The sequence below is a fragment of the Sabethes cyaneus genome, chromosome 2 (genome assembly GCF_943734655.1).
Source record: "Sabethes cyaneus chromosome 2, idSabCyanKW18_F2, whole genome shotgun sequence".
In the NCBI taxonomy this organism is placed as follows: Eukaryota; Metazoa; Arthropoda; class Insecta; order Diptera; family Culicidae; genus Sabethes; species Sabethes cyaneus.
In genome coordinates, this window is record NC_071354.1 from 18,723,130 (window position 1) to 18,867,308 (window position 144,179).

The 144,179-nt window shown below is 39.5% G+C and overlaps 4 protein-coding genes across 5 annotated transcripts in view; 2 read left to right on the forward strand and 2 right to left on the reverse strand.

Annotated features, from left to right (window-relative positions):
* The first annotated feature begins 242 nt into the window (after positions 1–242).
* Positions 243–44,604, forward strand: LOC128734777 (protein king tubby 1). The gene is made up of 6 exons (XM_053829120.1): positions 243–692; positions 31,635–31,914; positions 31,987–32,388; positions 32,454–32,644; positions 32,708–32,842; positions 42,743–44,604. Exons 1-6 carry the CDS (start codon positions 648–650, stop codon positions 43,010–43,012), a joined length of 1,323 nt encoding a protein of 440 aa, XP_053685095.1. The 5' UTR covers positions 243–647; the 3' UTR covers positions 43,013–44,604.
* A 14,331-nt stretch (positions 44,605–58,935) lies between these two features.
* Positions 58,936–60,321, forward strand: LOC128738095 (chromosome-associated kinesin KIF4-like). Its single transcript, XM_053832939.1, has one exon. The coding sequence runs from the start codon at positions 58,945–58,947 to the stop codon at positions 60,319–60,321; it is 1,377 nt and encodes a 458-aa protein (XP_053688914.1). The 5' UTR covers positions 58,936–58,944.
* Positions 60,322–67,823: 7,502 nt separating this feature from the next.
* Positions 67,824–85,992, reverse strand: LOC128735043 (apolipoprotein D-like). 2 transcript variants are annotated; one of them, XM_053829508.1, is made up of 5 exons: positions 85,510–85,990; positions 76,477–76,699; positions 76,198–76,349; positions 68,355–68,561; positions 67,824–68,097 (listed from the first exon to the last, which is right to left on the reverse strand). In XM_053829508.1, the coding sequence occupies exons 1-5, from the start codon at positions 85,639–85,641 to the stop codon at positions 67,981–67,983; spliced, it is 831 nt and encodes a 276-aa protein (XP_053685483.1). In that variant the 5' UTR covers positions 85,642–85,990; the 3' UTR covers positions 67,824–67,980. The 2 variants fall into 2 exon arrangements, with proteins under 2 accessions (XP_053685483.1, XP_053685484.1); XM_053829509.1 differs by having other exon boundaries at positions 67,998–68,097; positions 68,291–68,561; positions 85,510–85,992.
* A 21,531-nt stretch (positions 85,993–107,523) lies between these two features.
* LOC128738758 (hyaluronidase Tab y 2.0101-like) overlaps positions 107,524–144,179 on the reverse strand; it is a 40,463-nt gene continuing 3,807 nt past the window's right edge. Inside the window, exons 2-7 of the mRNA XM_053834111.1 lie at positions 129,567–129,859; positions 129,242–129,381; positions 127,453–127,637; positions 116,959–117,166; positions 107,910–107,998; positions 107,524–107,846 (exon numbers count right to left, since the gene is read on the reverse strand). Of these exons, the coding sequence (XP_053690086.1) occupies positions 107,729–107,846; positions 107,910–107,998; positions 116,959–117,166; positions 127,453–127,637; positions 129,242–129,381; positions 129,567–129,859 (1,033 nt within the window). The 3' untranslated portion in view covers positions 107,524–107,728. The remainder of the gene's footprint in view (positions 107,847–107,909; positions 107,999–116,958; positions 117,167–127,452; positions 127,638–129,241; positions 129,382–129,566; positions 129,860–144,179) is intronic.

Genomic DNA, 144,179 nt, shown 5'->3' on the forward strand with positions numbered 1-144,179 from the left:
AAAAGTGACCGATTTGTTTTCTTTTTAGCTCTACTCTGTTTATACTTCTCTCTTTCTTTTAGCTCTTTACTGCCAGCCCTGCTGGCTTGGTGGTTAGCTATGAGATAGAGGTATACTTCCATCTCACCGGGCGGATGCGCCTCCGGTGCGGTGTGTTAGTGTTCGTTGCAGAACTTTGCCGTTCGTTCATTGTTTGAAAAGGCGTGCATCTGGTAGGACGCGTATAGAGTGCCGCTCCGGTCTGCAATCTGCAGTTTCATGTATCGTTCTGTGTGTATATCTAGCAACGAAACTGTAAACTAGCAACAGCAAAAATAACTAGTTTTATATAATCGGGACTCCCTTCGGCTGTACATAGCAGTGGTTAAATCGCCTTAGAAAATAATAGAGCAATAAATAGTACGACTGTGTTGTGTTCTATCGTGAATGCGTTGTCCGATTGACATATCGATAAAATAAAATTGAATTCAATTTTGGTTTCTAATGTCCTCAAACGTTCGATATTGGTAGTCAGTTCGCGGTGGTGTGAAAGAGTGGTGTAGTGTTTCTATTGACAGTGCAGTGTATCCTGCGGAGATTTCATTCATATTGATCAAAAGGCATCGTTAGGGGCAGACAGCTGTCGTTGAATCACTGGAAAACGAGCAATGAGTGCAATCAATAACAGCAGACATCAGAAGCTGGAACAGCAAGTAAATATACAAGTGGTCATTTCTTATATCAACTTTGACTATGAAGACATTTGTTTTGGCATTTATTGATGGTCCTTAGTTACGCTATAAAATGCACAATCCAACGTTCTGAAGAGCAATCATCGTAGCTATGTCAATGCAAGAAACAATTGGTTTAAGAATAACACGATTCTATGGCACAGTATCGTAAAAATAATTGGAAGAGAAAATGCAAATGAGATGCAAACGTTTGCGGCTCCGCAGTGGGAAAAGTTTTTTCTTACGTTTCAATAATTATAGTGCATAATACGAAGCTCATCCTCACGTAACAGACTGATCGTCTGTCGTCGGGGTCTAATGATTGCGGCAAAACTTATCTACAAATGGGTCATCGAAATCGATTTTTTCGTAGCTGAACATTAAATCTATTTTCACTACAACACTAGCATAACGTACCGATTAATACGATAGTGCGGGAAACCACGTTGAGCGTTATTTACCTTAACAGATGGAAAGAAAATAAGTCTGCGTGCAAGGTGGCTGATGCGATGTGCCGAAAGTACCGTTAGAGGTGTTCAGTAGGCTTACGCTTTATTTGCGTATCAACCCACTTTGTAAATAGTGAAATTTACGAAGTTTGGATTGTATGCTGTAAGTAAATAAGCAGTTTTTAATTATTGGTACAAATGAGCGCGAAAGCACCGATCGAACTCTACTTCATCTGTTGTGGTATAACAAGCGAACGACCAGATACCGAGCTAGTCTAAACAATCAAGGTCAGCCAGCCTCGCGGTAATAAATTATGAGCTTCAAAGCTGTATAACCGGCGCTAGAAAGTGAAGGTAATAGGAGGTGCATTTTCTTAAATCTTCCGAAGTTTTGCTGTGAGTCGATTTAGTCAGTTTCAACATGTTTTCACAGAGCTTAATAGAACAATTTTTAAATAATGAGCAGAGCTAGGCTAGGTACAAGAAACTTGTCCTCCGATCAACGTTATTGAAGTTGATGTCTTGATGGTAAATGGTTCAATTTCTCTGACCCTAAAGTTTAATATTGATAAACAGTGGACTAACTAAAACTAGATTAGAATAAACCTGGTTCGACAATATATTTTTATGGATTTAAAAAAAAATATTTTTCCCTTTCACCATCGGGCGGATTAAAATTTTATTTGGGTAAAGCTTACCTAAGCTATACTAGTCCTAGGACTAAAATATCGGTGAGTCCACTAGTTTAAGCCGGTCTACTGTTTCTTTGCCATTTTTATAATTTTCGGTTTATATCGCGCGATTTGAAATAACAACAGAATTTTTCCAAGGTATTAATTTACACAACTTTTCCTCTACTCTAAAAATACTCATTTTAATTGTTTGCTTGGCAACTTTAAAAATTATTCAAATGTTTGAAATGAAAACCGTCATGCTGCTTGAAGCCAAATTTTATAAGTGATTAAAGATGAATATAATCCAGTTGGAAAATCATTTTCGATTGTAGGTTACTCATTGATAGCAAACCTTGTAGCAACCAATGATGCGCTTGCTATAAAAAATCATTCCAACTCTGCAGCGGAAAACGTAAAAGAAAGTTACCGATTTTAATTTCACCTTAATTATTGTTTGTACGATTTTATTAAACGAATTCAATGTTCTTCTGGAAGGGAAAAATGTCCCGCTACTATTGCAACTGTCAATAGTCAGACGTTCTCTTCCATTCGTTAGTTTAAAAAGTTTTTCTTTTAATTACACTTATTCGACAACACAGCCGACATGAACAGTATAGAAATAAATACCGGAAAGCCTCTGACAGGAAAACTTTTCTGAGTCACAACTTCTATCGTCCTCGGAGGCAGCCATTGGATTGTAGCGTAACATTCTTCCGGATTTATTCGCTTGTTCACTGTTCACGACGACGGAAAAGGGAAATCGTGCGCTAGCACGAACCGCACAAAAGAGGGGCGCTCCATGACAACATGTTGTGTTTATATTTCTCGAAAAGAATTGTTTTCGAGGTTCGTTCGGTCGGTGTCTTACCCTTGTGGATTGGTCGTTTTTGAAAGCGGTTAAGACCGGGATTGCACCAGAGCATAAATAAATACGCTATTAAGAATGGCCCATTTGCAATGGAAAACGACTTGTGCGCGTGTAGTTTTATGCAGGACAACCATAAAAAGAATAACTCTCACTTGTTTTGTTTACGCCAGCGAGTAGGGTGTTATTCAACGAATGCAGCTATAGAAATAATGCATTTTAATCAGTTTCCTTGTAGTTTGCCATTTCTAATGCTTACAAACATATGTTTGTGTACTGTGGAGGACAAATATCCGTACACCAGAAGATTTCAAGTTGTCGATCCTTCATATCTAGTAATTAAAATACTACAATTGAACTTGCGTATAAATTTTGGAAATAGTTTTGTTTTCTTTGAAATAGCAATAGTTCGACCTCATACAAGTCTATTTATGTGAAAATTACGTAGGTAAATACGGAGCCGTAGCGTGAAATTGTGGCGCCCTTCACGAAAAGCCGATTAGCACTTCCTCGTTTCTTAAATTCGTGTTCTTTCCGATAAGATTTTAAACCCCCAACCAGATTCTGAACCTGCACTAAATTCTGAAGTTTTGAACCACAAACTGCGAAGATAAATAAAACAAGACGTCTAAAACAAGATCCTGGAAGTTTTCGCGACAAAGCTGACAATGGTCTTCAATGTGCTTCAAAATTTGGTCTAGAAACCAGTCCAAATCTGTTCTGAAATCTGAAACAAAACTTGATGAAAAAAGGCGGTTCGCATTCTAGTCCTGGCCGAGAATCTTGTTCAAAACCTAATCCAAAATCTGGTTGCTGGTTTAAAAACTGATCAAAAAGCTGTGGCCTAAATTTGTTCCAGATTCACAATCTGACTTAAAATCTGATCAAAAATCTGGTCCAAATCTGTTTCAAAATTTATTACAAAATTTGGAACAAAATCTGATACAAAATGTGGTCTAGCCAATACTTTCTTATAAATCGACAGTCTGGCTCGTTTTACAGCTTGATGCAGTGTCAGTTTGACTCAATTTTGGTATGGTGGTGAAGCTTACCAGATCTTACGGTCTTGTGGAGTCCGTAGTAAGCAGGACGTCCGGTAAGAAAATGTCTACATATTTCTCTGCTCCAGTTGTTATCCGAAGTCATCAACGACTCGAGGAATACAAATTCGTCCACCACCTCGAACTCGCACCACACTATTGCCTATGCAAGCTCAATCGCGCTCGGTTCCTCCTGCCAACAAATACTTGGTTTTAGACGTATTCACCACTAATCTGATCTTGACTGCTTCACGCTTTAGTTTGGTATATTGCTCAGCAACCGCCTGTAACGTTTTTCCGACAATGTCCACGTAGTCCCGTATGTTAAAACCGGCCACGTTTCATAACACCTTCTAGAGCGATGTTGAACAGGAGACTGGAGAAATACCATCGCCTTGTCGAAGGCTCCTGCGTGTTTCGAACGGACTTGATAACGCACCCGAAATCGTCATACAACACTGTTCACCATCCATCGTGGCTTTAATCAGTCCCGCTTCCCGGAAAACTGATTTGCTCCATAATTTTCCATAGCTCTTCACGGTCAATAGTATCGTAGACGACCTTAAAATCAATGAATAGGTTGTACGTAGGGACTTGGTATTCGCGATATTTTTGGGAGGATCTGTCGCAGTACAAAGATTTGGTTCGTTGTCGATCGCCCGTCCACAAAACCGGCTCGAAAACTTTCCACGAATCTATTTGCTAGTGGTGATAGATGGTGACCATCATACGCCGTGCTTAGTAGTTATTCTCTCTGCTGTCTTGGTGTTGCGTCTCCGCGCCATTCAGGTACTCATTGCATTGCTGCTTCCACCTTTCGATCACCTCACGTTCATTTGACAAGATTCCTACGTGTTTATCCCGACATGTGAGGTTTCAGCTCGCGGCACAAAGCCTTTGCGGATACGTTCAGTTTCTAGTAGAATTTATGCGGCGCTTCTAATCCCGGAGAAACTGGGTTTGCAGTCTTCGTTCCTGTCTACATCGTTCACCGTTTTGACGAGTCCCCTGCTGCAACATCGACGCCCACGCTGGTTTCTTCTGATCGAACATCCTCTGGCATTCCTCGTCGAACCAGTCGTTTCGACGACTCTTCTAAGCGATCCCAATGGCATCTTCCGCTGCGGGCTGCGCTGTTGATGGCTGCTTTAACGCTTTCCCAGCAGTCTTCGTTTAGCTCTCTCATACCCGGCAGTGCAACCTCAAGGCATTGCGCGTACTCAGTAACGACCTCAGGTAACTCGAGTCTTTGTAACTTTGTCAGGTAACAACGGAAAGTCTTTGGCGCACCTTCCATCAATCAAAACGTGGGCAATTTGTGAGTCTATCTGTTGTGGTGATCTCCAGATGTACCGATATGGGAGGCTGTGCCGGAAGTAGGTACTTCGTATGGCCATATTTCCGGCGAACCGGCGAAATCAATGAATCGATCGCTGTTTTTGTTCGTTCGTACTAGACCAGTGTTATTCCCAAAAACTGGTCTTCGAGCGGTTAGAGTAGGAGTTGAGGGATGGTATGCAACCTACGAAATATACCTGGCAGCTTGGTTTAGAACTTAAGCTTCACTTTCTTCGGAACAACCTCTAATTTGTTCGGTGAATAAAACAATCTGTGCGTTCTTTTCATTGGAGGATCATTTTTTCCTTCTTAAACAATCTCTTCGAACGAGTTATTTCCAAGCAACCAAAAGTTCGATTTTCACTTAAGGAACGAACTTGGAAGTTCATATTTGGGTCAAATTTAGTTCGGCATAACTTTTTTGCTGGACAATAAGACACTACATTTGTTAACCGAACTCATTTCTTAATAAAGTACCTTTAATATTTGTAGCAACCTGAAAGTTCAGCCTGCAGCTTGAAAGTACAACATGGAACTTGAAAGTAACCAAGAGTTCGGATAATGGTAGCTAAGGAAGGTTAACACGCTTTATGTCTATAGATCTATAGTTTGCTAAGCACATTCTCTTGTTAGTAATTAACCGAAATTTAAAGTTACCGTGAGTTTGTTGCATAGAACGCTAAGAAACTTCTAAAGAAACTTTTTGAAAAATAAATAAAATTAAATATTTAGCTCTATTTTTATACTTTTCTACCTTCTACCTGCTCCAAACTTCTGTAAATTCGTTTCTTGCGTCAAGATAGAGCATATAAAAAACTTAAACTATCAGGACTATCATATACCGCCGCTGAATTTGAACCCAAGCGTTCCGCGTTGCAAGCCTATCCTGATGCATTGCGCCATCTGTGACGCCACAAGTTCGTTTCGGGCTGTTGTAAATGAGAAATTAGTAGGATTTATTTCTAATTCCCGTCGTAGTAAGTAAAACTATTCTAGTTTTCATCATTTGTTGGATGGTTTTAATGAATACTCCAAAAGTTCTTGTGCTGATTTGACTAAAACACACTTATCTTCCGATCCGTGAACTTTGAAATCACTGAAAAGTGATTATTAAAGCATATTATTCAAATTACGCAACTGACTTTATTTCTTCAATTCGTCGTACTGTTTTAAAATCCGTCCATCTAAGTTTTTCATCGTCCGAACTAAAAATCACAACAATGTTTACGAAGCTAACGCGCATGTATTTGTGTCGGACGGCATGACAAATGTTATTCTGCAAAATTTCTGCAGATCACGCAAGTTTTCCTGGCTGTAGAATAACGACATTGCCTTGCGTGAGTTATTCTCATTTATGAATGACGGAAATTAAAACGATTAGTCGACATTTTCTTCTTCGTAGCACGAAAAAAAGTAGGAAATTTGGCTGGTAGGACTTCTTTAATGATTAAAAGCTTTTAAATAGATCTCAGCTCACTTTGATTGATCGCGTATGATAGACAACAAACTAAAATATTTGGGAATAACTAGTTTTGCATTGGGCGTCATAAAAATGCTGATATTTTTAATAATTTATGTTGGATAGGACGGGAATAGGCAATTACGACGAAGCAGCAACATACCCTACATCGAGTAAAATCGATACAGGTCGCATATTTCAGCAACGGAGCAGTGGTTTGCATCTAAGTTACCGAAAGGAGGAACTCGAGTTCCAATCTCCTATGGTGTCTGTTTGTGGTAAGTTGCAAAAAATGAATTTTGACGATCTTTCATTAAAATAATTAATATTGGTTAATCATAATTAATAACCGAAATACTAAATGTCATGAATAAATAAATACAAAACAAGTGGAAATTTCCACCAATCTCTTTAATTTTTTTGGCTTATTGAAGATTTTTTATTGAGCTGAACAGTGTTCTATATTGCAACTTAAGTGAACTTTTTGCGAACTTTCTAGTTCTGTTAGAAGTTACATTGCGTTCCTTTCAAAGTGTAATCATCAAATACGAACTTGAAAGTACGGTTAGTTACTTAAAAATTAAGCTGAAGAGAATTCTATTCATGATCATTTCTTTGGCTGATCAAGTCAAAAAATCCCCTTTTATTGGAACTTTTGGTTTCTTGGGTTAGTAGTTCCTTTACCAGCCCCGTAATCAAGTGACGTTTTACTCTAGCTCTGGAAGATGCGTGCAAGTCTGTTTTTAATGACTCTTTGTTTGGATTTTTCAGAAATTTTGGCTTCCTTGGCAAGTTTTCTTCTGGAACGACCACCGGGTTGAGAGCAATCTTTCATATACGATTTGATCACGTTTGACGTGCGTGAAAACCGCAGGCTTTCACTTCCCGGCTTTCGCTGCCTAGGCCTAGGATTCTCTAGAGACTTTTTGATGCGGTAAACCATGGCCAAATGACATCCTACCATATTGGCAGTCTCTTTCGACGTTTTCTCGGCGAGCAGTAAACTCGTAATCACTTCTTTGGCGTATATTTTCAATTTTCACAAATTTGTAATAAAACAATTCCAATGTTCTGATGCAGCCGATGCAGCACTTCAAAGTAAACACGTAAACAAATGCAGTGTCAATAGGAATAAGTCATTAGTTATACAAATTAACCCAATATTAAAGTTTTAACATTTTCGCCTTTTTTAGTAGAATCAATATAGTATAATCAATATATATATAGAATGCCAGTGTCGCTGCAGTGCACGTGGTAAACATCACACTTGTTCAGATAATGTATTTACAGTATATATGCATATGTGTGTGTGCCTGAGATTCATCAAAAAGGAATCTCATTGTCAAACTTTGACAACCAGTTTAAAATTTCAAATATGGCTGCCAAGTAATGTGATTGGAAACTTCGCTTTCTGCAAATTTCTGAAAAAATCGGTGCAAAAGGGCGCAGTTGTGGGATTCAATTCATCCGGACGAAAAGAAAAAGAACGTTTAAAAACATTTCACTTGCATGAAAACACAGCGATGAGCGCACTTATGACAGCACCAACGAGCGCACAGATAAAGAACAGATAAATAACAATGAGCAACTTTGACAGTGAAGTTCCCGATTCACAGACTTGATACAGATTGTTAGCATCATGTTTACCATAATGAGTCCCGTAGTAAAACAGCGACACTGGCATTCTATATATATTGATTATACTCCTTTTTTCTGCCGCATTTTTTACTGTTTAACTGCATTCCAAGTAAAAAATAGGTACGCTTAAAATATTATTTAAAATGTGCTAGGCAATAAGATCAGTGGTGTGTGTATGTGTTTATTTTTACGTTTTTTATACGTTTCATGTTCAGTTGAGTTTGAAGTGCATATTTCCATGAGAAGTTTTCTCATCACAAGAATCTTTATAAATAAGAAATAAGTTCAAACTATTTATCTTGTTGAATCTATTGGATATATTTCAAAAGCAACTAAAGAAACACCTAATTACTAACAATGTAGCAGCAAACATCGTAATGATTCAAACGAATTGAGGCCTGATTTCTCATCAACATCCATTTTCGTTGAAACTGTAAAGCGGCATTCATACTGTGGAACTGTCCGGTTATGCATTCACCACAGTAATAACACATACTATTTAGAAGGTAATAATAATCTGAATGAACAATATAAAGATAAATGGTTACCTTAGTAAAAGCACCCCTCTGATGGGGTGGAAAATGCTTAACAGCGAAAACAAACAACTTGGCAGCTTGGCTACTTACTTTGCCTTGATGACAGTGCATCCTGAATACCTAAACCTACCGACTATCAGTAGTCGTCAGTGAAAGAAAATGGGGCACGTTGACGTGAGAATGAATATTTCATGAACTGTAAGGGCCATTACGGAACTAACAACCAATTCCGTCCAATAGGCACGCGAGTTAAAATTCTCTATTAGTTGAACCTGAATCACCCATTTCTGTGTATTGAGATCGACACACCAAAATAATATGCGTGAGTACTCAGTTCTTTTTCCCAAACGACAGTCAAGTTTTGTATAACACATACCTTACTTAGTACTCATCCTGCCTTTGATGCAGACTTTTTACTGAGCTGATTTTTCCTTTTAGTGGTTACAGAGCATGAAAATTCTGTTTGTTCGGATCCGTCTGACTGACTGGTATCATCAAACAAACCGACTGACAGCAAACCACAGCAAAGTCACAAAGGCAAACCGATTCCGAAGGACTTGCCGAACAAAAAGTTACCTCTTTGTTGGGAGATGCTCTTTTATTGAGCATGATGACTTTATTGGAAGGACTCGGATTGGATGTTTTAACTCAAAAGGCTCCAGTTTGTAGATTTGCTAGTGTTCTTCAGTTGATCATTATTGCGGTTTTGGTTATTTTGAATAAATAAGTTTTTTTTAGATTAGAGAATAACGAAAAACTGAAACTGGGTTAATTTGCAACCAGATAACCTGTCTACACGAGAAAATTTTAAAATTTATTTCCGACCCGCAGAGTACGTACAATGATACTAATTAAAACATCCCATGGGTGTTACCCACCCACACACGATCTAATAAGCCGGCCAATGTTCTAGTGGCTGGCTCATTACAGTTGAACAATTTGGCACTCAGCTCGCCTACATTGCATTGGGTGTTGTTGTGATAAATGATAGCATTCCGTGTGTCGCTTCGTCCACTCGGTATACGGTGGTGTGCATTTGTAGGGTCCTACAGAACAGTAAACAGTCGTCCTGTCTGGTTCAACGCCTGGCAGCATAGATGACGACGATGCGATGGGCGAACGAGTTTATGTAGGTGCCTACATATGTTTGCACACACCGCACCGGCATTCTCTTTCGTTGGAAGCGTGATGCGACAAGGATTGTGTGTTGTTGTTACATATCTGCTGCTGCTGCTGCTGCTGATGTGTTGTATCTGTTATGATGAAAGAAGTGTTATGAAGTGGCACTCAAGTGGGCCGCCAAGAGGAGCAGTAGGTATGGTGTTTCAATCGAAGAAACGATCACGCTTAGCTATGCTGGCGAATTATTGATGAAACGTTGTTTTTATTATTGTGGTTCTTGTCAGAAGCAGAGTCATTATTGCTACAGGCATAAACTAATAAAGTGAACTTTAAACTTGAGTTCTTTCATATTTGTTAATATAGGTAACAGCCTTGTCAACGTCAACTAACGTGATGAAATGAGTGCATTCCGTTTGCACTTAGTTTTCTCGGTGACCTAGTTTTGGTTTTGTTAAAGGATATTCTGAACATGTTCACTGTCTACCGGAAAACATAGTTGAGCAGTAGAAAGTGACCTAGATTGCATTATTGTGTATTTCTTCATTAAATAATTTGCTAAAGTTATTAGTTTAATGTGGTAATCAGTGAGTGTGTTTCCTACGCAACGGCGACATCACTCCTAGCAGTTGCCGCAAGCTTTTTATTCTGCTTCGCTTTATGCACTTTCATCACTGCCTCTATGTACCTATTTATGGTCATCTATGAGAGTGGCAATTTTGCAACTGCATTGACACTGAAACTGCAATGAAACATGTCGATCGTAAAATTCTTCCGTCCAACGGCATTCTTACGATCTATAAAGTGATTTTTTATTCGTTCTTTTTTTATTACAAGTATCTCTATTATATTTAAATTATACATAATAGGTTGAAAATATTTAGTTTAAGCATTTCGACTGCGGATTTGAGATTATACGAGTGAAACTCACCATTATCCCACTAACAAAGAGGTAAACTTTTTCAAAAGTCGCATATTTTAACGCATGTCTCAAGTTGTTTATTAAGCTAGCTCATTTGTTTGATTTCTAAACATATCAAAGTTATGTTGCACGTTTACTATGTACGTATAATAATTACAGGGCCTTTTCATTCATGCCATATAAAAATTGATGTCCATTTGTAGCATGCTCAAAGACTATCCCAAGGACCCAAAAGTTCCAATAAAAGGGTTTTTTTTGGATTGATCTGCCAAAGAATTGATCATGAAAAGAATTCTCTTCAGCTTAATTTTTAAGTAACTAACCGTACTTTCAAGTTCGTATTTGATGATTACACTTTAAAAGGAATGCAATGCAACTTCTAAGAGAACTAGAAAGTCCACAAAAAGCTCACTTAAGTTGCAATATAGAACACTGTTCAGCTCAATAAAAAACCTTCAATAAGCCAAAAAAATTAAAGAGATTGGTGGAAATTTCCACTTGTTTTGTATTTATTTATTCATGACATTTAGTATTTATTTCGGTTATTAATTATGATTAACCAATATTAATTATTTAAATGAAAGATCGTCAGAATTCATTTTTGCAACTTACCACAAACAGACACACCATCGGAGATTTGAACTCGAGTTCCTCCTTTCGGTAACTTAGACGCAAACCACTGCTCCGTTGCTGAAATATGCGACCTGTATCGATTTTACTCGATGTACTAATTTTTCATTTACAACAGCCCGAAACGAACTTACACTCAAGAATAACTCATTGGCAAAATTCACGTTACTTGTGGTGTCACAGATGGCGCAATGCATTAGGATAGGCTTGCAATGCGGAACAACGCTTGGGTTCAAATTCAGCGGTGGTATGTGATAGTTCTGATAGTTTAAGTTTTTTATATGGTCTATCTTGACGCAAAAAATGAATTTACAGAAGTTTGGAGCAGGTAGAAGGTGGAAAAGTATAAAAATAGAACTAATTGATTAATTTTATTTAGTTTTGACAAAGTTTCTTTAGAAGTTGCTTAGCGTTCTATGCAACGAACTTACGGTAACTTTAAAGTTTGGTTAATTACTAGCAGGTGAATATGCTGAGAGAATAGTGGATATACATAAAGCGTGTTAACCTTCCTTAGATACTATTATTCGAATTCTTGGTTACTTTCAAGTTCCATGTTGTACTTTCAAGCTGCATCCTGAACTTTCAAGTTGCTACAAATATTAAAGGTACTTTATTAAGAATTAAGTTCGGTTTACAAATGTAGTGTCTTATTGTTCAGCAAGAAAGTTCTGCGGAACTAAATTGGAACCAAATATGAACTTCCAAGTTCGTTCCGTAAGTGAAAATCGAGCTTTTGGTTGCTTGGGTATCATTTTTGTATCATGTATGAGCTTGTCAGCGTAACTAGTTATTTTAAAACCCGTACTGCATTTCTTTTGCTATTTCGCTAGCCCAAGGGAATGATATGTGATGTCAATATTTTATCTGTGTATGGTTTTGCCTTATCCTGCGAGCAATATATAATAGTTATGCTTCCTCATTTTTCGTCCGATGGATGACTTCAATGGTACCAACGCTAACGATGGACAGGACAATCGTCGCAATTCATATAGTAAATAGTTTCATGTTATATTTAGTTTCAGTTATATAGTTTCATGTAAATGCTTTAGAAATTGATTAAATATCATTCATCAACGATTGCAACCATTTTATGTTTAAAAAGCCCGCCAAGAGCTATCGGTCCGGTGCAAATAAGTTATTTATACCTTGCGGTAAGACGTAGTCCTACGGCAATAAAAATATCATTGTTCGAAACTACATAACTTTTTTTCATGAACATACTGAGGGCATCATTTTTACGTCATTTAAAGCATGTTTGCAAAAACTGATTGATATTTGAGCATATTTTTGGAATGTCTTGTGTTGCGAAAAAGTAAAAAGTAAAAAGCAAAAAGTAAAAAGCAAAAAGTAAAAAGTAAAACGCAAAAACTAAAAAGTAAAAAGTTAGATGTTAGAAGTTAGTAGTTAAAAGCTAAAAGCTAAAAGTTAAAAGTTAAAAGTTAAAAGTCAAAAGTTAAAAGTTAAAAGTTAAAAGTTAAAAGTTAAAAGTTAAAAGTTAAAAGTTAAAAGTTAAAAGTTAAAAGTTAAAAGTTAAAAGTTAAAAGTTGAAAGTTAAAAGTTGAAAGTTAAAAGTTAAAAGTTAAAAGTTAAAAGTTAAAAGTTAAAAGTTCAAAGTTAAAAGTTAAAAGTTAAAAGTTAAAAGTTAAAAGTCAAAAGTTAAAAGTTAAAAGTTAAAAGTTAAAAGTTAAAAGTTAAAAGTTAAAAGTTAAAAGTTAAAAGTTAAAAGTTAAAAGTTAAAAGTTAAAAGTTAAAAGTTAAAAGTTAAAAGTTAAAAGTTAAAAGTTAAAAGTTAAAAGTTAAAAGTTAAAAGTTAAAAGTTAAAAGTTAAAAGTTAAAAGTTAAAAGTTAAAAGTTAAAAGTTAAAAGTTAAAAGTCAAAAGTTAAAAGTTAAAAGTTAAAAGTTAAAAGTTAAAAGTTAAAAGTTAAAAGTTAAAAGTTAAAAGTTAAAAGTTAAAAGTTAAAAGTTAAAAGTTAAAAGTTAAAAGTTAAAAGTTAAAAGTTAAAAGTTAAAAGTTAAAAGTTAAAAGTTAAAAGTTAAAAGTTAAAAGTTAAAAGTTAAAAGTTAAAAGTTAAAAGTTAAAAGTTAAAAGTTAAAAGTTAAAAGTTAAAAGTTAAAAGTTAAAAGTTAAAAGTTAAAAGTTAAAAGTTAAAAGTTAAAAGTTAAAAGTTAAAAGTTAAAAGTTAAAAGTTAAAAGTTAAAAGTTAAAAGTTAAAAGTTAAAAGTTAAAAGTTAAAAGTTAAAAGTTAAAAGTTAAAAGGTTAAATTGTTGTTTTTCCGTTTCTGTCCAGTTTGTTCTCATTTAATTTTCTAATATCATTTTCTTAACCGCCAAAAGTAAAAACACAAAAGTCAAAAGCTTCAATAGGACTGTGTTTAAAATTGGACTTGAAAGTGAACTTGAAATTTGACTTCAAAAATGAGTTGAAATTGGACATGAAAGTAGACTGAAGTTGGACCTAAAATTGGACTTGAATTTGCATTTAAGCTTAAAACTCGACTTTAATTTCAAGTCTAATTTACGGTTAATTTGAAGTCCAAATTTCCATCCAGTTTCTGGTTGAAACCAGATTAGAATTACACCTGAAATTAAACTTTGAATTGGATTTGAAAATGGACTTAAAATTTTATTTAAAATTGGACCTTAAATTAGACTTCAAATTGGGTTTGAAAGCGGAATTGTAATTGGACCTTTCAAATTGGGCCATTACAAATATTTTATAAAGCTTTTGTCCTTCCGGTGTTGGGCCACTGAAGGGGGGGGGCGCGAAAAAAAAACAATGAGATTTTTTTAATCGAGTAAAAAAAATATTGATATTAGGCCTTTTTACTTAAAGTTTAAACGTGAAAACCAAATCTATTCTTGCTTTTAATATATACGTTATTATTTACCATGAAAAAAACTACGAAAAAAGAGAAAAACGAAAGAAAAATTTTTCAGCCGATTTTCGGAAATCTCGTTGTTCGAATTTCCATTTCTGTTTCGTGCTAGAAGCATTAATTAACCTCGTACACTCATTTTTCGAGTTTTTCAGGCTGAAGAACTCACAGACAATTGATTTTATGAATAAAAATTAACTCGTATCCTACAAATTATTTTTTTGCCCCCCGATTGTTCAAGCTGTTTTCCAAGGGAAGGGGGGGTGGTAACAAAAACTTTTGAAATTATTTGCAATGGCCTTAAACTAAATTTACAAAAAAATAAAAAAATCAGCCATTCTTCCTACCTATTAAAGTACGCCGATTTTATTCAAAACGTGCCTGCTTGTTTATTTTCAGAAAGTTCAAGACACGTATTTTCCATTTGGTGCTTAGGGATTTGTGACATAAAAAATAACATAAAAGTTATAGGTTTAAAAAGTTTAAAAAGGCGAAAATGGGCAAAAGTGACGACATTTGGCACACGGTAACTGAAAAAGAAAAAGGAACTAGTACATAGGAAACTATTATTGACAAGGTTAACCAATACCGGATTCACTATTTTAAAATGATGCGAAAAGGGAATCACTATATGTAAAAGTATTACACTAAAAACATTTAAAGTGAAACCGTTGCAGCTGTCCAGCAGCAACTGTCCAGCAGACCGTGCAGTAGTGTATTTTTGTGTAATTAGCTTCACTTTCTATTGATCGTACGAAGCTGAGCACTTTTTAAATTAATCTTAATTGCATATTTGCTGGCAAAACACATTAAAACTTTTCCAGGTTTCAAAGGTCAAAGTGGTATACCAACATAAGCTGACCGTGCTGCCAGCATTTGTCCGATTGCTTTGCTAAGTTACGATCTACGATCGATGAATTTCACATAATTGCTCTTGGAGCTTTGTTTTAAATGTGATAGCATTTTTACGATCAATTGCAGTCATTAAAATCGTTATAGGTGTGCAATAAAATCTAAATTGTAACTTGGGATGTTTGCTTAAAAGCAATTGCATCGTAACCATCATCAGTGCAGGTCTTGTGATACTCGTTAAGTGTCAAGACCAGCAATTGAAACGGGTCTAATCAAACCGAGTGAGAGATATTCTTGGCTGGACCAGCATAGGAACATGAACTCTCACTCGGATTGCTTGCAGTTTGAAGTTAAGCCCTTTGTAATTGTTGGTCTTGAAGTATTCAGAGACCAATCGTGTTGGTCCAGGCGTACGAGTTTAGAAAGGTGATGTTGATTTGATTGATTGACAAAAGAAATGAAAGTAACGACCACATCTACACTTAATGAGTATAACATTAACTACGCTTGATGGAAACAAGTATCCCATGTACGGTAGTTTGGAAAGCACCTTCGCAACTCTTACAAAAACGAGTAGTACGACTACTGAACAGTAGTTAATTTTTTTCGAGTATCTTACCTCGTAGTATTGTAATAGAATTAAATGGACTTACTTGCTCGTTGATTACTAAACGCCATTAGCGATGGCTGAAGTGCTTGTTTTTTGATCATATTATTTTTGTTTGACATTGTTGTGTGCTTCGAGTCATTGTCTTGTTGCAACTAAAACACAAACTAATTTTCCAAGCCTGTTTTGATTTGTCATTATTCCATCGGCTTTTGTAAGGTAGTTCAGTCCAACCCACGAAAAACACTCTTTAACTATTCATAACCTTTTTCGTGGTACAAAAGTGCCTTGAATGGGGCTTTCAAAGAACACTTTTTCAATATTCTATCGGGTTTTCTGCATGCTCCTTAGCTTTTTTCCACATCTCGAATCGCCAGCTTACGGATGCACAAAGGAATAATTCCTTTGAAGGGTAACTTCTACAAACAAATGAGAGGAGCACCAATGGGCAATCCGCTATCACCGTTTCTGTGCGAACTGTTTATGGCGAAATTTGAAACAAAGCTTATACAAAAACCGGTACTTCTGAAAAGATGGTGACGACGATGATATGTTCAGCATAAACAAAAGAGAAAAACTAAAATTAATTATAGCAACCATAAGCAGTATACCAAGGATATACAGTTCGCCTATGACCTGGAAAAAGATGCAAAACTTCCTTTTTTGGACATACTGGAATTCGAAATATATAGGAAACCTACTAGTACGAAGCGAGTTATACCTAGCCCATCTAATCATTTGTACCAACATAAAATGGCAGCTTTTCACCATATACTATCACAGGATGAAAACATTGACCTTGAACGAGCTAGGAACACACAAAAAATCGAATATATAATAGAAACTGTGAAACTAAATGGGTACCAAAAAAGAGCCATTCAAGTCTTTATCTCCAAGAGGAAGGGAAGGGTTCTATTGTGAAAATAGTGTCGACTTTTCTTTCACTGAAGAATCCGCATTCAGTTTTATTCCTCGGAAAAAAGTCATTAGTAAGTATAAAAGCCTCATTTTTAAAATACAATAGAAAGTTACATTTTGCCATCCTGTAAGATAGCAGACCTAATTAGATTTTTAATTCTGATGAAACGATGATTCCGGCAAGCTAGCACTAATTTTGAAGCCATCAACATCCAAAAAGTGCAGTAAAGTGGAGTGTGAAAGGGAATCCAATCAAAGCTGTTATAATGAGCACCACCAGGATAGAGGATAGCTATCCTGCAACAGTAAATCTGCAAAAGGGCACACGTTATACATATTGGAGCGCCCGAAGTGCTGCATAATCTCGAACAAAGTAAAATTGATTGGCGATCGGATTATTCATCATCAAAATTATGAGGTTTGTCTTCAACGTTGAGGTTGAACCTAGCTTTTAAATCCTAAGCCCTCTGATCGAGAAATGTAGAACATACATGAAACGACCTTTATTTATTACGGATTACAGATGTCAGAACGAAAAATAAGTATCCAAATTACATTTGACAAAATATGCTCTTTTTATGATTTTTTTTAAAAATATTCGAATGGGCCATGAAGCCGGTTTTATCCGACATACTTAACAGAAATTGAAATACGAAGCAAAGCCTTTGTATAATTTTTTTTGTCAGAAATGGTTTTTGCATTTCCACTGCATTTTCACGAGCGGCAGCGGCAGATTGTCGAAAAGAAAAAAGTTCGCTAGGAGTTCGCTTCGAACATTGGGGCAGATTTCCAGTGGATGTACATGAGTGGTGCACGCACGAGAAAAATGTTCGTTATGCTTTGTCCCAAGTTTGCCCAGGTAACTGCAGTTTTTTGTTTTCATCAGGTTATAATAGTTTCATTTTAGTTAGTAAAGTTGCACTATACGTTTGTTTTACTTTGCTTTATGACTATGTATTTATATTTTGGTGCATAATTTTGCAGTCAGGTTAGTTTTTTGCCTCATTATTCATCATGTGTCAGTATAATATAACTTCAGCTTCGTTGTATTTATATTTTTGTGTAATTTTAAATTAGCTCAAATTTGTCAACCATTTTAACTTGTTAAGTTGAAACAGGTCTTGTTTCAAATTAAATTAATAATTCATGATGTACTATCTCAGTTTGTTCAAATTTTCTTTTAGTTTCAATCATATGCTGCTTCAATTTTCTGTGGCAGTTGTGTTGTGCTCATACTTCCTTTTAATTTTTTCAGTTTTGAACTGGTTTTGATTAAAATTACATTTTTATGTTGATGAGTGATCGTTTTAAAAGCAATAAGAAAGCGAAATTTAATCAAGTTTTGAATAAAAATTTAACTAACATTTGTGATTCATTTCCTGCTTAATGTGTGTTCGCTCTTTACCACATTTGTTTTATAGGTACCTATTGTCCTTGATTGTATTTGGAGCAAATTTGTACTGTTTAGAATTAAATCATTACATGCACATTTGAGATTTAACTTAAATTAATTAAGGACGCTTACTTTCGACTTTCGTTGTTGATATTTCATTATTCGCCTTTCTTGTGTGTTTTCCGTCTTTCACATTCTATTTTCCTTCGTGCTGTTTTTCGGTTCGGTGGTAATTCGGTGGTTTGTACTTTTTAACATCTGCCGTTCTAGCTTCACTACATTGTGTCTATTTCCAGCGATTTGAGGTAATTTTTGATTGAGTTTTATTGCGTTTTTGGTTGCTCTGCATTGCTTCTTCTGCCCTTATTTGTAGTTTGTATGGTATTTATTGTCACTGTTTTGATGGTATTTAATCGTTTCTTCATTGCCTTTTTTGCACCTATATTTAGTCATTTCGTTGTTTTTGTAATTTTTTGGCGTTTAATTGGCATCTTTTCATCATATTTTTGCCGACTTTCGTTTTTTATTTTCAGCAGCTTTTCGCCTACTTGTCATGACTTTTTATCTTCTCGTCGCCATCTTTTTGTCGTGTCTTTGCTGACTTTTTCTTATCTAAACAAAGCCGTGGGATTAAACGTCCTTTCTAAGACTTGACCCTCCTTTATTGGCAGACTTCGCAGCCGGCTATTAGAGTACAGGACAGATACGGGGCTAGTGCAAAAATCCTACTGACTCTATCTAGTAGCGCCGTCTAGCCGAAATTCGAACATACGACGACTGGCTTGATAGACTAGCATCGTTCCTCGAAACCAACTAAGTGGCCCTTTTTGTTATCTATTTGTTGTTTTTTGATGCGTCGTCTTTTTGCCATCTCTCTGTGTTGTATATTTGTTGTCTTTTCAAGGTTGTTTTGCCATCTTTACATTATGTTTCCGTCGCCTGTTCGTCATTTATTGATTCCGTTTTTGCATTTTTGGTTTTTTGTCATCTTTTCATCGTTTTTTGTTGTTTTTTCATGACCTTTTTGGCAACTTTTCTCTTTTTGTTCCTGTTTGTTTTTTAAAGAACCAAAACTGCTACAAAAGACTATCATGAAGGCTGTCGCAGTGGCGATTTTAATCCAATGCCCTTCTGGAATACAAAAAAAGACAATCAAAATGCTGTTTTCTTTACTATCGTTTCGTTGTTTTTTTGTTCGTCAATATTCATCGTCTGTTTTGCATATTTTGTCGTCTTTCTGACATTTTTTAAATAATTTTTTGTAGTGTTTTTGTTGTTTTTTTTTGAAGGCTTGTTTGCCATATTTATCGTGTTTTTGATGCTGTAAAAATTTATCATCTTTTTATCATGTATTTATTTTGTTGTTGCTGTTTTGGAGTCTTTTTGCCTTCTTTATCATATTTTCATGTGATATCAATCGTCTGTTAATCCCTCGTTTTTTGACCTCCGTTTTTGGCGACTTTTTAACATTTTTGTCGTTATTTTTGTTGCTCTTTTGGCATCTTTTCTTTACTTCATTTTTTATTGTTAGCTTTTCGTTGACTTTTTCACCGTTGCGTTGTTTTTTTTTGTAGTCATTACATCTTATTTTGCAACTTTATCATGGTCCTGATTTTTGTCAAGTCGAAAAAGCTGTCTTGTCGTCGTTCTTTCTGTCGTATATTCGTCATCTTTTCATCGTCTTTTTTAAGTGTTTTATCGCCTTTTTAAAAATTTTTAATTGTGTTTTGTCCCTATTTTACTGTCTGTCTGACTGTACTGTCTCCTCATTAAGTAATTCATTTCTTCTACATTTTTCATAGTCATTTCGTCGTTGTTGGCATTTTCTTCTCGTTGTTTCATCGTATTTTTTCCGTCTTTTGTGTTTCATCGTCTTTTCGCCGCCTCTTCGTCGTCTTTTCGTCATCTTATATTTGGCTTTCCGATAACGTTTTGCTGCCTTTTGGTCTTCTGCTTGTTGTCTTCTTTTCGTATAAGCCGTCCTTTTGTAAACTATGCCATATTTCTGTCGACTTTTCATGGCATTTTCGTCATAATTTCGATGTATTTTCTCGTCCGTTCTTTGTTTTTTGAAGTCTGCTTTTGGAATTTTTTGTCGCTTTTTCGTCGGATTTTTCCGTTTTCATCGTCTTTTTTGTTTTGACGTCTTTTTAACACATTCAAACGTGTTTTTGTCGTGTTTTTTTATTTGTCGTATTTTGTCATGTTTTTCTGTGGCTGTGTTGGCCCCTTCTTGTCATATCCTCATCATATCCTAATGTGTTTTCAGTCGTCTGTTCGTTCGTCGTTTTTTTGACCTCCGTTTTTGGCATTTTTCGATAATTTTTTGGCCACTTTTTGACATTTTTGTCGTTATTTTTATTGCTTTTTTGGTATATTTTCTTTACTTCGTTATTTATTGTCATCTTTTCGTCGTCATTGGTTCCTTTTCGTCATTTTTTTTTGTCTTCTGCTTGGTGTCTTCTCTTCGTGTACGCCGTCTTTTTCTCGTCTCTAACATATTTTTGTAGTCTTTTCATGGTCCTTTTTTCATCATTTCAACGTACTTTCGTCGTCGGTTTATTATTTTTTGAAATCTGCTTATGGAATTTGTTCGTATCTGTCGTATTTTGTCAAGTTTTTTTTGTCGCTGTTTTGGCGTTTTCGGTCTTCTTCATCATATCTGCATGTCAGTCATCGGTGCGTCTGTCATTGTTTGACATCCGTTTTTGGCATTTTTCGTTAATTTTTTGACGTTTTTGTCGCTATTTTTGTTGTTATTTTGGGATCTTTTCGTTCGTCTTTTCTTCGCTTTTTACTGTTATCGTTTCGTCATCTTTTGTCATCGTTTCGCTGTTTTGTTGTAGTTATTACATCTATTTTTACAATTTTATCATCGTCTTGTTTACTGTCAAAACAAAAAAGCCGTCTTTTCGGCGTTCTGTCATCATCTTTCGTCTTCCTGTCGTATATTCGTCATCTTTTTGTTGTCTTCTTTGTGTGTTTTGTAGCCTTTTTGAAGCTTTTAAATTGTTTTTGTTTTGTCCCTGTTTTATCGTCATTTCAGCGTCTCCTCATCGCCTTTCTAATATATATTTATAGTCGTTTCGCCGTTTTGTATTGTTTTTATTGGCATCTTTTCATCGTATTTTTGCCGTTATTTCAATCGTTTTTTCACCACCTCTTCGTCGTCATCTTATTGTTGTCTTTTCTTTGCATACGTTTACTTTATGTCATCTCTGCCATATTTCGTTGCTTTTGTATGATATTTTTTGTCATCATTTCAACGTATTTCTATCGTCTGTTCGTTGTTTTTGAAGTGTGTTTTTTTATTATTGATTTGCTTTTTTGTCAGATCTTGCCGTTTTCATCTTGTTTTTAGTTACGACGTCTTTTTGACACATTTATACGTCTTTTTGTCGTGTTTTTTGTTTTTTTGTCGTATTTTGTCACGTTTTTATGTTGCTGTTTAGGATTATTTCGGCCTCTTATTGTTTCATCGTCGCCTTTTCGTTGTCTTTTTATAGTCTTTTTCGTATTCGTCGTCTTTTTATCATCTCTCTTTCGAATCTTTATTCTTGTTTTGTGCCATTTTTATTGCTGCTTTAGTGTCTTTTCGTAGTCATTCAGTCGTCTTTTCATTGTTTTTTATCATCTTTTCATCATCTTAAACGTCGTTTTCATAACAAAAATGTTACCTTTTACTATTTTTTCATCGTTTTTCATTGTCATTTTTAGCCCTTTTAACGATGTTTCAAGCCTCTTCTGTCATTTTTTGTTCTTTTTGTCACTATCTTTGCGTTACATTTTCATTTTGTTTCCGTCGCATTTCTATAGTTTTCGTTGCTTTTTTTTGTCAACTTTTCATCGTATTCTCGCCATCTTCACATCAATTTTTCATCTTTTCATAGCAATTTCGTCAGCTTTGTGGCGTCTCTTTGTATTTAAGACTTCTTTTAGTTGCCTATCTAACGGTCTAAATGTAAACAGTTTTCAATTATTATGTAAAAAGGCTACAGCTAATTAATGTAAATAACGCAAGAATACCAACTACATGGTTTTAGAAAAACAACTATATTCGTTTGATAGTAGTAATCGCACTACAGAGATCATATTGGGAAAAATCAAAATCTTCGAAGAAAATGGAACGAACGAACGTTGACGAGAGTCAACGCATAAAATGGTAAAGAGCTCTATCTACCGTTAAAGTGAAAGTTCATTGACAGCATCGTTGTGTACTTAACCCTTTTTTTCTGTCTGAAAAAAAATCAGAAGAAGTGGGTTTTGTAACTGAAAGAAATTTTCGACCATTTCCGTGATGTTTATAAAAATCTGTAGATACGAGCACTTGATCCGTAGGTTCGTAGAAAATTGCTAAATCTGTAGGACTACTGATTAATTCGAAGATCTGCCATCACTGCTGAACTCCTCAAGGAGTTGCTCGCTAGCATGTATGGTTAACATAATTGGATTACCTAGTTGATTTAAATTAAATTCTAATCTCCGGAGTTTCACTTTCAAATGGCCTACATTTTACACTAATACCTTTGCTTACGAAATCCAGGGCGACAACGGTTACAAGCTATGTATTCTAATCCACTAATTATGTTGCTTCTAGAATGTTTTGCTCTAATAAACATGTCATATTTTGTTACCACAGCTAAATACCTGCTTTTGCTCTTTATGGGGAGTGAAACAAGGTGTGGGTGGATGAATTACGTGGCGGATTGTTGTGACATCACTCGGATGCCCTTCTCTATCTCTGTCAGTTCGTGCTACTAAAAGCAAGTCGTTTTTTTTGCACGCAGTATAAACCTTTGGCATGCGAATTTGCATGGCAGCTGCCCGCAGTCATAGGTCTTCGGTCTCGCACACAATGGGATGAGCCCAACTGCCGTTTAGACCGGGTCCTAGCCTAGCGAGCTGCTAGCTGTTGGTACAAACTAATTGCTTCGCCTCTGTTAGCACAAGTCAAGTGGGTTTTCGCACGTACCTACCTAACCTAGCCAGTAGCACTGCTTCTGCTTGCTAACTGCGAAGTACACTACCGGTCGGAGCTGCTTGGAGCTGCCAGTGTGTTTGTGCAAACCACCTTTAATCTTATAAACATAATCGCGTTGATCCGGCTGGCAGTAATTTTGTTCGTTTTCTTTTGCACCTAATACGCAACCCATTCTGTCCTCCACCCGAGATTACCGAGAGCTGGTTTATCCGATTAGATGTTCCATTGTGGGTCGAACAAGATTTAGATTATTAGTACACTGACCCTTTAAAAATAGATTCAATAGAAAGCTGGTCCTGTTTTGGTTTGAAATTAATTTCTCATAATCCATCTCATAAGCTTCAGCAGTGTTTCGGTATATTAATTGTCTTGTTGGCCTCCATAAGTGTAACACTGTAATTAAAAGCACAAAAAAATTGGACACCAACATGTGCGACACCCTAACTAGCGCCATGCGGCAGCCGGGCGTGTTAATGTCTTTTACCTCCACGTGTACCGGCTTATTTTCGATGCTACCAGCAAGAATTATCGATCTCCAAGTCGGGTACCTATATCCGTGCCATACACCGACATTGTTTTCTTCTTCGCTCGTATGTTGTGTAGTCATAGCATATTTATTCTGCTGAATAAATCATTTCAATTTATTTCTTCTAATTTCTAACGCTACCTGAAACTCGTGTTATTTTTTGTTGTTGAGTTGTTGGGAAAACTGAAACCGAAAGGATGAAATCCTTTCCTTTTGTTTTTGTTCTCAACCACTTCAGTTTTATTGCTGCGAACGGGGATTTTTAGGCCGGGTGGGTGGTATCCATTTCAAACGAGTGACCGACTGGCATGTCGGTTTACCAAATACAAGAATTATAATCATTTTCGGTGGTGGCGTAGGCTCAGGAGCGCCGGTCTGTGAGCTGTTCGTGATGTGGGATGTCGACCATTCATGGAATGTACACAACCACCCTACAGGGGATATTGTTGCCGAGCCGGGCTAACTGGTGGAAAGTGAATTTAATGAAGGCAGACTTCATCAGCTGGCTGGCTGGCTTCGGTTTGCCGCATGATTTATTCATGGCCTGCGTTTATATTTCGTTTATTCGAAGCTGGCTGTTTTGAATGTTTTTGATGGAAGATCGTTTAATTTTCAATATTAAATAGACCGGGAATGATTTTGAAATCGAATTGATTAGAGTTGATTCTTTTTCGAAGCCGATCCTGAGCGTAAACGAGCGTTTGGGATTTTTCAACAAGTGACGAACCCTGGAACTGTTTACAAACCAACGTTATTTTAAATTGATTCGAGTAAGCGTTAGTGAAATATTACGATCATCCAGTTCACGATTCACGAAGGAGGTTTAAATATATTGTTACGTAAGCTTCTCCTGCAATCCCTTATCCCATCTCAAGAAGCTTATTAAAAGAATCGACACGAAACGCATGTTCCATTCAACGAAACCCAATGGACTGGAAAGTATCTCCAATCGGTTGCTCGAAAATGGATGGAATATGAAAATCAAATGCGAATGAATTCGAGCAGAAAATAAGAGGCTGCAATTAAGCGGTGACAAATATTATCGTAGTATTACGAAATCAGTGCTGCCTTCCGACAAAATAACTCCGATTTTTTATTTGGCCGTACATACATATATCCACTAGGAAAAATATTCCAAATTTGACATTCTGTTTAAACGTTTAGAACCGAGTTACTCTTAGATGTCATGAATCGATGTGTGACCTCTTTTAGAAATCCAAAATAGTGGATGGTCAATCAATACTTTGTTCGCAAAACCATACAATGTGTTCATTTTAAAAACGAAGGTTTCAGTTAGACGTCAAAAATCTATGTTTGAAATCGTTTCGAAATCAAACATGGAAGGTGATTATTCTATACTAGTTGAGCCCGCATCTTACGATCCGGAAAACATAAATATCTGTCTAAAAAAACTGCTGATACATTCCATACCCTCTGTTACGCAAGTTGCGGAGTAACTTATATTTGTAGGGTTTTATAATGTGAGGTTTTCACATTTGTACGGTTTTATACTCATCATTTGTCATGTTACGAAACATGTCTTTTTAAAAAATAAGTGGACTTTGCATGGACGATGAAATTAATGCTAGCGTTTTGTCTATCTGTGATTTTTAAACATCTTCTAAGTTTCCAAGGGTTCTCAGGACCTGGGAGGAAAAGTTGAGTTCCAGTTCTGTTATAATTGGCACCCATTAATAGCATGGTTCGCTCAGCGGTTTACCCAGCGTGGGTAAAGAGCAACGGTATACACACTTAATTAAGCGTTGCTTCAATGACCCTCCCCGAGCAGGAGCGAATAGCAAAATAATATCAAAATGTGCTATTGGAAACCGAAAAACTCATATCAAAATTTGGTCTTGTTTTGGCTGACATAGTTGGTAAAATAACAAAAAATAATATCAAAATTTTACACTTTTAAGGTTAAAAGAATAACTTTTTGTGTTATTTGAATAATAAAGCAATAACATGACTGTATTCAGAGTTTAGAATAACATATTTTATTATTATTAAGGTATTGAATAACAAATGCAGTAGTATATGAGATATTAAAAAATCCTTTTATAAAATATTGATAATCTAAAATTTCTTTAATCAATAAAAAAAATTGTATGAAATATATCGAATGTCATTCTAAGGCCAAAATAAGAAATGATAACAAAATCAGTTATTATACTCATCTTACAGCCACTGTTTTAAATATCTACTCAATAACAAAATGTGTTATCAATGTATCTCCATCAGTGGTTGGAGAATTCGCAAAAAAGTGATCATTTGAATCGATGAACATCCCTCATGAACATACACTATTCGCCTGCCTCGCCGATAATGCACGCATCAGCTTTGAATTTTATCACGAACAGAACCTCAATGTGAACATCAGAATTCATTCAAAAATTGAATATTGAACATTGAGTGTGTTCGATTTTTCGAATATAGAATGCCCGGGGGCTGTCGGAAAGTATTCAAAATAATATTACCACGAAAAGGGAATAGTTTAAAGTAGTGTTAGTGGCTTTATAAGCAGCAGAAAGCGGTACATCGCACTTTTGCGTTGCTCACGATATTCGTATATTTAGCGATGCTACGAAGCGTGAGTGTATGTTGCTCATTGTTATAGGCGAATTGAACCACTCGCGTAGCTGTTTTATCATGATAAAAACTGTTTGCCGATGCTCGGCGTATCTATTCATTCTGCGAGTTTTCCAACCTCTGATCTCCATATCTATTCAATAACAAAATATAGCATTATAACACAGTTTGATATTGTTTTTGTATTATTTTGCTCTTCGCTCCTGCTCGGGTCCCTTACCTAATTTTTTCGCTCTTTTCCCTTCACGTCTTGATCTACTCTGTGTGGATAGTAAAACTAGTTTGTTTCATTACTGTTTTCTACCGTTCCCTCCGCGGATTATAAAAAATACCGGTAAAAAAATTAACTTACTGTCTGACCTCATGCCCAATGTTCCCGGAAACCTGTACAGTATGGGTTCTGTACAATCCTGCGAAGATGACCTTAAAGCCGCCCTTTCGAAGCCTAAATCATCGTGCAATGTGGGTCGTGATCTGTAATTCTGAAAAAAGTGCTAATGCGTTATAAACAAAGGTAAAACCATTACTGAAAATTTGCAATATGTCTCTTCGACAAAGTAAGTTCCCGAAGTCCTGGAAAAGGTCTTATATTTTTCCAGTATTTAAAAAAAGAGATAAATGCAACGTCGCGAACTACCGTGAATTATTTTCTTTATGTGCTGATACTAAGTTACTTGAGATTCTCGTGAATGAGCTATTGTTTAGTAAAGTGAAATCATATATTTCGTTAGAGCATTTTTTCCCAAACGCTCAATTAATATGAACCTACTGCAGTTCTGGTAATTTTGTTTTCGTCAGATAGAAGACGCAGCTCACGGAGACACAATGTACACGGATTTCAAAGCTGCTTTTGATCGCATTGACCACCAAATTCTGCTCCGAAAACTGAGTCGATTAGAAGCTCCTGATAGTTTCGTCTGCTGGTTTCGGACTTACCTAACAAGTCGGCTACTTCCGGTTAAATTAGGCTCAACTAAATCGTACTGGTTTTTGCAATCAAGCTGGAGTTCCACAGGGAAGCAACCTGGAACCATTACTGTTCGTCATATATTTTAATAATGTTTGCACTGTGATCCCGTCGGGCTGCAAGCTGCTATACGCTGATGATCTAAAGATTTTCCTCTCTATACGACCTGTTGAGGACTGCAAGCTATTGGAAGGCTTTATTAACCAATTTACAAAATGATGTCGCTTCAACAACCTGACCATTAGTACTTCCAAATGCTTAGTCATTTCTTTCACACGAAGCAAAACACCTAATGTGTACAATTTTGAAATCGACGACTGTTGCCTTGTGCGGGTCAAAGTTGTTAAGCATTTAGAAGTTGAGCTGAACACTAGAATGACAATCAACAACCATTCATTACTCAGACATTATTCCAAAAGCGAATCGTAATCTGGAGCTTATCATGCGCGGGGCTAAAGATTTTCGTGAGCCCTATTGTTTGCGGGCTCTTTGCTTTTATGTATCTACTAGCTGAGTGCCCGATCTTACTCGGGGAGCCTTTGTCTCACAGCCACTTGTACATCGGTTATTGTAACCGAAATGCTTATAATGCAAAAATACAACGCTTGTTTCTCTTTCGGACGTTCCTCTCCATTTGTCAGCTTCCCGTCTTTTGTCTACCCGGCCACCTGCACACCTGTTTTCTTCCCTATTTGGGCCTCCCCCTATTTGGGACCCTCCCCCGCCTATTACGGAACCTCCCCCCCTTTTTGTTGACCACCCAATGCTGATTTTCTTATGTCAAGGAACATGTATGCCAAGTTTGATGAAGAACATTCGTTTCGGAGTTAAGGCCTCCCCCTATTGGGGACCCTCCCCCACCTATTAGGGAACCTCCCCCTTTTTGTGCGCTCAAATGTGGGACTTCATGGTGAGTTTTTCGTCAAGTAATACTCCAAGATCCTTCACCTCTTCTAGCTTATTCAGTTTGGCTAAGGAAATTTCGTAATCAAAATCTCTTGCGCTTCTAATGCGATGAAAGATGATGACGCAACCTTTATCCACACTCAATAATAATTGATTTCACACAAGTGCAGAGCAAGTCCAGAAGCTTCTGTAACATTCTGCAGTCCTCGATTCGACTGACTACAAAATAGCTTTTCAAATCATCAGCTAAAAAAAACTTTCCACCTTCATTGATTGAGTAGTAACGCTACATCGTTTATGTAGATACAGAATAGTAGCGGTCCCAAGTTGCTACCCTGTGGTATACAAGAACCATTTGTAAACGTGGCAGACCGGCAGTTACTAAGTTGTACGAAAAGTTGCCTATTCGTAAGGTATGTTTACAACCGTGTGCACAATCTTGTGCTACACCCAAGTTTCTCCAACTCAACAGAGTAGTATGATTTATGGTACCAAAAGCGGCTTTTAAATTAGTATAAACTGTATCCACTTGCGCTTTGGGACTCATAATATTAGGTGGGGAGCAGGGGGGGATAGGTAGCTACGCTTAACAAGTAGTCGTTTTGATTCCTACCGTTTGTCCAATGCTGCAAGGTGCATGGGTCGAACCATGCTATAATCTGAGATTATAATCGGATTCGAACCCACAACACCCGCCAGGGCACGTGGCTCGCTGGTACTGGCGCTGGACAAAAGGAGACTGCAAAACCCAGTTATTAAGAAAGCGACGCGTCTGGTTGGGTTTTAGACACAAAATGTGCCTCTTCCTCCGTCTACTGTAGTTAACCACCCACCAAGAAGTTTAAATCTGACTTGTTTTTACTGGCAGGACGACGACACTATGCAGGCCTTTACGAGTTACAAGGCACTACACGTGACGTTGTTCGTCTGTCAGCGTGTTAGCCGCGATTCTCAACGCGTTTCAAAACATATTAATACTACTTGTTAAGGGTACCTACCAATACCCCCCCCCCCTCCTCCGTTCTTTCCCCTTTTTTACCAAAAAATTTTCATTTCTCTCCCTACCGTCCCTTCAACAATTGTAGAACCACCGTTTCAAAACATATTAAAGACTGATTAGTTTTGTTATAACGGGTGACAACTAACATTTTGGATTTTTTTTCTCAAGCTGTCAAAACAAGTCGAAGATACATGAAGAAGATCTGATTTACCGAAATTAAAGATATATTATCCATTGTTGAAAAAAATTAGTGTACATTTGAAAACGGTCCGTAATCGGCTGTTCGGCGAAGCAGCCGTTTGATGTCCGAACAGGAGCGTTGTACGGCCATCATGTCAACCTTACGAATGCATCTCTTGATTCTACCAATCAACTGTTTGCAATTCGTGGCTTTCCAGTTATTTTTGTACACCAAGGAACTCAAGGAACTTGGGTAAAAATGGTATCGAATGGGTATTCGGTAACGATTGTGTTTTTGGCGTAATGCGATGTTGCTCTATCCGGTCAAAACACGTATTGTCCATCTGCATGATGTTGTTGTAGAAACGGGATCAAAATTTTCTTCAAACATTCGTCTGGCACAACTTAATTGATAGCCAAACCAGAGGGCTTGTTTTTGAAGAAACGAGAAAGAGAACGATGTCCTTCTGCGTCCATATTTTTCGCTGGGCTTCCACTACCTTGCTTGCGAATAGTTGTTGGGTATCTTAGGATATGGTAAATAGTCAAAGGCGCAACATATTCGCTGTTTAAATTCGCTGTTGTACCGTGCACTGTTTGCCGAGATTTCTGTGGCAATTCGTAGAAGTGTACAGCACGCTCTCGAAATGCTTCTTGTTTCGACGTCATTTCAAGCAAAACAAGGCAAGCATAAACAAAACAAAAAATATTGACAAAAAGAGGAGAGAGAGAGAGAGCGATAGAGAGAGAGAGAGCGATAGAGAGAGCGCGATAGAGAGAGAGCGATAGAGAGAGAGCGATAGAGAGAGAGCGATAGAGAGAGAGCGATAGAGAGAGCGAGAGCGAGAGAGAGAGCGCGAGAGAGAGAGAGCGAGAGAGAGAGAGAGAGAGAGAGAGAGAGAGAGAGAGAGAGAGAGAGAGAGAGAGAGAGAGAGAGAGAGAGAGAGCTAACACTCTCATTTCTCTCTGATCTTCGTTATCGGTCGCCATGGAATCTCTGTCTTCGTTGCTTAACGTGGTTTCAGGTTCACGAAACTCGCCAGCGCCAATAGTGAAGCGAGGCTTAGCATAGCATAACACAGCATAGTTTGACGTAACCCGAAAATAGTGAAGCGAAGGTCTATTAATTGAAATACTCGCCTTCCTATGTGAAATATATAGAAAAATCGTTATTAAACGAGCAGAATGGTTCAATAGTTCAATTGTTTTCCATCATAAAACCTTTGACAAACTGATTTAATATTTTGTAATTCAATGTTCCATCCGGTTGCTCATGTTTTCTATTCGATAAATTACTAATGCATTTTACAGCAGTAATCAAACGTGTCACTTTTTGATAATTCAACAATTGATAGTCCATTATTATCAGAGGGAGTGAACAACATTTCATTGGTGGGATTCGTCTACCTACAGGACACTGTTTTTTTGTCAGCGTACTGCTTCGACGGTACCCTTTATTACGGTCCCATTGAATCCTTGACCTTCTTAGGGATTGGATTATGTGCCCTGTTTGTTACTACTGCCGCAGCATGATTTGCAGAACAGTACCGCTTGAATTGAGACAAATTTGAAGCATGTTTTTCCCTACAACAGAAACGAACCGATCGCATTATCATGCTGTGGAAACAAGGCTAAATTGGAACGTTGTTCCCCAACCAGCTCCGGTACACTCTGCTGGGTTCTGCATTATCCTTGCTCCTCGCGTCTCGGGTCGGGGCCGTTCCAGGCCGATGCGACTTTTTTTTGGGGTGCCATACTCGCATGTTATACCGGTCGGTGGTGTCCTTGCGACGGTCATACACTTGGTATCGATTTTTTCGCTCCATTTGTTGAGGCTGATTTGACTAATGCCTTATTCGATTGCGTGCGACGCAAAGTGTTTGTTCTCGTTATTGATAGTCAGATAGCAGATTACACATAATCATCGTTCCATTCTCTCTGTAAATTATGAATAATATAATATTTGTGTAAGCAGTTTTTTATTTTCACATACAATCTAAGTTTCACCTTCAACAGAAAATCACGATAGTTTTTTGTCTGTGAAAGGCTAGATTAGAATGCAAACAAAACGTGACCAATATCGGCGGAGATGTGCTAATCGTTTCCACTAGGTGGCTTTCAACATCATCCGGTTTTGTAAACCATTGAACATACGATTCATAGCATGAGATAATAGCAGCTAAAATAAAGTTAGACAAACCACGACTAGCTCCAGCTCGAGACTACTCGAATTTCGTATTGACGCAAACAGGCGATGGCTCTTATTGGTCTCAATTAGCAGATGAGAAATATATGTACTAAACAACAAAAAGTTGCCACCGTATGGCATGACGACCGTCAAGAGACTGCTAAAAGTGCTAATAGTGCGAACAAATATTTGGTTCGATGAAAGAAAAAAAAATCGCTCCCAATTATAATCGTAAACACGTTTCCTTCCATTTCCGGTTATTCCAGCGGCAACTGATGGAGGCCTACATCAGACAGAAGCGAGCAACGCCTGGGATGGTACAAGCTAGTGACATGCAGCTGGTTCGGCCAATGTCCGCCGTGAACCGAAATGGTCGCGAAGTGCACGCCTACGATGGACCGATGCAGTTCATGATGTCTCCCGGTAATCCGGACCAGATTATCAGCTCATCAGTGGTGTTGAACAGCAATAACATCACTACCACCAGTGCCACTACGACAGGAAGTACGTCCATCACAACAACACCGACGTCGCCGTACAGTGACGGTAAGTCCCGTGGCACGTGGTGTCACATTTCGATATTGGCTATCCGATCCGAATTGCCATTTCTATTTGCAGCATTGGAAAAGCTCACACCATCGTCCCAGGAGAGCGAAGACGAAGAGAGCACACCGGTCGACATCCTTCCGAGCTCGAACAGCTTTGACCGTCACAGTTCCGACCATTTGGCTCATTCGGCACCGATTTCGCCCGCCTTGAACAACAATAGTCACCATCACGACGGTAGCAGTGGTAATCTGAAAAGTATAGAACATTCCTCACCGCAGGCCAGCGGTCACAACGACACTGAGGGGGATGTGAACGGACCGGTGGAACAGTGGGTCACGCAACCGGCACCTCAGGGAGTACTGTACAAATGTCGAATCACACGAGACCGGAAGGGCATGGACCGGGGGCTGTTTCCGATTTACTATCTGCACCTAGAGCGGGACTATGGGAAAAGGCTATTCTGCCTGGCCGGTTTGTATTCGATGGATGATTGTTTTCTTTTGTTCGTGTTCATTAATTGGTTCAACTCCGTGCAGGACGAAAACGTAAAAAGAGCAAAACCTCAAACTACATCATAAGTTGCGACCCGACCGATTTATCCCGTCAGGCGGACGGGTTCGTGGGGAAACTCCGGTCCAATGTGTTCGGTACGACGTTTTTCGTGTACGATAATGGCAAAAAGGAGAACCTCGCCAATCCGCGGCTAGACTTGGCGGTAGTAATTTACGTGGGTTTTGAACTTATCATTCGTAGCAGAGATTGGTGATAATAATAGGCTCTCTTATTTTAGGACACAAACATCCTAGGCTTCAAAGGACCTCGCAACATGACTGTTCTCCTGCCCGGCATGACGGAAGACGACCAGAGAGTGAAAATAAGTTCAGCGGACAACCATCAAGGTCTGCTGGACAGCTGGAAGTCGAAGGTGAGGAATAATTTCGTTTTTTATTACACCACATTCACATTTTCTTCTGTGCCACGTGGCTTTGGTGGAAGCTCACTAGTGCGCCATTCATTGAACGACGGGATGGTGTTGTAGGGCAGTAAATTTATACTTATGCGTGTTTACTCAATTCGGTTTCGTTCAGCAACGCCATAGCAGTTCAAAGGTCATTTGACTTCACAAGGAGGTTTCTTGGGAATCAGCGCAGATTAAATGATTTTTTTCGCCGCCTTTGCAGGGTGTTACTTTACGATATGGCTCTTTTGCACGGAAAGTAGTATGGATTTTTTTTATTATGAATACATCTTGATACATTTAAGACGTTGGTTGGTTGGCTATCTTTATTACTTCTGTCAACACTAACAGCTGTGGTAACTTGAAGTGCGGTGGAAAATACATAGAATGTCATATCATCGCATAGCGAGATATTTTTCGAAAAAAGTCATTTATCTCAATATCTTCAAATGTCGCAGTGTTAGATTCAATCTTTCAATGTGAAAGCAAAGATATGTTTATGAGGTTTCAATGCTATAGTATTTGTGCACAGTACGTCTTTTTCTAGCACTTTTGGCCAAAAGACGGCCCTTTTACCATAGTTTTCTCAACGCGTCAAGTGGTGTCAAAGTCAACATCTCTGGATTCCGCTGGAGAAAAAATCAGTTTTTTCGCCATAAGGAGTATATTTCCAAGAACATGTTACATGTAGAATGGGATGGTAGGATGCTTTTTACGGCATGTGGTTATTAATTGATATTTTGATCAATGGGAATGTTAACACCATGGTTTGACTCAGACCACAAAATGACTGTGGAATGAAGCGCATTTTTAAAATTTTATTTAGTTTTAAAATTACTCAGAAGTACCTCACGGAAGTACTTTGGAAACTTATCTGTTTTCGCTGTTCATAAATGAGTTATCTCGACTGTTGACATCTAGTCAGGATTATTTTATGCTGACGAAACTAAAATTTAAACAGTTATCCGTATCAAAGCGGTCTGCCTGACACTACAAGAACTGCTCAACTTTGTGACCGGACCATACATGAGGTTGTCCAAAAGTCGTTTGCCACAATATGTGTTTACCATATTGTACGAAAACCATGATATACGATAACCGTAACCGACGGACAATTTTTGTATTTAGGTACTTTGTATAAAATTTTTAGACGTACCTTACACTCGTAAAAACACCTAGTCTATGGCCCACTCGAAGCAAAGTAAAGCCATGGGTGTAAACATCTTTAAGAATTTGACCCTTCTTTATCGACAGACTTCGCAACTAATTATTAGAATACATGACAATTACGGGGCTAGTGCAACTGTCCTACTGACTCTATAGCAGCACCACTCAGTCGAGATTCGAATATACGACGGCTGGCTTGTTAAGTCAGCTTTGTACCCCGGGGCTAACTGGGTGGTTACCGGTGTTGCGACAGTCTTGAGGTACGGCGAACTCCAGGACGACCCAAGTAGCACGCTTTTGTCACTTCTGCTTGCTGCAACCTATTTATGACTGAAATCAGTCATTAATCGGTACCACCGGTCAATACCACAACTAGTTTATAACAATTGTGCTAGTAGGGGACATGCTACTTACCGCACCGTACGTTTCGGACAGCTAGCATGACGACCGGTCGCTCATAGATGCCACTCACTGTCTTCACCGCTGCAGATCGAGGTTGGCCGTTCTTATCGCGGCACACTTACTCTTGGGCTAGCAGTTTCGTAGTACTACTACGTCGCCGACCGCAATCGTCTTCTGGTTGTCGAACCATTTTGTTCTACGGGTTATAATGGGCAACCATGTTCCATGTTCAAAACCGATTAGCGAGGACCTGCGTTGTTCGCCAACAAGGTAGTGCCGCTATCTTTCCCGGTGTACAGAGGTTTGGTTCCTTCAGATGATCCAAGCAGGAAGTCGTTTGGCGTCAGGGCTGGACTGGAATCATCGTCCACTACGACATTCGACATGGGTAAGCGGTCTTGAATTCACCATATTCTCGATCTCGGTTAGCGCGTTACGTAACACCTCATTCGACAGATTCTGGGATGCAACAATGGTCGTCAGCTTTCGCTTCACAGTACCGATTAATCTATACCAGCAGTCTCCCATGGGTCGCCGGGCTGATTAAGGATGAAGATCTAAGGTATTTGGAAAAACAAACTCCTTCACAATTTCTACAAATGTGTGTAACTATACTTCGGCACAGCTTGCTGGAAGTCGAGCATATTGGTTATAAGGAATTCTTAGCGTTTGAACTCTCGACCATGTACGAATCGCTCCTGTTGCGCCAGTTGTATTGCCTCACCTTCCGTAGCAACGCTCTCTAGCATGTCATCCACGTAATGCCGTTCGTGGATAACATCTGCTGCTGTTGAATAGAGCTCTGTGAAATGCTGTGCGTTCGTATTCCTTGTGTATTGGGCACTTCTTGGTGATCGACATGTACCGCACCGAAAGTCATCGCGTGCATCACCTAGACCAATAACTGATCATTAGTTTCTCTTCAGAAACGCCGACACTGCTCATCTTCGACACCGCTGATAGTATCAAAACTTGGTGAAACACTTCCCGCAGATCGTCTGTTAGACCAATCACTTCCTTGCGGAACTGGACGCCCTACTAGCACAGTTGTTACAAAGTTGTCGTGGTAACCGGAATTTGACTAATTTCAGTCGTAATCTGGTTGCTGCAACTAAATGGACCTACAGTGTGCTACTTGGGCGTGGATAGAGAAAAGCGAAAATAGATGATCGATCCCATTTAAGAGAAAGGTATCCAACGACTTCTCGAAAGGGGTGGTTTCAGCGTTTCATACAATGCGGATTTTACCAGGTTTGTTGAAATGCTGGTAGATATCAGGTACGAGGGTTCTAGTGAGTTAACTCTTGTTTCCTTCTTATATAACCCTTTGCGAAGTAGTCGGTAACTCCAAGCCAAGCAAGTCGGCGGTCATTCCAATCATCCAATCATCATAACATCAGGGGGTTCGGTCTCGTATCGCGTTCCTGTAAATCTGGTAATTAAGACGTGCTGGTGCTCTCTGGTCTTCATTAGAAAGAGTTTCTCCGGACTTCTTCTCTGTATCCCGTATCATGTGTATCTTCCACCGTAAATGGTCCAGCGAAGAGAACAGAACTCAAGACTGGGCATAGTAGATGGCTTGCATATAGGGGAATGTTCCCGGTTATAAAAAAGGTTCTGTGTTTTGGTCATAGCTTATGAATGGATTATTTAATTCCGAATCTTTTTAAAGCATTGAAAGATTGATGACTTACGTATGTTTTTGCTGAAGACAGCATATATTTTTTGCTTGAAACAAAAAAGTTATAGCGAAAAAAAGTGTTCCCGGTTGTGAAACACTTCAAAAAATCCACAAAAGAAAATAAAAATAAAGAAGAAAATAAAGAAATATTAACAGAAAACAACTTAAATGCAAAGTAATTGATCAGTTTCTTAATTTAATCATCCAAAACTGAATTGTAATCAATGCATGTAACAGAACAGAACAGAAAGTTCGAAATCTCAACTAAGCGGATTTTGCTTTCATGTGCCTGAAAAGTGTGTTGAAAATGTTTGTGATCATTAGAGTATTGAATAATCGTTTTTTGGAATTTTTAATAATCGGAGAACTTCACTATTTCACAACCGGGGAGAACACATTCTAAAAAACTAAAAAACGGTATGTTTTTCGAACACGTTTTATACAAAACATTCTAAAAGCTGTATTTTGATTGTTGTTTGCTCAAAAGGTAGAGTACAATGAGACGAGACGTTGGTAGTAATTTGGAAGTGCTAGTTTAATAAACACGTCAAAAACGATAGGTGTTTTACAACTGGAGCCGTTTCACAACAGGGGACAGTCCCCTACACAGCAAATGACGATACTGCTAATGCCGCCTCTTATCTCAAGGGAGTTACTACTGCTGCTTAACAGTGTTAGTGATAGCAACCATCTGAAAAAAATGTATGCGTGTGACGTTGGTGTATGATATCATGCAATGATGTTATTGAGAGTGAGCTAGAGTGATGGCACTTATACAAACAAAGAATTGTAACCATATTCGTAGATATTTGACAGATTTCCCAGTCTTGAGTTCTGTAGTCCGCGGGTCCAGCCTAGGTGGGTCTTTACGGCAAGTGGATGGTTTCGATCACCTTCGCGGTTTTTCAAGGCTAGCGTAAGATTCTGATCTTTCATCCCGTAGACTACGTAGAGGATTCTCCGTCGTACAATATCATAAGAGGTGATCGGCAGGTTTCGAACGAGCGTGTATAATCGGGATAATTCTTCTATGTTACACATTTGCAATGAAATCAACAATTTGTGGACTATCCTTACCCCGTTTAGGCTACACTGTTTAGATCTTTCCCCCAGCCCAATGCAAGCAGAGTGGCTTCGCTTCCCCTTCGAGATTCAGCTCGTTAGGGTCAACGCCAATCCAGCATCCACAAAGGTGTAGGTGCGCAAAGAACCGTGCTTTCCATGACAGCCAGGGGTTGGAAAATTTTCAAATAGTTTAGGTGTACATGGTGTATATTCAGCTATCCAGCTTTCCACGAGCGATAATGGTGGTTATTGAGCACAAGTGGGCACAATCCTTTGATATTCATTGCAGGAGCGTCGAGTTCACCCTGAAGAAGTTACTATGGAAACAATCATGATTGTTTGTTGTTCGATTGTAAAAATGTAAATATTGTTTAATTTTGCAGAGCAGCTGAAGAGGAACATAATTGATCGGATAACAAGTTTTATGGATTGTGGCCTCGCAGTTTTCGAACATTTCAGGGAAAATGGCCAAACACGCAACGGAAAGATTCATATCAAAACGAGACGCTGTTCGAGAGCAAACTTGGCAATGGCTCGACCAATATTAAGTTAATGTTTGCTTGTGAGTGAATGTTTAATTCGAATGATTGTAAAAAGTATCCCGAGCTTTCAGGAAATTATGGCCGAAAACTACTACAAAAGTTTCAATCCGTTCAGTTATGTTCCACTTCAGCTGATCTGCAAAATGAAACAATGTTTACATTTTTACACTCGAACAACAAACAATCAAGGATGTTTCCATAGTAACTCCGTAAGGATAAACTCGACGCTCCTGCAATGAATGTCAAAAGATTGTGCCCACTTGTGCACAATAGCCGCCATTATCGCTCGTGGAAAGCTGGATAGATTAGGTGTACATGTATTAGATATATATATATCAATTTTGTTGATTTTTTCGGTGAAAATAAAAACTATGATGCTTTCAGCGGACGTTTCGACTTACTATCCTTCAGTCATTGACTACGCATTAAACATCTATTCTCACTGCACGCAGTGAGAATAGATGTTTAATGCGTAGTCAATGACACTGCACGCAGTGAGAATAGATGTTTAATGCGTAGTCAATGACTGAAGGATAGTAAGTCGAAACGTCCGCTGAAAGCATCATAGTTTTTATTTTCACCGAAAAAATCAACAAAATTGATGGGAGGAGTTCATGGGTGTTTTAGTATACAAATTTTCCTCACAGTAAAATAGAAAACAACTCCCCCCATTGCTTAACCTGATAAAATAAAGCGGATAGCATTTAAATATTCGCCATTATTACAAACCATTTCGCCGAATACTATTTTGCGGAACACCAATTCTCGTTTGATCGTAACGAGGAATATAGAGTTTCGCAGAATACCATTTCGCGAAAAACCTTACGCGGGATGTACCATTTCACGGAAAATCGTTTTCGTAGAAAGTACCATTTCGCAGGGGTGACCCAACTGAAGGAAAGTAATAGAGGTCAGTAGATCTAGGAAAATAAATAAACATAGATAGAGCTGATCTCTACAGGGGGCTGCCCCCCAGCATTGGCCGGTACTTTCGACGGCAGGTCGTTGGCAACACTCGCGGCCTGTATCCGTCTCGCCCTGAATCATCTAATGTTACTATTGATAGTTTCTCGTGGTCTTGTTATTGACTAATGTTTTGTGAAAGAGTCTAAAATTTCTCGAGTTGGATTGGTTTTTGAGTTACGCAAACATTTCTGATTTATTTGTATGAGAGTCCTTATCCCCCTACCACAGGAGGAGGGGTCTCAAACCATCATAAAAAATTCTTACCTCCAAAACCCCCCAAATTTAGTTCCATTTGCTTAATTAGTTCTCTAGTTATGAGGATATTTGTATTTTATTTGTATAGGAGCCCCCCCCCACTCTTGAAGGGGGGTGGGGTCATAATTCCCCTCCTAAAGAGGGGAGGGGGGGGCTCCGTAGCCGCAAGGTTATCGAGTCTGCTTTGACAAGCGAGTGGTCGTGGGTTCGAATCTTAGTAGAATCAAGCCATTCGATGTCAAGTGACTTTAGCATGGGTTTATTCTCAGGCCCCTCCATTTACCCTTCCTTCATGCTTAAATCTATATTTACCCTCTGACGCCTCTTGACAGTGAAAATGTCCCTCCTACAGTTAAAGTGTACTGGTCAGAGGTACGAATGAGTCCTCGCCAGGGACGGCTATAATATGGGTTAGTACTGGCAGCGAGGAATATGTGGGTAAAGTAGATCAAGCTTTGAAGGAAGGGTAAACCCCAATACACACAAGCACGCATAAAATTTAATAATCATATCGCTCATTCAATAGCGATTATAGCTAAAAGAAATGCAGTGCAGGTCATACAGCAAACACCCGGGCGATATCACAATAGATCAACGATACTGGTCGCAGTGATGAGTCCACACACGGAAAAAAAGAGGGGAGGGGTCTCAATTCACCATAGAAAAAAATTTGCCTGCAAAAACACCCACATGCTAAATTTGGTTCCATTTGCTTGATTAGTTCTGGAGTTCTGTAGTTCTGCCCTACAGCGCGGTAAATACCAAAGATAAAACTTCACTTTCTTCAGCAATATTATAGATAATTACTTGCTCTACAAATGCCCCATACACCACTTTTTCAAATTCTGCTTGGCTGAGGAGCAGTAATCAAAAGAGCAAAATCAAAGCGAAAAGTGCATGCCAAGCCTGATCGCCGTCAATAGTCACTGTCATTGTCATTGGTTTTCGACGCATTGATTTGTAACCCTATCCTCCTAGTCTCCGTTTTTAGTCTGGCATAGATTGCCTTCGCCGTCCCTTGGTTTCTAATAACGATGTCGAGGTCCTCTGCGAAGGCTAGGGGTTGGCTACTCTTGCTGAAGATCGTTTCTCTCATTTCGATGCTCGCTCGCCGGATCATACCTTAAATACTGAATAACATACAGGACAGTCCATCCCATTGCCGCAACCCTCTGCGCGATTCGAAAGTATTCGAGAGTGTTCCCGAAACGCGCACGTAGCACTCGTCCCAGGGCAACTTTGTTCAGCCGCGTCAATTTGTCCGGAAAACCGTTGTCGTGCATTATCTGCCATAGCTGTTCGCGTTCAACTGTATCGTATGCTGCTTTGAAATCTACGAAAATATGATGCGTCGGCACGTTGTACATTCGACATTTCATTTCTAGAGGATTTGTCAGAGAGTAAAAATTTGATCAGTAGTAGCACGGACCCCCATAAAGCCCGCCTGCTACTGCCCTATGAATTGTTTTGCTATTGGGGATAGACGGCGTAACAAAATCTGGGAGGGCACCTTGTAGGCGGCGTTGATCAACGTGATGCCGCGGTTAATACAGCAATCTAGCCGGTCGCCCTTTTTGTAGATGGGACAGACTACACCTTCCATTCACTTTTCCGGTAGTTTCTCTTCCTCTCAAATCCTAGAAATTATCCAATGAAGTGTCGTGGCTAGCGGTTCTTGGCCATTTTTGTAGAGTTCAGCCTAGAGTCGGTCCTTTCGGTGGCTCTATTATTCTTTAGCTGACGAATTTCTTGCCGGATCTCTTCGAGGTCGGGAGACGGCATGCTGTTATCGTTTGTAGGCACTCCGAGGTCAACTTTCGTTGTGTCTCCTTCTGTTATATCGCCGTTGCGGTGCTCGTCGAAGTACTGCTTCCCCCTTGTCGACTATCTCGCGCTAGTTTGTGACTAGATACCCTCCTTCGTCCATACACATGTCAGGTTTAGGTGTGTAGCCTTTACGAGTTTGGTTCACATTCTCGTAAAACTTGCGCGTTTCATTAGCCCGGAATAGTTGTTCCAGTTCCTCATGATCTCTGTCCTCTTTTTGGCGCTTTTTCCTCCTCAGGATCGTGGTCAACTCATTCCGCGCTCGGCGATACTTGGCAAAATTTTCTCTCGTGGATATGTTTAGATTGTTTTCCCAAGCTCTGTTTTCCTCTCTACCGCTTGTTGGCTTTCCCCGTCTAACCAATCATTTCGTGAACTCGAGGTTTCTACTCCTAGCACCGCGGTTGCGGCCTCGTTCACAGCCAAGTGTGTCATACTCCATCCGTTTTCGAGGGTCGAAGTATCTAGCTCCACAGAGGAAGGCAGAGCTTCATTCAGTAGGCGCGCCTAGTTTTCACTTTTCGGCAACTGGCGGGTTGTTTAGCTGCCGAATGTTTAACCGAGTAAGGCTTTGCCGCGAGGTATAAACCGGTGATAATTTTGAGCGCACATGTACTGCTACTAGGTAATGATCTGAGTCGATATCCGTACCCCGTAGGGAGCGTACGTTGGTGATGTTCGAGAAAAGCCGGCCATCGATAAAATTATGGTGATTTGGTTCGAAGTTCGTTGGTCAGGTGATCTCCAGGTGGCTTTGTGGATATCTTTGCGGGGAAAGAAAGTGCTTCTGATCACCAGGCCTTGGATGACTGTAAAGTTGATGTATTGCTGACTGTTATCGTTCGTACCGGTGTGCAGGCTATGGGAAATGATCACCGGTCTATACATACTTTCTCTGTCGATCTGGGCGTTCATATCTCCGATGACGGTCTTGATTTCTCGTGACGAGCAGCTGTCGTACGGGTCTACCTTTGTGTGGACAATGCACGTTTATGATGGTGTAGTTGATGAAAGGGCTTTTTATCCTCAATATCCCAACCAACAATTTGAGTTTTATTGCATTCTTATGATGGTATTTGTGACCAATTATGGTCATGAAAACCATCATAAGAGTGCAATAAAACCCTTCTTTTTACTTGGGATGTAAATCCTCTCGTTGTATGCTTTTCTAGTCCATAATGCCATCCTGCATACTGCCCATCATTACGAAGCCCGTTCCCAGCTCGTTGGTTGCTTCTCCACTCTGGAAATATTGGCCCTTGCCGTCACGGATGCCCCACACCTTCTCGCCTTTGCGACAGATCTCCTGCAGTGCTACAATGCCAAACTTTCGGGGTTCTAACTGATCGAGCAGCACCCTGTCGCCACTAACGAAATTTAGCGATCTACAGTTCCGGGTACCAAGCCTTTGTCCATGCCGAATGTTCCGAGTAAGATTTTCTTGACTCTTTTTAGTGGGGTGAGTTTAGATAGGTAGTCGTACTAGGGCTTACGCTATCTAGTCTCGTGATGGGGCTCCATTGCAGTTTGTAGAGGTTGAATTTTACGCTTCAGGTCAGGTATTCCCATGCGCTTCCCATGTGTGATGAAGCCGATGAGTTTTAAATCCCATTCCGTGTCTGTCGTTGGAAAATCTTTTGTAAGTTGTTTTTGTTCATCGTTGACGTTCTGACGTTGTTAATGTTTTACTGCCTCCCGATGTTTTCTAGCTCGATCGTATGGCATGAGCAACACGAATGCCCATAATTCGAACTTCCGTTACAAGGCTTTAATTTTATCTCGTCGTATATCAAACCTATTATTTGCCAATTTGAGATAATTTATTTAAAACCGCAGCCCACATTACCACCACGCAAATAAAAATAATTTGTAAATCCATTACATCGCGTGGCAATCGGCTTCCACTTACACCAATGATTATTATTCAGCTAAACTTACATTTCCACTCGATTTGCATTCCAGAACATGGACAACGTCGTCGAACTGCACAACAAGACACCGATCTGGAACGACGAAACGCAATCGTACGTGCTCAACTTTCACGGCCGGGTCACGCAAGCTTCGGTCAAGAACTTTCAGCTGGTGCACGATTCGGACCCGGAGTACATTGTGATGCAGTTTGGCCGGACATCGGACGACATCTTTACGATGGACTTTCGCTATCCGCTGTGCGCGTTCCAGGCGTTCGCGATCGCACTGAGCAGCTTCGACGGCAAGCTGGCCTGCGAATAAATATAACGAGCACGACGTTGCGTTGGAGGGGAAGGAGTATTTCCCAAATTCCTGTCAAACTTTTGTCTCAGCGCGCAATCGGATGAGATTTGCATGGTGAAGTAACGAAATTTTTCAAGTACAATTAGCTCAAGAGCAACACGCCATTTGGTAAACGAATGAATAGCAAGGGCTAGGATAAGTGTTAGAAGCCTTAGAATAAGCCTTATAAGGTTTTAGCTCGAACAGAAAGCAAGCTGATGGTTGGAGTGTTGAATTAGAGCTTTGGCACGCAGATACATATAGATTTCTGCTCCTAAATAGTCTTTGGAGAAAAGAGACTCGTGAAAGTCTCGAAAAATATGTCCAGTCCAATTTTTAGTACATTAAAATGAGTAGTTGACAATGCAAAGAGCTTTGAAGTAGATTTTTAGGTCGGAAAATAATGCTATTTATATGTAAAATATAGGTAACGAATGAAAAAAGATGAAAATAGCTGTAGAATGTAGATCGAAGAGAGGTGTCATGCTAATTTAATGTTAGGTAATCAAACGCTTACTGAATTATTTCAATATACAATAGTAACCGATTGGCGAAGAAATTATGGACCACAAACAATGATTGTGAGTGAAATGTTTACATTTCAATCTGGAAGGCTTCTAGTGACAATATGATCATATTTTAATTTTCTTTATAAAATTAGAAATTTGCTGCAAACCCAATGAAATTGGGTTAAACTACTTGCGCGATTATAACCATTAGGACTATAATGAACAGGATTTGATTAATATTAAAAAATCCACCACGCTGTAGTTCGGTACATTCTTGTGTTCGTATTATTTTGTATAGTTCAGTGTGAGAAACATGAAACTCATACCGTAACATATGATGAAAATCCAACAAACATTTTATTTGAAGAGCAGTTTATTCAACCATAATACAGCCAATATCCAGTGAACAAGCGCTGGATAAGCTATTATACAACAGAAATGTTTGTTGAGAATAAAATAAAATTAAATAGCTTTATAAAATTTTGAAACGAGAATCAAAAATAGACACACGGAAAAAGCTCAGTCGTTTTACTTTGGAAAACTAACCGTTTAACTCAGTATTAAACATTGAAAACAAAAAATTAAGACAAATTAGGAATACATTTGCTCACTTTTAACAAAAATGGCCTAATACTTACGCAAATATAATAGCTGATTCCATCTCTCAACAAGGTTGAGCGTCCTATTAGAAACGAGAAGTAAAGCTGAAAAGACAAATAAAAGATATCAATTTTAAGAATTGAACCAACCATTTGGTAATTGATTAAGGTGTGACAAACTGGCCCAAATATTTATTTCACAGATAAAACGGTTATCTTGTAACCATTTTACGAATAAAACAAAGAATAGACTAAACTCAAGCTAGTTGAGTGACGTTTGAACAATGAAAAAGACAAAGTTGTGTCATATAATCAAAAGCAACTAGAGTGTAGTGCGTAGGATATACGCGAACGAAACATCACATGTAAATAGCATTATACAGCACACTTAACAGTTAACACTGAACGCTAACTTAAAGCGAGTTGTAGGATTATTTTGCGAAACGTACTGCTGTTAGCATTGAGCGAATGCGTTTAGATTATAAACAAACGCGATTTGTGTGTGTGAGCGTGATTAAAGATTTCCGATTGAAAATTCCGATGTGGTTCTTTACAATAATCTAAGTCAATATCTGAAATCCCTAAAACTAAAAAGGTAAGCCAAGGAGCCGAGCATCGCAATGGATCTATCAAGTTTTAAAAAATTTGGGATTTTAGGACTATTTTTATGGGTAAACAAACTTCTTACCATCGGAATTAAAATAACTGCATCAAAGGAAAAAAATACTACAAACGCTGAAATACCGACTAATAAATAAAAATCTAATACTATAAGCCTTATACAGCCTGTAACGAAAACCCCAGCGCCAAAGTCGCAACTAGCAATTGTGCGGTAGTTTCAGCGATTCGTCGCCAGGTGCGACTAACTGTTGTTGACCTATTCGCATACCCTATTCGCGTAAGTTAAACGCGTTGCATGTTGTAGTTCTTGTTGTTAAATGTTGTTGAAGTCCTGTTGAAGTGTTAAACGAAAATCGAAGTCATCGTAAACCTTGTTGAGCCACAATGGCATAAAATGAAACGGGTTGTGGAGGCCACTGATAGTACTTAGGGGTTCTGTAGCCACAAGGTTACCGAGTCTGATTAACCGTTATGTGTTCGACAGGGTACCCGGGTACCTTTTCAGCTTTCAAAGTACGAAATTCTTAAGTTTTCTTTGATCAAGGATAGTGAAACTCTGTGACATCTAAGAACTAGTTGAATTGCAACTTTTTATAAAATAAGTTTTCATGTAGCACTTAAGGGGGTGGAATGGGGGGGCTTCGAATTTTTTTACCCCTTAAGTGCTCGACAAGGGTACCCGGGTACCCACAAGTTGAAACGCTTGTAACTTTGGCAATTTTTGACCGATTCGGACACTTTTACCACCAAAAGATTCAGGAACTTATTCACTTCCAGTGTGGTTATAACAGACCCGGAAGTGGTTTATCTGGTTCCCGGAAATCCGGCAGTCCGAGGATGTGTTCCGGAATTAAAGCACTTTTTATAGTTTTGGATGTAATTATAGTAATATGGGTGTCCAAAGTTCTTCCAATTACTCCGAAAGGTCACTCTTCATTGTTTTAAAACAATACAATGATATATCCTCGGAATGGCCATTCTGCGACAAGTTCCCGTGGGACCTCCTGTGGCCATAAAACTGTTTGGTTTGCAACACTGGCAATATGGGTGTCTAAATTCATGAAATTACTCCAGAAGGTCATTTTTCATTATTTTGATTCTATCTGATGATTTTGCCACGGCATGGCCATTCCGGAACATATTCCCGCGGGGCTTCACAGTTGTCCAAAACCAAAAATATGTGCGGATTAAAGTCTTGAGTGGGAAAACTTGATTTTAGGTTTATGGAACCTTTGGGAGATTTTCTTGAAATTAAAAGTTCTATCGTATGGTGAAATTCAAATTTTGAATAATCTCCCTAAAAGTGAAATAAAAAATTTATTTTTCTGCAGCTTCAATATAACACATTGATGAGTTCTGCAAAGTTTTAGAGCATATTATTATAAGAAATTTTGCTGAAGACCGTAACCTTCTATCTCTTCAGCGAAGATAGAAAAATCCTATTTCTTAGATGTGAATCGTCAAAATCAGTTTTTCTATTTTAGCTTTTTTTGTAGTTGTTGTATGACTTTTTCAGGTTTTATAAAATTGTACAAATAGCAATGATACACACCTTGCCAAATGTAGTATACCTCTATCTTTGCTTGTTTAGGAGCTGTAAAACTTTTGTTATAATAAATACCCTAATTCTGACCCTGAATTACTCAACTATGCGCAAATAGATACAAATTACATTACATGAATCTGAAACTAAATAAAAAACTACAAAAAGTCAGGAAGTTCCATTTGTATCCAGTCGCGTAATTGGGGATCAAAATTAGGGTATTTTTTATATCAAAAGCTTTACAGTTCCTAAACAAGCAAAAATAGAGGTATACTACATTTGGCAAGGTGTGTATCATTGCTATTTGTACATCTTTATAAAACCTGAAAAAGTCATACAACAACTACAAAAAAAAAAAGCTAAAATAGAAAAACTGATTTTGACGATTCACATCTAAGAAATAGGATTTTTCTATCTTCGCTGAAGAGATAGAAGGTTACGGTCTTGAGCAAAATTTCTTGTAATAATATGCTCTAAAACTTTGCAGAACTCATCAATGTGTTATATTGAAGCTGCAGAAAAATAAATTTTTTATTTCACTTTTAGGGGGATTATTCAAAATTTGAATTTCACCATACGATAGAACTTTTAATTTCAAGAAACTCTCCCAAAGGTTCCATAAACCTAAAATCAAGTTTTCCCACTCAAAACTCTAATGCGCACATATTTTTGGTTTTGGACAACTGTGAAGCCCCGCGGGAATATGTTCCGGAATGGCCATGCCGTGGCAAAATCATCAGATAGAATCAAAATAATGGAAAATGACCTTCTGGAGTAATTTCATGAATTTAGAAACCCATATTGCCAGTGTTGCAAACCAAACAGTTTTATGGCCATAGGAGGTCCCACGGGAACTTGTCGCAGAATGGCCATTCCGAGGATATATCATTGTATTGTTTTAAAATAATGAAGAATGGCCTTTCGGAGTAATTGGAAGAACTTTGGACACCCATATTACTATAATTACATCCAAAAATATAAAAAGTGCTTTAATTCCGGAACACATCCTCGGACTGCCGGATTTCCGGGAACCAGATGAATCACTTCCGGCTCTGTTATAACCACACTGGAAGTGGATAAGTTCCTGAATCTTTTGGTGGTAAAAGTGTCCGAATCGGTCAAAAATTGCCAAAGTTACAAGCGTTTCAATTTGTGGGTACCCGGGTACCCTTGTCGAGCACTTAAAGGTGTTTTTTTGTCGAACACATAACGGTTAAAGCGAGTGGTCGTCGATTCGAATTTCAGTACAATCAGACCAATTGAAGTGACTTTAGCACAGCTTTATTCGCAGGCTTATCCATATCTGTACTGTTTCTTTTAAGTCGTAAAATCTTTATTTGACAAAAGATGTTTGATGGCGAACCGTTCAGGCATTCCGGAGTTCTGACGGAACATACGTTCGTAATTACGTTCTTCGTCTCCCACTGTCGGCTCCTTCCCAGTCAGCTCCCTTTTCTGTCACGTTACTAATTACGGGTCTTTTCTGTAAGTTACGTTGAGTGATAATTTGCTCTTTATGTAAGTCATGCGCGACGCGATTTTGTCGAGTAACTCGACTGAGTCCAAAGTTAACAAGTGCCGCCTGAGCTTGCTTTGTTTTGGTCGTGCATTGAGCCGCTATGCTGCCCGTTCTTCCTGCACTCGACACTCGACTGTGACTGAGTCGAGCCTAGATGCTCGATATGACTTACAGAATAGGGCCCATGTATCGGTTTGCTCTAAGGAAATCCCTATCAAGGAAACGAAACAAAGGTTCTTTTTATAGATCCCTCCTCGGTGAAATTCCCGTCTTTTCTTACAGTCACAGAACCCTTTTACTTATTACTCTCCTCCGTGTTAGTAACCACCTACCTTTTGTCAACTTCCCTGCGCTGATTCTTTTGCGTCCAGTAGCGTGTGCACCAAATTTGATGAAGAATCGTCCAGGCGTTTTGGAACTATGGTCTTCCCCCTGTTAGGAATCCACCATCTCTTGTTAATCCCCCCGTGTGTTCCAGTGCTGATTCCCTTATGTCAAGGAACATGTGTGCCAAGTTTGGTGGAGAATGGTCAAGGCCTTCTGGAGTTATGGCAGAACATACAATCATACAAACATACAAACTCACACTCACTTTTATGTATATAGATTTAATAGATTTAATGGAGAAGGCGGAAAACGCGCACTAGACTAGGCCCTCTAGTGGACCTGAAATGGGATTTGCAACTAAACTTCAAATGGGACTTAACATTCATTTACAATGTGGATTTGACTTTGAATTCGCACTGCAACTTGCCTAAGATTTTATTTGAAGTTAGGCTTAAAAGTGAACAGAAAATTGAACTTGAATTAGATATGAAATAGGGCTTCAGCTTGGACTCGAAATAAGACGAAAAACTGCATTATTAATTAGACTTGACATTGGAGTTACAATTAAAATTAACCCATTATGTCCTAGTGCATGATATATCATACCTCGTCTTCAAAACCTGTTTTCTGCTGAATTTCAATAGTTAGCATTGTTAATATATCACTACAAGAGAGATAAGACATCAATCTGATGTGTGTGTGTGTGATATAATTTGTCAGTTTTTGTCATTTCATCTGTATTTTCAACAGTGCAAAGTTGTGATAAATGGCGGAAAAAAGTAGAAAAAATGGCGAAAAAAACTTTGTCTTCAAAACGCATGAAAAAGTCTACATTTAGTGACCAAACATTACCTGACAAGTACATTGTTATTTATATGTAAAGTCTATCACAAAATTCGATAAGAAATCTGTAAAAAACTTTGTAATTTTGGCCTTGAAAGCATTCCAAATGACGATTTTGCGATTCCCGACACATTCGAGCCATAATATAATAGATTACAGAGCTTCACTTCATTTGGTCCAAATTTAGGTATACCCGGGTCATAATGGGTTAAATTAGAATTGAAATTGGACCTAAAATTGGACATGAAATTGGACTTAAACTGCACTTGAAAATCCACTTAATATTTGTCAAATTGGACTAGCTCGGGCTAGGGCTAGGGCTAGGGCTAGGGCTAGGGCTAGGGCTAGGGCTAGGGCTAGGGCTAGGGCTAGGGCTAGGGCTAGGGCTAGGGCTAGGGCTAGGGCTAGGGCTAGGGCTAGGGCTAGGGCTAGGGCTAGGGCTAGGGCTAGGGCTAGGGCTAGGGCTAGGGCTAGGGCTAGGGCTAGGGCTAGGGCTAGGGCTAGGGCTAGGGCTAGGGCTAGGGCTAGGGCTAGGGCTAGGGCTAGGGCTAGGGCTAGGGCTAGGGCTAGGGCTAGGGCTAGGGCTAGGGCTAGGGCTAGGGCTAGGGCTAGGGCTAGGGCTAGGGCTAGGGCTAGGGCTAGGGCTAGGGCTAGGGCTAGGGCTAGGGCTAGGGCTAGGGCTAGGGCTAGGGCTAGGGCTAGGGCTAGGGCTAGGGCTAGGGCTAGGGCTAGGGCTAGGGCTAGGGCTAGGGCTAGGGCTAGGGCTAGGGCTAGGGCTAGGGCTAGGGCTAGGGCTAGGGCTAGGGCTAGGGCTAGGGCTAGGGCTAGGGCTAGGGCTAGGGCTAGGGCTAGGGCTAGGGCTAGGGCTAGGGCTAGGGCTAGGGCTAGGGCTAGGGCTAGGGCTAGGGCTAGGGCTAGGGCTAGGGCTAGGGCTAGGGCTAGGGCTAGGGCTAGGGCTAGGGCTAGGGCTAGGGCTAGGGCTAGGGCTAGGGCTAGGGCTAGGGCTAGGGCTAGGGCTAGGGCTAGGGCTAGGGCTAGGGCTAGGGCCTGCTTGTTACGCCGGCTATCACCGCTAGCAAGAGGTTTCGTAGGGAATTATCAAGCGGGCTTCACAGGTACTGGCGCAACTACGGACCAGATTTTTACCATTCGACAGCTTTTGCAGAAATGTCGGGAGTGCAACATCTACGCGTCGCATATTTATTGACTTCAAAGCAGCATACGATGCAGTCGATCGAGACCAGCTATGGCGGCCGGTTAAGGCCCTAACTCAGCGAGGTTAAGGCGCCGAACAAAGTCGCATTCGACTTTGCGCGACTCCGAATAGCCATTACGATGGGAGCGGGAACTCTTATCCCTACCTCCACGCGGTACCGGCCGGGACGCAACTGGGCCTAGGGTCAACCAAATACCAGTCTTTGGTTGCACCTTCAGTTGTGTGCTAACAGGGAAAGGGGGGCACTTTGTGCCTGAGGGTAGCGTGGCGTAGTGGTGTAAAGAGGCGAGCGGAGCTCAATTCCTATAAGCCAGCTGCGGACGTAGTAGCGTCCTGTTAGAGCTCAGGACTTTAAGCAAAAAAGCCAGGTCAGGAGTGCCATGGGCACATTAGGATCGGTTCCAGGAAGATCCTAATTACGGTGTACTGGACGGGCGGGAATAAACGTTTGGATTTGGCGCTACAGGGCTGACGGCTGTGCTATTCTACTACCTTATGTAAGGAAGGGTGATACCTTCCCGAAACGGCGAGTAGGCTAATGGTACAGCTGCCTTCCGTCCCGTTAAAACCGTGGCTGGTCTCTAGGTACGTTCAAAGTTCGTCACTCACGTCAAAGTGCGGTGGTGTAGGCTCAGATGATACATTCCTGACTAACGCCGATCGGATGCTGACATCCCTGCCCCCATGAAGGGTAGGGGGGAGTGTCCCTAGCCATGGCCTCCCTGCTTGCATAGATCACCATGGGATCGTTAAGGCGACTACACAATTACGAGTGGAGATAGCGGCCTAGAGTTGGGACCCTTTCGAATGGACAAATTTTTAAATTTCAAAGAGGGATCGAATACGGGTGCTACTAGTGGCAAAGATGATATCTTTGCCAAAAGTAGTAAGTTGGCTAGGTCACCAACAGCAAAGACAGGTAGCCCCCCGTTATCGGGGGCGCGACCCAAGAAGGGAAGCCCGCCGAAGTCGGGGGCACAGCCCATACAGGGAAGCCCCCCGAAAACGGGAGCGATACCGAAGAGGAAGTTGACACCACCTAGGACTAACACCCCAGTTAGAACGCCGGTGGCCATCGCTGCCAGCTCAGCCAAGAAGGCGAGCGACAGCGGTAGGCAAATGTCAACGGAGGGCATGGTGCACCCTCCTGAGGGCGAAGTCGGGCTTCCTCCAGCCAGTAGCAAGCTGGAGGAAGCCAAAAAGTTGGTGGACGAGTTGTACTCGTTCATCAACTCTAGGTCAAATGTCCACCTCGACATTAAAAAGCTGGCGGTGAGCCTCCGCTCTACCGTCATAGCTGCCGAGGTGGAGAGGCAAGAGCTTCTGCAGCGATGCGAAATCGCCGAAGCTCAGGTCATAGCCGCTAAGGCTGTGGCCATGCCTAGTCAGGCGCGTACGCCGCTTGTCAAGCGCAAGGCGGCTACGCCCGACCATGGACCAACGCTGGTAGCCAAGAGGCAGCGGACTTCGGCTCGCGCCTCTACCAGCGAACGTGCGGAGGCGGTCCCGGATGGTGCTTCCGGGACCGGGGAAGAGGATTGGCAGGTGGTTAGGCGTAAACCGCCTAAACCGCCGAGGCCGAAACCGAGCGAGGCTGCGGCTGCAAAGCCAAAGCCAAGGCGCGTCCATAAGGGCGACGCCTTAGTAGTGAAGCTGACAGGCAAGCTGTCGTATGCTGATCTACTGCGCAAGGTTCGTGTGGACCCCAAGTTGCATTAGCTTGGGGCCAACGTTGTAAAGACCCGCCGAACCCAGGCAGGGGATATGCTTTTCGAACTTAGAAAGGACCCAACGGTCCAGAGTTCGAATTACCAGAAACTGGTTGAGCAGTCCCTGGGCGAAGCGGGCCAGGTCAAGGCGCTGTCGCAGCGTGTTCTGGTCGAGTGTAAAAACCTCGACGAGATTACGACGACAGTTGACCTGAGTGATGCTCTGCGGGATCAGCTTAAGGTTGATGTGGCACCCGCAGACATCCGCTTGCGGAAGGCATATGGAGATATGCAAACCGCGACCTTAAACGTGCCAGAGGCAATCGCCAACAAGATGTTGGCGTCTGGCAAAATTAAGGTAGGATGGTCAGTGTGTACACTGGTGTCGAAACGGCGTATCGAACGCTGTTTCAGGTGTATGGGCTTTGGCCATCGGGCGGCCAAGTGTAAGGCCCCCGATCGGTCCAAGCTGTGCAGGCGGTGCGGCGAAGATGGCCACTTCGCCAGGGGATGTAGCAAACCCCCCAGGTGCATGCTCTGCACAGTCGATGCGGGAAATAAGCATGCCACAGGTGGCCCACTGTGTGCGGCTTATAGGCGGGCATTGCAACGATAAGGGTGCAGGTTATACAGATTAACCTAAACCACTGTGAAACGGCACAGGAGTTGCTTTGGCAAACGGCAGCCGAAACGGGGTGCGATATTGCCATTATCGCGGATCCCTACCGGGTCCCCCGTGGAGGCGCTAACTGGGTTATCGATAAGGGTCGGATGGCAGCGATCGCCGTGATGGGTAGATACCCGATCCAGGAGGTGGTGTCGTCCGACCAAGAGGGGTTCGTGATCGCGGTGGTCGATGGCGTCTGCATCTGTAGCTGCTACGCTCCACCTAGGTGGTCGCCGGAGCAGTTTGACCGGATGCTGGACGTGCTCACCGACGAACTCACGGGCCGCAAGCCCGTTGTCATTGGAGGAGACTTCAATGCTTGGGCTGTCGAATGGGGTAGCAGGTGCACTACTCCGAGGGGACAAAGCTTGCTGGAAGCTCTGTCCAAGCTAGATGTAAGTCTGGCTAACGTGGGATCCGTCAGTACCTTTTGTAGGGGGGTACAACAATCGATCATCGACATCACCTTCTGCAGCCCAACGTTGCTTGACAACATGGGCTGGAGGGTGTCAGATGAGTACACGCATAGTGACCACCAAGCTATACGGTACACGATTGAACGACGGGCGCTACGGCCACGCGGGGCGAAGTCGACAGGGAGGAGGTGGAAAGTGAAGGCCTTCGACAAAGACCTGTTCGTTGAAGCACTCAGTGCAGAGAGCACCCGCTCGAACCTGAGTGCTCGTGAGCTGACCAACGTCCTAGTACGGGCATGTGATACCACTATGCCTAGGACGGGGCAGCCAATGAACGGTCGTCGCTCGGTATACTGGTGGAGTGATACCATTGCCCAGCTCCGTTCCAGGTGCCACAGAGCGAGAAGGCTAGCGCAGAGGGCCCGGACCGATGCAGATGCTGAAGCTCGGGGAGTTGATCTTAGAGCGGCAAGGTCGGCGCTTAAGAAAGAGGTTAGGCGTAGCAAGAAATCCTGTTTCCAGGAGCTATGTCGCGATGCGGATTCAAACCCCTGGGGTGGTGCATACCAGGTGGTAATGAAAAAGATGAAGGGTACATCTGCGCCGCAGGAAACCTGCCCCCAAAAGCTGAAAGTCATCGTGGAAGGGCTCTTTCCGCAACACGATCCAGTTTGGTGGCCTCCGACCCCGTACGGTCAATCGAATGACGTCCTCACTCCGGTCACGAATGAGGAACTCATCGTAATTGCCAGGGGTTTGAAATCGAAGAAAGCGCCCGGTCCTGACGGGATTCCGAACGAGGCACTCAAAGCGGCGATCCAAGCGTATCCCGATATGTTTAGAGAGACGCTTCAGAGTTGCCTAGAGGTATGCGAATTTCCAGACAAATGGAAAGTCCAAAGATTGGTACTGCTGCCAAAGCCGGGGAAACCGCCTGGTGATCCCTCGTCGTACAGGCCAATTTGCCTATTGGACACGCTAGGCAAATTGCTAGAGCGGGTAATCCTAAACAGGCTGACGCCTGTAGTGGAAAGTGATGTCGGACTGGCAAACACGCAGTTTGGCTTCCGTAAGGGGAAGTCCACTGTAGATGCCATAAAGTCCGTAGTGGAGAGGGCCGAGAAGCCTATGAAACGGAAAAGGCGAGGCGACAGGTATTGTGCTATAGTCACAATCGATGTCAAAAACGCCTTTAACAGCGCTAACTGGGGTGCAATTGCGTTAGCGCTGCATAGGATGAGGGTACCGGATCATCTATGCAGGTTGCTTAAGAGTTACTTCGAGAACCGGACGCTAGTGTACGACACGGCGGATGGGGCGAAGAGGTACAAAGTGACAGCGGGTGTTCCACAGGGTTCGATTCTCGGCCCCACGCTTTGGAATGCCATGTACGATGGGGTGCTGAGGCTTGAACTACCCACTGGGGTCGATATTACTGGCTTCGCCGATGATATCGTCCTTACGGTGGTAGGCGAGTTTCTAGAAGAGGTGGAAATGCTGGCATCAGACGCCATAAGCATAATAGAGGGTTGGATGGCGGGCGTCAATCTGCGATTGGCCCACCATAAGACGGAAGCTGTGATGGTCAGCAACCGAAAGTCGGCCATAGAGGCAAAAATAATCGTGGGGGGACAGGTGATTGTCTCCAAACGAAGTGTGAAGTACCTGGGTGTCATGACAGACAACAGGCTGAACTTCACCAGTCATGTGGATTATGCTTGTGGTAAAGCGTCAACGGCGGTCACTGCTCTGTCTAAGATCATGCCGAACGGCTACGGTCCTAGCAGCAGTAAGAGACGCCTGATGGCCAGCGTTGCCATGTCGGTGCTACGATACGGTGCACCGGCGTGGGCCCCGGCTTTGGAGAGTAAGCGCAATCAGGCATGCCTGAACAAGGTGTTCAGGCTGTTAGCATTGCGCGTTGCGTGCGGCTACCGTACCATATCGTTGGATGCGATTGGGGTTATTGCAGCCATGATTCCAATATGCATACTCCTAGGTGAGGATATCGAGTGCCATAGGCAGAGGAACGTCAGGGGCGCTAGGGACAGAGTTAGGCTGGACTCTATTAGGCGTTGGCAGGCGGAATGGGATCGCACCGACCATGGTAGGTGGACCCATAGGCTGATCCAGAACATATCGTCCTGGATCGGCAGAGGTCATGGTGAGGTAAACTTTTTCATTACCCAGTTCCTGTCGGGTCATGGATGCTTTAAGAAGTATCTACATACGCGCGGGCGGGCAGATTCACCCTTTTGCCCCGTTTGCACGGTAGCCGAGGAAACGGCGGAGCATGTGATCTTTCACTGCCCGCGGTTTACGTCCACTCGGCAGGTGATGCTTGCGGTCGTTGGAGAAGACACCAACGCCGACAACATCGTGCAGAGAATGTGCGCTGAGCAGCGTGCATGGGGTGCCGTCGATGGGGCGGTAACCGCGGTGATAACGGAGTTGCAACGGCTAGAACGTTTGCAACGACAGGGCCGACATAGCTTGCTAGGGTCAGTAACGGGCTGATTGGGCAGCCCAGGCCCTAGGTGAAGGGTAGTGGCGGTATGAAATGGCAAGGGTGTTGTGTGGACCCACACACGCAACGGACAAGTCGGAGTGCTTCGGCACGTCCTCCCTCCTGAAGTAAAACCTAACGGTAGTTCCGGGAGGGGTTCAGGAACGGGCAGCAGGAGAGTTTTTAGTAGGTAGGCGCATGTTGGCACCATGTGAATCCTATTCGGCGCCGCGAAGGTGCTGTCTATGAAGATTTTCTCCCTGCATAAACAATACAAAAAAAGACCAGCTATGGCAGATAATGCACGAACACACTACATTCCATCGAGTGATGTGTTTCGTGCGTATTTCGGTTTCTTCGAGAGGCGGTGAGGGTTGAGACAAGGTGACGGCCTATCCTGTATGCTTACCAATATCCCTATTGAGGGGGTGACCTGGCAATGAACAGCACTGCTTTCACCATTGGTTGTCAACTCGTAGGGTTTGCAGATGACTTTGATATAACAATCAGGAGCTTTGTGACGGCGAAGGCAATCTGCGCCAGACTGAAAGCGATTCTAGGAGGATTGGGCTAAAATGAATGCATCGAAGACCAAATACACGAAAGAAACCTACGGTCGGTAACCGTTGACGACGTCGAACTAGAAGTGCTACATGAGTTCGTATGTTTGGGATCGCTTGGGATGCACGGAGGATACATGCGTTTGCCGTGTTCGAGTGGAAAGATCTGCGGATGACATTTGTTGAAGTTCAAACTGAAAGCGAAGAAGTAGTCGTATGAATAAAGCCCTACTGGCATTGTTTGAAAAGATTCCCATCATATATTTAGCGAGTATCGGTAGGCTACGGTGGGCTGGATACGTCCTAAGGATGCCAGACAACAGTGCGTCGAAAACAATTTTCTACATCTTCAACAATCTCACCGGCAGCAGGAACAGAGGGGCTCAACGTAGAAGAAGGAAATTTTGATACATCATAAGTAGGTACCATTTGGACTCCGTAATCAAACATGATTTCTGGTTGATTTCCACAGCAGAACGTGTTATAATTTTGATATATTTTGGTTATCATACCTTGCTCGGGTAGCCAATGACATCCGGGCTGTTCATGAGAACCCATCCTGGCAACATGTGAAAGCCAGTGGAGATCTCTGATTTCATCTCTTTGTTCTGCCGGACCGATTTCGATTGATTTCATCCTTTTGACATGGATCAATAAGTAAGCAAGTATACAGGGTGTTAGGTAGCTTAGTGCAAATATTTCAGCGAATGATAGAGAACCTCATTTGACGAAAAACATTCTTCTACACCCATGGTCAATTCTCAACGGATGCATCTCTTTTAGTTTTGGTGCAATTTAATTTTAAAAGCAACGTAAAATTAGTATCCGAAAACTGCAAAAATTCATACATCACGCATAGCACACTAGACCACCGCGTGCGAAGGACACGATCTGACGCGTAAACAGATTTTCTCTCGGGAATTTCTATCAACTACAATTAGAAGTAAATTGTTTCCAACACTTAACATTGAATCAACCTGCGGCAGTCGATTGTATACTGACTGTACTTCAACGAATCAAAAAGCATGAAAACTCGGCTTGGTCATTTCTGAGAAATTGATATCAATTAATAGTGAAACTCATACAACGTCTATAAATAAAAAATAAAAAATATAGTTTAATTCGATGAATTGCATCGGGGTCGTTACTATAGCGTAAAGTAAGGATTTATGGTTTTTGCCCATGGAAATTGACGCACAATCGCTCGTTACTATCGAGCAACGAAATGAATAAATTAACCAATGAATCAATCAATAAATTCTTATTACTGAGAAAACAATGCTGAGGATCAACAAAGGATTTGCCAATGCAATTCAAACAATTGATGCTGTTGTTGAAACATATTTTGTTTTTATCATAAACCTTCTTTTGTGGATGGAATCACCTTTTACTGCAAGTTGAAAAGTGTAATTTGGATCCGAAAATCTTTGGAACTGCTTCTGGTTTTTCCCTTTACTTCGATGCCTTAAAAATAGCCGGCCTTGTACGCAATTTTCTCTTTTAAGCAATTGTAACGATTTTTAAATTATGAATGTAAATCTAATTGACAAGGAATAGGATCCACTTTCATCAATATTGGTGTTGTACGTACCGTAGTAACAGCATTCCAAACACACCTACATTTTTCTATTCGTCATTTCGATTGGTATGGAAATTTTAAATTGATCTACCTAAACCTTATTTTTGCGAAGCAAACGTGGATATAATTTCATGAATAAATGTAAATTATGGATGTTAATGATTGACAACTTCTCAATCGCTTCGTTAAGAGAAATTATTTAGAATTTCTCCAAGTTCAATGTTTGCTGCCGATGAAGTTTGAGTAGCACTCTGAGTTTGCAAGTTTGTCCACAAAAAGGCTTTGTTTCGGTTTGCGGAAAACATTGCTCATTGTACCCAAAGTGGCTCGGTAATGAAGATTAATTAAATACGCAATGATGGGATCCGCCTGGTAGTCCTATCCACCGTAACCAAACCATCATCGACATAATGATTGCTGTTTGTTTGAACCCCAAACAATAGGCCCGCGCCCTATGACGGATGGATTGATGGATATCAATTCGAGAGCACTTCGGTAAGCCTCAGAGCTGCACATTGTTTGTCGTTTGCCCTAATGAAAGGATAATGAGTGCGTATATTCACGGTGTTACGGAGCATGCAATTGGTTTGTAATTAAGTGACATCTGGTAAGCTATTATTTGAATTCATCGTGTTGTGAAAACGCTGCGGTTGAAACAGAAATGATTGATCCCGACGAGATAATCACCATTATCTGCCAGGTTTCGTAATGGAATTCAATCAGAAGGTAATTTTAGCGTTTTCCACTCGATTAACATCAATTGGTTCCGACGGGTGCTATTGATTTCAATAAAATTTGTTTCATAGGTATTGATATTGGGGAATTTAATTCGATAGAAGCAACTTTTCCAATAAAAATCATTCATGTAGAACGTAATAGATCTTTGATACTTTTCTTTGCATTATGATTTCTGCCCCAGATTTTGTTTCTCTTCGAAATTCTATTGTTCTGTTGTTTTTAGAAATTTTTAATTTTCAATTCTAGCATCGAATCGGTAAAAATTTGGCACTAAAAGACAAACATGCACTGCTGGTCTGGTACGAACATTGCAATAATTCAAAGAAAAATTTCCCCCATAAATAATTCATATAATTCTTCGCTAAACCGGCTTCGCCTACTTTTTTCCCCCTTCTGCTGCAGCACCGTTTTGTGAACTGTCAAAATTTCCGGTACACAAAACTTCGTTTTCGCGCACAGAGTCCAAATAGTGATTGATAGTGCTTCCGAATAATTTGTTTGGTCTGATCTTAATGGGCAATTTTTCAAATTCCAAACGTTAATTGTAAATGTTACCGGAATGTCGTCCGTACCGGAGACCGTTCAGGTTGCCGTCCGAATACGCCCGCTGTCGGCGTCGGAAAGCAGAATGGGCAGCCAGCCGATTGCGGAGCCTACCGGTGCTGGTGAGCCGCAAATTTGTGTCCGAGGCAGTGAACTGTTCACGTTTAACCACGTGTTCGATACGACCAGCTGTCAGGAGGAAATTTACGAGACGAGTGTCAAAGCGTTGGTTGATAAGATATTGCAGGGATTCAACGTCACTATTCTGGCCTACGGGCAAACCGGATCCGGCAAGTCCTATACGATGGGAACCTCCTTCGAGGGGAGGTTCGATCACAGGACCGGCATAATCCCAAGAGCGATGGTCGACCTGTTCGATCGGATTGCCACCAGTACGGAGTTTCAGCGTGAAGTTAGTTGCACGTTTGTTGAGCTGTATCAAGAAAATGTGTACGATTTGTTATCGTACAGTAATCGGTATGAGAAAATGGTCGGAATCCGAGAAGATGCAAATGGAGTGATCATTCCGGGTTTGACCGAAGTTCCGGTGAAAACTGCGGATGATACTCTACGATGGTTGGTACAAGGTATCAGTGTCAGGACAATCGCCGCAACTCCAATGAACAAAGAATCCAACCGAAGCCACACTATATTTACTTTGACGGTGAAAAAGCTGAAGGACGGTAAAATAGTAACAACGTCGAAGCTGCACCTGGTGGATTTAGCTGGTTCGGAACGATCTAAGAAGACCAATACTCTAGGCGATCGATTTCGAGAAAGTATCTACATCAACAAAGGACTGTTGGCTTTGGGAAATGTTATTGCTGCATTGGCCTCAACGAAAAGCACAAAAAGCTACATTTCATACAGGGATTCCAAATTAACACGACTTTTGCGGAACTCTCTCGGTGGAAATTCCATAACCCTAATGATGGCTTGTGTCTCACCGTCGGACTACAATCTGGAAGAAACTCTTAGTACTTTGCGATATGCTGATCGCGCTCTGAAAATTCGCAACAAACCAACAATCAACGAAAGTGAACTGAGCTGCCGTGAGGAGGTGGAGCGGCTTAGGTGCGAAAATCAAGCACTTCGTTCTACGCTGGAGAAGTTGCAGCAAAGACCGTGTATAGTGTCCAGAAGTGAACGTTCCATTCGCAACCTGCAGGAGAGAGTCCGGTCCGGTAAAGTGCAGCTCCGGACACTGATTACGAAATCGAATGAGCTCGAGTTTCGAGCTTCACATGCTGAAGAGATACTGGATGGTATAATCAAGCTACTTCCGCTGGACAATAGTGACGACTTCAAACGGAAGACGGACGATCTGCTGGTGCGGTACTGCAAAGAGAGGGAGTGTTGGCGAGAGTCTCGGGAAAAAATTAATAAAGTGTAATTATTTTGGTGTTATAACATTTATTTATATATTTATTTACATGAACCCAGCGTTTAACCAAAAATTTACTGTTACCTATAATGAATAAAATTATTGTAAATATCATTTAATTACTCACTATCACTATTAATATTTATCAAGAAAGAATGGAAGATGTGTGACGATAATAGATAATAGCTGATCAATATCCGTGCGAATAACATGGGATGGGCTTTGAGCGTTTCTGCTGATGAGATATTGGCGACTGCTTGATCGTCGAAGCGTAAACAAGGTGTTCAAAGCGCTGGTCAATAGGGTTGGTAAGTAAGTAACTGTTTATCCTTGGAGTCATCTTACTTTCAGTTGTGAGATACCATGAAAGAGCCGGATATCGTCAGTATTGTCGCCTTTTTGACGCTTGACGAAAAATAATATCGAAAGTGTGTGGTGCGTGATAGAATTGGGAGAATAAATCAAAATTAGGTATTAGACTACCTAATATAATGAGCGGCAGTAGTTTAGTGAGTAAAACATTCGGATACCAAACGAAAGAGCGTGGGTGCGAGTCTCAGCTGCTATTGCACAACCCGATATATTTTAGGTCTATGTTGAAACTATCCAGTTCACCCATTTAATCATTCTTCGCAACAGGACTTTCCTCCCTTTACAAAATAGTTAATGAAAACTGAACAAGGATTCCTGTTACCTGGTTATAAAGAACAATCTTATACGTAGGACAGTAGTAAATTGCCGCTACTCGCATAACTTTCCCATTTATATTGCAAACTCCATAGAAAATGGGACTGTTATACGAGTAGCGGTAGTAAAGGATTTTGGAGTTCTATCGCATTACAGAAATCATATCAGGAACTGTCTAAATGTGTGAAGATATAGAAACGAAATTTTTTCGTCTATTTCCGTACTACTACTAGGGCAAAATTAGAATTACAATTATTGCAAATACACCACGGTAGTTATATCTATATATTTACTATTCTGTTCTTATCTTTCTCTCAGAAGAGCTTTATAAGCGACCTACAGGGATGGTTCGATCACTTTGACTCAATTTTGATTCATTTGACAGTACCGTCTCAGCGGATCCAAATATGACAAAGTGATATATGGGACGTTTGTAGAGCAAGGTCCTATCTATTATTTTGCTGAATTAAGTTTTGCTGTATCTTTTGTAGTTACGTTGCTACGATGCTAGTATCTTATTAGTGACTAAATGAACGTTCATTTAGTCACTGGCGAGTTACTAGCATTGTAGCACAGTAACTACAAAAGTTACAGCAAAACTCTGTTCAGCAAAATTGTAGATAAGAACTAGTTCTACAAATGTCCCATATATAACTTTGTCATATTTGGCTCGACTGAGACGGTACAGTCAAATGAATCAAAATTAACTCAAAGTGATCGAACCATCCCTGGCGACCTATATGCAATTTTGAATAGCTGGTTAGAGAGTGCCTCCCATTACTTCAGTCCATCCATCGTCACGAAAGCGGCTGAGGTCACACCCGCTATTCATGACACATTCTGACGGTAATTTTTACTTCATATTCAATACGGTCTAGCAAAAAAGGGCCGACCTGGACCGATGCGATCTCAATCAATTTCGGTGGCCAATATATTACTAAACATCCATACAAAATTTCATGTGCTGCTTTTGAGCAGTTTTTACGTTATTGACATTTGAAAAAACCATATTTTTTTTAGAAAAACTGTCTGTAGCTTCAGAACCGAAGGAGATAGCGACCTGATTTCTTCAAATAAAATATGCGTTTTCAATTGATGTGAAAGTGCTCAGAAGGCATGATTTGTGAGAAATGAACACGAAAGGAGATATTAAAGAAAAACGGATTTTTTAGGTCCACCCCGACCAAAAAACTTTAAATTACCCCAGTCCATCAACCATAAAAGATTGGGCTTTCATTTTTTAAGCAAAGTTACTCAAAATTTAATGTTCTTTAACTTTGCAGAACATTCTATTTAGCTAACTTCAACCATAAAAAAGTTTATATTTTGCATACGCCTACTATGATGATCACCCTAATGCCATATACAGCAAAAAATGCGGAAGTTGAAATAACAAATTTTCTCCGAAGATACTTTATACCTAGGACTAACGGTTTAAGCGTAATTACTTTTGTCCACCTAGATTTGGGTTTCATCCCACGGTGCGGCGTATGCTTTTTGATCGTAACGTTTAGCGAATGGTAAAGTAGGCCCGGTTTGCCGCTTGAATGCACCATTGGATCCCTTTACTAGTGTTGTTGTCCGCGGTCACCAGCGGTCCCAAATACACGAATTCATCTACCACTTCTAATTCGTTGCCGTCAAAGGTTACCGCCCGCAGGAGGTGCGCATTTGTTTCCTTTGTACCTCTTCCTTTCATGTGTTTGGTCTTCGATGCATTTATTTTTAGCCCAATCCTCCTAGACACCGCTGGCAAAGTTCCTGGCTTGGCTATGATATGAAAGTCATCTGGAAAGCCCAGGAGTTGGCAACTCTTGATAAAAATTGTGCCTCTTCTTTCGATGGCCGCTCGTCGGATCACCCTCTCAAGAGCGAATTTGAACAGCATGCAGGATAAGGCGTCAACTTGTCTCAACCCTCGCCGCGTCTCAAAGGGACTCGAGAGTGTACCCGCGAAGGGTACGAAACACATCACTCGATCCATAGTAACTCTGATTAATCGCGTCAGTTTATCCGGCAAATCGTGCTCACGCGTCATCTTCCTTAGCTGGTCTCGATCGACTGTATCATATCCTGCTTTGAAATCAATAAAGATGTGATGCGTGGGCACATTCTACTCCCGACATTTCTGCAATATCTGTCGAATGGTGAAAATTTGGTCCGTAGTAGCGTGGACCTCCATGAAGCCCGCCTGATAATTCCTACGAAATCTTGTACCTGCAGAAACTCGTCCCAAGTAACCAAAAGTTCCGATAAAAGGGGATTTTTGGCTTAATCAGCCAACGAAATGATCATGAATAGAACTCTATTCAACTTCATTTTTAAGTAATTAACCGTACTTTCAAGTTCGTATTTGATGTTTAAACTTCGAAGGGAATACAAAGTAACTTCTAACAGAACTAGAAAGTTCGCAAAAAGTTCACTTAAGTCGCTATATAGAACACTGTTCAGCCCAAAAAGAAACTCCAATAATTTTCAAAATAAAAAAGATTGGGGGATTATTTTCCCACTTCTTCCTGTTTTTGCAGATTCATGACATTTCTCATTAACTAAGGTATTTAATTTCGGTTAATAATCGACTGTTTTTTTATAAATATTAATTTATTGTAACTTACCACACACTACCAACATAAACCTCGGGGATTTGAGCTCGAGCACTTCTTTTCGGTAACTTAGACGCATACCACTGCTCCGTTGCTGGAATATGCGATTTGCATCGTTTTTACTCGATGTGCTAATTTCTCATTTATCACAGCCCCGAAACGAACTTACACTTAAGAACAACTCATCGGCAAAATTCTTGTCACTAGCGGCGTCAGAGATGGCGCAATGCATCAGGATAGGCATGCAACGAGGAACGCTCGGGTTCAAATCCAGTAGCGGTCGGCGTTAGTTAGGCTTTTTTTTTAAATGGTCTATCTTAATCGCATGAACCGACTTTACAAAAGTTAGGAGGAGGCGGAGGTAGAAAATGGAAAAGTATAAAAATAGAACTACAAGTGCTGTTTTATAAACTTTTGCCAAAGTTTCTTCAGAAGCTGCTTAGCGCTCTATGCAGCGAACTCGAGGCAACTTTGAAGTTCGGCTAATTACAAGTAAAGCTGCTTAGCAAGCTATTCCTCCACAGACATAAAGCTTATTAACCTTCCTTAGACACCATTATCCGAGCTCTAAGTTACTTTCAAGTTGTATGTTGAACTTTCAAGCTGCATGTTGGACTTTCAGGTTGCTACAGATATTAACGGTACTTTAATGAGAATGAAGTTCGGTTTACAAATGTGGTGTCTGGTTGTTCAGCAAGAAAGTTCTACGGAACTAAATTTGAACCAAATATGAACTTTTAAGTTTGTTCCTTAAGTGAAATTCGAACTTTTGGTTGCTTGGGGTGTCGTTCCTAACGTATCTCTCCTCTGCTTCGGCGAGCACGTTCGTACTCATGTTTTTTTAGGCTGTGGGTTCTTTTTTACACAGCTCTAGTCTCTCTCTACCTTTCTCTGTTCTGATGTGTAGCCGCAGTGAGCATGCGACTCCTGGCCTGGATCTTCTGAGTTGTTACGCTCTGGCATTCGGCATCAAACCAGCTGTTATGCGGCTGTATTCCACGCGTCGTACTCACCACCTCTCTCACAGCTGCTTCAATGGTACCTTGGAGATTCCTCCATAGCTTATATCTTCTTCTCGTTCGTCTTCTTCTCGTTTTTCTGCTGTATTGCGATCCGTTGACCAAGCTTTTTGGCGTTTTTCGTTGCCACGCCATCTGCCGTCAACTGCTGGATGTTGAACCGTAGCGTACTTTTAGTGCGAAACGACCGTACATCGTTGACATCCGAAAAGTGTCGACCGTGAATCAAGACATGATCGGTCTAAGAGTCAGAGTCTCCATTTCGATGCCTTCAGCTGTGTTGCCGAATATTCAGACGTGGAAAGTAGAAGCTACAGATGACCAACGCGGTGAAATTTATGCCTCAGACCGTTATCATTGGTCGGTAGATGAAGGCCGTGTCTTCTGATGACCCCGGTAGGGGTTATGATTGTCGGCTTTGCGGACGATATCACCTTGGAAGTCTACGGTGAATCTATCAGAGAGGTTGAGTTGACGGCTGTCCACGCTATAAGAATTGTTGAAGATTGGCTGCGATCCAGGAAACTGGAGCTAGCGCATCATAGAACGGAGGTTATCGTGGTGAATAACCGCAAGTCGGTGCAGCAAGCAAATATCAGCGTCGGGGAGTGCACTATTTCGTCAACGCGGTCCTTAAAACTTCTGGGAGTCATGGTCGACGATAAGCTCAAGTTCGGGAGCCACGTCGACTATGCCTGCAAGAAGGCTGCCACAACTATTTCGGCATTGTCTCGTATGATGGCTAATAGCTCTGCGGTATATGGCAGCAAGCGAAGGCTATTAGCCAACGTAGTCCAGTCCATACTCAGGTATGGCGGGCCGGTGTGGTCATCGGTGTTAGGTACCAAAAGCTGTCTAGCAAAGCTGGAAAGCACTTATCGTCGCATGTGCTTGAGAGTGGCGAGTGCGTATCGCACAGTTTCACATGACGTAATCTGCGTCCTAGCGGGTATGATGCCTGTTGACATCATCATCAGCGAGGACGTAGAGTGCTTCAACCAACGTGGAACTAGAGGCATACGGAGTAGATCGGCCTCGATGACCACATGGCAGAGGGCATGGTCTGATTCCACAAAGGGACGTTGACACATCGACTTATCCCGGAACTTTTCGGGTGGGTCAACAGGCGCCACGGTGAAGTCAACATCCACCTGACACAGATTCTGTCAGGGCATGGTTGTTTTAGACAGTATCTGCACAAGATTGGGCATGCGGAGTCCCTCGCGTGTCCCGAATGCGTGGATGTTGAGGAAACTGCAGAACATTCTTTCTTCAAATGCCCTCGTTTCGAGGGCGCGAGAAGCAACATAATGGCAGTGAGCGGACAGAACACTACTCCGGATAAAGGATGTGTTCCAGCTAGGATGTCTGGGGAGCGGTGCTACTTAGATTGTACTTGAGCTACGAAACCGCTGGAGAGCCGATCAACGGCGAATAAACAGCCTAACTACCATAGTCCAGTAGTTATCTAAAAGAGGGCGGGTTAAGCACTATAGCCCCTCCCTGAAGTAATACCGATCAGATGGTGCCAGGGGGGATGGAGGCTGGAGAGTCGAGGAGGGTTTTAGTGGGTCCGGATCCTCATGCCCCATTAGGGGGGTCGGGATACCAAACCCCACTCCCTGAGTTGTCTTCTCAAGTGTCTGACAGTACCGTATCTTCTAAAGCAGATTTTCCTACTCGTAAAAAGGGGGGGACGGCGTGGAAAGTAAATGCTACAGATGGTCATCCCTCTAGCCGCGGTGAAATTTACGACCGTTATCTTTAGTCGACAGATGAAGGCTATGCCTTCCAATGACAGGATGAATGAGTTCCTCCCTCCCGATCTGCGCATTTGCTTTGCTTTGATTTGATGACGATTTTCGTGTTGTTTTCGGGCACTCGCCATAGGTCCTCTCAAGTCTGTCGTAGAACTTGTCCTTAGCATCCTCTGACCAGTACATTATATTAGTGCCATATAGTACAAGAGTGACTTTTTCACTGTCAAAGTGGCGGCATCGAGGTAATATACAGGGGTTAGACAAAATGATCGGGACAGGTAAAATTTTTGACAAAATTTTGACGAAATTCAAACTTGAAATATTTTAGAAAAACTGGAAAAAATTCCCCGTGAAATGCAATTAGTTTCATCTAAAAATGTGTTATTTTGTAGAAGTTCTGGCCGTTGGAATTTCGTCAAAATTTTGCCTGTCCCTATCATTTTGTCTAACCCCTGTGGCATTCAGCATTGAGGAAGGGTAATGGGGTGACTGAGAATAAGCTCATTCTAAAGTTACTTTGTCAGCGAATCAGGCCTATCAAGTAACCACTAGCTTTTCAAAGCCGACCTTATTCATATTATTTTCATTCTATTTCTTTTTCTTTCTTTTGGCGCTGTAGTGGCTATAATGGGTCAAAATTGTGAGAAAAGTTTCCTTATTCAAGTTTTTGTACCAAAGACCTGCCTAATATAGTGCTATGTCAATTATGAATGTGGTGGTGTCTATAACACAACCCTTTTGAATGATTGTTAAAATGCAGATTTTCTGGTGTCAGAACAAAAATCGATTTTGCGAGAAAGATAAAACTTTTCTGACTTCTCTATTAGCAGACTTTATCAAGACGCTCAATAAAAGAACTTTAGTCAGCCAATTTTGTGATAAATTAGCAAACTTGAATAAAAGCGATCCAGTGTTCGGTTTCCGTTTTAAATGTGTTTCTCACATCTCAGTTTCGTTGTGCAAGCACTCAATCACGAGAGGATATTTCTGGAGCATGGTTTAGTTCCATTGATTGCCATCGTTTTGAATTCTAATCCTGGCGAAATAGCCAGGAGCCAATAATGGGGGAAAAGGCAACCTTCGAGAGATTTATTTCCGTTTTCATAATCGCCTAGTTCGAACCCAAACGATAAATATTGCTTTAAAACCCACAAATATTCATCAACAACTGTCTGTTAGTGCTTTAGGTGCAGTCCTCACTGAAACTTTGAATAGTCTAGAAACTCTAACAAATCAATCCGTAACCCGAAATCTTCTCCCAGACGGCGGGATGGCTTTTATTCTTAAGGCCCCCTTATGTGCATGATTGAACTTAAATCACCGATCGATATTATATTGCCCTACCCTCAGCAAGGAAACTATTTACTACGTACGATTTATGCCACAAAAACATTTTTGAATCCAATACTAGTCGGTCGAACTAAAAAACATTCTTTCAGATGATACAAAGTTGACTGTCTTTATTTTACAGGTAAAGTCATTCACATGAGTAAAATTTGTTTTGATATTTCTAGCTAGGCATATAAAACTGTCAGTGAAAACCTGGTCTACACTTGACCTGCACGCTCAACTGCTGCTGGTCAGAAGGTCAGGTCCGGTTCACGGAAGCCACTCGGCTTCTGGGTTTGGTTTCATGGTTAGGCGCTCAGCTCGGTTACCGGTGGAAGGTGTTCCGCTGCCCTGTTCCGCGCTGGAGTCCGCATACTGGTGATAGATCTGCCGTAGTACCAGGAAAAAGGAGCAAATAAGAAATTATTTTTACTCAGATTACCAACTAAATAGACAGATGTGGTTAATTCTTCACTGTGCCATTCGAAGATGTTCAAATTACTGATAAAGAAAAGCTCTTTGGATAGAAATCGCACAGATTATGTGTAGAAGCCAATAACGAAAATTACGAGAAACTAACTGAAAGCTGATGGCGATGTGTAGTGTTGTAGAGTTGAATGGAAGCTGGACTAGAACAAATTAACCTTTTTGCCTGCGTTCACGGCGTACTCGAACCCGTCGCCGATCTTCTCGCCGGCCTTGCGGAACACGTTGGCAATGTTTTTCGCCGAAAAGGTGTCCGGATCGATGTGGATGTTCCAGCCAGCTTCGCCCTCCTTCGGGCAGCCAGTTTGGTTGATTATGCTCAGGTCGAATGGGTCCACCGAGAAGCCGGCCAGCCGGTTGCGGATCTGTGGCAATAAAATAAAATAAAGTATGGTTCGGTGTGGTGAGTTCACGTGACGATGATGGTGCTTTTCATAATAAATTGGAATTTAGTGGGTAGGATTTTTTTCTCCGGCTTTGCCCTGATCCCGCAGAGTAGGAAAATGTTACTTTTGGTTGGGAGATTTGCGAATTTTGCTCACGTAGCGTCTGAAAGGCTATGCATATTATTTTTAGCCATTTCCGATAGTCACGAAGCTTGAAACTTTTCGGGCGAGCGTTATTGCACCGATAAACAAACATGAAAAAAGCTGAAAAATATTAGTAGGCAATAAATATGAATTCAATTTTTATATAAAGTTGCTGTGAAACCACTGAATATGCCTTCTGCAAACGTTAAAACATTTTTGACCATTTTTCTACACAGCTCGTGTGATATATTCGTTCGCTAACGTTAAAGGAACCATTTTGATGAACAAACAACCGGGAGCAATAAGCTGCTGTCCGGTCCGATCCGGGACCTAACAAGGTCCAGGGACTTTTTGTGCGCACAGGTGGTGGTGCTAAAATATGCATGTTCTCTGCTTTGATGTTGCTGCACAACCGCGTACAGTTTCGGGTGAAGGCAGGTAGGTATAGCACCTGTGAAAGGAATCATGCATGCATAGCACTGGCTCTCTTTGGCAAAGTTTTATGTGCTTAGTTCGTTTTCGGGATGATTTTGTGGCCTGGCGCGTTTGGGTCATGTTTGTATAAGACGAACTTAAGAAGGACTGTTTATATCACATTTTGTTTTTTTTTTATTCTGTCGAGCGGGTATTAAACTGAGCACGGGTCGTTTGTGTACCTCGCTTTAAGTCGCTGCTTATGGTACGTTATTTTAAATTGAACTGAAGTGAATGTTGTGTTCTGGTTTCATGTGGATTGGTTTATCATTTATGATGTTTTATACATACTTAATAGAAACTTGAAATACTTTCCTTTCCGTATTTCGTTAAATAGCACGAAAAAAACTATGGAGTTTTTGTTTTATCGAGAAATGTTGTCAACTGACCGAAATATAATAGATTTATTTGAATCTAGTCTTTCGCCAGTAGATCTTCTTCGTCTTATATCAGCAGAGAGCCGAGGTTGCTCTTGCCGTATCAAGAATTCTACTCCACTGTACTCGGTCCTGGACTACTCGTCGCCAATTCGTTGAGCGCTTCCACACGCGAGTCGGCTTCAACCTGGTCGAGCCATCTAGCACGTTGGGCCCCTCTATTCCTTGTTCCGTTTAGGTTCTGGAAGAGTACAGATTTTACTGCACAGTTGTCCAGCATCCTTGCGAGGTGGTTGTAGTCTCGCAACTTTCGCTACGTATACGATGGGAATCTTTCCAAGTAGTGCACGTAGGTCTTCCATAAGCAAAGTTAGTTTCGATTTCATGCAAATCAAATGACATTGAAAAATAATCCTGTTTTTACGGTAGATCTCACTTTTCCTCTCACTTGCGTGACTCTCGGAATTCACTTAACCACTTCACGTTGATTTCAGCACCACTATCTCAAGACCGTAGACTACTGATTTGATTAGCGTTTTGTACATCGTCAGCTTTGTGTGGCGGCGTATGCTCCCTGATCGAAGCGTCTTGTAGAGGGAAAAGTAGGTTCGATTTGCTACTGGAATGCGTCGTTGGATCTTCTTACTCGTATTATTGTCGGCGGTGACCAGAGATTCCAAATATACGAACTCATCAACCACTTCTAGTTCATCGCCGTCAATAGTCACTGTCCGTGGGAAGCAAACGTTGCTTTCTCTGGAACCTCCTTCTACCATATATTTGGTTTTCGACGCATTGATTAGTAACCCAATCCTTCTAGCCTTCGTTTTTAGTATGGCGTAGATTGCCTCCGCCGCCCCAAGGTTTCTAGTAATGATGTCGAGGTCGTCTGCGAAGGCTAGGAGTTGGAACTGAAGACAGTTCCTCTCGTTTCAATTCCCGCTACCCGGATCATACCTTCAATAACGATGTAGAATAACATACAGGACAGTCCATACCTTTGCTGCAATTCTGCGCGATTTGTAAGGACTCGTGAGTACCCCGAAACACGCACGTAGCTCATCACTGGCACCAGGGTAGCTTTGATCATCTGCGCCAGTTTGTCCGGAAAACCCTTCTCGTGCATTATTTGTCATAGCTGTTTGTGCTCAACTGTATCGTATGCTGCCCTGTAATCCACATAAATATGATGCGTCGGCACGTTGTACTCGCGATATTTCTTGAGGATTTGTTGGGGAGTAAAAATTTGATCCGTAGTAGCACGGGCCCCCATAAATCCCGCCTGATACTACCCTGCGAATTCTCTTGCTATTGGAGATAGACGACGCAACAAAACCTGGGAGAGCACCTTGTAAGCGGTGTTGACCATAGTGATACCGCGGTAATTAAAGCAATCTAACCGGTCGCCCTTTTTGTAGCTGGAACGTACAACACCTTCCATGCACTCCTCCGGTAGTTTCTCCTTTTCCCAGATCCTAGAAATTATCCAATGCAGTGCCGTTGCTAGCGGTTCTTGGCCATTTTTGTAGAGCTCTGCCGGGAGTCGGTCCTTTCCGGCGGCTCGGTTATTCTTCAGCTGACGAATTTCTCGCCTTTTTAAAGGTTCGACATCTGGCTCCACAGAGGAACTCTTATAAAAACCTAATTATATGTCTGACCTCATTTCAAGGTCAAGACAAAAAACAACGAGGTTGCTCTACAAAATACTGGTTTTATAACTGAAAAAGTTAACTCTTCTGGCCCTGATCTTATTTTGATCACTGGATTTAATGCAGTGAACATCTGGGGAATCATTGTGCGACGGCTCTATCTATGAATAAGAAGCAATATAACAGCATCTGAGATGGAAAAAATTGCTTCTAGTGATCAAGATCAGAGGGGCAATCAGATTCAGATTCATTGACATTACTACTTGTAAGCGACAAATACTCTGTCGCGATCTGTACAGATTATGATAAACCTCATGGCAGATCGTTCATTGCATGATTGTGTTGTAAAGTTTAACAGACACATACGATTGGTTGTGTGCATCGCACGGCATGGTCAAAAATCGCATCAAAATGTTGCCATCGATACTCAATCACCGATTCAACTCACACAACCATCACCTTTTATATGCTCACTCAGAGAGACCAAGTGTGCTCTCATAGCAGTTTGCATCATTTGTTGCAAACGAACCAAATTGAATATGAGCTGAAATGATTGCGACCATGCCTACTCTGTTTATTTCACTCTCTGACCCTAACGAAGCGAACCAAACGTTTGCCACTGAGCGAATCTGATCCGATTTTATTTTGCTTTTCATCTTCTCAATCGTTCATGAACCGAAAACGATTGCAATCATCATTTGAACCAGCTTTAATTTTGCTCCAATAAGTTATGTAACTTCTGGATAAGTTACAAAGTGTTTGAATATTTGAAATATAAGGAGAATAATTACAATATATTTTAATAGCAGAAGTGTGAATACCATTGAGTTAAAACTGACCGATCAGTGAGCGTAAGTGAACCAAGTTCAAATCGATTCCCATCGCTTACGTTCGTCTTGTTATTGTATCGGTTCTGATTCAATCACTATTTTTTTATAGCCCTTTTGAATCATTTCTCTTTCGAGACTGGTTCGTGCACAGCTAACAGCGAGAGCGAATCAGTAAAGTTCTGAATCACTGCTAAGCGGTAGTGGTAGTAATCTTTATGCCTTCGACAGCTAATGATCGTAAAGCAGCAATTCTCACTTGAGGGAATGACTTTTTCATCCTTGGTGCAGCATATGAATCTCAATACAAACAACATGAGTAAACGTTTTTGTCGCTTCTAGGTAAGATGTAACACTGTGATCGACTGATGAGACTGTTTAGAGAACAAAATCTTGTGATCAATGCTAAGGATTCACTGTTTGTTATATTGTTATGTACGGATCGTGATCTGTGCCCAAGTAGCACACTTTAAGTCTATTTAGTTGAAGCAACCGGATTACGACTGAAACTAGTCAGAATTCGGTTACCACAGCTACTTTGTAACAACCGTGCTAGTAGGGTGCCTGTGACGATAACTCACACGATTGATCAAAAACACTGAATTTTTTTCCCTGAACAGCATTGATGAGTTGAAAATGGTAATTTTGAAAGTGTGGGATAAGTTTGAAATGGAACTTTAAAACAATCAATTAAATGTTCTTGCAATCGGAAAGTTTTTATGGCAGGTTCTCTAGAATCGAACAAGCAGCTCAAAAGTTATACTAAACATGTGTTCTGACCAAGTGTCGATTAGGCACACGTTACTCAGAGATGCATGGGTCCCCTATTTAAATCAGATGATTATAAATGAGCTTAAAATGCAGTTTTTGTTCATATTTTTAGAATCTTTTGATAAGAACATTATCTTGAATCACTTAACCATAGATGATAATTCGTGATAAACGCAATTTACTGTGTTTTCGATGAATTAAAAATTGTTTTCTAAAGTCTTGCATTTCTGCATCTCGTTACTCGTTACTACTAAAAAGGATCTCCACTTCGTTATACTTTGAGCATTGATTACAGCATTTCAAAAAATCTTGCACTCAATTTTAACATGCCATATTGTGGTATGTGGTCTTATTGATGTGGTCATGTGGTATTTGGTTATCATGACATGTGGTCACAAGCTTATTACAGTGATAATTTGGTACAAGTCAGTAAAATTCAGGGTTGCTTGAGAAAGCACATTGGTGATTAAAATGCGTTCGGGCTGATTAAAATTAGTTCCAGCGCCTCAATTTTTAATGTGAAAAATCATATGTTTAGATTAATAATAGTGACTTTCAGTGGTAACAGCTTGAAAACTTAAAGTTAACTAGAAGATTGGTATGCTGATATCCACCAGTTAGTTAACCTATTGCTTACAAAAAGGTAAAACAATCAGTGAGAGGACTAGACTGCATGAAATATATGTTCCTTACCCTACAATCTTATATTTTTAGTACCAAACGGGAGTATTCAGCGGTCCAAATATATCGGTCCATCAAATCTGTCAACTAGAAAAGGTTGGGGTGTACTGAATGTTTAGAAATCTTGGGGCACAACCACGTTAAGGAAATTCAGCGTCTCCCGATTTCTAATGTAAAAATCTGTAATACACGAAGTTAGTTATAAAGTATTACAGTTACGTTAAGTTCCATTTTAATTTGTATGTTAATTTTATGTTAATAGTAATAAAGGTTTCTTTCACGTTGATCAAATCCGTAGTTGAAGATAAAATTATTTTTTCCATTACGTTGCATACGTCCCTCCTGATTCTATAACGAGATCATCAACCGTTTCACGATCTAGAATTCATTCACGGTCATCCAAACACAGCTTTTATAAACGACGGTGACGGAACATATTGATGGAAATGAAGGTGGCTGCGAAAGCAGAAAGTACCGTTATTCGGCATACACGATCAGCACACGGATCTAAACCGAACGCGAAAAATGAACATTTAACACTTTTGCATGGATATTTTCTAAACCAATGGTTTCAGTTTCCATTGGCTTGGCTTTGCGTCCGGTTCGGTTCGGTCGGGATCACCGGTGTCCAACCAGGGCGCCGCGGCGGGTTTAGTTTCGTGTCGTTTGTCCGTGTTATGTGCCGTGTCGATCGTATCAATTCCGGCGGTGTAGTGCTTGGTTTTGATCGAAAGAAAATTATATTTTTAAACCTTTTTGAAATATGTTGAAAAAGGTTTCTTAAGTGTATTGCTCAAGTGTTAAAAGTGCATTAATTTACGGAAAGCTGTAATGTTTTTTAATCTAATCGCTATTTCATCAAGCTTAAGGTAGTAGTTGTTGGTAGGAGCTAAAAAGAAAGTGGCTTTAAAGTGTTCCTACCTACGTTTTTGTTCCTGTCCAATGATAGTTACAGTTTTTTTTCGTAGCTTTGCTAGCAATGAACAAGGAGCTGGATCGCGAGTTGAACGAGATGGATCAGGAAATTTGGGTAAGTTGTATTTCTTGTATGCCTCCATTATTTTGTTTGTTTTAATTTGGTTAAACGATTTCTCATACAAGACTATCTGATACGGTTTCGATTGTAATTTTGGTGGCATGGTGAGACTTTTTGTATGGTAACAGAAATAGGAACTTGGCCTGGCATAATTTAGGTACCTCACTTTTTACGTTTTGCTCACAATCAGAACTATGGCAGCAAAACTCTTAATTGGCCTGGCAAATGACGGCAGTCATGGAAATCATTCTTGTACATATACGCTCGCTTCTGCATCGTCTTCGGGGGATGATCATGGAAATAGCGAAAAATACCGTTACTCGGCGCACTCGGTTATATCGTGCGGTGCGGACGTGAACCAAACGCGAAAGTGACCGACCGTTGCCATTGGCATGGACCGACAGACAGTGATTTTTGAATGAATTTACTTTCTAAATGAATGTCCACTAACCATTGACCGATGATGATCACTGATGCAGCTTCGGGCTTGGTTGAGATGGGGAAGCACAGCTGATGGTTAGTTCATCCGCTGTTGATAGCCTTCCAGTAGACAACGTGATTTACTTAGAAAAAGCATTGAAGTATCAATTTTTTTAGTTCCAATCGTGAGTACAAATGGCAATAAATTTATTTTCGTACCAAACATAATTTTATATCATACATATTAACTTCTAGTTGGTCCGGATGCTCTTGCAGTTTTTATGTTAAATGTTTCGAAATTGAAGGATATTATTTGTGTGCCTTTACAACGAATATCTATGTTTAAGAATAAAATTAAAATGTTTGATCATTGATAAAATTTAAAGAATGTAGAATTTAAATTTAAAGAAATACGTGCCACTGAACATTTTTGATATCACAGCCTTATGTTATGGGCTGATGTTGAATAAAAGTCGACTGAGACAAGCGATGAAGCGGTTCTATTTTCTATGTAATGATAATCTACTGAAAGTTAGCGTAAAAAATAGAGCCACATCACACGAGGAAGTACAATATGACATTAAATATTTAATAACGAGAAAGCTTTCATAACGAAGCACGGGAACTCACAGAGTTAACATCATCGTACATATTCAACATTTTCTTACCATAAAGATGAGCAAAAAAAGCTGAGCTGAGCGACAGTTCTTTTCCGAGCTTCATCTGAACGACAGATAGCAGCAAACTCACATCTAAATTACGACACACGTGTCCTGGAAATGGGAAAAGTGTGCATCATCCCCCGGGAGGGCATTATCTTTCTCCTTCGTGAAGCTATAAATATTTCACTTCCGGGCGATACGATGAAAGCCAGTATTGTCCGGTGAGCAAAAAAAAAAACGAAACCGATCCGACGCGTGTGGATTGTCATGTCGTAACACCTCAGCTAGGATAAAAGCTAGAACACGTTTGCACAATGGCAACATTTGCATGCAGTTTTGTGGATGATAGTTTTTCCATGTAATAGTTGATTCATATAAAACTTTCATAGAAATCTGTTTTGGTTGAATTGAAGTATATGAAAATTTGTTATGTCACTGTTGCAATTTTCAACGCATTCCGTTGTAAAGTGGCATCTGTACAATTTGAAACAGAATGTATCACAAAAATCTTAGTGAGTGTCAAGGAAATTTTCAAAATCTTCAGAGCAGTGTAATGAGCCAACGAAAAACTTACCTTATCGACATAAATCTTGTCAAGATCCCTGGTCCGCGACAGGATGGTAGCGCTCTGACGATGTCCGAACGAAATCTTCTGACAGGAGAAAATAGCCCCGAACGTGTCGTAATCGGTCATGAAAACGACAAACTTAGCCGATCCAGCAACACCTACGAGATACGACCGAACAATAGAGGTTCAGAGGCTAGTTAAACATGTAGGTATGTTTAAACAACGGAACAGAAACGTATGGTTTTCCGCAGCGGAAACCATACGCTCGCTCGCTGGTTGACTTACTCAGCGGAAACCGGACCGTCATCCGGGCCGGGATGTCCTTATCGGTCGCTTTCAGCGTACCAGTGTAGCTGTACTCGTGCTTTATGGGAGTAATTGACAGTGGTGCCTTCTGCGACAGTTGTTCGATGTGGTACTCGCCCGGTTCGTCGCTTTTGGTGATGTTGTACAGGACACAGGTCGACGCGGTTCCCGTCTTTTGGATCACGTACCAAACACCCAGGAACTGTTGGGGAATTCAAAAAGAAATTGGTTTAGATTAGTAAGGTAACAATTGCATTGTGTTGGTTTAAACTAAGGAAAACTCGTACATACTTGCAGCATATTGATTAAGAGCAAAAATACTATGATAACAAATAACAGGCTTAAACTACTAAGAATTGTTTTTGTAAAATTTCGGAACGGAAACGTATCAAGAATTATGATTTTATTCAGCCATTTTCTCCGTTCAAAGCAATCTCTTGGTAACGGTAACGAACCGAATTCCATCCCATCCCGCTACGAGCTACCAGCACATGGTTCAGCACAGACAAACAAAAACAGCAATTTATACCAATTTGTAGCGACGATAAACAGCATAACACGGCTGCACCGTGTCCTGGGTCCTGGTGCCCGATGACAGACCGGTGCTCCCATTCCGGTTATCCTCTTCCTCGGTTTTGTGCCATCCGCGATTCGTCCCACATTGCATTGTTCCATTGTAAAGTGAAAGTAAATAAAAGCGGTGGAAAGTAAACGATTTTTCTCTTAGACTGCAGAAACTGGAAATACCCGAGTTGCGGTGCATGTTCGGTGCATATGCAGCAGATTAAAGAGAGCGTATATTTGACAGTAATGTGAGAAAAGGAAGTCCTTTCTGTTCTGCTACATTTTGAAGTAACTTTTACAAGTTTAAATCCGACCAGCCACCCTAAAGCGTCGAAAAGGTTGAAACAAAAACGGAAGCACTTTACTGTCAGGTAGCAAACAACTAAAACTACAACTTGCCTCGTCCGCTGACGTACCGCTCCGCTGCTGTCAGAATCAATCAAAACGGTCCGACGAGGGCAGCAGGATGAAATCTCCTAACAAAAGGATGCAAGATCCCGGTATCGGTAAACCAGGTTCGCTCGCGGATAATTTGTGAAGAATGGTTGCTCGCTTCGGTTTGCGTAGCCACCAGAGAGTTTATTCACAGCGCCTTTCGGCGGCTGTCAGCAACAGATGATTTCCTAGGTGGAGTTTTGCATCAGCAGAATGCTTCCTGTGTGCCAAATTGGCGTAGGAGAAGCTTCACATGCTGCTTGGTGGAATCCTATCGAAACTTACTGTAGAGGATGAAAATTATTCCAACCGGTGCTGGAAACCGCCGGAAGGGATTTGATGGGCCGTAAACAATTATTATTGAACCAAATTTAATGTACTTTTCAAGACTCAAGAGTATAACAAAAAAAAAAGAGTCTTACGAAACAAGAATCGTTCAGTGTTGTATAAAAGTTTAGTTTGCAAAATTTATTTTTAATCCTTTCCCAAAACGAAATTTTTACCAATTGACAAAGTTTGAAAATTTATTGAACACATTCGGTGGTATCACCGACACCGACCTGAACGTTGAAGTAAGCTAATAGCGTAACTTCCAGTAGAATTTCCAGTACAGAATGAGTGGAGGGGATCCAATTTTCCGTACCATTTGTCGCCTAATTTACCGCATTTGATGATGGTAGGTTGAGAAATCGTCGGAAGCTGCGGTTGAAATATATGTACACTTTAAATGCAACACAACAGCTAGCTTTTTTTAAGCTTAGTGCAGTTTTTCCTCTCTACTGCTCCGAACTAAAAACTAAGATTGACAGGTGCCTTGTTCTTTACTGTTAAAAAAAGTTACTGTATGATAGAATAAAGAAGAGCACTCTAATCAAAGGTAATTGGTTTGTTTTTGTCCGACAACGTCATCATGGAATTAAGCCTGGGAATCCATTTATGTAACTACTTCACTTCCGGTCCGAAAGAGCCGAGCAACATTTTTGAATAAAACGTGACAAGGCGGATGCTGCTGACATACAACGCATGACAGCTACCCACGGTGAATTGTGAAACAGCTAATACCAACATACATATATTCCACAGCTGGAAATACGATTAGAAATGGTTTGTGGTATGAGAGGTCCTTTTCTCTGTGTCGAGGAGGGTGGAGGGTAAGTTATAAATTGCGTGGTCGTCTGAAGTGTAGAATTGGATTGGTAATGGTAATATCTTTGGGGGGCAATAAAAAAATAAAAAAAAATCTAGTGAATGATGGCCCAAAATAACATATGTTTTCAGGATGAATAAACTCGTTTAAAAACATTCGGACAAAATTTATAGCGGTATCTTTTTATGGGGTAGTTGCGGACTTTTAGATAGCTTTTGTGCCTTCCATCGGTGGGTGGTTTGGATGTTCGCAGGTTGTTAACCCCATTTATTTTTATTTAAAACTTAGATGGTTTATCATCTTAACCATAATCACCGTTTGCGTGGCGTATTCATAGCTCACCGGTTTTTGGTATCTTTCAAGGCATAATAAATGTAAATTATCCTAACATAAGGTGGTGTATGGAACCAAGGTTGGTCCAGATGTGCTGGTTCTTGTTTAGATTCGGCTGCTTGCAACTGTTATCCAAGTGCCCCTCATTATGAAGCGTAACTTCTGTTAGTGACTGAATACTTCGACGCTACATAGAAAGACTTTCAACATTTTATCGGCTACTGGGGCGCACCGATTTTGGCATTTAAAATCCTGGTTGGGTGCTTCACTGTTTGTCGACCTGATCATCTTCGCCTTCATGCGAAGTGTCAGTGTTCTGAATGCCATCGACTCGTTATCGCAACCTGTATCGAAACCCGTTATCGCAGGCTGGTACTCGTATCAATTTTTAAATTTTTAAACCTCCTCTCCAGGAAAGTATTCTTTCTTCAAACGTTTTCAAACGCTCACCACTGAAGTAAAGGTATCATGCGTCCATTTGTTCTTCGTTTATTATCAGAACGTGAGAGGTTTACGTACTAATATGTCTCGATAATAGTCCAAGAGTGTATAATCTTTTGCTGGGATCGCAGATCTTAATTGTGGTGGTGGCGGCGTGTTAGTTGGCACCAAAAATTGCGTAAACAAATTAGCGGTTTTGGGCATCTTGGCAATTCGACGAAACGAGATAGATGGCGAAAACAGAATATCGGCAGACAGTAGATGACGACGAGCAGGCGCCGACGGGTGGCATCGATCATTGGGTCTAATTGTCATCAGCAGGCAGCAGGCGACAATAGCTGTACTGTATCGCCAATGCGCGCTAAAGAAAAGGCGGAGTCGATCCTTTGTTTCCTTTCAAGATGATGAGCTCATGCTGTGAATTTTCCCCGGTCTCTGGGATTTTCACCATTTCAAGGAGTGTTTTGTTATTCTATGATCCTTTGTACCGATAGCTCGATACCGATACAACTCGCCAAGCAAGGTAGCAAAATTCCGAAGGAAAATCCATACGTTCTAATTATATAGTTATAGGTGGGCCACTATAAGGGAGAGTGGCGTTGTACACGTCTGCAAAGGCTATGCAGCACAATGCATATCGCTTTCGGATGCAGATATGGTTCTTTTTATTGGAGACTTTACCATACCTACCTTTAGTTGGCAGTATGACGAGGTCATTCGCGCAAGAGACTTTTCCGGCTGCTTGGGAAGCATGCATTGTTCAAATTTACAATTCTGGTAATTGCAACTGCGTCTCTTATTTTCCAGCCACGTGGTTACCATGAGCATGAGTTTTTTTATTCCGTCCAGCGTTCCTCAAGGCACCGTACTAAATCCATTGCTCTTTAACATTTTCAACGAAAAAGACTTGGGTACACCACCTCCTAACTATCGCTCACTGATGATTTAAAAGCATCGGTTTTTTGTGCAAAAGCAAATATTTGTATTCAAAAATTAGAAAGATACCGAACCGAAATGGCAAACAAAACACGGCTCGGTAGTCAAAACTTGCTCAAGGTGCTTGTACAGAAAGTGGCTCACAAACCCCATTTGCATTGTGCTGGATGATGAAACCTACATTAAGGCCGATCACCAGACAAATGTCAGGTGAATAGACAGTTCGCGAGAATATACGGAAGAAGAAGCTCGGAATTCACAAAATAATCCTTATTTGGTAAGCGATCGGCGGATATGGCAAAATGAGTTAATTCAATAAATCAGGGACTTGGTGAGGGTTTTGGTGAGGTTTGATATCTTACCATTATGACCAGTCCGACTTAGACAGGTACAGGAAAAAGATCACTTTTGAAAATTCCGAAACTTCGATCTATCGACAAATACATTTTGGGTTATCATAAAGGGAAATCTTTGTATAAGCCCAAATGTGATCGAAAATGAACTTGAATTGAAGAAATTGTGGATAAAAGAGTCAAGTTGGCTCAATCACTGCCCAAAACTTGATGAAAGAGTTTAAATAAACCGATAATGTCAATACTTAACCATACCAGTATTTCATTTCCAGAAAGTTTGGAGAGAATTTACAACCTGTTTTGGGTCTTCAATTTTTCCGAATGCAGTCTTTGTATTACGATATTTTACCGTTTTTGGCATTTTCTGGCTACTTTTGCAATCCTGAGTTCAACTTGAAGTAGTTTTCTTGTCGGATTTATCAGGTTGTTTAAAATCGCTAGTTTCGCATTTTTGAGTTCAATTTTCGAATTTTACTATTTTTATTGTTCTTGAACTTTTAACCGTAATATGTACGGGAAATTTAACACCCATAAGTGTTCGACTGGGTACCCGGGTATTCATCAAAATTAAATGCTTCTAACTGTATTATTCATTGACCGATTTTGGATCTTGACCCGTCAAAAGATTGGAAAATTTGTCTATTTTTAGCATCTAGGACCTGAGCAGCCCTAGATTTCCATCTGGTTCCCGTCAAATGTGGTCATACAGGACCCGACAGGAACCTGCTCCGGAGTGGCCATTGCGAGAGCTACCCGTTAACTGGACTCAAAATGAATGAACATCCAACATCCTCATGAATTTTGATAATTTAGTAAGTTCAATATCAATTTAATATTATATTCATTTATCTGAACGATCTACAAAAAGGGCAACATGCTCGACTGTGAGATCGAGCGATCACCGTTCTCAATGCCGCCTACAAAGTGATGTCTCGTATCATTTTCCTCCCACAAATACCAATTGCGAATAAATATATGTGGGTACTTATCAAACCGGCTTCATCCAAGGTCGGTCTACAACATATCAAATATTTACACTGCAGCAGATCCTCCAGAAGCGCCTTGAATTCAGTGTTCTCACCAAACTGATTCAATTTACGATGGATGGTAAACAGTGCTGTGTTCGGATTTGTAAAGTTCTTTCGAAGCCAACAGATGGTTTCATCAAGGTGATGGTCTCTCATGCTTGCTGTTCAACATAGCGCTACAAGGTGTTATGAACCGAGCGGTTATCAACACGCGGGGCACAATTTTCAATAAATTTAGTAAATTCGTCTGCTTTGCCGATGACATGGATATTTTCGGCAGCACATCTGTGGCGTTAGCTGAACATTACTTCAGAGTAAAGCGCAAAGCAGAAAAGATTGGACCACCATACCTACTCACACGCGAAAGAGTATGAGAAACATAGCATTCAACGCTTACGTCGCACACGCAAGTGTAAAAAAAACAACCGCTGGTGCTGTGTGCAGACGTTTTGCTACCCACACACTCGCGCACGTACATTCTCATATCGTCTTCCTGCATGGCCTATTCCCGAGTCAAAAAACTCGCGGGGAATCAGCTGGCCGTGAGGGTGGTGGCGCACTGGGGTACAAATTTTGCATTACTGTTTCTTCTTCTTCTTAATCTTCGCCCTCGATTCTACTCACGGGCGGGAGTACGAGCCGTAGTGAGTAATCGGTATTAGCAGATCGGGTTGCAACGACGAACGACGAGCGACGAGCGAAAACTGTAGCTGTTCCTGTTAGCTAAACACACACACGCAAAAACTCGTTGCAGTGCATGAAGAAATAAGAGCGGGAGTTTTCAAGGAATGCTTATGCTGGCGAGTTCGTTAGAATGAGTACACGTGTTTGAGAAAATTAGACCACACGAGCGTGGGCTTCGTAACACTGGTTAAAGGTATATACGTCTAAAACTGGCTGGCCGGCTGAATCGAGGCCGACCGACGTCGCTTGGGCACTAGTATAATGATCGACGGCGATGAGTGTGACGTAGTTAACGAATTTGTCTACCTTGGCTCACTCGTAGCAGCGGACATCGATTCCAGACGTGGGATTCTGAGGCGTATTATCAGCAAAAATCGTACTTACTATGGGCTTCGGAAGTAATTGCGATCGAGCAGACTTGGCGGAGGACCTGCGAGTGCTCGGAGCTTTCGAAAGACGAGTGCTAAGAACGACCTACAGGAGAACGGAGTATGGAGGCAAAGGACGAACCACGAACTCGCACAGCTTTATGGCGAACCTAGTATGCAAAAGATGGCTAAAGCTGGACGGATACGATGGGCAGAGCATGTTGCCGGACAACTACCCTGCAAACATGGTGTTCGCCTCAAATCCGGTAGGTACAAGACGACCAGGAACGCAGCGAGCAAGATGGTTAGACCAGGTGGAGCGAGATCTGGCGAAGAGTACTTGGTGTCCAAGGAATTGGAGAGCGGTAGCCCACAATCGAGTTATATGGAGAAACCTTGTTTAATAGACTTTGTTTTAGGACGGTAAGCCGCAGTAGTAAATAAGTAAGTAATATCATTGCCATGCCCAGGCTGAGGTGTACTGAGGCCCACCCTTCTCTATTAAATTAGACAGCAAAATAAAAAGTAAAACAAAATGATTTTTCGTGGTGTGACCTGGGAATCCATCTTCAGCTAAAGTTTCAAGTCTCTCTTCAGGTCCCATTTTTTGTTCCATTTCATCCCATTTAAAGTCACGTTTCAATTTCAATTTGAGACTTTATTTTACCCCACCTGGTGCTCAGCACCGCGTTTTGGTGGCATGGGTATATCTTTACAAACCGCTTATTCTGTTCTAGCTCCTTTTGAAGTTTTTGAGCGTCTTAGTGGAATATGAAGATTGAAATTAAAAAAAAAAACTTTTTTCACGATTGAATTCCTCTATTAATAGTGGGTTCAACTCTTATCTGGACAGTCAATTGTGTTTCACGGAAAGCACAAAATAGCTTGATATGTCGATATTGAAATGTTGAAATTTGTGAAAGAAAATTAACTTCTAGTTTGTGCCCGGGCACGCCAGTTTTTAATAAAGGATCGTTCTTTCCTTCATCGGATTTGGCTGAGTTGCTCGCAATTTTCATTTTCATTCTCTGGTCATTCCACGGTCTGGATAAAGTAAAAATGTAATTACAAATTTCGTTTCTCGAATTTGGAAACTAGTTCAAAGCTTCCTCATTGCAAAAATGTTGTTTGCTCATATTGTATGAACAAATATAAAGGATTAGGTCTATCGGTTCAAACGTTTTATCGTTTGTCGATTTTAAAAATATTAGTTCCGGTCAGAGAAGAGTAAGTTTTTGTACATTTAAATGTTAAAAAATCTTCTTAGATTTCTTAAAAAATGATTTAACGCCAGTAATTATTAGGCGTGCGGTCGTTCCATATTATCTAAACGATAACGTTATTAATCATTTTGAGAGCTGACGAGAGAAAAAAATTCTGCTCCTGATCCTGGTGAGATAACATTTTTCGTATGATGATTAATGTACATATGCCAAATGAAATATGTTGCATATGTTAACAATGACTTTTCTTATATATCAAGATATATCAAAATACCTCACCATCAAGGGAATCGAATGCTGCGAAGTAGCATTGATGACGGGTCCTTTTTTTGCACCCCCAAAAACGAATTATTCGGATGAAATTGCCCCAAATTTGCAAAATCGTTCCTCTGTGACTATCTTGAGCTTCGTTCATTGAGCAGCCCATGGTTTAGGCCATTTCGTCGCGTCTTGAGCTGACGTTTGCTGGGTGGAATGCTATCATCAAAACCAGCCTGTGCCTGACTGTGATTGATGACAATTTTGTTCCACCAGTTGGGAAAACATGAACATCGAAGTGGTTCGTTCATTGCAATTTTCCGGCTGTTGCGCCTTGGCTTGCCTTGGCGTGCGTTCCCGTGAAATGCTGCTCACTTCTGTGGGTCAGTGATGTCGTGGATCGAAAAAAAATAAAAGTTTTGCTACATTTGGCAATTTTTTTGGTAGACTTGTTGCTGATAAGGAAAGTCATCAGTGACGTAAATAATAAATTGCCAAAGTCGAGCAAAATAAAGCAGCAGGAAATACACTAAACAGATTGCATTGAATGCGTTAATTTATTCATTCATGTACTGAACGCTCTCAAGTCTTTGTTTTAGGCTAATATCGAAAATGTGTCAAAAGTATGCGCACTTGACGGTGAGAAAGGAATACCGTTAATTGCCTCGGACAATTTGTTTGTCTACTGCTAATGTAATCATCAGTCAGTAAAAACATTTGTTTTCAATTGATAACGAGTCTTGGTAATTCACATTCCAACGAGTCCACACTACATGTGGCTGATCTTTCTGTATCATTCAAATTTAGGAATGACGTCGGTGCTGGCACACTCCGTGTAAGGGCTCTGGATCGGCTGGACGAGGACGGTCTACGGAAATGGTTTGTTATGTACTTACAATCAACGAGCTAATAAAGCACCCAACGAGCCGTCGCTCGCTGTGTGAAAGTTCCGACAAGCCACCCGTCCGTTGCTGCTGACCGGACAGCATGCAACGATACAACACGGAAAGACCTTCGCATAAGAAAGCTTCGCTAATTCATGCGAATCGGGTGGAGGCAACTAAGCATGATAATGTGGAGTATGTATTATTGCAAAACAATATTTCTATTATGAAAGAAAAAGAAAAATCCAAGCTGGGATAAAAGCTAGCTTTTCTATCTTAAATTTTCACACAATAATGTAGGGTTCAAAATGCGCTTTCACATCTGATTCCACATCCCAGTTCAAAGAGCCATCATTACCTGCTGCATGTTGAATCCGCTCATCGGTTCCACCGTTGGGCACTCTCCCGTTTTGTACGTGTGTCCATGTGATAGGCCAATCGAGCCGCACAGGATGGCACCTAGCGCCAGGATTGTGGCAAACTTTGCCATTTGCTGGGCTTTTCGATCAACTTTTATAACTTTGACACTTTGGCCTTGCACTCTCCGGCGGCCGGGTTCTCGTGATAGCAGCAGCACTGGGCAGTACCCGGATGGTAAACTTCGCGAACTTTTTGCTTACTCAAGACCCGTAGATCCGATTCGGTGGAAAAATAACTTTTCACTGTACACTTTAGCCAAACACAACTTTTTGCTAGTCTTTCCCCGATGCGAAGTGGATGGAACGAGTTCACTCTACACCACAACCGTCCACCGTGCGATACTTTGTGCGGTCAATGGCAACTGCGATGGCGGGCGATCCGGTCGAGCACAGCGTAAAAGTTAAATTGAATGTGAATCACTTCCAGAACAGAACAGACGATTCTGTACGACGAAAGACAGAGAGGGTCACTGGAAATCGACGACGGCGCCGATCGTTGTGCTGTGCAGTGAGCGGCTCTCGTTTGTGTGTGCCGCCGCTGCTGATCGGAGCTGTTGTTGATCAGTCACTAACACTAGTTTGGCAGTGTTCTTGCGATCGTTCTTTGTCCAGGTCCAGGTGGAGTATATTCACGGCAAGCAAATAGTGTTCTTTTCTTAGTAATGTTTGGTCGACGACACCTATTCCTATGACTATCTTGTCTTTGGATAACTGATCGAGTAAACAGGTGATTCAACTTAACGTAGTTATTAGTTTTATGTGGGTTATTGGATTCCTAACGGGTTTCCGTTGTTTTGTAAGTTATGACGTACATTTGGCAGTAGTCTACAAAAATATATAAATAAAATTTTAGAAATATTAGATTTTTGGGCTTTTTAAACATTTACCGCTGTAATATTACTGAAGCTGTACATAAAAATATTAAAATAATCAACAAAAGTTTGTTAGATTAAAATTTAGTAATATTCAAAGAATTGAATATCCTTTAATATTTATATTTGCTACCATATTGTAAATTTCAAAACTTTGAATTTTAAAATCTATTCTTGATTATTCTCTGCTCAAAGGTTACTTTACCGTTTATTCCATCATAAGCGGCATTCAGTTATTATGAAGATGGAACTTGTTTACCCCTATGTGACTTTCTTCCTCTTCTATTCCATGTCATCTGATCGGTATGAAAAGTAGGGTGATAATGATTTTATATAGTGCAAAAATTTTCGAATTTATTAAAAAATAGCATCTGTACGAAACGTTCACTTTAATATTTTTACGTTTCTGTGCGTGTTTCTTTTAAATAATGCAGTAAATATAATGAACGCAACAACTATTGAGATAAAACTGAAAAAATAAAGCAAAAAATAAGTGATATAGAATCGAATAGAATAAAATTTGTAGTATTTTTGAGCTTTGTACACGAAAGATAGCTGGAGAGAAAAGAAAAAGAAGAAAAAAGCTAATTTAAAAAAATTAAATTCTGTCATCTTTTCCTTTTGCCTCTGGTTGTTTCTAGTGCACAAATCGCAAAAGTTATAACGGACTTCTGCATCAAACTTCTACCAATAAAACAAAAAAATAGTTTGTTACAATACGTTGATAAGTTTCCGAGAAAAAAACACATAAAGTTTGAAAATTGCAGTTTTACAGGACCGTCATTTTATTACGACGAGTTTGTTCCGTGTGACACTGGAATGCTTATGTGTGGGATCGTTTTTCATTCACTTCCCGTATTCGGATCATTATAAAATTAGCACAAAAATAAGTGGAACTGTGCCATCTAGAATAAAAATAGTGATTGTTTCAATCACGAGACTTACCGCTGTGACTGTCGGCAACGCACTGCTTGTTTCAATCGCACTAACCGAGCAGCTAACGATCTATTTTCTCGGCGGTAGAAACAAAAAGCAGTCAAACAAAAGTAATTTTGTCGCATAGGAAGTGTGTGGTATGCGTATACGGGGAATGATAGAATTGGGAGACCAAAACAAAATTAGGTATTCATACTTACTTACTTAATCAGCTCCAGGCCGTGGTTTCCTCTGCTGTACGAAGAAGTCGTCTCCATTCTACTCGGTCCATGGCCGCAATTCGCCAGCCACGTAGTCTACGTAGGGTCCGCAGGTCGCCTTCCACTTGATCGATCCATCTTGCTCGCTGCGCGCCCCGTCGTCTCGTTCCAGTCGGATCGTTATTGAGAACTTTTTTAACCGGGCAGTCGTCCGACATCCTCACAACATGCCCAGCCCATCGCAGGCGACCGATTTTTGCGGTGGCAGCGATGGGTGGTTCCCTAAGCAGCTGATGCAATTCATGGTTCATTCGCCTCCTCCACGTTCCGTCTTCCATCTGCACTCCGCCGTAGATGGTGCGCAACACCTTCCGTTCGAAAACACTAAGGGCGCGTTGGTCCTCCACGAGCATAGTCCATGTCTCATGGCCGTAAAGGACTACCGGTCTAATCAGCGTCTTGTAGATTGTTAACTTCGTGCGGTGGCGAATTTTGTTCGATCGCAGCGTCCTACGGAGTCCAAAGTAGGCACGATTTCCTGCCATAATGCGTCTTTGTATTTCTCTGCTGGTGTCGTTGTCTGCGGTAATCAGTGAGCCCAGATACACGAACTCTTCTACCACCTCGATTTCATCACCGTCTAAATGAATCCGGGGAGGGAGGTCTGCATTCACTTCTTTAGAACCTCTTCCTTTCATGTATTTTGTTTTCGATACATTAATGACAAGTCCTATCCGTTTGGCTTCAGCTTTCAGTCCGATGTACGTTTCCGCCATCCTCTCAAAGGTACGTGTAATGATGTCAACGTCGTCAGCGAAACCAAGAAGCTGGACGGACTTCGTGAGTATCGTGCCACTCGTGTCTATACCCGCTCTTCTTATCACACCCTCCAAAGCGATGTTAAACAGCAAACATGAAAGCCCATCACCTTGCCGTAACCCTCTTCGAGATCCAAAGGGACTCGAGACTGCCCCTGATACTCGAACAACACACATTACTCGATCCATCGTCGCCTTGACCAATCGCGTTAGTTTATCCGGAAATCCGTAGTAGTGCATAATCTGCCATAGCTGATCTCGATCGATCGTGTCGTACGCCGATTTGAAGTCGATGAATAAATGATGCGTGGGCACGTTGTATTCGCGACATTTCTGCAACACTTGCCGAAGCGCGAAAATCTGGTCCGTGGTGGCACGGGCACCCATGAATCCCGCTTGATATTGCCCCACGAACTCCTTTGCAAATGGTGATAGTCGACGACATAAAAGTTGGGAGAGTACCTTGTAGGCGGCGTTCAACAGTGTGATTGCGCGGTAATTGCAACAATCCAACTTGTCGCCCTTTTTGTAGATCGGACACACGATGCCTTCCGTCCACTCCTCCGGTAGTAGCTCATCCTCCCAAATCTTGACAATGACCCAGTGCAGCGCTCTAGCCAGTGCGTCACCACCGTATTTCAGCAGCTCGCCGGGTAGCTGATCAGCCCCAGCCGCTTTATTGTTCTTCAGCCGACCGATCTCTTCTGCTACCTCCTGGAGGTCAGGGGCTGGTATTCTGTCGTCTTCTGCACGTGCTCCAAGATCTATTGCCATATCGTCACCTCCATGTTCAGCTACATCGCTGTTAAGGTGCTCGTCATAATACTGCTTCCACCTCTCGGTCACCTCACGTTCGTTCGTGAGAAGATTACCGTCTGAGTCTCGACACATATCGGCCTGCAGCACATGGCCTTTGCGCGAGCGGTTTAACTTCTAAATTAGGTATTCAACAACCTAATACAATGGGCGGCAGTAGTTATGTGAGTAAAACATTCGGGTACCAACCGAAAGAGTGGTGGTGCGAGCCCTACCTGCCATTGCACAACCCGATATATTTTTGGTCTACACAGAAATTTTACAATTCATCCAATCAATCATTCTTCGCATAAGACACTTCCTTTTTTCCAAAAAGATTGTTTCAAATTTTTTAGTTGTAATTTTTTAGTATAAAAATGGATTTCTGTCGGGATGTTCCTTATAGAATCAAAAACTACTGAACCAATCGGCGTGAAAATTTGCATGCAGAGGTTTTTGGGGTCTCGAAAGGTTTTAGTGATGGTTAGAGACCCCTCCCCCCACTAAGAGGCACTAAGAGAACTAATCAAGCAAATAGAACAAAATTTGGCATGTGGGTGTTCTATGGTAAATTGAGACCCCTCCCATCTTTAGAAGGGGAATTATGACCCCTCCCCACTTTAAGAGGGGGGGGGGGCTCCTGTACAAATGAAAAACAAATTTCCTCATAACTCGAGAACTAATCAAGCAAATGGAACAAAATTTGGCATGTGAAAGTTTTCCAGGGCAATAATATTTTCTATGGTGAATTACGACCCCTACCCACTTTAAGAGGGGGGCTCCTATACAAACGAAATACAAATTTCCGCATAACTCGAGAACTAATCAAGCAAATGGAACCAAATTTGGCATGTGGAGGTTTTTGGAGGCAAACATATTTTCTATGGTGAATTAGGACCCCTACCCACTTTAAGAGAGGGGTTTCTACACAAATGAAATACAAATTTCCTCATAATTCGAGAACTAATCAAGCAAATGGAACCATATTTGGCATGTGGGTGTTTTTGGAGGCAACCATTTTTTCTATGATGAATTAGGACCCCTATCCTCTTTAGGAGGGAGGGGGGCTCCCATACAAATGATAATATAAATTTCCTCATAACTCGAGAATTAATCAATCAAATGGAACCAAATTTGACATGTAAGTAGTTTTGGAGGCAAGATTTTTTTCTATGGTGAATTGAGATCCATCTCCTCTTTAGAAAGCGAGTTATGACCCATCTCCCCTTTAAGAGGGTGGGCTTCCATACAAACGAAATGCAAATTTCCTCTTATTTCGAGGACTATAGGACTATAATCAAGCAAATGGAACCAAATTTGGCATGTGGGAGTTTTAGATGGCAGAAATTTTTTCTATGGTGAATTACGACCCATTCCCTCTTTTAAAAGGGGGGGCACCTATACAAATGAAATACAAATTTTCTTATTATCTTATATTTTCTTATAGGCTTTTAGGGGGCAGAAATTTATGATGAATTAGGACCCCTTCTCTGTTTAGGAGGGGGGCTCCCATACAAATGAAATTCAAATTTCCTTATAACTTGAGAATTAATCAAGCAAATGGAACCAAATTTGGCGAATTTATGTTATGATAGTTAGAGACCTCTCACCCCTGTGGTAGAGGGATATGGACTCTCATACAAATAAAACAGAATTTATTGCGAAACTCAAAAACTAATCGAACTCGAGAAATTCGAGACTCTTCTATAAAACATTAGTCAATAACAAGACCACAAAAACTATCTATAGTAACACTAGATCATTCAGGACGAGACGGCCGTGAGTGTTGCCGGTGACCCGCCGTCGGAACCGCCACCCACTGGGGGGAGGCAACTCCCCGCAGTAATCACTACTGTCTAGGTTTATTTGTTTTCCTAGATCTACCTGGCTCTCCTGGAACGAGCGACAGCGTGTAAGGAGAGGATCGCGAAATGGTACTTCCCACAAAAAAATTTTCCGTGAGATGGTACATTCCGCTTAAGGTTTTTCGCAAAATGATATTCGGCGAAATGTTGTACAATCATGGCGAATATTACTATCCGCCAGCCAGAAGGCTATGCAATGAGAGGACAGGGGAGTTGTTTTCTACTTTAGTGTGACGAAAAATTGCAAATTTGAATATTAAACTACCCTAATTAAACTAATTAACTAATAAGCATTAACATTAACATAAACAGCAAATCAGTGTATCTGGCATTGTATAATGCACGTTATTGTATATTAGCTTTTTGACTGCATAGGTGTTGTAAATTGGCATCCAAAATTGTATTCAAATTCTTCGTGTCGGTAATTAGCTGTAAATTAGCATTGTCAGCACTATAAGAAAGTTATCAGTAAAATAGCTGTATATTTTGCCAAGATAGCATTTAAGTAGCATTTAAGGCGACTTAAATGCTTATTGGCCTACATTTGAATAGAATTGGTGATGCTTATTGGTTACCTGAGATGCTTTCATAGTTACGTAACTGCCAAAATGAATCATCTAAGATTGAACTCCTCAGAAACTTGCAAAACTCGAAATTGTGACAAAGATCATCCGAGATTCATGATTTTTGTACAACACAGGTTAATTTGTGGCAACACGAAGTTTGTCGGGTCAGCTAGTAAGAGTAATAAAAGTCAATAATCTTAGCAAGCGAGCTTCTACGAAACTCTACTGGGGTGAAAGGTGAGAAACTCTAAAGAAAATTTGGAAAAGTTGTAGAGCATAAATATTTTTTTCACTACGAGCAAGTTTTACGAGCAAGTAAAAAACACTTTGAAAAATTTATCAAACTCTGAGACAATTCGGCCAAAATCGTTGTGTCCCAAGTGCCGGTTCACGACGAACGGTTCACGTGAAAATGCGTAGCATTTGCTCAGAAAATCACAAAAAGCTCGTGCCCAAATGGTGCACTACTTTAAGCATTTCGCTGGGCCAATAGGCGAAAATGGTAGTTTTGCTGTATCTTTTGTAGTTACGGCTCTACATCGCTAGTAACTAATTAGTGACTAAATGAATGTTCACTTATTAGCATTAGGATTATTAGCTGTACCCGCGTGCGTTGCTCACATGCAACTTTTAGCGAATAAGGTACCTTCTGTAGCAGATATATTAGCAACCTTGATAGTTCGGTTTCATTCAAGAATTTTAATGATCTAAACTTGCATACAATACAGAGTTGTGCCTGGTGGCGAATCGCTAAGACTAGTTTGTTTGCTAACTGTGACGCTGCACTGGGGTATTCGGTACAGACCGAATAAGTCTCTTATATAAAGAGCAGGGTGAAACTTGTGTGAAATTTGTCTACAAGATGCTTCTGGGTGACCAGTTCTATACCGTCTGTGATGGTCAAAGTGTTGATGATACCGATAAGTACATTTTTACGGAAAACTTCGGCTAAGAGGTCATCCTGGAAAATGACGGTCAGGCCCATTGTGCAGCATGTACCGCAGAGAGAATTCCAAGGAATCAAGTGGAATCAGAAATAATGCCTAATTCCATTAAACTCGTTGAAATCAAGGGGAAGGAAGAAAGCGTGGACGTCCCGTATCAAACGCTTCCCATATAGATAATGATTTATTTACAGTCGTTGGGAGTATCTTTGCTAATAAAAGTTAAGTGAAACTCCAGTCCCTCGGGGATAAACTAATGGCATTTAGACCAGAAACCAGGCTGCATTTTTCCAAGGATATAGCGCCTTGTTTTGATCTCTGAAAATAACAAGTTAGTCTACCAAAAATATTAGTTTAAATAATATAACACTTGAAAATAAAGTCCTGTGGTTCAATGGTTGCCTAAAACTGAGAACCACACAACCCCGCAACTCCTAGCTTGGCTACTCAATTATACAAATTGAAGTAGTTCCAGGTATGGCCACGTGGAGGCGCTAGGTAGAGGTTTGGGACGGCTGGAGCTATGTTAGGCACTTTTTCCTACATAGTTGCCTTCCCCATTTCATATCCCAGGAAGCATGATCTTCCAGCTAAAATTAGTATAAATACATCACTTGAAGGTCACGTTAGCCTGGTACAAAGCCAATGAAGTCGAATTCGTATCAATGACTATGAATCCTCCAAACTGTCCCAAAGCTAGGCTGAAACTGAAACTCGTTGGGTTCTGTTGAAGACCTACGTGTGAAAACACCTGAAGGCTGCGGAGTTCTTTACGATTGGACTACTCGGCAAAAAATACACAAAATCGTTGAAAAACAGGTCCAACTTCACTCCACTTTTAGAACAGTCACATCAATTTGTCCGGTAAACCGTGTTCGTGAATTGTCTGCCATAGCTGGTCACGATCGATGGTATCGCATACTGTTTTGAAGTCAGTAAAGATGCGATGTGTGGGCACGTTGATAGAATAAAATGGTCAATCTTCGAATTTGCATCTCAGTAATTTACGTATATGCATATTATTCTACCTTTCATCTTGATTTAAGTATAGTTTAAGCTCGTCTTAGAGTTTAAGTAACTTGTAGTTAATTTTTGATATAGTTTCAAATAGGATTTAGGCAGTTAGATGTCTCCTCCTCCACTTCCCTGAACTACTTTTTTGCACGTTTTCAATCTTGCCGTTTATGTTTTATCGAATGTCCGGATACGGACAAGATGACCGTGACGTACCAAAAGCTGGTGGCATTGATATCATGTTTTTGTTTTGCGTTCTGCAGGCAGAGTTGTTGAATGCGACCGTAAGGTCACAACAAATAGATTATTTATTTGGATGCATTATTTATTTATTTATTTATTTAATTATACAAATTTCAGTTTCTGTTTTTAACTTTCGGAAGGTAACAAAGATTTTGTACATTATGTTTGCTTTGAAATTCAAAATGTTCATTTCATTTCAACTGCCACCCTAATGAGCATCATACCGCAGCTCTAATTCTAAGAATTCTAGCTAAGGGTCGAGTTGCTTTCACTCATACATTCGTAAGCAGGCACTGAACTGAACTGATTTTGCTGGCTGCCTGCCTGCCAATTAACACAACACGAGCCAAACTCTTCTGAATATTCTATATGTAGGCCTACCGAACGATTGACCGAACCGAAAGCGATTATTTCTCACTAATCAGCCTTGGAAGTGGCAGCTCCGTCGAATTAAAGTAAGAAACGATAATCGATTAGTCATAAGTTCTTTAGCATACTTTCGAGGTAACAATACGGCCCCGGGGTTTGGTTTACATTTTTTGTGCCTTTCGGTGGCTCTACCTGAGGTTTATTTTGTTTCACTTTCAATAAATATTCAAACTGTATGACTAATGTTGTAGTTCACTGATAAGTTGAATCAAACTAAAACTGATTTTATCTCGTCCATTTTTTTGGATTTGTAAATAATTTAAACTATCATCTGAAATCTGTGAAATCTGTGTCATAAATCAACAGCAAACAAATCTTTATAGAAAAAAGTTATATTTTCTTGTTTTGGAATAGTATTCAATACAGGTTTTGAACTGTAATCCAGATTCTCACGGTATTTTTTACCATTCCGGATTTTCCCAACATCATGATTCACTGGACAAAATTGAATCATATAATTTATATGATCTAAACTAACCAACCCGACTTAAGGTAGTGGACTCTTAAACCTGCTCTCATAAACATAACGTATTGCGTTGCTTCGCTGATGCAGCTTCGCGGGAAACCGTCCAAGAGTGTGACTACGTTCAAATCACCACAATGGCCATACCGCGGATCAACCGAACCACGGTTGACGGTACTCTCGCTCACCGCGAGACGTCCTTCCCTGCTGACGGAAGGCAGCAGGTCCGTCCGTCCTTGTTCGCTTAGTGCCCGTTCCGTTTGCTCTTTGGCTGTGCACCGACGACGACCACGATGACGCGACAGTTTACGGCGTTCGTTGTTCTCGCGGTAATAATCTATTTAGCGGGCATTATTCAGCAAATTGTGGGTTTTATTTTGCAGGACCGCAACTTCCACTACCGTTTTGTGATGGAACCCAGTGCCGCAGCGATGCGACGGACGGACGAACGGACGGTCGTCCGGACAGACAACCACCACCGCATCCCGACCCTAAGGCAACGGCGCACCGTGTAAAATGACACTGTTTTACAGCAGCAGCGGAGAGTCTCCGTTGTTGTTTCGTCTATGTTTACGGTGCTTTGCATTTATATTTGCAATAACCTTAGTTAATCTAATATTTTCTTTTCTGCTGTGAATCATCACGAGAAAGTGGAGCTGGTCTTTGGTTGGTTGTTGGAAGTTTTTATTGCATTCATTTCGTACTGGATAGCTTTCTTTCTTAATAACTTACTCGTCAGACGTACTCGTATTTTCTTGTTTATCAAATGTAATATTTCGTCTAAAGACAGAGAAATTTTATCTCACATTCCACTTTTGAATCAACTAGACTATTTTGTAGTATTGTGGCTACTTGTGAAATACTGTGTGGTTTGTCAATCTCTTCTTTTTCTCTTCTCTTCTTTTTGGAGTTTTTGGAGCGTCTTAGAATAATACGAAACCTGAAATTAAACAAAAAAGAAAACTTTTCCAATTAAATTCTGCTATTTATATTTTTTCGCGACAGATTTTTTTTCCTGTATGGACTCATCACTACGACCAGTATCGTTGATCTATTGTGATTGTGTCTGTTTCCGAACTCAGACATTGATGAAGGCTGCAAGTCGTAGGCGAAATACGTATCTGACGCGAATAAGTATAAATGGCTGCATTTAATTGGAAAAGTTTTCTCTTTTATTTACTTTCAGGATTCTAAAATTTATCAATTATAAATTATAATACCTGTGAAATCGAATGTTTAATATGAGATTTAATGTATGAGCTCACACAAGTTACAAAATGTTGAAATAAAACACGATTCGTTTCGGCAGACCCAAACAAGTCCCACAAATTAATCTCAAATTAGACTCTGAATCACCGAAAAACCAGAAAAGGCCAGAAAAAGTCAAAACTGGAAATGAAGTCAACTTATTAGCACAGATTCGCCGTCATACGTTTTAACAGAGCTAAAAATGTCCCAAGATGCTCAAATAGAGCTGAACAATGCTTCTTAATACCAATGAAGGTGCAAAAACGATAACAATTTAAGCTCAGAATGGTCGAAAAATGATTCCCAAAACCAGGAATGTAAAAAAAGTTATTCTTAATTGAGTCCAGAATCGCCGAAGAATGCTTTTAAAGGCCAGAAAAGGTCAAAATTAAAAATAATCTTTAGTTAAGGTCAGAATCGCGATTCGGTACCTTAAGTTCAGAAAAGACCAAAGAAAAAAAAAATACAAATTGGTATGTGAATCATTAAAAATGCTTTCTGATGTCCCAAATTGAGATCGTCCTAATTGTCGAAAAACGTTTCTAAAAGCCAAAACATGTTCTGTATCTGGAGGCTCAAAATAAACCCGATGTCCCAAAATACACAAAATGGTTTTCTAAGGCCAGAAAGGGCTCAAAAAATAAAAAAAAAAACTCCCAAATCAAGCTCAGAATCGTAGAAAATTGATTTTGTGACCACAAAAATACAAAATATAATTCCTAGTCCGAAGAGTATGAACGTATGAGGACCCAAAAAATTACAAACAGAACGTCGTCCTCGAAAAAGGCTTCTGAAGGGCAGAAGAGGAGCGGAATTATCCCAAATTGTGTCGAGGGTCATCATGAAAGGTCAGAGAAGTTCAAAACATAACCCGCTTCTGAAAGCCAAAAAAAATCATATTCAGATCAGAATCATCAGTAAAGACGTCAGGAAAGGCATCGAAAATATTATCCCAAATTGAGTTCAGTATCGTCCATAAAATGCTTCTATAGACCAGAACAACTTCAAAAATATGAACCCAAACTAAGCTCAGCATCGTCGAAAAAACGCTTCTAAATGCTAGGAAACGGCAAAGCTAAAAATCCCAAATTAAGCCCATAATGCTTTTTCAAAATACACAAATTAAGCTCTGAATCGCCGTAGAGCACTTCTTAAGATCATAAAAGGTGCGAAAAACGTCCAAATCTAGCTCAGAATCTTCGGAAAATGACTACAAAAACTCAATACATATATGGTTCCGGATTCAGAATAGTCAAAAAACGCTTTTATAGGTTGGAAAATGTCCCAAAATACCCGAATTGCGCTCTGAATTGCCAAAAAACGCTTTGTAAGGCTTAAAAAGATTTAATATTGAATTTTAAATTGTCAATATGCTTCTAAAAGCAAGAAAAGGTCGAAACAAAATACGGCTCATTCCTGAAGGACCAAACAACCCCAACATTGATTCCAAATTGGGTTCAAAATCGTCGAAAATGTCGGCTATCGGCCAGGATGAGTCTCAAACGTACGATCCCAAATCTAAATCAAATTTGCTAAACGTATTTAAAATCCAGAAAAAGTCGAAACTAATAATGATTCCAAATTAAGCCCAAAATCGCCATCAAATGCTGTCCCAAAACACCCAAATTGAGCTCTGAAACGCTGAAAAATGCTGCAGGTCAAAAAAATTCCAACGGAACTCAAGCTTAGAATCGTTGAGAAATGATACTGAAGACCATAAAAACCCAAAATACAGCTCCGAATTTAGGTTTTTTTTATGGGAGCCTGGACCACTGCGACCATTAGTTGGAAATTTAGGATAGAATCGTCGAAAAGCACTTTTAGGAGCATTTATCAACCCATAGGATCAGGAAATGTCCCAAAATATACATTCTGAGCACTGAATCGCTGAAAAACGCTTCGTAAGGACAGAAAATGGCGTTAAAAAGATGTCAAATTAATCTTTGAATCGTTGCAAAATGATTCTGAAGACCAGAATGGTCATGATCGTCGAGAAACGCTTCCAAAAGACATAAGGTGTCTTAAAATACCAAATCTGACTGTTGAATCATCAAAAAACGTTTCTTAAGGTTAGAAAAGGCGAAAAAATTCAAATTATGTTCAAAATCGTCGAAAAACGCTACCATAGGTAAAAAAAATCGCAAACATATAATTCTAAATTGACCTCAGAATTGCCGAAAACGCTTCTAAAGGCCAAACAAAGTCGAAACTGAAAATGTTCCCAAATCAAGCCCAGAATCATCATCAAACGGTGTCCCAAAATGCCCTAATTGAGCACTGAATCGCTGGAAAACGCTTTTTAAAATCAGAAAAGGTGCGACAAAACATCTTAAAAATTTAAACTAATGATGATCCCAAATGAAACTCAAAGTCGCCAATAAACGCTGTCCCAAAGTCATCAAATTTAACTCTGAATCGCCAAAAAACGTTGCTGTATGTCAGGAAAGTCCAATTGTTTCTAAAGGTCAGAAAAAATTCTGAAACACTCAATTTGAGCTCTAAATCGCTAGAAACAAAATCTCAAATTAAGCTCAGAATCGTTGAAAAATGATTCTAACCCGAAGGCCAAAGTACATTTCCGGATCGAACTCAGAATCGTCGGGAAACGCTACTGTAGGTCAGGAAAAATCTTAAAAACATAATCCTAAATTGAGCTTAGAATTGTCGAATACACTTAAAGTGAAATTTCAAAAAAATCTCAAATTAAACCTGGAATCGCCTTCAAACGTTGTCCCAAAATACCCAAATTAAGCTTTCAATCGTCGAAGAACGCCTTTTAAAGTCAGTAAAATCCCAGATTAAGCTCAGAATCGTCGAAAAATGATTCTGAAGACTAGAAAAACCTTCTAATAAAATTGTGAATTGTAATCAGAATTGGCGAACAACGCTTTTAAAGGTCAGAAAATGTCCAAACTGAGCCCTAAATCGGCGAAAAACGCATCTTGAGAACAGAGAGGACGTAAAAAACATTTAAAATTAAGTTCTTATTTGTCGAAAATTGAAGACTTGAAAACCGAAAATGTAGCACTGAATTGAGGTCAGATCTGTCGAACAACGGATCCCATCCCTTCTAAAAGCCAGAAAACGTCTAGACAAATTGTGGTCCACTTCTGAAGGATGCAAAATACTTCAAAGTTAATTTCAAATTGTGTTTCAGAATAGTCAAAACCCCCTTTTAGAGGCCGAAGAAAATCCCAAAGCTATAATCTCGAAGTGAGCTCATAATTGCCGAAAACGTTTCTAAATGTCAGACAAATTCAAAACTGAACATGATACCTAATTAATCCCAGAATCACTATTGCACGCTGTCCCGAAATACCCAAATTAACTTTTGATTCGCCGAAAAACGCTTCTTAAGGTCAGCAAAGGTGCAAAAAAGATTTCAAATTCTAATCACCAGAGAAGCCTAAAATGTAATTCCGAATTGAGTTTGGAATCGTCGTAAAAAGCCTTTAATGATCATGAAATGTCCCAAAACTGTCCCAAGCTGAGTTCTCAACCACCATCAAACGCTTCTTAAGGCCAGAAAAAGTTAAAAAAAACTCTCAAAATGAGTATAGAATCGTCAAAAACGCTTCTAAAAGCCAGAATAGGGTAAAATGCAATTTGGACCGCCTCTCAAGGACGAAAAATCCCCAAAATTCCAAAGTTTTAAAAAAATATAATCCTGAATTGAGATCGTTGAGAAAATCTTAGAAAAAATGTTTTTAAAGGTCAATAGAGTAGAACTCAAAACTGAAAATGATCCCAAACTAAGTCCACCCTGCTAACGCAGTTGTCATAAAGTAGTAGTGGCAACTGATATATGGTCATAAATAAGTTGGTGCAATTAGTAGTACTAAAATTGTGTTGCTTCGGTAGAGTCGTCGTTAAACGCTGTCCCAAAATTCCCAAATTCATTTCTGAATCGCTTAAAAACTTAAAACTAGGAAAGATGTAATAATTATTCGCAATTCAGTTAAGAATCGTTGAAAATTTATTCTGAAGACCAAATAAGACTAAAATATAGCTTAGAATTTAGTTACATTCGCTTCCCAAAAAGTCAAACTGCAGTTTGAATCGTGGAAAAACGCTTCTCAAGGCCATAAAGGGTCCAAAATTTGATCCCAAATTAAGCTAAAAATTGTCAAAAAATGATTCTGGAAACCAGAAAACAAAAAACGCTTCGTAAAACGCTTTTAAAAGTCAGAAAATGTCACGAAATATTCGAACTGAGCTCTGAATCTCTGAGAGTAGTTTCCCAAGTAACAATTTGGGTTTTATTACACTCTTATGATGGCATTTAAGACCAAAATTGGTCTTGACGAGCACCATAAGAGTACAATAAAACTCACATTGTTGCTTGGGTTGTTATGGCCCAAATAGGTCCTACAATAAATTTAAATTGATGACTTGATAAATTGATGACGAAACGGTTGTTGAAACTAGAAACGCTCAAAGCAAAACATGACCAGCTTCTGAAAGCCAAACAAACACACAAAAAATCCAAATCGAGTTCAAAATAGTCGAAAAACTCTTCTATAGGCCAGTAAAACTTCAAAAAATATGATCCCAAATCGAGCTCAGAATTGCTGAAAATGTTTCTAAAGGCCAGAAAATGTCAAAACTGAGAATGACTCTGAATTGTCAAAAAATGATTCTGAAAATTAGAAAGGAACAAAAAATATTTCCGAATTGAGTCAGAGTCTAACACTGATAATGGTTCCGAATTGGCCTACCGTTAAACGCTTTTTGGGGTGAGAAAAGTTTAAAAGTCCTCTACTTGAGTTCAGAATTGTTGAAAATGTTTCTAGAATAGTACCAAATTAATTCTGTTAAACAAAATTGAAGGTCAGAAGAGGCTCCAAAAGAATGATTCCAAATTGAGCTCAGAATCGTCGTAAAGCAATTTCAGACATCCAGAATAGGCAAAGAAATTCAGTACGAGGTAAGAATTGTGAAAATCAAGCGGACAAATGGGATTAAAATTTCAATAATAATTTTATAAAATTGAAATAAAAAACTAGATGAACAGGCTTGGCACAGGTCAATCGCATTGTATATCATATGTTGTGCAATTGACAAAGTGGAAACGCTGAATTTATTGTCCAGGTTTATGCAGGGCACTAAATAAGATTATGTTGGTGTTTATACTTTTTATGTAGGTACATCTCTTTCGTCAAACAATATCCATTACGTTTCCATGCAGTCATATGCCGTAAATGATTTTATCCTCTGGAAATATTTCCATACAGAATTGTAAAATTTCTTCAGCTCAGGAATTCAAATTTCAACAAAACATTTGTGTCGTTTGACGAATCCAGCTCCATAGATCTGCACCCGAGCTCGTAAATCTTTAGATGAATTTTCCTAAATTTACTTTGAAATTTCCGCAACCGTAACATACGAATAGGAACTGCCGCGGGAAAACGACGAATCGTATAACTCATTTTACTGTGGCACGTTTTCCTAAATGACTTGTCGAAATACAATTTATTACACGAGCTACGCTCGCAGCTTCACCATACTTTGCTACCTACCTACATGGAGCACATTACGAGCCACTTCAGAAAGCTGCCGAAAGTGAAAGGATTTTTCCGGCCCTGCTTACCACCCACTTACCACCGGTGGTGCTTTCCTTTTTCCGTCCATTTTATTGCACAGCAACTTTTCCGCGAGCCTGTCTGTGCTGCAGCGGAATGGAATTTTTATATGTGCAAGCTTGCTTTTCGAACGCGTTTGCTGTTGGGAAACCACACACGCGCAAACAGTTTGCTGGCTGACGCGACGGGAGGAAAGCAATCCCCAACGAGAATTTCATCTACCTACTGTTTTTTTTTTATTCTTTGCCAGTAGGTAGCGACTGGCTTGGTGTTCGATTTTTTTTCTGCTTGTGAAGTTCAAGCTAACTTTGAGGAATGCTATTGTGCTATGTTGCGAAGCGACGACGACGACGACGACGACGTACGGAAGCCTTGCATAGCCTCGTACGATGAAATCGAGCGGAATATAGAGGAGGACCGATGTACTGTAGGATGTTGCGATATTGGGCTATATAACATTGTTTATTTTTAACGTCATTTCATGTTTTCATTGCATTATTTTGAAAGGAGAGAATTGGCTGTAAATTGTTCACTTTCTTTTAAATTGCCTTCTGGCTGTGGGGTGTAAAAATTTTCTTTTTCTAGATTATCGAAGTATAGCGAGTTCACAGTTTTCCCGAAATTTGGCTGTCGGGAGAAGTGCTCAAGAAAACAAGCTATGAAGATCGGTTGGTTTGAAATACATTTAAGCCGGTTTTTTATAATAAGATGAAATATAATTCATCGTTCTATTGAGACTTTTACAAGCCGTGCCCGAATTGTGAACAATGTGAAAAGACGGAAATATACTTCTAGTGGATTCTTTTGTGCTCTACGAAGTACGAAGGATGCATCCTCATGGACGACGACACATACTTAAAGATATTCCTATAACCCAAATGAGAAGCTTTTAAGATGATTTTGTGGACAGACTTGATGGCGAACCAAATTTTCGTTTTGTGGAATGTCCTTTAACAAAGTCACGAACACCAAATACCTGCGTCTCAAATATTCATGGATTTCAAGGCAGCGCATGATACTATCGACCGAGAAGAGCTATGGAAAATAAGGCTTTCCCAAGAAGCTGACAAGACTGATTAAGGTCACGATGGATGGTGTACAATGCAGTGAAAGGACATCGAACGCATTATCGAGCTCGATGGATATACAACATCGTGCTAGAAGATACCCAGCTAGCATTTTCATATGTATAAAAAAGGTAAAAATCAGCATTACGTACAGATATACATGCTAAATAAATCGTATTTCATGCGTAAAATTAGAATATACGCACTATTTTGGAGGCGATATATGTGATTACGAATAATTTTGAGCGTTACGACTATATAAGTATTTATATACGATAATATCCGATTAAGCGCGAGTCGCTCCGTACTACTCTACAATTTTGTGAAAATCGTATGTATGTTAGTCATTATCATTATATACGACAGAAAATCAACTTGATCCCACTTTTCCAGCTTTAGTTACGATTTCGAGTTTGTTAGGAGATATTTACGATAGTTTTCGTACATTGATATACGAGTTGGTGCTAGCTGGGTATAAAACGGACGTGTTTTAGCAAGCAGGGAAAGATTTTAAATTAATACTGTCATCCATCTGCCTCTCGGACGACGTGGATGTTGATGGAAGGGCGTTCCAGGCGGTTTCTGAGCATTACACCAAGCTGGAACGTCGAGCTGAACAGGTTGGACTGATGGTGAATACGTCATAGTACGAGTATCTGTTAGCAGCAAGAATCGAACGCAATTAAGGTTGCATCAGTGTTACCAGACTTTCCTGAGGAAAATCCGTAGTTTTGTTACCGAAGAAAGGGTTATACTTTCGTTTTAAAATCAATAGAGAAGCGAAATGCTCCCAAATGTGTGATCACTCTTTATCGCATTTGTTTTGTAGGTATTGTTCTTGATTGTATTTGGAGAAAAAGCACTTTTGAATTTAACCATTTCATGTACATTTGAGATTTAACTTAAATTAATTAAGTACACTTAGTCTCAACGTTCGTTATTGATCTTTCATCATTCTCCTTTCATCTATGTTTTTTCGTCTTTCGTTTTTTATTTTCATCAGCTTTTCGCTTATTTGTCTGTTTTCTATTTTTCGATAGTCCCTTCGCCTTATTTTTGTCGTTTTTATGTTGACATTTCGTAATGTTTTGTTGTTTTTCGATACGTTTCGGCGTCTCTTTTGTCTATTCTCTGTCTATATTTTTGTCACATTTTCATGGTCGATTTGTCATCTCTACGTCACATTTCCGTCATCTGTTCGTCATTTTGTGACTTTGTTTATGCATTTTTCGTTACTGTTTTCAACGGGTTTCTACCATTGTTGTTGTCTTTTTTGTTGCTGTTTTGGTATTTTCATTTTGGCATCGTACTTTTGTCGATTTTTTTTTCGTTTTTTCATCGTTTTTTGTTATCTTTTCATCACCTTTTTGGCACCTTTTCTTGCTGTCCTGTTTGTGTCGATAGCAACCAAAACTGCCACAAAAGACGACCATAAAGTCTGCCGCAATGCCCTTTTGGCATATAAAAAACGCAACCAAAATGTTTTTTTCTTTACTGTCGTTTCGTTGTATTTTGCCGTTTTTTGTCGTCTTTTTTTGGGTTTTCTAAATCATTTTTTGTATTTTTTATGGCTTTTTGCCATTTTTGTCGCTGCTTTAGCTTATTTTCGTCGTCATGCCAACGGCCTTTCGCCGTAGTTCGTTATTTTTCATTGTTTTTAGCATGTTTTTTTTGTTTGTTTTGGCGTCTTTTCGTCGTCTTCATCATATTATCATGTTATTTCGGTCGTTTTATTGAGCTTCGCGTAATAAAATTTACATTAAATTTTGCAGTAGAAACAATGAACATTGAAACTTATGGTAAATTTATTGTAAAAGTGCCTCGAGTTCAAATTTTATTCATATTTTTGTTTCTTGTTTTATGCTATGGAATTGGCCATATTTCATCATGAATTTGCTGCCTTTTTCAATTATATTTTGTTTTTTCGCCTAAAATATTACCATAAAAGGACGATAACTTTTACTGTAAATGAAAAGTTTTGTTCGCGAAAAACTAAATTTTTCAATTGTTAAGATACTTAACAACCCGTCATTTTTATGGTAGAAAACCAAGAAAGTTATGGTGGACAACAATAAGTTTGATGGTTATGTTTTTTTGTTATTTTGTATCCTACTGTTACAATAATTTCTATCTTCGTGTTATGGTTATTGTTTTCCGGGTTTGTTGTTGACATTTTTCATTAATTTTTGGGCGGCTTTTTGGTATTTTTGCTATTGTTTTGTCGTTTTTGTTGTCTTTTCTTAGTTTTTATTGTCTTCTTCTGGTTGTTTTTAATTATCGTTTCTTCGTTTTTTGTTGTCTTTTCGTTCTACGACTATGTTCTATGACAATAAATATCCGGTTTGCTGTCCATGCAACAAAAAGCTATCTTTTTGCTGTTTCTTCGTTGTATTTCTGACGGATATTCGCCATTTAGTAGTCTTTTTTACGTGTTTTGTCGCCTTTTTGAAGATTTTTAATTGTTTTTGTCTCTGTTTTACCGTCTTTTTATCGTCTCTGCATCGGCTTTTCTACAACTATTTAAAGTTATTTCGTCATCTTATTGTTGTCTTTCCGGTACCTTTTCTACCTTTTCACCTTCTTTTGTCATCTCTTTTTCGTCGTTTTTGTTGAAGTCTGCTTTTGCATTTTTGTAGCTTTTCCATCGGATTTTGCCAGTTTTATTTTTCGTCATTTTTATTTTGACACTTTTAAACGTCTTTTTGTCATGTTTGTTGCTTACCTTGTCATATTTAGTCATGTTTTGACGCGTTGCTTTGGCTTCTTTTCGTCTTCGTATTGCTTTTTCGATGCCTTTTCGTCGTCGTCATCTTTTTGTTATCTTTTTTTTCGTGTACGTCATCTTTTTGTCATCTCTCTGTCGCATTGTTGTTCTTGCTTTGGGCCGTTTTAGTCGCCTTTTTGTTGCTATTTTGGCGTTTTACCGTCGTCTTTTCTTCGTTTTTGTCATCTTTTATTCGACTTTTGTCATCACTTCTCCGCTTTTTTGCTGTCACTTCATCAAGTTTTTGTCAATTTTTCGTCAGTTGTCAACACAACAAAAATGTTACCGTTTTATTCTCTGTTTTCATCGTTCCTTCATTGTCGTTTTGAGCATGTTTCGTCGCCCTTTTGACGCTTTTTAAACCACTTTTGGTTATGTTTTTGTCCTTTTTTTTCACTGTTTTAGCGTCTTTCCACCGTATTTTTGCCATCTTCTCATAACGTTTTCTTTTTTTGGTCGTATTTTTGTCTGTACGGCGTCTTTTCTTCGTATTTTAGATTTCTTGTCGTCGCCTTATTGCTGTGTTTTCTTAAGGTTTGAACAGTTTTTGATTGTCGCGTAAAAAACTAAAGCTAATTAATGCAAATAGAGCAAGAACGTTGTAACAGAAAGAAATTTTCAACAATTTCTGTAAAGTTTACGAAATTTCGTAGATACGAGCACTTGATCCATAGGTGCGTAGAAAATTCCTAAATCCGTAGAATTACGAATAAATCCATAGATCTGCCATCACTAGGTTGAGTAGATAGTAAGGGTTGAATCGTTGGAGACGAGCTTGAGGTGGTAGATGAATTTGTATCCTTTGGCTCGATGGTGAGTAGCAGAGAAATCCGCAGTTGTATTCTTGCCGGAAGTCGCGCTTACTACGGACTCCACCAGACCTTAGGGTCTGGTAAGCTTCCTCCTATCCTCCAGCTAGCATTTTTATATGTATGTAAAAGTTAAAAATCAGCATTACGTACAGATATGCGTGCTAATAAATCGTATTTGATGCGGAAAACTGACATATCCGTACGAGGAATAAATATACGAGTTTCATCTGTATAAGTAATTATATACGATAATATCCGATTTAGCGCGACTCGATCCGTACTGCTATACAATTCTGTGCAAAATATCATATGTGTCAGTAATTATTACCTGTCAGTTGACTTCGAGGTCTAACAAGTCAGTCCTCGTATGTTCAAATCTTGACTTGGAGAAACTGTTAGAGTGAATAGGTTCGTAGCAACTGGCCCTGCAATTGTCCTGCACTCTAACGGCTGGCTGCGAAATCTGTCATATAAAAACAGAAGGTCAAGTTTCGATAACGTAATGTAGCACCTACCCAGCTAACATTTTCGTACGTATATCAAAGTAACAAATGAGAAATATATACCGATATATTTCTAGAAAATTCGTATCAGATGCACAAAACCGACGTGTGCACGATTTTGGAGGCGATATGCGTACTCCAGATTATGTGTAAACAATTCACATTCATAAGTATTTGTATACGATGAGATCTGACTCAGCATGATTTCTTCCATAACGCTATACAATTCTGTAACGAAAATCGAAGGTAAGTCGTTTGTCATCATTTTGTACGAATGAATATAATCTAGGGCGCGATTTAATATGCCTTGTGGACGATTGCGATTGTGTTCAGAGATATTTAAAATGTTTTTCATACATTGATATACGATTGGTGGTTTGCTCGGTAGGCTTTGATTTGTCAGTTATCATCATTATATACGATTGAAAATCAACTTGGGCGCACTTTGTTCAGCTTTACTTACGATTCCGAATTTGTTAAAAGTTATTTACGATCATTTTCGTATATTGATGTACGACATGGTGTTACCTGAGTGCAGTGATTGCATAAAACATAGAATATTGGAACAAATTTCACGCAAAATTTATGGAGTCAGCTACTTGCCCACCAAAGTTGCTTCGCCCGACACAACGGTTCCGTGATATATTAGATGAATTATATGAAACAGCATCAATTTTCATACGTTTGCCAGAATTAGAGCCGATTCAAGTGACTCGCATTCCGATGCTGCTATGGATTCATTTTCTTTCTCATGGATTGATGAATATGACACGCGTGCCGTATTTCGAGAAGCTTTACCGGGGGGCTTTCTTTTATTGGAAAACTTTTCGGCTCAAAGTCACTCACGCGAAATTTTATTTTAAAGATGCCTGCTGCTAATAAATAAAGTTGAACGTTTGCATTAACCCTAGGTGACTTATAGACTATACATTTGGTGATTGGAATTGGCATGATCACATTCGGCGTAGGTAATTTTTTCGACTGGCGGAATACTGTTGCTGTTGGTTTTTTTCTCTCTCTCTATTCGACCTGTGCTTTCATGTTTGGAGATCCTCATTTATTTTCAGAGCTTCGACGAAGTATCGCTGCTGGAGGGATTGCAGGATTGGACCTAGGGTGTTGTCCAAATAAGTTTTGAAATTTGTACATTTTTGTCTGCAATGGGAGATAAATTTAATAGTTTTTCTTTCGACTTATCTTATTAATCTATTAACTTACCTTGAATTGAGATCGTATGAACTACCCCATAGAATGACTCCGTCAGATCCAAACTGCTTCATTGCGTGCAGGGCATTGATCCAGTCCGACTGTGAAAAGAAAAATAAATGCACTTATTGAATATTTGTTCGGAAAAGTAGCACTTAAAATTTTTAATCAATCAAATGAAAATAATAAAACATAATCCCCTGTCTCGTCTTAATATCAGTAGCAAAATGGGTTGAAACAAAATGTGGAACGCCATTGCTTGCTGATTGCGGTACAGAAAGGTGCGCTTCGTGCAAATTTGCGCGAATTTCATCCACGCGCTCCTCGCAAATGCAGCTCAACCGGCCGACCGTTCGTAATTCGATAGGAGAAAAGGGTTGTCGGAAACCTTTCACCGAAAGATGTGGGTTGCAAAACAAGACAGCCCTAAATTATTCCGTTCGTCCTGTCCCTTTAGGCTTCCCCCTCCCCAGGCTGTCACTGTTTCTCCATGGTGTAGACAATCTTAAACAATTATTCTTGACAGAAAGCAGAACGCATCCTTCGTTCGCTTGGTTTCGTACTGCTGCGCTGCCACAATCTTAATCCCATTCCAAGTAATGCAGTTTCAGTTCAGTCTTCGGATATTCCCTATCTCCCTGGGAATATTTCAAGAAGAAGTTTTCATGAACATGGATCGGAAGCAAGATAGCTGGCTTATGTTGCGAATGTTATCTATCCACAAATGTTGAAAAGTTTCATTAAAAGTGTACTGTGGCAGTGAGTTTCCAAACCATTGACTGAAGATAGGATCGCATAGTGTTTGTTGGCTTGTGTTTGCTGCAGCTTGCAGGCACTGGCTCCGGGAACGGGAGCGTGAAAGCAAAGTTTGTTCGTTATTGTTTATTTGTGAATGGAACGAACGAGAGAAGCAGAGTCCTTCATCCATTGTTGATGTAAAAATGCATGCAAGTTGTGAGACTAATTATTACGATACGCTGTATACAGCAGCATATTCTGATACACATCAGCCTAGGCATCATATGGTGTTCCCAACAATGTGAAAATTCAAAAGATTGTGTGATGGCTGCTGGCAAAAACAGGATCGTAGCGCAGGCTAGGAAAAAATCTATTCAATTTAGTTCGGTGGAAGCTGTACTTGAAAAATGAAAAAAAAAATCGGCTAATTGAAACACGAGACGGGCTATTGTGTTGCATGTAGGCTCGAACGCAGGCATTGTTGTATTTTCCAGGAGAGCTGTCTCTATAATTATGTTATCCCAGAAGATGGATGGACTCTTGAGCTTGACTTTCAAACCTTTAGGAGTGGACAAACATTAATGCAGTTTGCTACTCCGTCAGAATTTAAAGGAAAGCTTATTATTTTTAATGTTTAGAAGAAAATCTTTCATGAAAATGCTTTCTACTTTAACACATTTGTATATCCCAAATAACATTTCCGGAATAGTAAAAGCAAACTGTCCGTCGTGGGTGTCTCCGTCAATCACGAATCAGCGGTGGAAACGTCATCGAGCGCGTTGTTAAATGTCGCGTGTGATAGACGGGATTTCATTACAATGGTATTTATTTTTTTTTATTCTGTCACAGCCAGGATCGTTTGGCTGCTGGTGAAATAATCCGAAATGGAATGGGTGGAATGTGTGTGTTTGGATGTGCCAGGAGGGAAGTAAAATTTAAAATGGTAAATGTCAAGCGCGTACCAACCACTTGGCAACCTACTTGAGAGATGATATTACTTCCTGCCTTATATGGTAATATACCTATTGCTCACATTTTCATGGGAGAGTGCATAATTCATTTTGATGGTGCTCAAATAGCATAAATTTCGAAAAGTTCAACATTCAAATATCTAAATTAGTGAATAAAAATTGAGGGTTAGGTTACACCGCTGTATCTCTGAAGTAGTTAAATCGAGAGATTGCCATGGAAACTCTAATAGAAATAACGACAAAATGACTGGGATAAGTTTTACAAGCAAACCAACCGAGCAACCATGGAAAATCTTCTTTCGTTTTTACTGTACATGAAAAAAGACTATAAAAATCTCTCACTAATTCACATTTTGTAACGCGGTAAGCTTGGTTTTTTTAATTTTTATTCACTAAAAACAAAAATATGTAACTGTACAGAATTGCTATTTAAAATAATAAATTTGAAAATTTCCAAAATGTTTCTCTCCATCCCATGTAGTTTTCTCATGAAACATGGGCTTACTGATAAAATCCATATTTAAACTACCCTCGCGATGTTTTTGACTCAATTTTAACCATATTCCATTTCCAGTTCCTCCCAGTTGGCCTCGAGGTATGATACTGGTCTAATAAGCCAGTCGTCGTATGTTCGAATCTCGGCTGGGAGAAGCTGTTAGAGTCAATAGGATCGTAGCAACTGGCGCTGCACTTGTCCCTAACAGCTGGCTGCGAAGTCTGTCGCATAAAAAACAGAAGATCAAGTTTCGATAACGGAATATAGCACCTAGGCTTTGATTTTGCAATCCAGAAAGATAAGTTTGAAGAAAATTTATAACTATTTTTTCGATGGGAAAAATTATGCAGTAAGCAAAACCAAGATACAAAATTCAATTGAAACTCGGGAGGAAGGGTAAATCTAAGAAAAAGAATGATAGAATAGAGAAAAGAGCAGAGATATGAGAAAGTAAACGTGTCGATAAAAAAGTAAAAAGAAAAAAAAAACATTATAGCGTGCCCACGCATCATATTTTCGTGGATTTCAGGGCAACGTATGATACAGTCGAGCGCCCCCAGCTATGGCAGATGCATGAGAATGTGTCTAAAGACAAATTGACGCGACTGATCAAAACTATCCAGGAGCGAGTGACATGCTACGTGCGTGTTTCGGTACCTACGAATCGCGCAGAAAATTGCGGTAACAGGATGGACTGCCTGAATGTTATTGAACATCGCTATTGAAGGTGTGATCCGGCGAGTGCGCATCGAAACGAGCGGAACGATTTTCAGCTAAAGTAGCCAACTCCTAGCCTTCACAGATGACTTAGACATCATTATTAGTAACCTTGGGACAGCGGAGGCTCCAGTGAAGTTGATGATGTATCAAACGCTAATCAGACCGGTAGTCCTCTACGGACTTGAGGACTTTGTTCATGGAGGACATACGTGCACTTACCGTATTTAAACGAAAGGTGTTGCGGACTATTTATTGCGTAGTACAAACGGAAAGCGGAGAATGGCATATGTGTATGAGCCACGAACTGCATGCACTACTTGGAGAGATTACTTGGCAAAAATTGGGAGACTACGATAGGCCGGCCACGTCGCAAGAATGCCGGACGACTATGCAGTGAAATCCGTTCTATTGAAGAACCCCATCGGCATCAAAAATAGAAGGGCCTAACGTGGTAGATGGCTCGACCGCGTTGAAGGCGACTTGCGTGTGTCGAGACACCCAACGAATTAGTAACGAATAGCCAAGGGCCGAGTGCAATGGAGAGGAATTCGTGATAGGACAGGAACCACTCTGGCTCTATGCTGTTAGAACAAGAAGAAACAGAAGGTAAAAAACATAAGGATCGAGAAAAGGTTGAACATAAGTAACACAAAAGAAATGTGAAGAATTAAGACGTGTTGCAGGCAGTGTGTATCTGAGAGAGGGAGAATGCGAGAGTGAGAAGATAATGGGAGGGAGAGTGAGATAGATAATGGGAGTGATAATGCGAGTGAGAGAGATAATGGAAGTAAGAGTGAGAGAAAGAATGAGCGTGACAGAAAAAAAGAGTCAGAGAGAGTGAGTAAGTGTGTGTGTGAGAGAGAGCGAATGAGAGAGTTTGTTTGTTTATTTTTATTTGTGATCCTTTAACCTTTTGGTCATCCAGGTCGATGAATGAGAGAGTAAATGAGAGAAAGTATATGAGAAAGAGAGTGAGTGAGTGAGTGAGTGAGTGAGTGAGTGAGTGAGTGAGTGAGTGAGTGAGTGAGTGAGTGAGTGAGTGAGTGAGTGAGTGAGTGAGTGAGTGAGTGAGTGAGTGAGTGAGTGAGTGAGTGAGTGAGTGAGTGAGTGAGTGAGTGAGTGAGTGAGTGAGTGAGTGAGTGAGCGAGCGAGCGAGTGAGTGAGTGAGTGAGTGAGTGAGTGAGTGATTGAGTGAGTGAGAGAGTGAGTGAATGAATGAATGAGCGAATGAAAAATGAATGAATGAATGAATGAGAGAGAGAGAGTTGAAAGTCAAGAGAAGGAAAAAGCTTGGGGGAAAACTGGGAGTTTGGTTGAGAAGTTGAATCAATCATCTTTATTCTACCATTTGTACTACAAATAATTACCAAAATAAGCAGTAAGATCACAAACTATACAGACAACACGCGAACGATTTTTGCTCGATTAAAAAATTCACTTTGTTTTTTTCGCCCCCCCTCCCCTTCAGTGGCCGAACACCGGTAGGACAAAAACTTTATAAAATATTTGTAATGGCCTAATAACACCCAGCTAACACGCTTCTACCACATTTAGTTGAAATAACTTATTTATGGCTTACATTAGTCATATAACAGTCACCTCAACTACTCTATAACAACTGTGCTGCTAGGGCATTGACCGTAAAAACATTATTTTTATCAATATTATTCGAGTTTTCGGCAAGATGTTGCCCAAGTACATAGTTGTTCGGTCTTTCGTGTTTTAAGATTCGGTCAAATAAGGGTTCGGCTATGAAATACAATTTCGGCCATTGGTGACTGTTGTTGAAGTTCGGCCATTTGGATTTTGGTTATTTGTTATTCGACCGTTCGGTACCAACTCGATAAGTCGATGCGAGGGCTAGGGAAAAGTAATAAAAGTCGGTAAACCTAGGACAGTCAATAAACCTAGACAGATGTGAGATCTGTGGGAGCTGTCCCACCAGCGGCCGGCATTTCCGGCGGCGGGTCACCAGCAACCCTCTCTTGCGCCCGTCTATCCCTGAATCGTCTGTGAAAAATCAAAAAACATTTTTCACGGAATTATACCAAAAAATTGTTAAGCCATATGTTTTTACTGCCAAATAGTGCCTTATATTTATGCCGATGTTTTTATGACAAATAACGTAATGCCAAGCAGCATTATGCCAAATGAATTTATGTTAAATGGGCAGCCCCGGATCTCATTGTATTGTGACGCAGCGATGAGTGACTCAAATACGTATTCGTAGGAAAGCGAAATTTTTTAAATTTTGTCTAACTTCCATTATGCCTATCATACGTTAGCCTGCCGTTCATTATGCCTAACATCCGTATGCCTAGCGTCGTGCACCTCATATGGGTTATGAATTGTCGGTCCGGCGTTCTCCAACATAAGCGAACCTTATTTGCTTGCATCAGTTCCACTTCGTCCGATTGGCTTTTTACTGGATAGCAAAAGATTATTTAAATATTGGTGAGACTCCAGTAAGAGATTGATAGGAACTCATTAAAAGTTCGAGGAGACACCAGTAAGAGATTGAAGAGACCTCATTTGAAGAACGAAAACAAAGAAAGTAAAGGTTGGAAACCGCAGTAAGAAGTTAGCGTGGTTTTAATAATAGATTAGAGAGATCATAGAAAAAATTTTGAGAGATTGGAGAGATATAAGAGGCATAGAGAACTAGAACGTGAGGAGTAATAAGTTGCGTAGAAGGAGGGTTGAAAGGAGAAAGTATGATATGCGAAATAGAACGAAAGGTATAAATAAAGATAAACAAAGATTAAAGCAGTCAGATGGAGAAAATTAATTAATGAACGTCTTAGTACAGACACAGCAGTACTAGTCACAGTAAGAGATCGACGCGACTCTAGTAAAGGGTTGTAGAGACTCTAGTAAGAAATTTAAAAAACTTCCTACTACAGTGCCAGTCAATGCTTAAAAATTTCATATTCTATTTTTGCAATACGCCTGTGCATGCAATATACTGCAAACTACAGCTCATTCTTTGCAGTTTCTAGGACAGATGAAATGAACTCGGCATTGCCAACCTGAAACCAAAGATACGAGCGAATCACTTAAAAAAAATCGAGTGAAGCAAGCGAATCACTTGCGTTCGTGTTCGTGTTGTTCTCTACATGCATTCATTCTGGACAATAGTGAATGAAATCAAATGTGAGTCATTCATTTATTCTGAACTGCCGAAAACGGCAAACGAAATTACAATTAATGTAATTACTCCGAAGTTTTAATTAATGTCCTTCCACTAGGTTTTGGTTTATCATAGTAAGCAGTCAGTTTAAAAAACTAAACGTTGAGATATAAAATATTAGGCAAGAGCAAGAAAATTGAACGACAGGTTGGTCGAACATTGATTCAGCACTGCAATTCATGAAAGAATTGTTTCGAAGGGTAGAAAACTGAGAAAGACAAACACTGTCAGCAGTTCAGTAGTCATGTCCGTGGGATGACAGATGAAAGAATACTACCAGCGGTAAAACTGTTTGCCCTGAATACGTTGTTTATTCGCCTTCATGCAGCGCTGTCAATTTTTACGAGCGCTGCATGTAGGGGAACTGTGGGTAAGACGAACAGGGTGGGTAAGACGGACAGGTGGTTGATTCTACTAGTTAAGCACTAAAATTCGTAAATATTTTGATGGGCATCCAACCATCTTGCTATCTCATGATGTCTGAACGTTTCCATCATCATTTAGAACTTTCCAATTTTGATAAAGTGCAGAAAAACTAAAAATTGGAAAAAATACTGCGTCTGGATGTAACTTTTTTTCCATCGAAATTAAGCTTTTTGAGTGGTTTAATTCCAAAATGTTGCCCATAGCATGAAGTATTTCGATTGATCACCTTTTCAAGCAACGTCTGCATTGAAATAATACGTAATTTTATTTGCGTATGAAAAAATGTGAACACTTTAAAAAAATGTATAATGGTGGGGTGAAATGGACAACTGCTAGTGTGGGTAAGATGGTCAATGAACATATTATAATAAAATGGTTGATTTTGCTTCTTAGTGATATCTCAAGCATATAAATGAAAATTTAACCGGCAAACGTGAACTTCAAACAAATTAGCAGCGGCCAGGCCTGAAACAGTTTTTGGAATGCTTGTTCATATTGCCGCTGCCAAACAATTTCCTATTGGCTGCCTCTATTGGGAGGGGGTGGACTGCCCCCTTCATTTTTTGCACGCTGCACTACCTAATTTTACGTATTCAATTTGTTAAGGGTCAAAAATAATAATATGCTCTCAGTTGGGGCGATTTACAATACCTGTCCATCTTACCCCCACACATTGTCCGTTTCACCCGCAGCACTAAAAAAGTTCACTTTTTCGGACCATTTTTAATACTCAAAATACACATTGAAAAACATTTTTTGTTAAATATTTCACTAGCTGCTTTTGAAAACAATATATTGAACTGAAGTAAACTGCATTTAGATTTTATAAATCATAAGTTCTCTGTATTATATTAGCTGTTCTTCTTAACCTGTTCGTCTTACCCACAGTTCCCCTACCAGTAAGAGATTAAAAGACTTCAATAAGAGATTGAGGAGGCCACACCAAAAGGTTGAGGGACCACAGTGCGGTCATCCATTTAATTACCGTAACTTCTATTTCTATCTCCTCGCAATGTCAGCTCGGATACGGGTGATTGGCGTTTCCGACCCCAGGTCACCTGCATCATTTGTGAAAAATGAGTAGTGAGAAGTGAGGCATGATAGGTGAGTATCAAGAATCAAGTAGCGAGTAATGTATAAAGAGCAATAAGAAATGAATAGCTACAGGCTAAGCGATGAGAAAGTAGTGAATGCCAAAGAATTGAGTAGTGAAAAGGAGTAGCGAGAAGTAAGGAATGAGAAGTGAGTACTGAGCAGTAAATAGTGAGAAGTAAGTGTTGTTAGATAAAGTATCTCGAGGACAACTGAAAGGACGCTTGATTATTTATGCCAAAAAAACATTTTTGTTTATTTATGAGAAAAACCGATTATTTACAGATTTCAATTCATGCCCAACATTTCGTAACTGTAATCCTCCATCTGTTTATTTTTAGACATTCAATTATATGGAACCATAATCACGGCACTAAAATTGGAAAGAAATTATTTCTTTGCAATTTCTTTCTCTAATTATTTTGTTATCAAACTAACGAAACTGGCTTCAACATCAACCAGTTTCATATATCAAAGGCATCAATATGATGGGTAAATCTATCATAGGAGCATAGAAGCATTCTTTTGGGTGAATAAATATTTCCTAACGTCACAATTTGCAGGCATATAATAACCGCCAATCATTTTTAGTAAATCTATATCTGCACTTAGTTTTACATAACCTAGTCAAAAAAACGAATCGTATTTCAAAATACTCTTCCGTCAAATTAACGAACTCGTTAGATACTTAACCGTAAAGAAGTTAAAACGCACCTTCCAACGGATCCTCAATTTTAAAATGTTTTATTTTTTTCCTAGTTAATGGTTGAGTTTCACCACTCTGCTATAAAACATCATCAAATTCCAAGAAGACCGTCATTACGAAAATTTCTGCGGCTGAACGGAACCGTTCAGTCTGATAACTTTTAATTATGTCCCCCCGGTCACGGTTATCGCGTAACCTTTTTTGTAAGGCAATATCTTTTTCGGTTTCCGATTGAAAGAACCAAGTGAAGATGAAACAACAATGTTTTCCAGACGGTTTGTTCCAATCGGAGAGGAAGTTTTTTTTCCTACGGTTTCAAAAAAGTTTTTCTGTCGTCCAACTGAACGGGAACCGAACAATGCAAACTGGATAATTAAATTCTTTTATTGTGCAGAAGTTGTTGTTTCAAGTTTTTTGTTCTACCACCATTTTGTCGCAGTCAAAATTAGTTTGAACATGGGTCTATTTACGGAATTAGATCCGACTCGCAAACTTTCAAACTTGGTGCGGTCCAAAACAAAATTTAAAAATATTTTTATACAAAGTCCGTTTAATAATTCCGGCGGTGTTCTCCTTCTATATTTTTACCGTACCCATTCATGTCTGCACTCGTCGGACGCAATTTCCCACCCTCCTCAAGGTGGGTACATAAATATCATGAAACTCCTCGCACAGAGCAAAATAAAAAACAAAATAAAGCAAAATAAATGATGATTGCTTACCTCCGTCAAGTAGTTGATGCTGTCCGTGTAGACGTACCGAATGTACGTCAGCACTCGGGGCTTGGGTTGCGCCTTCGCCCGGCGGGCAACCCTTAGGGCTTCCTTCACCCGACCGCGCACCAGCTTCTGCCGGTCGCCGGGGTTGAGCTTTTCCCGGAGATACACCGACGGAAAGATTACGTCCGAACCGTCAAACAGCCACTGAATTCTGAAAAGGAAGGGTACACCAGATAGATGGGCAGAAGAATAGCACCTGAATGAATAAACACAAATAGATAGATTGTGCATTCGTCGGTTTTTTTTCTGTATGCTTCTGCTGCCGGAATTGATTTCTTTTTGTTCGAACTACAAGGGTTATGCTGCAGTGCAGAATGAGGTTGAATTTTCAGCCCAGAACAGCGCAACAGTAAAGTGCATTTCGTTGTTTCTTAGCAGTTCTGGACGTGAACGATTCTGCTGGAAATGAGTAACGTTTATAGGGTGTCTTTATGGACCCAGGTGTACTGTGCTATAGGAGTACTGTTGCGTAATTATCCGTTCCAGCTACCTAGTTATAACAACTTTGGAAGTTGAGTTATTTTTGTATTAAACAGAATGGTGCAATAATGACTGCAGGTGGCTGCAGCGCTTAGAATCTTTGCCAAGAAAATAAGGCACAGTTATCTAAACTGTATGCTTGGAGGCTTTCTTGTACTCTCGAGCATTGTAGAGCAAAAAAAAAATGGTTGTGATTTATTTTTCTGTAGTTGTAGCACATACAAGTTTGTATATGTATAGCACATAACGTTTTGTTTTTCACTCAGCAAACATATGACATCAGTTTGCAGTTATGCTGAAATTTCACAAATAAAATGATCTATATTGCGGTGCATCCTCTTCCAGCAGGAGGCATTTCATGAACACGGATTAAAATTATCAAAACAATTTATTGTTACGGCGAGCACAATTATTTATTCCTGCATAAAGAATTTTTGATTTAAATTTCATACAGTTGGAACATAAGAGTAATTATTTTGAGGCAAACATTCGCAAACATGAAATATATTGACATGAGCTCAGCATAAAGCAGAGTGCCATTTAACAAAAACTGTTAAAACTGTTACAGCAGCATATTAGAAAGTTCATATTGGAATAATCGATATTGGAATAATCGATCTGGTGAAATTATAAACTAGGAAATTTACCTAACCATAGAAGGAGATTATGTGGGACTCCTCCAAAGTACTCTAAAACTCTAATAATCTGAAAAATCCTGAGATCAATGGCGCCAATGTTATGGTTCCACAAGATGACCTAAGCAGTTTAGCAGGGTTTTTAATAAAGCTAAGTGCCTTTAACAAGGGTTTTGGTAAACCAAAATCTAACGTGGAGCAGTTTCCGAAATTTACGGACCTTGGCAAGATCTTCTACTACTAGTTGGGACATCTTTTCTTCAGCCTTGTGTGCATTTTCATTCCATGCTAGGAGCGGCTCATGACAGCGTCTGACCTAAATTGTGCTGAAGTGAGAAATGTGTTGTCTCGAAAGCCGAGTCCAAGATAGCTCTCTCGTCACGAGTCTCGGTTGTATGGCCCTGAACACACTAATTAAGGATATTCGACTCGAAACATTAGGCATGGACAAAGGTAAACTAAATCAGGAAATGGAATAGAAGTACGGTACCAGCGCTTGAGCAGCAGGAATCCCAAGAGTTCGACCTCGTTGCACTGTGATCTTCTACAATCGCAAAGGTAAAAGCCTCCAAAGAGTTTGGAACGGGCTTTAAAGTGTTGGGCAGAATGCAGGTTTGTCTGTTGAGGATAAAAGGCCATTTCTACAAATTGAGTCTCGGCAACGTGCACTGTCCGCTCAACGGTAAACCCAACGAAAGCATTCTATGCTCGTAGATCATATTGGGGATATGAATCTAGGTGGAACCGATGCATAGACCATTGATGGGGCCTCATAGATTACACACTGAAACGAACGATAATGGCTAGCAGTGCATCAATTTCAGCAGTTTCCCGTGGCCTGGTGATCAGAAGCATTTTCATTCTTCGCAAAGATATCTACAAGACCAACAAACAACGAACCAAATCGATCACGTTTTTATCGATGACTGGTTTGTATCGAACGCCATCAAAATACGCTCCCTACGGGGTGTCACGCTGAAAGCTTACACGTGTGGGGATATATGGATATGGAGGAAAACCTGATCACAACCGAGCGTAAGGTGACTGACAGTCCTCCTGTCAGTCAGACGGAGGTGGAACAGAAACTAGTTAGAGAGTGTCTGCTACCGATAGTAGCGTTCCACGTGTCGGGTACGCTAACGTTTCGCTTCAAAACGGGCAGTTTCCCATAGGTGGTCCTTTGGTTTGCTCAACAAAGCTACCTCAAAATGAAAAACAATTTTTATCCTTGCAAACCTAGTTTGTTTCCTACCACTTTCCGTTTTTACTGGAATACCAGGGAAAAGTTCGTTGCATGAAATCATTACCTTGTCAGAATCAATACTGTCCGAAGATTGTCGACAAAATATTTTGTGAGTTTACCTACTCGGTTCTGAATTATTTTTTGGCAAAGCTTGAAAGTCCAAAAGGATACACACCGACATGTAGGGTTGAAAAAAAAAACTTGTACACAAATGAGAGCAAGGGGATTGACATGCTCTTTGCAAAGCAGTTCTCCGATAAACTTCTTAATGACGATATTACGGAAGAAGGCGGGACGGAAGTTAATCTGGGAATGCGCTCAAATGATAATAGCAACGCGGTTGCCGATCTCGAAGAAATTTTCGCGACATTTTGTTGATCTGCTTTTTCAGATCATGTTATATTGGGTATCGCCAGCAAAAGATTTCTTAGGGCAATACCAGGCGGACTTTATGGGGGCCCGTGCTACTAGGATTAAATTTGCACACTCTGACAAATTCACCAGAAATCGTCGGATGTATGTCGTGCCCACGTGTCATATTCTCGTGGACTATAAGGCGGCGTACGATACAGTAGCGTGCGAACAGCTATGGCAGATAATACACAAGAACGGTTGTCTGGATAAATCAACGCGATTGATCAAAGGTACTGTGGAACGAGTGCGTGTATTTCATATGAACCATGCAGCTGCAAATAGTACTTGGAAAGATTCTCGTCGTAGACCTGGCAATGAAGATTGATGAAGGCTACGGTGAGTCGACCATGTTGCAAAGATGCCGGACGACTATGCAGCGAAATCTGTTCTCTTCAAGAAATTTGTACATATTTTTTATGTAAATAAACACAAAAAAAGCGATGATGGAGACTAACAGACGTCGCATGCACAGCTTATGGATATTACCATCTACCAGTCCTACGGAATACCGGTGTATCGGGGGGGCTGAAGAGAAAAGTTCATTTCAAATCCGGCTATGATTGGCTCCTATTATAATCTACATTAACTCGCAGATCTCCTCCCAAGTAATAATGTGAGTTTTATTGCACTCTTATAGTGGTTTTCATAACCAATTTTGGTCATAAAACCATCATAAGAGTGTGATAAATTGTTGCTTGGGCTAGCTTGGTAAAGGATAACGAATTACGATCCCAGTAAGTACAGCTTCAATAATCTTCTCTTATCTAATTTTCCAATCCTTTTTCCCATCCACTTTAGGGATACTATATAACCGCCTTTGGTTTTGTATTACTTTCTTCTACCATTCCACTATGGACAAAAACGAGCGAAAAACCCGATTTAATCCACCTAGTGGTGAAAGGAACCTTTGTTATACGTCTTACTTGCTATTTGAGATAGAAATCGAAATCGTCTTCGGAATATAATTCATCTACTGGTTATCGTTGCGTAGTGCGTTGGTTTACATAAAATTTGTGAAAATTAAATAAGTTTACAAAATTTGAACAAAATAGGAACACTTTTAAATTTTGATAGATCCTTTATCATGAAATTGCTGAGTAAGGATAAGTAAATTGTTATTAACCTGAGTAAGTGTAAATAAAAGTAAGTTGTAAGAGGAAATCTTATTCTTTAACATATACATTGTCTAGTAAAGGTCTAGTTTATAGGTTTTTGAGCTAGGCATCGTTTCCTGTAATGCCATTTTATTTGAATCACATCAATAGAGTTTTCTTGAATAATTTTCATCAATTTTTATTAACTCACACTGTTGTATTTTGTACAACACGTGTAGGTTTTTCAACGCCATATTGTTATAAAGTTACAAAACGTTGCTTAACTAACGTATATTCTTCAACAAACTTATTGTGCGCAAAATGTCATAATTATTCAATGCATTAATAATTTAAATTGTTGGGAAAATGTATGCAGCAAAACTATCAGCAAATGTAAAATGTTTAAAATGTGTCCGTCTGCTGGTAGTCGAGTAATTCGGAGTCAAAATTAGGGTATTCTTTATAATTAAAGTTCTACAGTTCCTAAAAAAGCAAACATACAGGTATACTATTTTCAGCAAAGTTGTGTATTTTTACTATTTGTACAATTTTGTAGTACGTGAAAAAGTCATACAACAATTACAAAAAGAGCAAAAATAGAAAAACTGATTTTACAAATTCATATACAATAAATAAGATTTTTCTATCTTCGCTGCAGAGATAGAAGGTTACTGTGTTTAGCAAAATATCTTGTAATAATATGCTCTATAACTTTGCAGAACACATCAATGTGTTATATTGACACTGAAGAAAAATATTTTATTTATTTCACTTTTAGGGGGATTAATCAAAATTTGAATTCCACCAAACGATAGAGCTTTCAAGCTTTCAATTTCAAGAAACTCTTCCAAAGGTTCAATAAACCTAAAACCAAGTTTTCCCAGTCAAAACTCTAGTGCACACGTTTTGTTTAGTTTGAGGCTATTGTGCGCGCGAATAACTGCGTTACAGAAGTTGGCGCGAGTGTTCGAGGGTTAATATCTTTTGACCGGTAAAACCAATTCTTATGAAATTTTGCATATATATTCGTAGTGTCAAAACCTCTCGTTTGATATTAAAATAATTGAAATTAGGGCAATTATCTTGGTTAAAATCTAAATTAATTTTTGTTAATTTTGGTGTGGTGTATACGGTTGCTCGTAACTTTCAAATTAAACGTCCAATCAAAAAATCATTCAATAGTGATCTATTAGGATATATTATCTTTCAAATGAGACTAATAGCGCATAAATCGGTTCGGTCATCTCTAAGAAACAGGCGATAATTATTACCTTGTCAAAACAGGTTTTTTAAGCATAACTTTTAAACTGCTTGTTTGTTTTCAATTAAAAATTCCTGAACAATTTAGTTTTAATAAGGGCTTTCATTTGATACTAAGATCGTTGAAATCGGTCATGTAGTTCCGGAGAAACCCGTGTCACGTATTTTTCACATTTTTGCTTATAACTTTTAAACGAAACGTCGTATCACGAAACAACTCAATAGTGATCTACTAGACAATAATACCTTTCAAACAAAAGTAATAGCGAACGATTCGGTTCAGCCATCTCTGAGAAACAGGCGATAGAAAAAATCATTACATACATACACACACACACACACACAGACATTGCTCAAATCGTCGAACCCTATCAATTGGTATATGTGACTTGGCCCTCCGGGCCTCGGATCAATTTCGTGTTTTTCGACCAATTTTTAAACCTTTGTTATAGTATAACAAAGGTAAAAACAGACGTAATTAAGATACGGTCTGCGGGCTGATAAAATATAGGTGATCTTATGTAAAATTTTCCGGAGAATCTCGTGGTGCCCACCCCTTTCCTGTTTGGCATCGGAAAGTGCCCATTTTGTTCATTTTCCCCTATTTTTGACATTTTTTCATTTTTGAAATTGACATTTGACATTATTGAACTATACCAAGCTAGACTTCAAGAAATAAAACTTAAAAACCTTATGTAAAAAAGTCCGCAGAATCGAATACGGTTCACCTCATTTAGTTTAGAGCGCATTAATTTTATTGTTTGAGTTCCCGTTTGGTATGGCCGGCTTGGTAACGCGAGTTCAACCTAAACAATTAATGTGCTCTAAACTGAATGGGATAAGCCCTATTCGATTCTGCGAACTTCTTTCCACGAAATTATAAGGCTTTTAAGTTTTGTTTTCTCAAAACCTTGCTTAGTATAGCTCAATAAGTGTAAAAAAATGTTAAAAATAGGGGAAAATGAGCAAAATGGGGCACTTCCCGATGGCAAACGGGAAACGGGTGAGCACCACGCGATTCTCTGGAAAATTTTAGATAAGATCACCTATATTTTATTAGCCTTTAGGCCGTATCTTAATTGTTTTTTCGCTCGTTTTTGCCCATAGTGCATTCTCTCCGTCTTTTGGAAAGACTATCGTTATGAAACATTAACAACTTGGTTGTTCCATGGCTGAGCGGTACCATAAAGATGATACCACGATGCCGGCCCAAGATATTGCAGGAAGGTTAATGGCAAGAGCGAGACCTCACGAAACCATTCTGGGGGATAGATTTAGAGTGAATTAGCCTATTGGTCGCAGTCAAAGCTGGGCCCAATGAGGCAAGAAAATAATGATCCCGAATCTTCCTCACACACACACTATGGGGCAGAACCCGAAAAAGCTCGGACAAAACCTCAAAGAAGAAGGTGAAGCAAGGTGAAGTGTAAAAAAAAATTGGAAAATGAAAAAATAAATATCATCTAATCTTTTAGTATATAGCTACCATTCTGCTTAAAATTCTATACTTTCAAATGACAATTCACATTAAAGGGATTATAAAATAATAGTTTAGGTGATACAATTGAGACAGATTGTTTACTAGTAGGCTTTGTTCTGATGAAGTGTTTTAGAACAAAAAATATGTTATTTTTGTCAATTTTCCATAGTGTGTAGAAATAGATTTCCACAGATTCACTACCTTAAAATCAACTTTCAAGGTGTTAACTACCCAGCTAGCATTTTCATATGCATAAAAAAGGTAAAAATCAGCATTACGTACAGATATACATGCTAAATAAATCGTATTTCATGCGCGAAATTGGCATATCCGTACTATTTTGGAGGCGATATACGTGATTACCAATAATCTTGACCGTTACGACTGTATAAGTATTTATATACGATAATATCCGATTAAGCGCGAGTCGCTCCGTACTACTCTGCGATTTTGTGCTGAAAATCGTATGTCAGTCATTATCATTATATACGACAGGAAATTAACTTGATCCCACTTTATCCAGCTTTAGTTACGATTTCGAGTTTGTTAGGAGATATTTACGATAGTTTTCGTACATTGATATACGAGTTGGTGCTAGCTGGGTAGTACCTAATAAGCAAAAAATTAGCTGCTTAGTTGCGATGTTCGGAGATATTAAAGTTTTCCGAATGCATGTTTTCCCAATGAGGTTTAAAAAGGTGTGGCAGATTAAGTCATTTGATGGTATTAGTAGTGAAAAATCAGAAAACGATGTCAAACTACAAAAACAAACCGCGTCGGACAATGGGGCTTGGTTTTGGAGTTTGACGTCACGCTTCATCGTGATTGATCGATTTACGATTCCACCCACACCATGATGAAATTTCTTCATTGCACTAACCCCACTTAACCAACATTGCCACACCTGTATATATCACATTGATGTTTTCCGGCATTTTAGGATACAAATTAGTAAACGCGCGCCAGTGCAAAGTTCATTCCTGCTGTACGTTAAATAGTCATGCTCGTTTATGTAAGACACAACATTATTATCGTTATGAGATGCATTGGAGTCGATAAGGGGAATTTAGGACATTGTAAATGTGACCACTTAACAGCTTTTTCCCAATTAGCACTGTTTCAAGTCAAATTGGCAGTAGAATATGTTCGGTTAGACTTTCAGCTCAATTGAACTAGCCTCCATTTTGTTTATTCAGAGTCGAACATGTTGATAGGACGTGTTTGCAGGATAAACGGATTGCTACTCTGTCAGTTACTCGTTATTTTTTGTGCCTTCTGCCAGGCTTTGGCTGAGGCCGATGACGGCCTATCTCGCCACTGGTATCCTTTTGCTGCGTATGGCCTAACTAATGAAATAAAAATTTCAAATATAACGGCGATCGTACTACGGAAACTATTATAAATTAAATGATCGGGAGGCATACCATAAAATCTGCAAAGATGTCCGTAATTTACTTTTTAAAATCAAAACAAATGCTAACAGAGCAAAAGAAATATGAAATCATCATTGCAATGACTTCTAAAATCGGTTAAAATTGTTAATCCATCAAAAATATATGAATGCAGTAAAGCAGATAGTAGGGTAAGTTAACCTATATAGTGAACCCTTTACCTGTAATGAACCCTCGGATAAAATTTCGGTATTTATTAGCTTATACTTCCTATTTCTGAGGATATATGACGTGAAACAGAACATACTAAACATAGCACATCTGAGTATAAAATTTGAGCAGCATTTTATTGCATTAATGTTTTAAAATCGACATTTTCAACAAGTGAAGGTCCATTATAGGTTAACAATGCAAAAAATGTTGGCATAGCGGACCATCTCCATGCAAAATACACTACAATTCCTATAATGGACCCGGTCGTAATTCTATTGTAACTAGAAGTCCATAAAAAGAAAATGGACATTCCAATCTGTTTTAAAAATATGTAACATATAGAGATTTGCAGAATAAATTGATATATTTAGGCTTATTCGAAAGTTACCCATATTGTAAGTGCCATTGGTTGGGTGTTTAGCGTTACGAGTTCGAAATAATTTATAGGAAGGTGTACAAATGGTTGATTTACCCTATACCAGAATAATAATACTAAATTACTCCTGATATACAGATTGTAATAATTTGTATAGGAGGTCGTCTCACTACCAATTTCGACTACACACTGAACAAAATTTATTTGAGTTTTTAAAATATTTATAACTAGATTTTTGGTATGTTCAGACAATTTTGATATGTTCAGTTACTTTACGTAACTTTACAGGACAAACAACTTTTCTGACGACACAACATTTCTAAAGTTATTATTAAAAAAGTAAGACTTCATCGCCATCTTTAAGAATAAAAATACAGCCACTTAAAATTTACAAAAATATGCGAAATTTTATAGCAAATAATGTTGCTGAAGACAATAAAGCTGTACGAAACATATGAAAGAAGTTATGAGGTTTTGTAGGAACCTCCGGTCAATCTGCCCCACTGTGACACAGTCAAGGAAAGCAAACATAAGAATGGAAGAAATTAAGAAAAAATTAACTTCCACTACGTAAAGGCAACGTCTAGCGTACTTTCTAAGAATGCTCTCTTACAACTGATATCATTCAAAGGGACATCGTTGTAGTTAGAAATCCTGAAGTTCTAACCCAAGAGCTGCCAGCGTTTGTAAAATATTGCGAAGAAACCAACAAAATTTTCGTTTTCAGTGGCAAATTTAATACTACCCAAATAACCAATAAGCCTTAATATATGCAGCAAATCAACCGCTTATTGGCATATCTGGCATTTTATACAGCACGTAGTTGTATATTAGCTTTTTGACAGTAATCAGTAATCATCTGCAAATAAGCATTATCAGAACTATAAGAAGGTTAGCAGTAAAGTAGTCGTACATTTTCCAAAATAGCATTTAAGGTAACTTGGTGATAAATTACACTAGACTTGCCATATCGACGTCCGGCAACAGATTGTCTGTTTCTATCGCACCGACTGGGTAGATAACAGTTTAACGTCTCGGCAGTAGAAACAAAGAGTATCATGCAAAAAAAAACTATCGTCGTCGAGGCGAGTGTGTGGTGCGTGTAGTTATAGAATTGGGAGAATAAAAGAAAATTAGATATTAGACTACATAATATAAGGAATAAGGAAGCGACAGTACTTTCGTTAGTAAAATATTCCAGTACTAACCGAAACTGCGTGGGTTTGTATGCAGTTGTATGCAAGAAGTAAACCCATGAATATTGCTAAAGTTTTTTGGTAGAAAATAAAATAAAATGAGAGTGCGCAATAAAATAAAATTTATGCCAGTTTTATGTTGCAAATAAATCAAATTGAATCTTTCTGTCACGAAAACTGGCCGATTAGTTTGAAATCCCGGACATTCCGTCCACTTGCATTGATATTTATGATTGTCATAAACTTTTAAATAGTTGCATGGACACGTCCATCACTGATACCACACTCTGGGTATGCCAACAAAAAAAAACCTTTGAAATACATCTCCATTTCTGTGGTTTATGTGTGGCCTGCATGGTCCTACATTGTTTCGCATAACAATCAACCAAATCGTCTACCCGGATCCTATCAGATTGGAACTATTTCCACCAGAGTCGATTGGACTAATTATCAAAATTGAAGCAAACACACGTGCATACAAAAACTATTTGTTCAAGCGGACAGCTCCAAACTACCCATCCTTTTACGGAACACCGACAGCAAAAACAAAAACGACAAACGTCAGAGCGGGCTCTGTTCCGCTTCAACCTCGCTGTGTTCAGTGTGACCCTAACCGAAGCTGCAACTACTACAGTTTCCGTCTGCACTTTATTACCGGTCATTTTCCCGTTGTACTTCCGGCGAGCAGTCCTCCCGCTGCTGGTGGTTAGCTCCTCCGTTCATGTTGAAACAATACGGAAAGGCGTAATAGCCCCAGGCCGCCCGGGGTCGCAGCTGCTTCGCCAGCACCAAGGTACGAGCCATGAAGTCCTGGCCTGTTGCTTCGAATCGTTTAGTTGCCTGTGAGAGTGGGAAAAAAGAGGAAACAAGACAAACAGAGAACGATAGAGAAAATAAAGATGGTTACGGGTTTTCCGTCGAAGCTCAATGGCTCTACAGCAATGAATGATGACTACGACGGACGGTCTGTAATCTTGTTAAATAGTTAAATTAGTTGTTGGTTTATATTTGTGATTATGATCCGCCGGAATGATGGTAATTGCTTTCGAACGATAAATCGTTTGAAAAAATGATAACATACAATAAATAGCTCAATTTTATTACGTCGGTACCTGGGCTAAAGTTATTCGATATTCCGACGTTTGCTCAAAATTATCTGCAAATTTCGTCTTCGACTGCAACCAGCCGTGATGAACTGGCAGAGTTCAGCAAAAGTAAATTAATTTCCTGCTGAGAAAGCAATAAAAACGAAATTGGTTCTTGTTTGCTTTTACGGCAAGCGGCATAAACCATTGTACAACGCATACACGTGTACCTACTCCGGGAAAGCCGGCCGCCGCCACAGCCGCCGCCGTGAGGACTCTGTTGATTGGAGAAAATCTCCGGGAAAGTTATGGCAGCAGTCCAACAAAAGTGCAAACCATTCGGGTGGCCCCACACCGTTGTCACCCCCAGTCCGAGCAGCCAGCCAGCCAGTCAGCCATCCAGCGGACCGGTTTAATTGGCAAAATTGCTCCACCAGTAGATAAGTTTGATTAATGTTTGGCAAATTGACCGGAGCTTTCATTAGAGCTTTCACTGCAAGGGGTAAATTTGAAATGAAATCGGCTGAGTGCGAAACTGCGCTGCTCACCTTATTGGTTTTTCGGAGCAGTCAGCCAGCTATAGCCACCCTGCCAGCCTGGGGGACGTAGGGGTAATTACTTTGCCGTTTGGTGAGTGAAAATATAATTGTACGACCAAGTGGGCGTAACACAGTTTGTTCACAGCAATTTCATTTATGAAAGATATCAAAGGAAAGCCTAAAATAATATTGGTTGCTTTCGGTGGATGTTTTTATTATTTTACGATTGGTTTTATTGGTGGAAAAAATTGGTGACGTGTTTTTATAGGTTGAAAATATTTCATTGACAAGTGTTATTCAGCCACCCGGTTCCGGTTTCAATTTTCAGATTTTTGACCTTCATTTTATGAGTGATTGATGGTAGAAAATAAAATTAATAATTGTTTTGTTTTAAAGTACACCGTTTTCGTACTTTTATTTTGTCTCTTTTATTGTGGATGACGCTTTGTAAAACAAAAGCAATTAAAACTTTTCGTTACATAATTTTACAATTAATTTCATGGTGGAGGTTACGTACCACGTAAAAAAGTTAAAAAATAAAAAAGACGCACGAAAAAACGGATTTATTATAATTTTAAAACAAGCGTCCTCATTCATCAAATGGGTTTAATGTCATATATCTTTCCTTTGTTATAAATGGAATTCTTAATGTGACTTTCCTATTTTTACCGAAAGTTTTTCAACCTCTAAAACTAAAAGCTCTAGCACAACGTTGTAGTGCGGAATTCCCACAGCAATGCCAACCAACACTATGGAAGCCAAAGGGTAGCCGAAACAAAACTTATCCTAAGTTTTTCTCTTACGTTAATCTTCGACTCACCTCCGCCTCGAGCCATTTTTCCGGCCAGTTGGGATGCCTTTCCCGTTCGATCTTCATCGATAGGTCCTTGTAGGGTTGCAGCGAGCCGAAGTTCTGCCGGAAAATAGGTCGCCATGATTCGAAATCAATGCAACCCACTCCTGAGGTACGGGTGCAGAACGGGGGAATTAACCAGGCGGGTGGTGGCCGAGTTGAAACGAACCCGAAACCGAAAAGTAACAGTAAAACAAAAGCCTGCATCATTCGCACTGTGCTTGTGTGTGTGTGTGTGTGTGTGTGTGTGTGTGTGTGCTTCAGGTGGTGGGGAATGTTCACAATCACTTACCGGAAAAGTTGGCATCTGTTACCAGCTCACTGACATGGGCTCGGAAAATTTCCAGATGCTCGGTCAAATTGCCCTCCTGGGGGACGCCTCCGTTTCGCTTGTACAGCACCCGGGTGGAACTTTTCTCCAGCAGGGCCGGAAACTTTCCCGGATCGTACAGGATGGAGATGACGTTGCCCCGGAACGAATCGTTGCCGTTCTGATTCACACCGTAGGCTAGCCCCACACCGGAGAAGTCCATCTGATACTGGTTGCACATGAACGTCGGGATGTTCCAGTAAACGTCGAATGCCCTGGAAAGAGAGAGAGAGGCAAGCATAAAAAGTCAGTGCAAATATTTTCGAATAAATGTATTCAAACGGGCTCATAATGTTGAGCTTCTTTCTCGGAAGTACAAGTGTTCCTGCAAAAGCATTTTACGCTTCACCCGCAGAGAAGGCTGATAAATTTAAAGTAAATTTTCTAGATTTGTTTCTCATGTGGCCATTGTTCACTTTTTCAACAAATTAACAGCTGCCTCATGTGGCTTACATTGGTGGCTAGCCAGTACGGAAAACTCTCCTTTATAATCCGAGTTATCATTGTACTATATAATTAAAATATCCTTTGTTACCTCCAACCCGATAAATGGAGCGCACTGGGAAATTGGGATTTTCCACATAACGATTTTAGCAGTACCTCTCAGTGGCACTGGGAGGTTCCCATTTCAAGCTTAGTAACAGACGCATGGAGTTGATGGGAAAGTTTTTGACTCGTTTGTGCACCGTAAAAGTCGTGCCTTAATTAAATCTATTCATCGTCGTCGTCGTCGTCGTCGTCGTCGTCGTCGTCGTCACCACTGTGCTGTTGCTGCTGTCGTCATAATCGCTCTGGCGTCGATTTTTGCCAAAAGGATACTTTGTCTGTGTATCGGATAACTTTTGTCGCTTCCTTTCGTGTCACTGTGGCACTTTCTACCACCTTCTGCATCATTGCAGTTGGTTGATATATGTGTGTTTCGGGGTAAACTGGTGTAATGAACACAACTGTAGCACGAAGCTTGGTGTTACAGTTTTACATATCACGACTGCTTTCGTGATATGCATACCATTATGTTTTCGACGAGAACATGTTCTTCATTCTGCTTTTTCATTTCATTCTTTTTTATTATTATTACTTAATTTCTTTATCGATTCCTTCTCCAATTTGCATATTCTACTGTTATCTCTTATTTTAGATTTTGATTACCTGTTTAGTTTTTCATTTCAAGGGATTCCAAATTTTCTCTCATTTTGGATTGCAATGCAGACAAAATGTCAGAGATGTCAATAAAGGTTGATTTACTGCTTATGGTTATGCTTATTGGTTATCTGGTAATTTAACATTTATTATCTCAATTATGAGCAGTTCCACGTGAAATGGGTAAATAACAAAATTTGAACTTTTCTGATTTAGATCAAACATTACAAACATGTTTGATAGGAGAAAATATGCACCTTCCACAGGTTTTGGCGCCATTTTGATTCAATACTCATTTTTAAAAAGCTTGATCTTGCGTCTGTGGTGCCGCCCGTCTCCTACCGCTGTCATCATTTCGTTTGGTAATCTGATGCTTCTTGAACGTCTGATTCCATCTCAGGATAACTTTTAAAAGGTTGCAAATTATTTCTATTTTTTTATTTTTATTTTCAAATTTTTTAAAAATTTGAAAAATATTTTTTTCAGTGCATATTTATTTCATGTTCAGAAATCAATTTTCTACAACTTTTGTTTAGGGATAATTTTTGTAAAATCGAAAGTTTTCGAGAAACAATCTTTCAAACATAATACACACGAAAATAAATACGCCCTTTTTAAAAATGAACCTTGAATCAACATGGCGCCAAAACCTGTGGAAAGTGCATATTTCCTCCTATTAAACACGACGATTTGGCGTGGAACTGCTCTTATGTAATTTTTGTACCGAAGGCGTGCCTAATTCTGCGCACCCCACATTTCAGTCAAAGCTTTTAATTTTCTGCAAATTATCTCAAATAACGCATCTACCAAAGTATGTGTACATGTTGTTACTAATTTGAGAATGTTCCAATTTTCAATTAAAATAGACAGTACACAGAATTAGGCGCATTTACGGTATTCACCCATTGTTTTTTATCAACTATTTGTCTCGCTTTACCAATTGTCTTGCCCATTTTTCTTCCATTTAACTTTCCCAATAATATTCTCCATGTCCATTTTCTTATTAACACTTATTATTCTTCTATTTTAATTTCTGTTTTCATTTTTTTGTTTTCTTCTTCAAATTTCTTTCTAAATTATTTTTTTTATTCATTTTTAGTTTTTTTCTATATCCTCTTGTGTATGTTCAGAACTGCAAATGCTTTTTCCTTTTTCTCGGTTATTTTTGTTCAATTTTCGTTTTCTTACTCCTTCGCTTTTGTTTTTAATCTTTAAACTTTGCTTATTTTGCTATTCCTTTCATTTTTTGTCTATTTCATTTTTCCTTATTTCCATACTGTATTAACTTGTATTGCTCATTTACATTTACCATGTTTTGTTCCCATTTTCTTCCTTTTCGCTATTCCCGTTTATTTCTTTTTCTTACTCCTTTTATTACATTAATGTTTATTTTTAATTTCCCTTCCTATTTTCCATTATTTCCATTATTCATTATTCCATTATTACAGTATTTTTCATTTCCTAGTTTGCTTAGTTTTCTCATTTTCTCGATTTGTTTGGCATTTGACTTCACATTCACATTGACATACATCAATTCCCGTTTTATTCTCTTTGTACCTCGCTTTGCTTTCTCACTTAGTTTTCTATTTGTTTTCTTGATTTTGTTGATCTGGAAATTCTTCTGGGGTTTTGCAAAATAGAAGAACTCAAATTTCTCAAAATTCACTAGATGATTGCTCGGTCTCACTCCGGCCCCCTTTGTCACTCAGTCACTTGTGCATCTGTTTTTATAACGAAATCTCTCATAATGCAAGAAACAAACCCCTTTTTTGTAATTTGAGTATGTCTATTCCCTTTGTCAGTTCCTCTTGTGTTGTCTCCCAACCACATGTTGATCTGTCTTCTCGGTAATCCTTAAAAAGGTAATCGACACCAAGCCTTTTTACATTTTTCAACCTCTCCCTTTTTAATGACCATCCTATTCCCCCTTTCAGAAATAAAACAACTTGTACAACTGCTATCGTTCCAAATGCAATGCGTTTTCCTCTTTTGTCAACCCCTCGATGCTGATTCTTTTATGCCAAAAACATGTGTTTGAAAAATGACGTTTGATGAAGAACAGTCCAGAAGTTTAGGAGCTATGGCGGAACATACATTCATACTCCCGTTCCTTATCCCCCTACGTGTCGGTTCCTTCCCAGTCAGCTCCCTCTTCTGTCACGTAGCTAATTATGCATCGGTTTGCTCAATGAAAAATGCTGTAATGGAATCGAAACAAAGGTTTATTTACCATATATTCCTCCTCGGCGGAGCCCCCCTCTTTTCTCAAAGTCAATTGCACAACTGCAATCTGTTTAAATGCAAGAGAAACGCAACCCCTTTTACTTACTTAGATCTCTCTCCCCCTTGTTAGGGATTCCCTCTTTTGTCAACTTCCCAGTGCTGATTCCTTAATGCCAAGTTTGATGAAGAATTGTCCAGACGTTTCGTAGTTATGGCTCCCCCCCCCCTTTTGTCAACCCCCCGAGTTCTGATTCCCTTATGCCAAGGAACATGTATGCCAAGTTTGGTGAAGAACCGTCCAGGCATTTCGGAGTTATAGCCTCCCCCCGCCTCTTATCAATCCCCCCAGTGCTGATTCTCTTCCGATTTTGTCAGCCCCATGTTGAATTTTGGGCTGACAAAATGGGGAAACTGACAAAACCGGGAAATTTTTTTTTCGAATTTTTTTTTCAAAATTCAAGACTTGAGACCTTGCAATATCGAAGACTTCTACTAAAAATGAAATTTTAACCCTCAATTGGTTAACCGAAAGCTCAATGAACCGGGCATAGCACACTGGTCCAGAACCTTTTTTGATGGGCATTAGCTTTGTGCGGGAAAACTTGGTTTTAGGTTAATGGAACCTTTGGAAGAGTTTCTTAAAATTAAAAGTTCTATCGTCCAGTGGAATTTAAATTTTGATTAATCCCCCTAAAAGTGCAATAAAAAATTTATTTTTTTCAGTTTCAATATAACACATTGATGTGTTTTGCAAAGTTTTACAGCACATTATTACAAGAAATTTTGCTGAAGACAGTAACCTTCTATCTTTTTAGCAAAGATAAAAAATCTATTTCTCATAAATGAAAAATCGTTAAAATCAGTTTTTCTATTTTAGCTATTTTTGTAGTTGTTGTATGGCTTTGTTCTTTTTTACAAAGTTGCACAAACAGTAAAAATACACAACATTACTGGATATAGTATACCTCTATCTTTTCTTGTTTAGGAACTATAGAACTATTACTATAAAAATACCCTAATTTTGACCCCGAATTACACGCAAGAAGGCATCATTTTATTCAAAAACTCTCCCCAGAGAATCGAAATAGTTTTAGGCAGGCTGAAAAGTTTGATAAATCATGTTTAAAAGCACAAAAGTTACGCCAAATTTATAGGCTGACAAAATCACGATAAAAAGTCGATAAAATCGGTAGTAGACAAAATCGGGAGCTGACAAAATCGGAACATTATGGTACCAAGGAATATGTGTGCCAGGTTTGGTAGAGATCGATTAAGGCGTTCTGGAGTTGTGGTGGAACATACATACAAACATACAACCATACTCACGCTCATTTTTATAAATATAGATAGAATAGTAGATATATAGATAGAAGATAGATTAATAGATTAATAAGTGCATTAACTATGATCATAAGGAAAATTTCATAGAATTCTGAGACTGTTGAACCCAGTTTGAACGATCATTTAAAAAAAAATTTCCTTTTCCAATTTTGCTTTCTATTGTCTTGTTATCGTTTTGCCTTTCTACTATATAAATATATAGTATAAAGGTATAGAAATCACTTGGAAAACCGAAAATGGAAAGAAGGTCCTGCGGGCCGAATGTCATATACCATTCGACTCAGTTTCGAAAACTGAGCATTTTCTGTGTGTGTATGTATGTGTGTGTGTGTGTGTGTGTGTGTGTGTGTGTGTGTGTGTGTGTGTGTGTGTGTGTGTGTGTGTGTGTGTGTGTGTGTGTGTGTGTGTGTATGTGTGTGTGTGTGTGTGTGTGTGTGTGTGTGTGTGTGTGTGTGTGTGTGTGTGTGTGTGTGTGTGTGTGTGTATGTGACGCTTTTAATCTCACTCACTTTTCTCGGAGATGGCTGGACCGATTTTAATGTTCTTAGTGTCAAATGAAAGGTCTAGGTGTCCCATTGGTCGCTATTGAATTTCATTCTGATCGGACTTTTAGTTCAAAAGTTATGTATAAAAATATGAAAAATATGGGACTTCATTATCTCATAGGTCCTTTAACCGATTTGAACAAAATTGATTGCATATGAAAGAGGAGCCTTGCAAACCCTTAACTTCCAAATTTCATGACGATTGGGCTTGTAGTTTGAAAGTTACATAAAGAAATGTGAAAAAAAAGTATTTAAAACATATTTTTGTAACATATAAGCATTAATTCAATGAAAAACATCACACATTTTATTATTATTTGAAAATAACTGCTGAGATCTATCAAACGAAACTGAGTTATTTAAAATCGGACGGTTCATTCAAAAGTTATTTAAACTTTAACACTTAAGCACCGTATATTAAACCGTTAAAACGTGTGAAATCAAAACAAATGTTGATTGTATTTAATGTGTGTGATGTATGTGTGTAAGTATGTATGTATGTATGTATGTATTATGTATGTATGTATGCAAGCATGTATGTATGTATGTATATATGCATGTATGTATGTATGTATGTATGTATGTATGTGTGTATGTATGTATGTATGTATGTATGTATGTATGTATGTATGTATGTATGTATGTATGTATGTATGTATGTATGTATGTATGTATGTATGTATGTATGTATGTATGTATATATGTATGTATGTATGTATGTGTGTATGTGATCCCAAGCAACAATGTGAGTTTGATTGTACTCTTATGGTGGTTTTCATGACCAATTGTGGTCTTGAATGCTATCATAAGAGTGTAATAAAACTCAAATTGTTACTTGGGATGACAATTTGCAATTTTTAAATTTGCATTGAAATTCAAGAAAAGATGTTTCTCACTTTTCTGAATCAATTGTCTAAAGTTTTTGAAGCCTCTTAGTGGAATACGAAATTTGAAATTAAAGAAAAGAAAAAACTTTTACCGACTAAATTCCACTATTTAATATTTATTCGCGACAGATACGTATACGCTTTGAAATAAGACACTGATGAAGCCTGCACGTCGTAGGCGAACTACGTATCTGTTGCAAATAAGTATTAAATAGTGGGATTCAATCGAAAAGCTTTTTCTTTTCTTTGATTTCAGATTTCAATTGTCATTTTGTTCACTTGCTGTTATTCACAATTGTACAAGAAAAGCAAACAGTGAAGAAAAGCAGGTAATTTAAGCATGTAGGTCTTTTTAATCAAAAGATACTAGAGCTTAGAAATGTTATATGAAAAATAGGAAGTAAACGTTGCACGGTAGTAATTTTGTAAGATTTGTTTTCGTTAATGACATTTTAAAGGACAGATGTCTTATGTCATGTATCATGTTTCAACAAATAAATCAAAAATGACAAGCACTGGAAATCATATCGATCATATTTCCTATTCTCAAGCATGTTTAAGGCGCAGCTTTTGCACTATTTTTCGACCTCATCTTGTTTTCCTAACCCTTTAACATTGTAAAAACGATGCGATCAAGCTAATGATTATCTTTTCATGAAAGTACATTCAAAAGAAGCTTAAGTTTTGATTTTCATGCAAAAATAATTATCTGAAGGAGCGCCAGCTAAGAAAAAGTTCAATTTCACTTTTTCATATCTAATGCTCTATTCAGTTATTTTTTCTAATTCAGATATATCGCAAAATTGAAGCCAAGCAAACTAATAGTAAAATTTTGAGATTAATCATTTTGTTGTCGATATCCTTTGTCTTCAAAAGCGAAGTATAATAATAATTTTTCTGAACTCTTGTTTTTCAAAGATGGTAACTTTTGAACGCATGGTATTAATTAATTATCAAAAAATCTGTTATGAACACATATTTCATATTGTCAATTCAAAACAAGTTTCGTATATGGCTCTGAAGCCCAAAAGTTAAGGCTGACCGATTATAAAACTAAATAAGGTTTTACAAGTATTTACGCACCCAAGGAAAGAAAATTTAATTATTCTACGCAATACGATGGTAATTTTACTGGCAAATAAGGATTTTGAGGAATACCGAACGGATAATTATTAAACATAGACGTTCCTGAGAAATTAAATAATGATTATTATGGCAGTAGAAAGGCTAGGTCACCCCGCTAGGTGGATTAATTCGGGTTTTTTATTTCTCTTTCATATTCTTCCCATCCTCATCCCCTATTATGCCTGTTTCTCTGACTTATTCTACTTTACTGTTTCTTATAAAACTTTCCCATTTTTATGTCGTACACTTTTATGCTGTTTTGTCACTTCCTTTTCAAGTTTTTGGTCTGATTTTTTCCAATGGTTCTCATTTATATTTTTTCTTACATTTCTATGTCTTTTTATTTATTCTAATTAGACCATTGCAAATTGTTTTTAAGGTTTTTGTCACCTCCCCCTTCAAATTTAGCTTTAAAAATCGGGGAGCAAACAAAAATTGTTACACATAAGTAAAAGCTTTTTGTGTAAATTCAATTGTCTTTGGGCTCTACAGCCTGAAGAAGTTGAAAAAGTGGTAGTGGTAATGAGTGTACTGAATGCTTCTAGTACGAAAAAAGTGGAAGTTCAAAGTGATCGAAAAGCGGTAAATGAAAATTTTCTTTCGGGTTTGTCTTTCATTTGACAGGGTTCTTTGCATGGAAAATAATAACGTTTATTTGAAAAATAAGAAAAGATTCGGGTTTCACGATTAAACTTTAAGTAGAAACGCTTAGAATGCTTAACAAAAAATTAAATTAATTATTAAAAGCATTTATGAAAACTCAAAGGACGCAACTCTATTCCATTCGAAGGACTGCTGGTGAGATTGTTCTATTTTTGCCCATATATTCCACATTTCATAAATAAACTAGAATCGGGAAGCGGGAGGGACCATCAGAGCACTTGTTTGAAGCGGTGTGCCTAGGGAGAGTGAAACAGTCAACTTTCTAGGGTTAATCTTGGCCCGATTAACAACACATCGTGGATAATGAGTGGGCTCTTCTCCCCACCTTCTGGAGTCATTCTGCATTAAGACGGTTTATTCAACGAGTGACTCTGGCGACTTAACTCTTGGAAGGAGATTCTCTAAATCCCTGGTACGTGTAAGTGATATTGGTTATCGACCAATTCCCTTTTGGCCCTTCATATAAGAGTTGGGAAGCGTGACCAATCGGTAAATATGTAGAACTCTTTTTGACATGATAGGCTCATTGCTATGAACGGATATTCTTCTAAGGCAGGTGGTAGTACCATATATTAAATATTATATTAAACGCTTAGAATGCTTAATTTTTCGCTAGTACTCATTGTTTCTTCACCTCTTCCCTTTAATGGCCTGAAGGACAAAAAGTTTGAAGATACGTGCCTAGGAGCATGAACGGGGGGTTCACGTAGGATTACGAATGACATTTTGCAAATGCTTGTCACGCAAATTTTTAATTTATTGTATTGTAATAAATGCTCTGAATCATTCCTAAAAACCTGACACAACTTTAAATTAAGTTGTTAAAGCGGAGGAGCGTTTGGTGAGAAGAATGGTAGACTGTATGAAACTGCGAAACTTCGATATGAGGCCAAAAATATATTGCGAAGTTCAATTGGTAAGTGGGACTCTAACGCAAACTTTCTCGGTTTGCGTCCAAATACTCCGCCACTTTAATGAAATAGTTTACGTTGGACCGCTACAGAGTCAGAGTCAAGTAAAACAGAAAAACACAGTAAAACATTACCATAACACGAAGATAAAAATTATTGTAACAGTAAGATAAAATGTACAGTAAAAAATATTTTCATTTTATTTACGGGTAAAGTAATTGTCCTTTTATGATAATTTTTTAAGCGAAAAATCAAATATAACTGAAAAAGGTAGTAAATTTGGGATGAAATGTGGCCAATTCTATTCCATAAACAGACCCTTTTACAATAAATTTTCCATAAGTTTCAATGTCCTCAATAAAAACTGTTGTAGATGCGTTGTTTCTACTACAAAATTTACCGTAATTTTTTATCGAGCTTCCACCTGTTTTTTCTTGTTTCCTTCTTTTACTTTGCTATGCAAAACTTATTTTTAATTTTCCTTTTTTAATTTCTTCACTTCGACTCTGTTATTTTCCTTTTATGGTTCCTGCTACATTTGTATTGCTTGTTTCCACTACTGTTTTCCACTTTCATTCCCTTGATTTACCTTTCAAATTCTATTTCTTCAATTTTTCCCCATTTTATGTATCTCTTTCACATTTCTGCTTCCCATTTCTCAGTTAATAATCATATGTCATATTTTTTGAGACTATCGATTAGCACTTTTCTAGTACTCTACAATAATACATAGGACATAGCCTCGTTTCGATCGTTTCGAATTACGATTCTTTAGACTTAACCGTATTTTTCATACTAATTTTGTAACGATCCGGGCACGGGAAGCGCATGAAAGAAATCGGCTAAATCAGTACCTCGCGGAACAAACAGATGTTTAGAGAAGACTGATATAATTTTTTAGCTTTGAAATCAAACCACAATTCAAGAAAATACAGAAGAAAACCAATTTTTTTTCTTTTCTCCTCTTTTGTTGTTTTTATTTTTTGTCAGGCAGTATTTCCTTCACAAACCTCAAAAGTTGGAACCTTTTCCAGAAATGACCCGTTTTGAGTGATCAAATTCTAAGTGGAACAGATTTTATTTTTCAAAAATTTGAACCGATTATAAATAATTAGTATCGAATTTATGTTATCTATTTTTTTCTGGACACTTTCCTTTTTCGGCCCTTTAATTAGAATTTAAGAAGATATTAGAGATTACCCAGAGTTAACGAGCAGCTTTACCCCACTTTACCGCTAATAGAGTCACTTTTTAACTTGAAGACTGCAAAACAACCAGGCGGTAACACAATACCTCGTAAGAAGATGAATGCTTCAGAATGTTTTGGTGCACACACCAAAAGCTTCCTCGTATGCGGTAACAACATTTTCCTAATCAAGCATGGTAAAAGGCTTGGTGTCTAGTGTAAGTTACCTTCCACCTTGCATAAGTTCGAGGTTCGAGGTTTTGGATTACGTTCGACGCACCTTCATTTTGGCTCTGAACGGAATCTTGGAGCCGAGTGCTGAAATTAGATTCACTCAAACCGAAATTCTAACTTGGTGTATGCATCTAACATGAAACTTTTTCTCGAATTAATTATGTAGCTAGCTTATTCTCTGCCCGGATGCATACAATAATGCCCGAACGAACGTCTGTGCCTTGTGGTTGACGGTGATAACGCTCACGACAGAATGCTATGTACTCGCCATGCACCGAGCAAGGGTTCATTACGCGGGCTGATGCATTAAACAGATGCAATATGGTTTCTCACTGAAGGCAACCCTTTGAGAATATGTGCCTTTCACGGCACGTTGCGGTAGCATATGTTGGTACACTTAGCCCGAGTGCGAAGCCAAGATGAAGTTTCGGATGGGATTTCGTACGAATTTGCTTTGATGCTAATAAACCTAACACTACTTACTGCTGATGCTGTGGTGCTGAGATTATTGCTTTTGGGTGACGAAATCTGTCTATTAAAATATGGAGACATTATGTTATTGTTATTGTTATTGTTATTACCCGTCGACAGTTATTGCCGGATGTGACATCAACGGGTGCTTCAACACTTAGGTTAAGCGCTCCCTTGTTATAGAAGACGATCTATAAGAGAGATAAACTGCAATTCACATACAGCTAAATTGACTATATAATGTAATTATTTGCTCTTGGATTGTACGGTGTGCTAGATGAAAACATTAATATTTTTCAATAACATTTTACTTACTATTGTCAGTTACCCCATTATATGGTTCTAGTCAATTGTAATCTGTTAAACAGTTTTATCAATAGTTATGAACAAGTATTTACAAAAACTTGTCCGATCATTACAATGTGATTGAACACCATACGATAGGTAATGCCATACTTTATTACCATTTGGGAGTCAGTTATTTGGTGAATTTACCCGTAAGTGTCACTCTGGCAACTCTGCAAATAATAAAAATGCTACCTATCTTACAAATTGTTATTCTACCCTAGGACAGGACGTGACACGTGGTATCGCAAAAGAACCAATTTTCTGTCAATCAGCTTCCTGATTGGCTGATTTCATGCGTACAACTGAAGAAACAAAAATTTACCACGGAAGCGCAGGGAAGTGTTGCTGGAAACCACAGCAAACCACACCGAAACCATAAAGTTTTTCCCGTTACCGCAGGTTTTTTAGAATTTGTTTATCGTGGCGTGTTGACATCATACAAACTAAATTGAAGTGTAAATGTAATTCGACCAGATTGGATCGATTTTTGTGTAATTAGTAGCTTGTTATTATAAACTGCAGCTGAAATTTAAACGTTTCCGGAAACACTTTTCGTTGCCGTAGTAAATTTTGAAAGGGAATCGCCAAAACAAAGTTAAGAAGAACAAGACGCCACGTGTCACGTCCTGTCCCAGACTCTACCTATGTTTTTCTTCTTGTCGCGCTTTAAAAATGCAGCTTCATTTAGTACGCTTCATTCAGCATTGTCTAGTGAAGAAGTTTAGGTGTTTCGAAAAATATTTCACCGTCTGTTGAAAACTAACAGAAAACATTGTATTTCTTAAGGTTACTTTCAGGGAGACAGAATAGAAACATGTTGATATTTATTCCACTACTACTACTGTTAGTTCCATCAGCTCATTGCGGTCCGGAGGAAAACGAAGGTGTAAAATATGCCAGCAAATGTGAAGCTTGCAAAATCCTAGCTACCGAACTGGAGGCGCGTCTTTCGGAAACAGGCCGCTCGCACGATGTAATCGAACTGGGATATTCACTGGACGATGTAAAACCAAAGAAACGAACCGAATACCGTAGGAGTGAGCTTCGCCTGCTGGAATCGATGGAAAATGTGTGCGACCGCGTGCTGGAGTATAACATTCACAAAGAACGAACGGATAGTACGCGCTTTGCGAAGGGCATGTCACAGACGTTCCAAACTTTGCACGGTTTGGTAAACAAAGGCGTCAAGGTAGACCTTGGCATACCGGCGGAACTGTGGGACAAACCGTCCGCTGAAATTACCCAGATGAAGACTCAGTGCGAAACGATGGTTGAAAATTATGAAGACGTTATTGAGAAGTGGTATTTTAATAACCATGATCAGGTTCCGCTGATAAAATATCTCTGCGAAGGTGAGGTGTTAGGTAAGGACAGTCAGTGTTTGTATGAAACTTTCAAAGACTCAAAGTTAGATGATGTTAAAAATAATAAAAATAAAAAGGAAGAATTATAGACAATAAAACTAAAACATTGATGTCGGTATATGTATGTTGTTTAATTTTATGGCGGACTTTTCGGACTATTCTTATCCAGGCTTCATTCTCGATTTTTTGCTCAGTAGATGCTCATTTGACTACAGCGCCTCAACTAAACAGAATTCGAAAAAGTAGTGTAAGGGGCGATTGTGGAGTTAATTACTATCTACGTTATTGTTGAAGAAAGTATAGTTCTATCGTTTGTATTTACGGCGCTATGTGGCTGCTACCCCGTTGGTAGCTAAAAGAGTGCTCATTTGGCTACCAACGGGGTAGCGGTCTACAATGACAATAAATAAAAGGTTTTATCACAGACAAACAGACAAGACACTCGCGTTAATTCCATCGTCCAACCAAAAACCACCCATTTTTCAGAAAACTCCTCGTCTTCCGAGAATAAATTGTCTACCAAAAGTTCACAAACCAGGCATCGAAATGAAAGAAATTATTTCTGCAATAGGATCCCAAAAAATCCGAAAAATTAGTAAACCAGTAAGAGCATTTAATGGAAAATTTAAAATCTTCAGATAATATTGAAATTAAGAAAATTATGATTTCATTATGGTCTTGTTCCTAACGTTCTAGCGAACGGAACCGTTAAAATTTTAGAAAATTGGCTACTTCTATAATGTAGTGGAAATGTGTGTTGAACCAAAAAAGGCCTACTTGAAAATGATTCAACTCCAATGGAAGAAAGTGATGTCACATTTTGAGACAACTTCTATAAACAAATGATGGGAGCGTCACTGGGGAACACCCAGTCAGCTTTTCTAAGTGAGATGGCAAATAAATTGTTCACTTTGCATTTTGAAACGAGAAAAATTTGACTGGACGAAGTGGAAAATTTTGATATGTAGGCCAAATATATATTGGGTCGTTCAATGGCAGGTGGGTATGGAATGGTAAAAACTGGAAAGATAAAATTAGATATGAGACTATCTAATATAATCCAAGCAACAAAATATTAGTTCCTCTAGTTGCATCAACCTATTAATCACTAGAATTAGTTAAATATCGGTTACCGCAACTGCTTTGTAACAACTGTGTTAGTAGGAAAGGTTGCGGCAGTAGTTTAATTGCAAAAAACATTTGGGTACCAATCGAAAGAGTGTGGGTTGGAGTCCCACCAGCCCACTTGAATGACCCAATATATTTTTGTCTTACATATCGAAATTTCCCAGTTCATCCAGTTTATCATTCTTCGCACCAGAGACTCCTTCACTTTACATAAAACATAGACTTTTGCCTGGAATGCTCCCGAAAATCTATCTTCACATATATTTCGTTCATAAAAAAGCACCTCTTGTACGTTTACAGAACCTTATTGTACAACTTTCGACCGTGCTTTTTGACACTATGTTCTGGATTAATGCTCAGTTTGCTTGCTAACTGACACGAAATTAACGACACGAACCCTTCACACAGACGAATTTTCCGGATGATACTCTCGTTGGATCCTAATTAGGCCATTGCAAATCATTTTCAAAGTTTTTTTCAGCCCCCCCTTGGAAATTGGCTTGAAAAATCGGAGGCAAAAAAATAAATTGTAGGATATGAGTTAATTTTTTTTATAAAATTAATTGTCTGTGGGCTCTACAGCCTGAAAAACTCGAAAAATGACTGTACGAGTTGAGTTAACGCTTCTAGCACGAAATGCAAATGGAAGTTCAAACAGTGAAATTTCCGAAACTCGGCCAAAAACATTTTCTTTCGTTTTTGTCTTTTTGTTCGTAGATTTTTGCATGGAAAATAATAACGTATTTAGGCCATTGCAAATCATATTTAAGGTTTTTGTCACGCCCCCCCCCCTTGGAAATTGGCTTGAAAAATCGGGGGGCAAAAAAATAATATGTAGGATATGAGTGAAATTTATTTTTATAAAATCAATTGTCTGTGGGCTCTACAGTCTGAAAAACTCCAAAAATGAGTCTCCGAGTTGACTTAACGCTTCTAGCACGAAACAGAAATGTAAATTCGAACAATGGA

Coding starts and splice junctions, on each gene's coding strand:
- LOC128734777 (XM_053829120.1), top strand. CDS start 648: ATGAGTGCAATCAATAACAGCAGACATCAGAAGCTGGAACAGCAA. Junction 693..31,634: donor ATCAGAAGCTGGAACAGCAA/GTAAATATACAA, acceptor CGGTTATTCCAG/CGGCAACTGATGGAGGCCTA. Junction 31,915..31,986: donor GACGTCGCCGTACAGTGACG/GTAAGTCCCGTG, acceptor TTCTATTTGCAG/CATTGGAAAAGCTCACACCA.
- LOC128735043 (XM_053829508.1), bottom strand. CDS start 85,641: ATGGCAAAGTTTGCCACAATCCTGGCGCTAGGTGCCATCCTGTGCGGC. Junction 68,562..76,197: donor ACAAGATTTATGTCGATAAG/GTAAGTTTTTCG, acceptor TTATTGCCACAG/ATCCGCAACCGGCTGGCCGG. Junction 68,098..68,354: donor CCGTGAACGCAGGCAAAAAG/GTTAATTTGTTC, acceptor GTACTACGGCAG/ATCTATCACCAGTATGCGGA.
- LOC128738095 (XM_053832939.1), top strand. CDS start 58,945: ATGTCGTCCGTACCGGAGACCGTTCAGGTTGCCGTCCGAATACGCCCG.